The sequence below is a fragment of the Myxocyprinus asiaticus genome, chromosome 1 (assembly GCF_019703515.2).
Source record: "Myxocyprinus asiaticus isolate MX2 ecotype Aquarium Trade chromosome 1, UBuf_Myxa_2, whole genome shotgun sequence".
NCBI lineage: Eukaryota > Metazoa > Chordata > Actinopteri > Cypriniformes > Catostomidae > Myxocyprinus > Myxocyprinus asiaticus.
Window position 1 is genome coordinate 65,259,742 of NC_059344.1, and position 129,581 is coordinate 65,389,322.

Here is a 129,581-nt window from a genome sequence, read left to right on the forward strand (position 1 = left end):
AGGAGCCAAACAACTATGTGATGATAAATGGCTTCATATGATCACTATCCTTAAATAAAAGAATATCCTTTTTTTTGGCATGATCAGTAATATTTTCAAAATCAATGCCAAAATTTCACAGTTTCTGCCAGGGAATGCAAACTTTTAAGCACAACTGTATATATATGTGTATGTATGTATATATATATATATATATATATATATATATATATATATATATATATATATATATATATACAATGGCGGCCAAAAGTTGCATTCAACTGATGACAAAGTATAGTCAGGACATTACTGATGTAAAAACCAGCACCATCACTATTTGAAAAAAGTCATTTTTGATCAAATCTTTATCTATTATTATTCTCCCAATTTGGTATGCCCAATTCCCAGTGTACTTTTTAAAGTCCTTGTGGTCACATAGTGATTTGCCTCAATCTGGGTGGCGGAGGACGAATCTCAGTTGCCTCTGTGTCTGAGATCATCAACCGCGCATCTTATCATGTGGCTTGCTGAGCGCGTTGCCACAGAGACATAGCGGGTGTGGAGGCTTCACGCCATCCACCGCGGCATCCACGCTCAACTCACCACGCGCCCCACCGAGAACGAACCACATTATAGCGACCATGAGGAGGTTACCCCATGTGACTCTACCCTCCCTAGCAACCGGGCCAATTTGGTTGCTTAAGAGACCTGGCCGGAGTCACTCAACACGCCCTGAGATTCCCAGCTAGCAGGGAATGTTCCCACAACATTGGCTAACATTACCTACAAGTTCTATTAATGTTTTAAAGAAAACGTTTTAATCTAATGTTTAAAGAATATTTTAAGGATGTTTCAAATAATGTTCCTATAAGGTTGCATGACATCAAAGGAAGAACATTCTCACTGCAACATTCGTTATTGAGGCTGAGATGACAGAACGTTTTTTTTATAAAACGTTCCTGTAATGTGATGTGTTAACAAAGGTAGAACATTTTGCCCTCAACATTCTGAGGATGTTTTGGGGACATTATTGAGGTAACAGAGTGTAGAATGTTCTTTTATAAAACATTGTAGTATGAATCGTCATTTCGTTTAACGTTATAACTAATGTTATTAATGTTGTCCTTCTGCTATTAGCATTATCATTTACCTGATGTGGACGGGAAGTTAGCCTGGGATAAGTAATCTTAGGAGTTACACAGTGGTGACAAGAGACAGCGACTGAGGGGTGTTAATTTCCAGTAAGTGCTGAGAGACTGGGCAAAAAGGATTAGCTTAGGGTGATGTGTTTGTTAATGCTAATTTACTAGTCACTTGTGCATACAAAAATTAAGGCAAAAGTAGGCCTAATTGTTGGAAATTATACTGCATTTTGCTTGAGTGATACAGATGGATACAATATGTAGTTTACCTTTATTCAATAACGTTACCAAAAACAAACAAAAAAATTCCCGCTCTGACTTTTTGAATTTCTTTCTCAGTACTGGGTCTGCGCATGCTAATTGTCCTGCTAAGTTACTCTAGTAGGTATTCACCATTCAAGGGTTATGCGGGTCTTAAAAAAGTCTCGAACATCATATTTGAAATTGAAGATTTGAAAAGGTATGAAAAGTTATCATTTTCAGACATTGATCTTGAAAACGTCTTGCATTTTGAATTCTGTGATCTCGGCCTCAGAAGAAAGGGCAGAGATGAAAAGTTCACTTTGCAGTTGGACAGCTATCTGATATTTTTATGATCATTACTGATTTATTGTGAATGCAGATCATATACTGCATCTTCTTCTTGTGACACCTATAAAATGCACTTATCCAGGGATGTTGTGTCATATAGTTTTGCCCATTATTATTATGATCAACTTATCATGATTCACTTCACATGAATGTTACTCATACTGCCATTTGTTTGTGTTCTTCTCTCTTTACAGTGAAAACAGTATGGATTTCACATTGTGCTCGGTATGTCTTTTTTGACAATTTATTTTCCTCTGCTCAGATCTTTCATCAGTATTTTTTTTCTGCCGTGTGTTCAGGATTTAGGAAAGTTGCGATGTCAGATAGAAAATACTTATCCCGTTGGAAAAGGGCAAAAAGATTAGAAGAAAAATGTGCAAGTGCTCAAATAGCTGCATCGGAGTTTTTACCGACAAACATCCCTCTTCAGTGTATTTCACTGCTTTATCAGTACCAAGAACATACAGGAGACGAGGCTTCTGTCGCACAGAATAGTGCAAATGAGAGAGATTTTGATGATTTACTGTCCCAGAGCAGCAATAGGGAAACTAACCCCCCACTCAGACATTCCATTGCACAGTGGGCAAATGAATTTCATGTAAAACACAATGCAGTTGATTCTTTGTTAAAGATTTTGATAGAAAATGGACACCCAGAGCTGCCAAGGACAGCAAAAACTTTGCTTGCCACTGGCAAAAGTGTTGAGTTAGAGATTAAATCAGGAATGCAATATATATACCTTGGCTGCAAAGACCAGCTTCTGAAACATTTAAAAATGTATACTTTACAGGACATTTATGAACTAGATTTGATTGACATTTCCATCAATATTGATGGCTTGCTGCTTTTCAAAAGTAGTAAGCAGACACTGTGGCCAGTATTGTGCCAATTGAATTTATCTCCTCCCTCAGTATTCCCATTGGCTTTCTGTTTTGGTTTGTCAAAGCCAACTAATCTTGACTTTCTTGATGATGTTGTTGTTGACCTTCGCAGTATTATGGAAAATGGACTAGAGACAGACAGTGGTTTGATTAGGGTGAAGCTGACATAGCTGCAAATTTACATGGTATAAATTGGATTTTGGTGACTCTGGAGATGATAATGTACATTTTCATGGAAAGTTTTTCATTTGTCAAAACCAAAGAAACTACTACTTTGTCAGAAAAATTTACATCAAAGCCGCCTTGCCCAGGACTAGAATGGAGTTACCAGTTTTAACTGTTAGGTTCATTTATCCGTCTTTTTTTAGTAGTAAATATAAATAAATAATTTGTATAGTATTGATGAAGGAATTATTCACTGCCTTAGTCCAGATGCTATCCTGTTGTTTTAACAACCACAATCGCTATTGTAGGTTTGTGTGAGGTACAGCACACATGAAAAGCAACAGTATCCCCTATTTATGTGTAGTATGAATCGTTATTGCACCCTTCAGATTTGAGGCTGATAGACAGAAGAACTGACCAACTGTGACTTGTACTAGCTGCTGGTTGCAGTTTAAAAAAAAGACCTGAGGAATCAGAAATTATTCTGATTTTAATTAATATTTTTGTCATAATGCAGGTGGATAATGGAGGAGCATCTGTGACTGAGGGCAATGAAAGTCCATTGATTCATCACCACGTAGATGCAGCAGCACCTGAGGGGAGCGGCCCCTCACTGTTGTCAGAGTCTGTGAGCTCTGAATAAATCAACAAAATGAACACAAATGTTTTAAAATGTTCTTTGAAATGTTCTTAATCTCGTTTTTTCATATTTTCTTTTGTGTAATTTCTATTGTGTAATTTCGCCAATTCCTTTGCTTTGCATTGAATATTTAAAGAGCTTCAACAGTGGAGGAAAGAATGTGAAGCTGTGTGTTCTAATAAAGTTAAAAACAGTTTGTTACCACAAAACATTTGTATGTTTCTAAAGCATGTTATCCTACTCAAGTAATAACTGTCTGGGAACATTAAAAAAGCCTGACTTTATAAGAATGTTAGGGCATAATGTTCTAACAATGTTATCACTAAATATTTTTAAAATGTTTTTAGTGAACGTTATCCTACCTTTTTGGAGAACATTTTGGGAACAAAATATAACTTCTTACAGAATTTTTTAAAGAATGTTAGGGCATAATATTCTAACAATGTTATCATTAAACATTTTAAGAAGGTTACCACTAAACATTTTTAGAGAATGTTATCCTACCTTTTAGGAGAACATTCTGGGAACAAAAAGAAAATTTTCCGCAGAAAACGTTTTACAAATGTTAGGGCATAATGTTCTAAAAATGTTTTCACTAAACATTTTTAGAATGTTTTTAGACATTCTAGGAACAAAAAGAAAACTTGCCGCTGAAAACATTACTAGAACATTGCATGGTAACGTTCTCAGAACATCTTTAGAACAAAACATTTCTAGCTGATCCAGGGGTGATAGCTAGCGTTTTTTACCACTGAGCTACCCAGGCCCCCTCAACACCTTATGCTTGAGTAATCATGCTAAATTGATAATTTGGTACTAGAAAATCACTTGCCTTTATATCAAACACAGCTGAAAGCAATTTTGTCTTTGTGTTTGTTTTTGAGTTGCCACAGTATGCAATAGACTGGCATGTCTTAAGGTCAATATTAGGCCAAAAATGGCAAAAAAGAAACAGCTTTCTCTAGAAACTCATCAGTCAATCATTGTTTTGAGAAATGAAGGCTATACAATGCAAGCATATATATATATATATATATATATATATCATTGTAGATAAATATCTTTTTTTTTTTTTACCAAAAAAAACAAAAAACAAATGAAGATTTCATATAAAAGTGTACACTACAGTCTTCAAAGACAAAGGACAACTGGCTCTAACAAGGACAGAAAGAGATGTGGAAGGCCAGATGTACAACTAAACAAGAGGATAATTACATCAGAGTCTCTAGTTTGAGAAATAGACGCCTCACATGTCCTCAGCTGACAGCTTCATTGAATTCTACCCGCTCAACACCAGTTTCATGTACAACAGTAAAGAGAAGACTCAGGGGTGCAAGCCTTATGGGAAGAATTGCAAAGGAAAAGCCACTTTTGAAACAGAAAAACCAAAAGAAAAGGTTAGAGTGGGCAAAGAAACACAGACGTTGGACAACAGACATTGGAAAGAGTGTTATGGATCTTAACCCCATTGAGCTTTTGTGGGATCAGCTAGACTGTAAGGTGGACTGTGAAGTGCCCGACAAGACAGTCAAATCTATGGTAAGTGCTACAGGAAGCGTGGGGTGAAATGTCACCTGAGTATCTGGACAAACTGACAGCTAGAATGCCAAGGGTCTGCAAAGCTGTCATTGCTGCATGTGGAGGATTTTTTGATGAGAACTTTTGATGTAGTTTAAGAAGTTCTGAACATTTTTTTCAAATTGTAATAGTAATTTTTCATGTTATTAAAGGAATAGTTCACCCAAAAATGAAAATTTGCTGACAATTTACTCACCCTCAGGCCATCCAAGATGTTCTTTCTTCATCAAAACAGAATTTAAGATTTTCAGGATTTCATTTCAGGCCTCCTCCTTTAAACAATGCAAGTGAATGTACTCCATTTTTTTGACGGTCCAAAATGCATATTTAGAGTGCATCAAAATAATCCACACGACTCCAGTCAACAAATAAAGTTCTTCTGAACCCAAACGATTGATTATTTTTAGAAACAAAACAATACTTATATACTTTTTAACTACAAATGTTCGCTTCCGTACATCTCTGTGACGCACTCATGAGAGGGATGACGTAAGCTCGTTGGTAAGGTCAGTGGAGGAGGAGACAGGAAGCACGTCACTGTTACAAGAGAAGTGGAGCTGTACAAAAGTTTAACTGTCTTTGTTCTAGATTTGTATTTATATAAGTGTATTGTTCAAAATGGTCATTTGGTGTGTGTATCCTGGATGCTTCAACCTTCAGAAACACCAAAGAAAATGCATGCTGGGAAAAATATTAACTTTTCATCAATTGCCTATACATGATCATCAGCGATTGAAGCTCTGGCTTATCAGTACACCCCTACATTCTCTCAAGTAATGGAGGGTGTGCAGTGAACATTTTATCCCTGAGGATTTCAGACCATTGAAAGAAACGTCCTGGTTACTTGCGTAACCTCCGTTCCCTGATGGAGGGAACGAGATGTTGTGTCAATGTAGTGACACTAGGGGTCACTCTTGGGAGCCCGAGACACCTCTGGTCTTTGATAAAAGGCCAATGAAAATTGGCGAGTGGTATTTGCATACCACTCCCCCGGACATACAGGTATAAAAGGAGCTGGAATGCAACCACTCATTCAGGTTTTGTGCTGAGGAGCTGAGACAAGGTCCCAGCCATTTCAGCGGGTAGTTCAGCATTGTGGCAGGAGGGATACAACGTCTCGTTCCCTCCATCAGGGAATGGAGGTTACGCAAGTAACCAGGACGTTCCCTATCTGTCACGCACTTAACGTTGTGTTGATGTAGTGACACTAGGGGTCCCTATAAAAAATGGCACAACTGGCTGAACTGTGTTACGTGAACTGGAGGTGTGTGACGGGCAGACCACTGTGTGCCTCGTAGCCAGTGCACCAGGCCAACATGTAACCTCCCCCAACGCTGTTATGAGTGTCAAACGGCCCTTTGGGGACAAGTCGACTGCCCAAAAGATAAAGACAGGCTAGCTCAGTCGTGGCCTCTTATCCTCTTTTTTTTTCCTCTCCCCCCAAAAAAAGGAATTAACTGACTGGGGCCACCAGGTCTACATCGGGGGTGTCACTCCCAAGGAGAAGACACTGCGGAGACTACACCCCTGCCCATTTTGAGTGGAAATACGTCACATGGTCTTGCCGAGCTTTGTCGGAAGTATGTCATATGGAGAAGTCCCATGGTAGGTCCTACCCTACAGGGGAGGAGATTCTACAAGCATGGTGACGGGGGCAGAGGGCCTCTGCCCAAGGAAGATGCAGTTTACTAACAGGGAAATGAATTAGCGGAAGATATACGTCGCATGGGGTTACCTATGGGAAACCACCACATGCGGAGCACCTACCCCAGTACAGGGCTTAGTTAGCATGTGTACTGCGTCAGCAGCGAGTTTCTCCGCAAACTTGTCTGCCACAGGGCTCGGAGGAAAGCATCCAGGGAACACAGTTTGTGAACACTACTGGGAGTCAACAGCGCACGTCTTCAACTCAGGGGAGGTGAAAGGCACTATGCGCAAGTGATACACCCAGCCAGCTGTCCCGGACTTACCTGCTTGTGCGTGCCACTACACGGGACGAAACCGGTTCCACACAGAGATTGTAGAACCTTGCAAAGGTGATGGGTGTTGCCCAGCCCGCTGCTCTGCAAATGTCTGTTAGAGAGGCGCCACTGGTCAAGGCCCAGGAGGGTGCTACACTCCTGGTAGAATGGGCTCGTAACCCTGCCGGGGGCGGCACATCCTGGGCATGATATGCCATTGTTATGGTGTCAAAGAACCAGTGGGCGATCCTCTGCTTGGAGACAGCGCTTCCTTTCTGCTGTCCACAAAAGCAGACAAAAAGCTGCTCAGAGACTCTAAAGCTCTGCATGCGATCCAAATAGATGCGTAAAGCACGCACCAGACACAGCAACGTCAGGGCTGGGTCTGCCTCCTCCTGGGGCAGTGCTTGCAGGTTCACCACCTAGTCCCTAAAAGGGGTCGTGGGAACCTTGGGCACATAGCCCAGTCGGGGTCTCAGGATCACGTGAGAGTAGCCCGGACCAAACTCCAGGCACGTTTCGCTGACAGAGAATGCTTGCAGGTCTCCTACCTTCTTGATGGAAGTGAGCACAGTCAGGAGGGCAGTCTTCAAAGAGAGTGCCTTAAGCTCAGCTGACTGCAGGGGCTCAAAGGGGGCTCTCCGTAGACCCTTAAGATCCACAGAGAGGTCCCATGAGGGAACGAGGTGCGGTCTGAAGGGATTCAACCTCCTGGTGCCTCTCAGGAACCTGATGATCAGGTTGTGCTTCCCTAAGGACTTACTGTCCACTGTGTCGTGGTGTGCCTCTATATCGGCTACATACGCCTTCAAGGTGGAGGGGGACAGCTGCCCTTCCAACCTCTCCTGCAGGAAAGAAAGCACCAATCCAACTGCGCATCTCTGGGGGTCTTCGCATCGGGAAGAACACCACTTAGCGAACAGACGCCACTTTAAGTCATACAGGCGCCTCGTAGAGGGGGCCCTAGCTTGAATGATCGTGTCTACCACGGGTGGTAGGCCGCTTAAGTTTTACACATCCCGTCCAGGGGCCAGACATGGAGGTTCCAGAGGTCTGGTCGTGGGTGCCAGATGGTGCCCCGTTCCCGAGAAAGAAGGTCCTTCATCAGGTGAATTCGCCTGGGGGGGGCTGTTGCGAGGAGCGTGAGGTCCGAGAACCATGTCTGGGTGGGCCTGTAGGGTGCTACCAGGACAACATGCTCCTCATCCTCCCTGACCTTGCACAGAGTCTGTGCAAGTAGGCTCACTGGGGGAAACGCATATTTGCAAAGTCCAGGGGGCCAGCTGTGTGCCAGCGCGTCTATACCGAGAGGTGCCTCGGTCAGGGCGTACCAGAGCGGGCAGTGGGAGAATTCTTGGGAAGCGAACAGGTCCACCTGTGCCTGCCCGAATCGACTCCAAATCAACTGGATCTCCACTCTCCCCTGAGGGTTACCTGCCGTGACAGCGCGTCCACTGCAGTGTTGAGGTCTCCCGGGATGTGAGTGGCTCGCAGCGACTTGAGGTGCTGCTGACTCCAGAGGAGGAGACGGTGGGCAAGTTGTGACATACGACGGGAGCGTAAACCGCCTTGACGGTTGATATATGCTACTGTTGCTGTGTTATCTGTCCGAGCTAACACATGCTTGCCCTGGATAAATGGCCGAAACCTCTGCAGGGCGAGAAGAATTGCCAGCAACTCGAGGCAGTTGATGTGCCAATGTAGCCACGGGCCTGTCCAGGAGCTTCGAAGCCTTTCGTGGGTTCTTGGTGGCCGGCCGTGAGACGGGTGGTGTCTGCTTCCTGCAGTTGGCTCCACGCCAGGGCTGGGCCGTAGGGGCGGGCTGCGGTGGAGCCGGTACAGTCACCGTAGGGGGACGCCCTTGGCAACGAGCAGGTGGGGTGCGGGAACTTGAGCCGTGCCGGGGCAGGATATGCCGGATAGCCTTCGTCTGCTGCTTCACCGCCGAGAACTGCTGGGCAAAGTCCTCAATGGTGTCGCTGAATAGGCCAACCTGGGAAATGGGGGCAGCAAGGAACCGTGCCTTGTCGGCCTCTCCCATCTCGACCAGGTTGAGCCAAAGGTGGCGCTCCTGGACCACTAAGGTGGACATCGCCCGCCCAAGAGACCGTGCCGTGACCTTCATCGCCTGGAGAGCGAGGTCGGTCACCGAGCACAGCTCCTGCATCAATCCTGGGACAGAACTACACTTGTACAGTTCCTTTAGCGCCTTGGCTTGGTGGACTTTCAGGAGAGCCATGGCGTGCAGGGCGGAGGCAGCTTGTCCAGCGGCACTGTAGGCTTTGGCCATCAGGGACGACGTAAACCTACAGGCCTTTGACGTGAGCTCTGGGCGCCCATGCCAGGTGGTGGTGTTCTGTAGGCATAGGTGCACCGCGAGTGCCTTATCCACGGGGGGATCGCCGAATAGCCCCTGGCCGCCCCACCATCTAGGGTAGTGAAGGCGGGGGAGCTGAAAGATCCGGACCGGGCAGTAAAAGGTGCCTCCCACGATCTTGTCAGGGCGTGGCTGTGAGCAGTGCCGTGAGCCCAGGAACCAATCATCAAGCCGCGAGGGTTCAGGGGAGAGCGGAGGATTCCACTCTAGCCCGACGCTCACGGCTGCCCGGGAAAGCATGTCCGTCATTTCCATGTCAGCTTCTGACTGGGCGACCATACCCGAGGGGGGGAGCCCAGCTGAGGCTTCTGCGTCTGACTGGACGAGCCCGCTCTCTGATGCTGCGCTCGAGAGCTCATCACCTTCGCGGGCTCCGAATAAGAGGTTGAACTCACCATGAGATGAGCCGGTGGACTCATCCGGAAGCCCGATCGGGGCAGACGAGCGTGCTGGGGAATCTGAGGTCCCCAAATCGCCCCCAGTGCTAGCCATGCTGGCCACATACCCGTAGGTAGAAGGACTGAGGCAGGGAGCCGCTGGGGTGGCTTGCTTTCTTACGAAGGCAAGCCATGACCGCAACATTGTCATGGTCATGTTCTCGCAATGAGTACATGATCCATCCACGAATGCTATCTCCACGTGGGTAGCGCCCAGACACAAAAGACAGCGATCGTGACCGTCAGAAGGCGAGAGATAACGACTGCAACCAGAAATAGCACACAAACGAAAAGGCATCTTTAAAAAGACGCATCTTTAAAAAGACGTTCCGTGTGTGCCACTCTTTTAGAGAAAAATACTCTCTTATTTCTGCCGAAGTGCCCAGGGGCTTTCTCTGCAGTGCACCAGTGCAGAGGAAGGAGAAGCCGCTGAAATACGCCGTCAGATCCAGCAGAGGTGAATGAACAGCCATGGGAATTCAGCTCAGTGAACATCGACCATTCGGCTCCAAAGAAAAAATCTGAATGAGTGGTTGTATACCAGCTCCTTTTATACCAGTATGTCCGGGGGAGTGGTATGCAAATACCACTCGCCAATTTTCATTGGCCTTTTATCAAAGACAAGAGGTGTTTCGGGCTCCCAAGAGTGACCCCTAGTGTCACTATCTCGACACAACATCGAGTGAGTGACAGATAGGGAACAAATGGTCGATATCTGAATTCATCGGCTGTGCCCGTGCTGTTTTTCCAGCGAACTCAGGTATGTATGAAAACTTTGTCATTGTCACGCCTCCCTTGGGCTCTGCACCTCCCTCAGTGCTCCGCTCCTCATCACCCGATTTCTAATTCACGGCACCTGCACTCAGTTCACTCGCTCATCACTGCCTACATAAATAACTCACCTTCACACCACTTCACTGTCAAGTCTCACACAAAGGACACTTGGTTTCACTAACTACAACTTGTGTGGCTTGAATTCCTGACATTCATATAGCCAATATATTTCTGCTAAAGAAAAGTAGATAACGCAACGGCATTGCTCCGAAATAAAGGATGGTTATTTACTGCAGTAAATTTTTTATTATTATTATTATTATTTGGAAATTATATTTTATTTTATATTGTTTTGAAATTGTTTTGGACTGTTTTGGTTTGTGAACGGCGCTTGGTCTGTGCTCTGTGCAAGTTTCTATTGTAAACGACGCGTTTCCTGCCTCTTCCTCCACGTGACGCGTGACCTTACCTACAAGCTTATGTCATCCCTCTCATGAGCGCGCGTCACAGAGATGAACGGAAACAAACATTTGTAGTTAAAAAGTATATAAGTATTGTTTTGTTTCTAAAAATAATCAATCGTTTGGGTTCAGAAGAACTTTATTTGTCGACTGCAGTCATGTGAATTATTTTTATGCACTCTAAATATGCATTTTGGACCGTCAAAAAATGGAGTACAGTCACTCGCATTGTTTAAAGGAGGAGGCCTGAAATGAAATCCTAAGAGTCTTAAATTCTGTTTTGATGAAGAAAGAAACTCAGATACATCTTGGATGGCCTGAGGGTGAGTAAATTATCAGCAAATTTACATTTTTGGGTGAACTATTCCTTTAATGTCCTGACTATACATTGTGATCAGTTGAATGCCACTTTAGTGAATAAAAGTACCCATTTTTTTCCATAAGAGCAAAATCTGTACATTATTCCAAACTTTTGGTTGCCAGTGTGTGTGTGTGTGTGTGTGTGTGTGTGTGTGTGTGTGTGTGTGTATGTATATATATATATATGAAATATTGTAAATATACTGTATGTTTTGAATAGCATGGCTATAAGAAATATATTTTATAAACTGAAAATTATATTTGAACCTTACATTTTTTGACAAAATGTACTTCAGGGGAAAGAAAATAAATTTTATTTATCAAATTACACTTCAATTACACCTGCAAATGTGTGTGGACAAGAACAAACTCAGTTTTCTGAACTTTTATGATATTGTATGTCAATAAAGTGTAAAATTAGCTTTATTTTAGAACAAACAATGTACAAAACAGTGGGGAAATAAATAAAAAAAACTATCTATTCTCACTAAACTTTTAAAAATATTTTAGACTATGCTTATGTAGTTTTATTAAATATAATATAAAAATGTATCAGGTAAATTAATGAAATACACTACCGGTCAAAAGTTTTGAAACACTTGACTGAAATGTTTCTCATGATCTTAAAAATCTTTTGATCTGAAGGCGTATGCTTAAATGTTTGAAATTTGTTTTGTAGACATAAATATAACTGTGCCTCCATATTAATTTATTTCATTATAAAACTAACATTTAATTTAAAAAAATATATATAAAAAAAAGTTTTTGAAATTGATGACTTAATAAATAATAAAGCAGCCAATAAGTGCCCAACATAGATGGGAACTCCTTCAATACTGTTTAAAAAGCATCTCAAGGGTGATACCTCAAGAAGTTGGTTGAGAAAATGTCAAGAGTTCATGTCTGCAGATTCTAGGCAAAGGGTGACTACTTTGAAGATGCTAAAATATAACACAGTTTTGATTTATTTTGGATTTTGTTTTGTCACAACATAATTCCCATAGTTACATTTATGTTATTCCATAGTTTTGATGATTTTACTATTATTCTAAAATGTGAAGAAAAAAAAAATAATAATAAAGAGTTAGTGACCCTAAACTTTTGACCGGTAGTGTATATTAAAAATGTGTGTATATAAATATTTTAATAATTGTATTAGTTAAATATATTTTTCTGATTAATTTCGGTACCTTAATTTTTCTGCTCGTGCTCAGGAAAGCTTTTCAAACCGCCTCTGGCAAAAACCGAATGGGGATTGTCCTTTACGTGAGTTGGGATGAAGTTTGACACTGAAAAGCATTCTAATCTGACATTTTTCTTAAAAAAAAACTTGTTAAATTTAGCATTAACAACATTACAAACTTGGGCAGACCGAGTTAGAATCATACAAACGCTTATCACAGTCACCTGAAAAGAGAAAATATTCATTTGACAGTGATTACACTGATAACATATTTGTAAATGAACACAACTGTTCCCAACGTTTAAAACGTTAGTTACTAATCCTACCTCAACAACTGCTGCCATTTTATGGACAAGATTTTGTTCTTTTCTAATGTAGCACGCAAGCCTGTTTGGATCGTTTTCAATGGAATTTTACAGAAAGTATCCAAAAATACGGTAAAACAAGGTACACAGAGCAATAACAAACAGTGTTTTTTCCCCTTTTACAAATACAGTCAATTTGAAAAAACTTGCTGAAAAAGCAAGTAAAAATCATATAAATTCTCATAATTTAATTCATTATGTAAATTTTCTTAAATGCATTTAAGCATCATTATGTCATAATAGTAGCCTATAGATTATTCTATTCAAATGCATGTGACATCAAATAAACAAGAGTTAGGTCAGAGGTAATCCATAAGTAATTGAAAAAATAATCATATTAGATTACCTAAAAATGAAATCCAAAAGATTATGTGACTGATTGCAATTTAAATCATGTAATTTGTAATCAGTTCCAGATTGCAATTCTGAAGTAATCTTCCCAGCACTGTTTATATGTAATTTTTCTCTTAAATAGCAACATTTGCACTCATACAATTCCCACAATTGACTGGAATTGTACAGTATGCATAGCATTCAAAGCCCAAAAACCAGACACACACTTCTATCAATGTAATGTTTGGTATCACTACTTGTGCAAATGTTTACATTTACATTTGTGCATTTGGCAGATGCTTACAGTGCATTCAATATACTGTAATATACTTAATCAAACAGAGACAGTAAGCCAGAGGACCAAAGGACTGTCAGTATCCCTGGTGAGTGACTAGCCCACAAGTCTCTGACAATGCTATTTCTCTGCATATCTTTTGTAAACGTCACACCTTGGATTTCACCACAGATTTTGTGAGAATAGATTATAAACAAGATGTATTCTTCACAAAATGCTTCAAAAGTCCTCAATGAAAAACATGAACAAATGCAATGCATTTTCACATACTGAGATTTTTTGACTGGTGTAAATACGGTAGCAGATGATAGTTGTTTATTTTGATTTCTTGAATCAAATTTTTCAAATTGACCCCAAATGGAAATAACTTTACAATACAGGTTAAAAGAATTTGAAGGAATAATAATTTACTTAACCTCTTACCTGGCAGGCCCACCTGTGGGTCGAGGTGGCACAGCTATTATAGGGTTAACCCTACCCTATAAAGGGGATATATAATCAGATCAAATATGCGTGTAAATCATTAGTTAAAACATTCTTTCGTAAGTTGTCCAGTTTAATTCAACAGGATCTGTTTGTGTGTTTATTTTCACACAAATTTGTTCAGCTCATGTTTCATGAATAAGGCCCAAGGATTTTGCCACGTTTACGCCACTTAGTCACACTGGAATGGTGTTTTCCTCCACTGAAAACTGAGGTCACATCAACACTAATTTGTTTTTGTTCAAAAACACTGTTTTATGTTTTCCGAAGTATGCATTAATGGGGAGTGTTTTTGAAATTCTCAGTTTTCAGTGGTGGAAAATGCCATTCTAGTGCGATAGAGAGGCGTAAACAAAACTAAATTCCTGTGTTTTCAACCAAAAATATATTAGTGTGGATGTGGACTTAGAGACAATATTTGGTCGACCAGTATTTCGCCGAGGCTGATAAATCGGCTGATATTTTGGAATTTTGGAATTTCTTCCTATCGAGCTCTTTCTTCATGAAAAACTCAGTTTTACGAATTTACGAATTTTACAGGACAGTCAGTCCCTGACAATCAAAGCAGGCAATCCAGGCTGCATGAGAGCAACTTCAAAGTAAAAGTGCTTCATGTGTGCTATGAGTAAATGTCATATTCACTGAATACTATTATACAATTTTACAATTGGTTTGATTCGGTCTTTTGTGAGAATATGCGATTGTTAATGCGCACATGCCATCTGTGGTTGCTGGACTAATTGGTGCACTGTTATTTTCTTTTTTTCTAATATTTAACAATTTCTAAAATTGGATGACTAAACGGAAATCAGAAGAAATCTACCATTTAAAACACAATCTTATTTAAACTATTAATATAATTCTAAATAAGAGTTTATTCATTGTTTAGCAATTTTATGTATACAGTATGTTATTTACTGTAATAAATTGAGATAGCAGCATTATATCGGCCTCCCTGCTCTCTGGATATCAGCAGCGGCATCCATAAAAAAAAAACCATACCAGTCGACCACTAATGAATTCTATTGTATTTATACAAAATGATGATAATTAAATGTTTAACAAATGCCTTTAAATTGATTTAACACAGTTAACACTTTTACTTAATTGGATATTATAATGGTTTCATTTTGTTCTTTGTGATTTTTAAAGACATTGAATAATTTTGACAGCACACAAACTCACGAATAAGTAAATAAGTGAAACATACATTAATGTTACACCATAGCATTGGCCGTGTTTCACTTATATTCCATACTTGTTGATCTTTGACTATAATCAGGCCCAGCTAGAATCTGCGTGTGCAGAATTCCAAAGAATTGCAAAATTTGTTATCCACAAAATTTCGACACATTCCCCACCCCATGCAGGTTTGTTTATTAAATATTTTGTCTAATTTGATGATGCTTTCAGCTACCAATAAGAGTGTAGTACTCTTAGTTCTATTTAATATATTTGACTATGTTTAAACAAACTTATCTCACAGTAAAATCGGAAACAGGCGCTTCACTATTTTTTAATTAATATCGGTCTGTGCTTACCGAAATGTGAAACACTGCCCCCAGTGGCCAAAACGGTAAGTGTTGTTGCGTGTGTGGGCAAGTGTGAGCTCCTTTTTCTGGGTGCCAAAAGTGAGTTGTAAATCTAGTTGTTTTCAGCTGTACAGACTGTAATAAATTGAAGAGGAATACACATTTTATAAACTGAACCCACCCTCCCCCCAACCCATACCCCAAACCTAAACCTAACCATCAGTGGAGTAAAAATGTAATGTTAGAGGGAAAAATTCAACCACAGAATCATGCTGGTCACTGATTATGCAAACACGATTACTTCCTGGTTTCAACGTGGGATCTGAACCCTGGTCTTCCACGCTGTTGATGCAACATGCATCCTGTCACGCCAGTGGGGAAGGTAATCACATTAGAGCCTATGAAAAAATGTCTGATTGGAGATGGCACTTATCAGTGAGTTGGCATTTGGTGGCCGATCCTGGGGTACTAGAACTCTCGGAAACAACATGCAGACTTCCCATTTGATCATGTTGGTTTAAATCTCTTCTACAGAACTTTGCAGATTCCCAAAACCACAAAAAACAAAAGTCTGCAGATTCCGTCTGGGCCTGTTAGTTAAATTCAGCCTTTCCAAGAGTGCAAAGTACTTTACTTTTATTAGTCCCATCTGGATTTCATTTATAATAAATTTGCTATTAAAAAGATCTTTCTCGGACAAAGTTACTCCATCATTCAGTGATAAATGAGAGCCCCACTGTATGATTTTGTCTTGAAGTCTTGAACTTTTGTCACATGCGCCATTGTCCTCGCAAAGGTTTTCGTTGAATTCCAGTTCACCTTCAAAGGATTTGTAAAGAATTTTGCATCTTAAGTTGTTCATATATGAAAGAGTTTAAGTTTAAGATGCTGTCAATACATTGGTACTGTATGTTTGAGTGTACACTTTACGAATGAACATAAATGAGATCATCTTATTTGTATAAGTGAGAGTGGGTGCACATCTGTGAACAATGAAAATGCAGCTGTCTGTCACCTTCCTTTTGGGTTAACAGACTGAAATGTTGTTCCTGTCAACCAAACACAACCCCAGCCACATGACAGGATACAAACTTTGTCTAACTATGAGGAAAAGTGTATTTAAGTCGCACACTCTTCAAACTCACACACCAGATTCATCTGTGTTTGGATTACACATTAAAAGACAAACATGAAGAAGAGTGGCATTTCTCAGTTTTTGTTGCTCTGTTTATATCTTGCTTTACACCCCTCCAGTCAAACAGGTATGTGGCTGATTTTATGTGTATTTCATCATAAGAATGTCACATTGACATGAATCACAATGGGCTTTCAATGTAACAAATGTAATTTCTGCATTTCCCTTGTTAGAATAATAGAGTGTTTCGAAATATACTCTATATACAGTATATAACATGTGGCCTGCATCCTATTAAGTTTTACTGTGTCCTCTTATATTAACTTCATGAGCTGTTCACATCCAGTTAACAAGTGGTTACAAACTGGACAATTAGCTTGCTTTATTGGTGGTAAAATGATACTAATACATTTAAGGTAAATATTCTAGTATGTACTTAGTGTAGCCAAATGTGCATTTAATGCTTTTGTGCATAACAGACACCCAGAGGAAAATATCTAATTTAAAAAAACAGATTTCTTAATTTGAGAGACTGTATTGAGTTCTCCTCCAAGTCTCAACTTTGTCTCAGATGTTTCTAATAACAATCCAAAGGAGAAATATGAAAACGAATGAGACAATTGTTAACATAATAGTATAGAGCTATAAAATTAATGTCGACAGCATTTGGTCTTGAATGAAATTGATGAGCAATGTTTGAGTTCATATTGAGACTTTTGATTGCAGACTTTGGTGTCTTCACAAATCTGAGAACAGTTTAAGATCTCTTCTGAAACTGTAGAGGAGAAACATGTGAGAAACATCTGAGATGCAGGAAACTTTACCAAAAGTCTCAATTTGTTCTCCATTTAATGTCACTTATGTCTAGGAGGAACAATTGAGATATTAATGAAATCTGATTTGTGATTTTTCTTCTTCGTATCAATCTGTTACATATCTCTAAATAGTGTAATTACATAGTGTTGCTTTACATTAATACACTTTCAAATTTTAATTCCAGCTCAGTTTAAATGTTCAATGTATGGCTTAATTAACCCTTAAATGCATATTCCCCAATCCTTCTCTTATAAAGTGTAAAGAAAAAAAAAAAAAAAAAAAAAAAAATACAAAAAAAAAAATATATATATATATATATATATATATATATATATATAATTTTATAAATGCTTAAAGGTGCATTCAGTAATGTGGGGGTAATTTAAGATGTTTCACACATTAATGAATGAATTGTGTTTTTGTGAAGTTTGATCTGAATGGTGTTCACTCGCATGAGATGAAGACTGTATTCATAATAGTTTTCTATAAAAAGTGTTTTAAGGTACATGGTGTGGGTCACCCCCTTCAATGTGTTTCACCATGTTGAAATGACATGGTCCGCTGTTTCACTAAACGTTGAAGAAGAACATCCTTGCACTCATTGGCTGCCGCCTATGTAGATATGCGTCTATGCTTAGCGCAGTGTTGTTTGGTGATGCGAAGAGCGAAAAGAACACAATGGAACATATTTATTATCGTGCTTTAGCAGCGGAGACAACAGGAGATTCAGTAGCTGTACTGCCGAAGAAGTGAAACAGGTCCTAAGCAAGAAGACAGAAAGGCAAAAAACTAGAGTAAACATCGGTACAGCATACACAAGGTGGAAAGATTTGATGACGGAGAAAAACATGAGTAGTTAGACCGATGTTGCTTCTTTTTTGTTGGACAGATAAGACATTATTAATTGTTTAGACCACTCTCTAAAATAGCGTCAGAAAACTTTTTTCAAATTACATGTGTAGTCAACATATATTAGTAATGGACAGTTTTCAGCTGTGTTTACAAACGCAACCGGAAAGCAACGTGTAATTTTCTTTTCTTTGTTATCACAGCTATAGTAAGTGGGCCCATCTGTCTCCACCTCTATGAAATGTCACACGTCTTCATTTGTTCAGTAGCTTGGTACAGCGATTGTTGTGGATTTTGTGTAAACCATGAAGTTGGTTTGCTTGGAAACAAAACGAGTTCTTCAAATGCAGTATTCATGGACATGCTTAATTTGATCATCAAAAACAATTCTAATCTTTCCTTTACCATGACATTTTGTTTCGCTAGATAATTGAGGTTTATTTCACGCTAAGCAGTTCTTTTATAAAGGTAATAACTGTCTTTAGAAATAACGTGAAATGTAGACTGTGGGAGTCTGTTCGCTTAAATTCGGACATTTGTTTTTAGGCAAAGCAATTATATTATAGGAGTAATTAATAACTTTAGAAATTACCTCAAACTCCGACATTTTCCAGATGCAAATGATATTACAGAGCTGGCGGGGGCAGCAGAGATGATCATGCTGATCCACGATGATAGATGGCAGTATAGCGTCTAACATCACTGTCATATCTGTACTCAAATTACATGAAGAAGAGCAATGCTAAACCTAGCAAGAGAACTACTGAATGCCCCTTTAAATACTAAAAGTGAATAGGGTCATTAGAGACCCTTGGCATGTAATAGTGTCACTTTTTTTTTTAATCATATTTTTATTATTTATATCTATATATAATTTTACTATTACAGGATATCTCTTTCTTTGTCTGTTACAAGACATACAAGTACGGTATTCATACAAATGACTACTATATCATGTTGATTTTCTTTACAACAGTGGTGAATTATCAGTATCCCATATGCGTGTACACATACATGCTATTTCTTTTTCAAGGTGGCACTGATGTTTCAATCAGTGATTGATCTGATTTACATTAATACATGATATTTGATGAAGAAGCAAAATGGAAGTAAACTATAGCAAGTTTAACACATGAACAGTATAATATGACTATTGTCATTTGAGTGTACCACCTAAAATATGTACAATTGTGCATCTATTTGACTCAATAAATGCCTGAGAAAATACATACGTGTAGCTTCTACTGTATGTAGCGTATGTGCAGCTCAATATGTATTTCACAGCCAGTTGCGTCTCATGAAATGTCAGTGTGAAAGTAATAAATCCTGTTCTAGATCTGTCCTGATCTCTTTGATACATGAAAAATATAACATAAAAATATATCAGAACATATTCTATTGAATAATTTTCTAATTGTCTTTCAAATGCTTTGAATTTTTTACACTATCTGGGCATTTTGTAGATAAATATACGTGCTGAATATGTAAGAGTGTTTGGTGAAATAAGTATCCATGCATTTAAGGGTTAAGTAACATCAGATCAGTTTTCCTTGAAGTTTATAAAGAAATGTAGTACTTACGTGACATGGTATGTGTTGTCTTAGTGTCTGAAATAATCATTGATGTTGAATCCCTCCATTTAATCTTACTATAATCTATGTTTGCTGCATTGTAGCATACATCATGAGTTAGGGCATTTATGCTTTTGATTACTGTAAGTATGAATAAGTGTATTTATTAAGCATTTATAACATAAAGTTTAAAATGGCTCACTGTTTGGCAAATATTGCATGAACGTCACCCTTTCATTTATATTGTTATAACTGCATATCAGTGATTTTGATGCATTTGTAAATGGATTATTTGTCATAAACGAACCCTTTTACAAACCCTTAACAATGGGAACATGGATTAATGTAAAGTGTTGCCAATAATGTTCCATATCTTTTGTAATCTCAGACACCAGTTCCTTCCTTATCTACAATGAGGACCACAACAAATGTGTGAATGTGGTTAGTGCTAATGTGGTGCAGACAGCTCCATGCGACGTCTCTTCCGAAGCTCAGCGTTTCCGATGGGTTTCCTCTTCAAGGATTGTCAGCATCTCTCTGAAACTCTGCTTGGGTGCCCAGAACATCAAAGACTGGGTGAAAATTCTCCTGCTGCCCTGTGATGAACAAAGTCCCCTACAGACCTGGGAATGTAAAAATGAGACGCTGTTTGGCTTAAAGGGACAGGATCTGCATCTAAACTATGGCAATCGAAAGGAGCCAAATATGATGTTGTATAAGGGATCTGGTCTCTGGAGCCGCTGGCAGATTTATGGGACCAAAGAAGATCTGTGCTCTCGCGGATATCAAGGTATGAGCAAACATCCACCATTCTGATTGATAGATCTAACATTTGGAAAGCAATTTGAAAACCCATAGCCATATTGGATCATAGGCTTATAATTTGCAAGGGGGGTCATATGAAAGAAACTTACACCATAAAGGTGCACTCAGTAATGTTTTATGTATGTCGTCTTGGACTTACACTGACACCTAGTGGTGTGGATGCATCATCGTTACTAATGCAGTTGTAGAAAATAACTATTCACTGTCAGCCATGATTAATTTAATCCATTAGTGAAAGACAAGTCTCTTATAATAGGGCTGTTACTGAGATTAAGCAAGTACTATGTGGCTGGTCATGTGACCATGAGGAGACCATCTCCATGTAGAATAAAACAGCTTTTTTTAAGGTTGCTGATATGACTGCAGTCTTCATCCAATGTGAGTGCTCATGATTTTATACATACATTTCATAATTACAATTCAAGTCTTAGAGAGTACAACTTTTTTAATGAGGAAACAATTGCATCTTTAAGACCTGCTTTGAAGTAGATACATATTTCTCTAATACACTAAATATCCCTCATTTCATTTCTTATTGTTTTACAGAGATATATACTATAGGTGGTAATTCATTTGGGAAACCATGCCAGTTTCCTTTTAAATTTGGTGAAAAGTGGCATGCCGAGTGCATCTTGGAGGGCAGATCGGATGGCCATCTCTGGTGTGCTACAGAAACAGACTACAACACAGAGAAGAAGTGGGGCTTCTGTCCAACTAAATGTAAGAGGACAACACAGACACATCACCACCATACGTATTGTGAATGGCCAGTCATTGATAGACTGTTTTACATAAATCATAATGCTGGCTATCGATCAATCTATCTGTCTGTCTGTCAGTCCGTCCATCTAGAGAGGTGTTTAGCTCTCTAATGTATGTAGCTAGGCTTTATTCAAGCTGTCAAACCACAAAAACAAACTTGCTTCTCAAAAACTGCCAACACTACACTATGTGTCTTCTTGCCTATAGTGAAGTCAGTATGTCTTTTGATAATGATTTGGGTCAAATTTAATGTAATTGAATGAAAAAATGTATGAGTGGTGCTCAGTGGCGCCGCAGAATTTTTAGTAGTCTAAGAAGTCGTAGCTGGTGTGTGTACATTCATAAAAACAATGCTTTTGAATTTTGGGACACACTGTGCCATCCACCAGAATCATCCAGTCCGATCTTCTTCAGGCTCTCTGAAATCTAGCCATCCAATAGACCTTATTCACATTAGTGCCATCTTTGATTTTTAATGGGAATGACAATGAGGCTGTGAGGGATAGACTTACCATCTCTGCAATGGCACGAACGGGATGAAGCTGTATAAAGCTCCTAGATCACATCTGATTTTCCACAACTAATGTTGTCTGGAGTTCTTTATATACTGAATGGTCTTGGACAGCTATTTTATCAATGTTTTGTCCGTGGAACAATCCAAAAACACTTTAAACTGCAGTACAGCCCATCGAAGAGACTGTAAGTCCATCCCTCACAGTCTCGTTGTCATACCCATTAAAAATCAAGGATGGTGCTAGCGTGAATAAGGTCTATGAAAGACGGGGGAGTGTTTGGGGAAAATGTTGAAAAACATACATTTTTATATATATATATATATATATATATATTGCAATTCCATTTGGTGATGCTCAGGGGCGCCGTAATGGGGGGTAAGGTTAGGACAGCCATGGACAGACAGGGGGCCCAGCAGAACCCCCAAACCATTTCCTGCATGATTTTGTTATAAATGGCCACTTTACAATGGATTTTCTAAAATATTTTCTTACTTTGGTAATAAAAGATGATCTAGTATGTGGGATCCCCCTAAAGACATCAGCAGTTTTTCCCAAAAGTGTCTTTAAGCGCTAAATGCACTTCCCATTTGTACAGCATGGCACGACTCATTGGCTCTCCCGTTGTGACTCCATGAAATAGGGAGAGAGGGAGAGAAAGAAGGAAGAGAAAGTGCAAGAATTGCTGCCGTAGCTGATTCAGATATTGGCATTCTCTCATTTTCCTGTTTTGCTCTGTCTTTACACTGGTAATAAAATGCAAGCAAGCCCATTGGAAAGTGACCTGCTGACAAAGGCATCCTATGCCACATACATACAAATAATAAAGTACAAAGTGTGCACCTCATGACCACTACTTTTTCTGCAAATCACCTAATCTAGTAAATAAAAAAAAAAAACAGTAAAAGACAGCAACAATTCTTTATAATAAAGTATTCTTGTTTTCATCATCAGTTGTCTTTTTTTTTTTTACTGAACATTATTACATGGCTATTAGTCAAATAAATAAATAGATAATAAATAATATTGATTTGCATTGAAATTATGTAATTTGAGAAGAAAGAAATCGCTGAACAGCTGAAATCAACCTCCAGTTTGTGTTAGATTTCTATTGGTTTATTTTGTGAAAATAACCATCTGACTGCTCATTATCCAGCTTATTACAAGACTACTTGCCAAATAAACAAATAAATAGACATGAAACGAGTCAAAATGATTTTATTAGCTTACTTGTAGAGATCTTATTGTGATCCGAGAAGCAGGAGAGATGGCTTACAGTATGCGGATGAGCGGTCTGAAACATGGATGTGCGGTTGTTACAGAGCAATATCTGAAAGCTAGATGGCGCCATTGACCAATCAGAATCGAGTATTCCAGAACCTGTGAAATAATCTACTGTACAGTCAGGTTCTAGTAGTAAAAATCCCATTCAATTTCTCCAACGGTAACTTATAAACCTTTAAAGACAGACCTACCGTGAGCTCAGAGGTGGTTAATCAACAATTAAAGCTTCTGTTGAAGACATCAGTCCACGTTATTTCAACTTGTTTTGTTTTTTTATTAAAGGATCTGTTAATGACACTGCATTGTTTATTTTAATTTTTTCCAGTTTTCCAGTTTTCTGTTTTAGCTAGACTCAAAAAGTACACACTAGTCTTTTTGTTTTGACAGTTCTGAGTTATAAAAATTTTCACTACCAGAAATACTGCACTAGTGTTAATTCCTTTGTTGTTGTTTATGTTCTTGAAATGGTCTACGTATATCTGAATATTTTACTATAAACATAAAATATATTGTTTCTATAATTATATTTAAGGCCTTAAATAAATAGTTTATATATATATATATATATATATATATATATATATATATATATATATATATATATATATATATATATATAATACCATTTTTTGCTTCAAATCAAAGTTTGTAATGTTATGAATCACCGCAAACTCTTTTATGAAGGATTTATGAAATCTCTATGGAAAAAAATGAATGGGAAAAATACTTCCAGAACTGAGATGGCTGAAAGAGTGTGCAGGCACTGTTGCAATCTTATGTTTTTGTGTATAACTGGACCCATACAGTGGTTCTGAAGCCCTACATTTGTCTATTTCTCTGTCTGTGTATTAGCCGGCTCAGGTTGGGACACTGATCCAGTAACCGGTGTGTTGTATCAGAGGAACACACAGTCAGTGCTCACCTGGCATCAGGCTCGAACCAGTTGCCAGCAGCAGAACGCGGATCTTCTCAGCATAGCAGAAGTGCATGAGCAGACTTATATATCAGGTAGACACAATCACACACATTTACATGTACAGCACGGATGACTTGCTTTCTTCCATGGAAAAAAAATGGAGACGATAGGCAGACCAAGGCTGTCCTTCTGCTTAACATCTTCTTTAGTATTCCATGGAAGAAAGAAAGTCATGGGTTTGGAACAACATGAGGGTGAGTAAATTATGACAGAAATTTAAAGTGTCCAACACTTTGGGGAAACTGTTGTAAGAAGTTTTCATTAAATCAGGTGCTTTATTTTTCAGGCTTGACAAATATCTTGGGCTCGTCGTTATGGACTGGACTCAACAGTCTTGATTTTGAGAGCGGCTGGCAGTGGAGTAATGGAAACCCATTCAGATATCTCAACTGGGCTCCTGGTAAGTGCCATTCATGCACATAAAAATGGGCACCCAAGTACACACAGAGCTTTAAACATGCTCCAGTTTAAAAGCAGCTCAATGGTGTGATATTTGTTTGAATGTATTCTTTATGAAATTTAGGTCACCCCTCATTGGAGCCGGGCCTGAACTGTGCAGCGTTAAATGCTGGTAAAGCGTCTAAGTGGGAGAGTATGGCCTGTAGTAAGAAACTTGGCTACATCTGTCGCAGGGGCAATTCTACAGATGTAACTCCACCAGCAGGTATGCGACACACACACACACACACACACACACACACACACACACACACACACACACACACATACACAGGTATTCAGACACTTAAAGGGATAGTTCACCCAAAAATCTCAGATGTGTATGACTTTCTTTCTTCTGCAGAACACAAATTAAATTTTTTAGAAGAATATCTCAGCTCTGTAGGTCCATAGTAGGCAAGTGAATTTATTCACTTGTACTTTATTCCAATTAGCTCTCAAATCTCATTCGCACTTGCACATTTACACTATTCACACTAGGCGGATGCTTCGATATGTGGAATAGAGCAGCTTGAACATTCTTAAAGTCATTTAAGTGAACTGTTCCTTTAAAAGTTCAAAAGTGTGGCTCTGTCTCTCTCTGTCTCAGGTAAGGATCAGCCGAGCTTCTGTCCAGCGGCATGGGTTCCATACGCGGGTCACTGTTATTATCTGCAGCGCACTAAGAAGATGTGGAGCGCTGCCTTAGTGGCCTGTCATAAAGAAGGAGGAGATCTGGTCAGCATACACAACATAGAGGAGCACAGCTTCATCATATCACAGAGCGGATACTGTACGTGTGCAAAACACACCCTAAAATCATTGTAATGTTTGTGGACTGGCCCCATTGTAATGACCTCACTGTAAACCAGCTTTTGGCTTCTATAAACAAGGGTGAAAATCATTTGTCTTAATCAACATTATGCCTCAAATACTGTTGATTGGTCTTAACTTCCATTGAACCCAAAACATCACTTTAATTGTTAAGATTTTATCCATAAAACATTCTGTTGTGCAGTGCCCACCGATGAACTCTGGATAGGTCTGAATGATCAGAAGATTCAGAACCTGTTTGAGTGGACAGACCGATCACATGTCACCTTCACAAAGTGGATAGTTGGGGAACCATCACACGCCACAAACCGCATGGAAGACTGCGTTCTCATCAAAGGAAAGGTGGGTTGATTTCTCTTGCCATTATTTGCTTCCCTTGTCTTGTCTCTCTGATTTCCTTCATTGTTCCAATTGTTTGGTGCTTTGTCATAATCCCATATTGGCCATTTACTGTATATATGAGTTTATTATGACATATTGTGACCCCGTGTCTGTGTAATAGGAGGGAAAGTGGGCAGATTACACATGTGAGGCGGAGCTTGGCTACATCTGTAAGAAGAAAGCGTCCAGCAGACCTAACGGTGCTCCGGAGGTGATCAGCCCTGGATGCCAAGCTGTGAGTCGACATGCTTGGAAAATAAACCTTTGATCTCTAAACTCACCTGACAAAGCACTGCCTTTTTCCAAACAATTGTTCTTGTTTTAATGATATACGATTTAGGATGTGCTGGTAGTGATGATGTCATCTGTTTGGTTCGCAGGGTTGGATTAGATATGGCTCCTACTGTTATAATATTGCTATGGAAACCAAGACTTTTGATGAGGCCAAACAAATATGTCAGCAGACTGGAGCTAACCTGGTTAACGTTGCCAACAGGTAATGCAGATGATACTTCAAATGCTGAAACAGAAAATCTAATTCTCAATACGGTAATGCTAGTAAATAATGTTCTATACATCCATAAAGTATATATAAAAATATATATACAAAATCTTATATATACATATAATATCTTATTGGTCCTAAAATAGGCTTCATTTCCTTTATGCAAAATATATTTTCTTATGTTTCTTTTGATTTTGGTTTGAAATATGCATATTAACCCTTTCATGGGTGTTTCGGCAAACATTATTATATACCTCAGGTCTTTAGAGACCCGGCATGTACTGTATATCTATCACAAATTGATCTACAAAATGCACAGATAGTAACAAATTTTCAAAACATTTTGAAGACTATTAGAAAATAATAGAATACAATATATTCTAAAATATTTTGATGTTTTATTTGTCATATATCAAAGAGATGATGCAACAAATAACAGAACAGGATTCATAACTCCCACACTGCAATTTCATGAGATGCAACTGGCTGTCAAACACATATTGAACTACACAGAAGCTATACACATAAGTATTTTCTCAGGCATTAATTGAGTCTAAATAGATGCACAACTTACACATTTTCAGTGGAACACTCAAATGACAAAAGTTATATTATACTGTTCATGTGTTAAACTTGCTATAGTTTAATTCCATGTTGCTTCTTCATCAAATAGCAATGCAAAATGTACATCAGATCAATCACTGAAGCATGTATATTATGTATATGTACACCAGTGGCGTGTAGGTGGACTTTTGAAATGATGAGGCAAAGTGCCATCTCAGGGATATGGAATACCTTTTAAATAACATTATTCACAAGCATTCAGTAACAACATGTTGTGTATGCTCATATTAACATTTATTAAACCAAGTCAAATAAAAAACGTATGTTTATGCATTCTAATTTTTTTCTTACATTGTTTCAAAAATAATACTTACACTTATACAACAACAAGCATATTTCATGTACTGTATCTATTACTATTGATTGTTGTTCTGCTATTATCTTTAATAGTCACCGTATTTTAGGATCATTTACTCCTCGGAGGTGCGCCTTTAAATAAACAGAAGTGCTCACTAAAACCGGCTCACTCACAGACAATTTCATGTTCTATTTCCAGTAATTTCAAGTTCATTTTGATTCTGCCGTGAACAAAAGTGTTGTCCATGTGGGTCAGTTGTTTGCTCTATAATCGTCCGCCCGCTTCCACCAGTTCGCTCATTTCATGGTGATCTGCGGATCCGCTACCAGCATGATAGGCGAGCTTGGTATTAGCGCATTGCCACATGAATGACAGGGTAATGACCAATCAAATCAAAGTGGAGACATTGCCTCCTCTCATGTGACTTTTTTCACTTATATTTTTGGTTACCACAGTCATGTTCAATCCATGTTTTAGGAGCTTAATGAGATCGCAGTGAGCTGAAGGTAGGCAAGAGGGGTGATTCCTCCCTCTGAAACTTTATCTGCTGGTGTTGCTGTTTAACAGTGTCATTTTAGAAATATGACTGCTATACACATTATTTGAGCATTTCATAATATTTTCTTTCTTTTTTTTTATTTATGTACAGTGGATTATTTTTCTCATCTGAATTTTTCGAGGAGGTACTGCCTCCCTTACCTCCTTGGAGAAAACGCCACTGGTGTGCACGCACATATGGAATACAAAGAACAAATAAAACATTTATATAGTGATATAGTAAACATTTGTATGAATATAGTACTCATTTGTCTTGTAATAAACAAATAAATATATATATCTTGTGATAGTTAAGTTATATAGATATGAAATCATCTGATTTATGGACAGGCAAAAGAAAAAAAAAACTACACTATTACATATCTTGTGTCTTTAATGACCCTATACACTTTTGGTAATTAAACAAAAAAATTAAAAATGTTATAAAAATATATATATTTTGCAATTTTGCCTTTATTTATTTTTTTGTAACATTATTCAGAAGAGAAAGGTTGAGGTTGTGTTAACCAAAAATTCTTTGTTATTTACAGATTTTTTAAACATTCACAGATAATTCCAAATGTTGCCTGTCATTTTGACAGAAAAAAAAGAAACTACAAAAAAAACAAAAAAAAAACATTTCAACCTAGTGCATCAGATTTTACTTCACTCTCTCTCTCTCTCTCTCTCTCTCTCTCTCTCTCTCTCTCTCTCATACACACACACACACTGTATGTGTTCCCTGCTTATTCCCTAGTATTAAGATGCACATTAACAGGCACCATCGCCATTTACGCCTGCAATATGCATCTCTTATGACCAATTATGTTCATTTTGAGGAGACAGAGAATTCATGACTGCATACTTCAGTCGTTACTTCAGTGTGGTAATGCATGATAATAAAGCACAAGGAAAGTATAATAACAAAAAGAAAGCGCAAAAAAGTGGTGCATCGTTTCTGCCAATTACACTTGCATTTAATATAAGTGCAAACATCATGTTTAGAGCAGAATTCTCAGTGATTTTAGTGGAGAAAATGTATGCACTGTCACTTCTATTAACTTCTGATGACTTGTAGCTTCAGAGATGTTTGTGCTTCTCATCTGTGACATTTTATGTAGGTCTCAGGCACGCTGAAAATGTTCTGTGAACTCGTGCATATATTATGTGCTTTAACCAATTAAAAAAAAACTTTTATTATCATAGTGATTGATTGGCAGGTTGAACTTTCACCCTTGAACTCCTTGGTTTTACAAGGCTCAAACATGGGGAGTCAAAAAATAATATATCATATTGACATCCACTGTAATGTATATGCCATTATAATGGATGCTACACCTCTGAATCTAGCCCTAGTACATATAAAATGAAAACAAGTATGAAGGATAAACATAGAACAGATTAGAAATTTTACAACTCAGTGTGTTAGAGTGACAGATAAAGATTTCTTCTAGCGCAACCTCTGAACATGATGCCACGCACAAACATCCCTAATAATTTCATCTCAGCACAAAACACCACTAAAACGTGCACATCCATGTCAAAAAGCTCAAGTGACCGTGAAAGCAAACCAGATACAGGCAAATCGTCAAAAGCTCTGCATATTATCTCACTAACTCACATGAACAATATTATAAAACTATTCAAAACAAAAGACTCTCAATATTTTTGCAGTTATTCTAGTCTAATACAAACGAATGCATCAACAGACTTTAAAGCGATGTCATACAATTGATTGAAATGATGAGCAGTGCGCTTTAACTAATCCAAGCAGCAACACATTAGCATAAAATTAGCTTTTAAAACTTAACAATGAAGTTCACTATGCAGGTCTGGATTCAAGAGTGGTGAATTACGAGGACCGTGTCAGCTTGACATCCATATGATCAAAGCTTTTTATTAACGTTGAACACCCGTTGCATATGCGCATGACATTCTCCAGATCTCCCTTGATTAACACTGAGGACGACGGGCAATCCCAATGCATATCACATGCGATCGATTAAAAGGCTTTAAAGCAACAGGATCTAATAATTATCAAATTTCTCAAAAAAATAACTACTCTTCTCTTGTATAATGAACAAAGTTTAAGATGCAGGAAATATATTATTTCTTAAAATAAATGTATGATTATGCCATGCATTTTACACAACAGCGCCACATCTGGTGGGGCTCAACCCTACTTGCCCCTCATGTAGAGACGCCACTGATTAAAGGGTTAAATACATTTCTTTGTGAGATTCACCCATGTGCTCTCTGCATATGCCCTTCTGACGATGAAATGATCTTATGTGAGCGAATTATTAATTATTTATTTTAGTTTGAGGAACATTTTTGCTGGCTGAGTATTACTCTTTGCTAACTACAGTGGATACTACAATCTATACAATATATCACATTATTTATTTTGTTGTGTTTATTTTGTTTTGATTAGGTATGAGAATGCTTTTCTCATTAGCCTTGTTGGTCTCCGGCCTGAGAAATATTTCTGGATTGGTTTGTCAAATACTGAACAAGCTGACCGCTTTCAATGGAGCAACGGCGATAAAGTCAAATTTACACACTTTAATATAGGGTTGCCAGGTATGTTGAAAAATCATCACTTTTCTTGTGAAATGTTTTATTTCATTGTATTGTCCAAATTAATAATTGTGACATGCATCACAGCAGCAATCAAGTTTGAAACCACCTAAAGTCTAATTTCTACCCATCTGTTTCTTCCTAGATAAGCACCAGGGTTGTGTTGCCATGTTAACAGGGATGTCAGCAGGATTATGGGATGTACTGGCCTGTAAAAGTAACCAGAAGTACATCTGCAAAAAAATTGCTGAAGGTGTTACAACCACCCGAGAGCCACCAACGACTCAACCGCTCAGCTGCCCAGTTGGATGGATTAAAAAGGATCCACACAATTGCATTCGGGTAAACGTTAACAAACACATTCCTGTCTGAAATAATGACGCCTTAGACTGAAACCCACATATAGAATCCATTTGCATAAGGTTTAATTATAATTTATTGAATTCAAACAAAATAGTCCAGGAATAATCCAAACATGGGGTAGAAACACGCATGAGTAAAATCCACAACATGAATCAAAATGGTAAATAAGCTGAACAAACTAAGGAACCAAACCATACAGATGATAAAAATGCTCAGAATTGCAGAGTAAATCTCTTGCAACGCCTCCACTATTTAAACAAAAAGTATATAAAAAACACATCAAGCAATGATTAACATTTAAACAGCATATACACTGCACATTTTGGCAAATGCAGTTAGTGCAGTCTATTAGGTCTATATATGGTGAATTTCAGTTCTCAGGTACGATAAAGCAAGATAATAGAGAAGAATACTTTTGTCCACATTTATGGCAGATTGAGCAGTTTTTAAGACAGGCACAGACAAACATAAAAAAAAAAAACATTGGGATTAAGAAAAACTCCAACATACACGCCAGACAGTCATACCTTTCTTCTTTTTAGATATACCAGAAACAAAAGGACGAGAAAAAGACTTGGTTTGAAGCTCGTGATTTTTGTCGAGCCATTGGCGGTGACTTAGCGAGCTTTCACTCTCAAGAAGAAATTAACGCTATGCCGTGAGTGTTCACTACCAAGATGTTTTGTACTGATATAATGCTGTATAACTATTTCACTTGTATCGTATATTTAGGCAATACGTACTGCATACTTCTTCATACTTCTTACTGTTTTAAAGGTATAGTTCACCCAAAAATGAAAATTCTCATATAATTTACTTAAAATATCATTTATTCACCCTCATGCCATCTCAGATGTGTATGACTTTCTTTCTTCTGCAAAACACAGATGAAGATTTTTAGAAGAATATCTCAGCTCTGTTGGTCCATACAATGCAAGTGAATGGTGACCAGACATTTGAAGCTCCAAAAAGCACATAAAGACGTCATAAAAGTAATCCATATGATTCCAGTGGTTAAATCCATATCTTTAGCAGTGATATGATAGGTGTGGGTGTGAAACAGATCAATATTTAAGTCCCTTTTTTACTATAAATCTCCACTTTACATTTCCTCTTCTTTTGTTTTTTTGGCGATTCACATTCTTCGTGCATACCGCCACCTACTGGGCAAGGAAGAGAATTTATAGTAAAAAAGGACTTAAATATTGATCTGTTTCTCAACCACACCTATCATATTGCTTCTGAAGACATGGATTTAACCACTGGAGTCGTATGGATTACTTTTTTGCTGCCTTTATGTGCTTTTGGAGCTTCAAAGTTCTGGTCACCATTCACTTGTTTTATATGGACCTACAGAGCTGAGATATTCTTCTAAAAATCTTCGTTTGTGTTCAGCAGAAGAAAGAGAGTCATACACATCTGGGATGGCATGAGGGTGAGTAAATCATGAAAGAATTCTCATTTTTGGGTGAACTGTCCCTTTAAGGGAAATCTCGATCAAAAATTGAATATATGGTAATCATTTAGCCTTTTTGGTGAACTACTTCTGTTCTGTTTCTGCAGGTATATGAGTGGGGACACAGCGTGGATAGGATTCACTTCCCTGGACAGTAATTCTGGTTTTGTTTGGTCTGATGAAACCCCTGTAAGTGTTTTCTCATTAAATTGCACACTCTTTCTGCCATCGTTTTGTGGTGCCCATTGAAATTCATCATTTGTTTAAGTCAGATTCATTTGATTATAAATTAATCTCCTTCCAAACATATTTTCTTGTGATTAGTGATTGTGTCTCTTTATCTATTTTAGTCTGATTTTGATAACTGGTCTTTCGGGGAACCGAACAACTACAACGATCAGGAGCACTGTGGCGAAAGCGGCTTTTATTACGCTCGCAAGTGGAACGATAGGGATTGTGAAGCCTATAATGACTGGATCTGCCAGATATCAATAGGTACACATACATGAATGTGCACATATGTACACAGTTCCCCAGAAAAGTATTTGGACACTGAAGTCACACTATAAAATGTCTCAGTGTCGTTACATTAAAAAATACAATTCTTTACTGAACCATTTTTGCAATGACTTTTAACTAACGTGTGTTGCTTGCTGCTGTTTATAATGATCAAATTGTGCTCACCAAAAAAAATAAAAAAAATAAAAATAAAAATATGGTGTTAACTGGACTTAGTTTTGATATGTATTCTGACAACCCTAAACCAGCACCACAATAACATTAAGTTTCGATTCTGTTCTTTTCATAGGCACAACTCCAAAATCCCCACCATCTACTTCAACCCAGGGTAAGAGTCACTGCTGCTCATCTTATTCATTACAATTCATCTTCTCTCATTTCAGGCCTTTTCCTTCATTTTACTAAAATGTCGGTAATTGGGTAACTCTACGTTTATCCTTTGAAACTGTTGCACCTTAGTAAAGTCATATATTTTTTGTTTGTTTGTTTGTCCTGTTCTTTTTTATCTTAAAATGAAACATTGGGTCACAATCCTAACTTCATAGATTTTGCTTCAATCTACTGTAACTAATTAATGTAAGAACATCAGCATGATGGAAAAAATTACACGAAAAAGAGAATTTTAACCAAAGATTCTTCCTGTGCTGGTTTTCTTGACGTTGAGTAAAAACCTGGAACAATTTCGCAAGTTTAAAAAAATAATCTCAAATATTTAACGAACGATTTGATTGACACCTATGGTTCTTGAGGCAAAGATGTTCTGATTTAGGAGATCTATCATAAGATATGAATAACATGTGTCTGTGACAAGGGCGTAAATTGTGTGTGTGTGTGTGCAGCATGAAGCATTTACTTGTTTCCATTAATCATGGTATAAATATTGGGGGGGGGTTTGTACTTACTTGTTTTGATTACCAGGGGGTTACCTCCCTCCCATCCTTCACTGGGATCTACATCCCTGGTCTGTGTTAAACGCTGCAGAATATACATCCATTTCCACGCATGTAAAACGCGATAGCGCCTCATGGTGGCCAATGTTTTGACAATTTTGCAAAGACCTCTTGGGCCAAGAGTCTAATAGTCCCACTGTGTTTCCTTCCAAACAGCCTTTGTTAAACTTGCCTGATAGCTGCTGAAAGTTGATTGGTTGACGGCGGCCATGTTTTTCAAAATATGTGACTGTCCTCACGGACATTAAGTACCATCCAGTTTCCATCCAAGGATTTTTTGCAAAAAAAAGTTTTAGCGCATCGACATAAAGCTGATGGAAATGCAAATTATCTGTACAATTTCACGTGATGAAATAATATTTTTCCGTCTCTTCTATTATTCTGACATTTCACATTCTTAAAGTAGTGATCCTAACTGACCTAAGACAGGGAATGTTTTCTATGATTAAATGTCAGGAATTGTGAAAAACTGAGTTTAAATGTATTTGGCTAAGGTGTATGTAAACTTCTGACTTCAACTCTATGTGAAATTAAACAGTAAGCTGGCCAGCTTCAATAAATTCAATACTCTCTACATTTTACACAAATGTGGGGACATCTGGGATGTGAAAGGTTGGCTACAATTTGCGATATACATAAAATTCTGTATGGAAAAGGCACAAGGGAAGATTTCATTTGCGCCATCCACCGCGGCAACCACGCTCAATTCACCATGCACCCCACCGAGAACAAACCACATTATAGCGACCATGAGGAGGTTACCCCATGTGACTCTACCCTCCCTAGCAACCGGGCCAATTTGGTTGCTTAGGAGACCTGGCTGGAGTCACTCAGCACGCCCTGGGATTCGAACTAGCCAACTAGCGAACACCAGGGGTGGTAGCCAGCGTATTTTACCACTGAGCTACCCAGGCCCCGGTCGGCACATTTTTGATTTTCTGAAATTTGATAGGGACATGCCCCAATCATCCCTACCTAAATTTACGCCTATGCCTTATACTGTCTTATTCATTATTAAAGACACAAATGTTCACTTTAAAATCTACACAAATTGCTCCAACATGCACTAAACTAAGCCAGCAGATATTTGAGAAACATTTTGCAGCCTTTACTTAGCTGACTGGTACAAATCACATAAACCTAGATGACAGTTATGCTTTTTGTTTTATTCCACAGTGGAATATAACAAGACTGCTGATGGCTGGATCCTGTTCAACAATAGTCAGTACTTCATTAATAGCGACCTCTTGCCTATGGAAGATGCTCGCGCATTCTGCAAGAAGAACCATGCAGATCTTGTCGTCATTACTAGCCAAACCGAGAGGAAGTTTTTATGGAAGCAGGTAAATTACTGTGGAGTATGTCCAGTTTAATTGCCTCTATGCCTGCAAAGAAATCATAATTAAAAATAATGAGCAGGCTAAAATATTGTTGTTTTGTAAAGTGGCCCCAAACAGTTTTAGGATGCTCTAATGCTAGAGCTAACTGACACTGTTTTACAGATCTCTAGAGGATCAGAAGGTCAATACTACATTGGCATGACTGTGGGGTTGGACAAATCATTTTTGTGAGTATGAAAGACTTGAATACAGTGTGAATGCTAAACTGGGACTAAAATAAACACAAACTTTAATGTTACTTGTCATTATCTAACGGCCATCTTCAGTTGAGTATGTGCAAGGCATGATTTAATTGATTAAATCTGCATTTGTTCTGGATTTTGTTGTTTGTTTGTAGTTGGGTGGATGGTTCACCGGTCGTATACACTTCATGGGATCAAAATGAACCAAATTTCGCCAACAATGATGAGAACTGTGTGACTATTTACAAGAGTATGGGTAAGAACTTGTATGATGGAGCATGTCAGTAAGCCAATGAAACTACGGTAATTTTGACAAATCATATCACTGTTACTCCTCACACACTCCATTAATTTTCACACACCTTTACCTGTAAAATCCCCAACCAGCATGCACTGAGAGCATTGCACATCAGATGTTTTGTATTTCTGTATGTGGTGAGAAATCTGTACCATCCACACATACTCAACTATACTGTCTAATAACACACTTTTATATTTGTTTACCATTTATTACACATGTATATGTATTAATGCCGTCCAGTGAAAAATGTAGGGCGGAACTTGATTTTAAAAGTAAGGGCTGAAAATTAAGAGGTATTGATCCAAAAGGAAAGTCAATTCAGAGACTGAGCAAGTTCAAACATTTTGGTAAAAGATCACGAAGACAAGCATTTCTGTCTTTGGAGTAGCGTGCAATGATGAATAGTGCAAAATAAAGCGAGGAATGTGCGTTATGAAAGTAAACTGGGTCAAATTAGTCTTATTTTCACTATAATATCACTGATTATTGTACAGTAGTTCCTTGGATGTGGTCAGCAGGTTTGACTGAGAGTTATGTTAAAGAGCAACTGATACTTTTAGGCTTATACAGTAGTAATATTTTACAAACTAAAGGAATAGTTAATAGAAACCTGTTTGGCTTTCTTTCTTCCATGGAAAACAGAAGGAAATGTCAGGCAGAATGTTAGCCTCAGTCACCATTCACATATAATTCATTTAATTTGTTTAATAAAGTCTGTTTTTAATGTAACAATTGCACAAGTATCAGCAACAAAATGTGTATATGTTGTAGGATTCTGGAATGATATCAACTGTGGTGTGGCTCTACCCTCGATCTGTAAAAGAAGTTCTGACTTTGTCAATGCCACCATGATCCCCTCCACTGTGTCACCGGGAGGTTGTGCGCCTGATTGGACAAGATTCCATGGCAGAGTGAGAGCCATTAATTCCTTACATTTACAGTATATAGCACTTTTCTAGGCACTCAAAGCACTTTACATAGTATAGGGGGAATATCCTCAACCACCACCAGTGTGCAGCATCCACCTGGATGATGCGATGGCAGCCATAGTGCGCCAGAACACCAACCACACACCAGCAATTGGTGGAGAGGAGAGTGATGTAGACAATTCAGGGATGGAGATTATTAGGAGGCCATGATAGATCAGGGCCAATGGGGGGATTTTGGCCAGGACACCAGGGTTACACCCCTACTCTTTACGAGAAGTGCCCTGGGATTTTTAATGACCACAGAGAGTCAGGACCTCAGTTTAACGTCTCATCCGAAAGGCGGTGCCTTTTTACAGTATATGTTCCCTGTCACTATACTGGGGCATTAGGACCCACACAGAGTGTGGCAGGGTGAACACCCCCTGCTGGCCTCCCTAATACCTCTTCCAGTAGCAACCTTAGTTTTCCCCAAGAGGTCACCCATCCAGGCACTGGCCAGGCTCAAGCCTGCTTAGCTTTATTGGGCAACCAGGCGAGAGCTGCAGGGTGATGGCTGCTGACAGTTACAATCATGAAACATGTTATGACCACGCCCACATGGAATCTGCGCCAGAAATGTCTGTAGAATTGCAACAGTCACAAAGTTTAATACATGCCCCACCACTTGCGTCTTTGTTTATGAAGTATTTTGGTTTGGTTGTACATTCACCTCCCCATAACCATACAGTGTAAAAACATCAAATATGTTCTGCTTGGCTGTGATTGTGTCATATCGCGCTGCAGTTTCACTTTCAGTGTGAAGAGATAAATTCCACATCACTGGAAACTGTTTAAGCACAATGTTTCCCTCAAATCAGCACAAACAATTAAGAAAAAGCTCACAGATTCCATCTGGGAATAGTTTTATAAAATATTTCATTTTAGCAAAAATCATGAATAATTAATTTGCAAAGCACATCTGTACATTCTTGACAAAGCAACTTTGTTAGAAAAAGCAACAGTAGGCAGAAACACTTTCTAACACTTGTGTTTCCAAATAGTGCTACATTTTTATTGCCAAAAAGATGTCCTGGCATGATGCCCGAGACCACTGCAAATCACACGGAGGAAACCTGGTATCCATTCTGAGTCATGGAGAGCAAGGTGAGCAGTAGAGTAGTGCACTTCTCTGGAATGAGAACGTAACATTCTTTAAACCTAAATTCAAAGTCTTGAGTGAAAAAAATGATGATGAATAGCATGTATTTAAAAAATTATGATTTTTTTAGTCTGCCCTTGTGCTTCTCAGCCAGAGTTGGGTAAAATTAGGAATTTAAGAATTCATGAGTTGAAATTTAAGTTGTAATTAAAATTGAATTGGCCATGTCCAACAGGACGTTGAATCTGAATTTTCAATGGAATATCCCGGGCTCAATACAAGTTAAAGGAATAGTTCACCCAAAAATGAAAATTCTTTTATCATTTACTCACCCTCATGCCATCCCATATGTGTATGACTTTCTTTCTTCAGCAAAACACAAATGAAGACTTTTAGGAGAATATTTCAGCACTGTAGGTCCATACAATGCAAGTGAATGGTGACCAGAAATTTTAGCCCCAAAAAGCACATAAAGCAAACATAAAAGTAATCCATACGACTTCAGTAGTTTAATCCATGTCTACAGAAGCGATATAATAGGTGTGGGTGAGAAACAGATCAATGTTTAAGTCCTTTTTTACCCTAAATCTCCACTTTAACTTTCACTTTCAGATGTAGTGAGAGTGGAGATTTAGAGTAAAAAAAAAAAAACGACTTCAATTTTGGTCTGTTTCTCACCCACACCATTTAACCACTGGAATCGTATGGATTACTTTTATGCTGCCTTTTATGTGCTTTTGGAGCTTCAGAGTTCTGGTCATCATTCACTTGCATTGTATGGACCTACAGAGCTGAAATATTCTTCTAAAAATCTTAATTTGTGTTTTGCAGAAGAAAGAAAGTCATACACATCTGGGATGGCATGAGGGTGAGTAAATGATGAAAGAATTTTCATTTTTGGGTGAACTATTACTTTAAGCTCAACTGACAGCATTTGTGGCATAATATTGTTTACCACAAAAATTATTTTGACTCGTCCCTCCTTTTCTTTAAAAAAGTACTAATCTGGGTTACAGTGAGGCACTTACAATGGAAGTCAATGGGGCCAATCCGTAAACATTAAAATACTGTTTCAGAAGTTTAGCCATAAGACATAAACGATATCTGTGTAAACATGATTTTTGTGTGATAATATCACTTAACTAACCTTTTCTGTGTAAAGTTATAGCCAATTTTACAACTTTGTTGCAATGACGATGTAATCTCAACAAACCCTAAAACAACTGTAAAAACAACTTTTCAGCTCAAATAATACATGAGTTTTAACAGAAGAATGAATGTAAGTGATTTTATAAAATTATAAACTTCACTTTTCTGCCTTTAAACCCTCCAAAAAATTGGCCCCATTCACTTCCATTGTAAGTGCCTCATTGTAACATCGATCTTTGCTTTGCTTTTTCTTTTTCTTTTTTTTCTTTTTTTTTTTTTTTAAAGAAAAGGAGGAATGAGTCAAAATAAATTTTGGTGGAAATCAGTATTATGCCAAAAATGCTGCTGACTGAGCTTAACTTGTACTAAGCCTGCAACATTCCTTTAAATGGAATATAATTTATGACAAAACATAATTACATTGTTAATGTTGATTAATTATGCATCTTTATTCCCTGATTAAACTTATTTATAACTAGGAACAATACTGTCAAAGCAATTCACACAACTGTCAGAACATACATTTCGCCATACAGCAACATAAAATATCTGCCATATGTTTTCAGGTCATTTTGTGTCATATATTTCAACCAAAAAAAGTTAAAATCTATTAATTATTGTAACATTGCTGTAGGCTGAAGACAGGAACAGACGAAGACGATGATGTTGTGAGAACCCAAGTGCAGTTTAATAACCAATAACAGAAGATACAAAATAAACTAGAATATAACATTTGACTTGACTTAACTAAGACATGAACAAGACTACAGAAGAATCACTATACTAACAAGAGACAAAGACAAACATGAGGGCTGAATACACAGACTAGAGTGACAACATAACAAGATAACCAATGACATGACTGAACTAATAACAAGATACAGTAACAAGACTAATAAACATGAACCAATGAAAAGGCAAAACTAATAAGCATAATCACAAGACAATGTAAACCAATTAGAACAAAACACATGAAACAAGAGGGTCACGTGACAAGACCAGGAAATCACAGGACATAGACAGGAACAGGAAATAGTGAACTAAACTTTCAAAATAAAAGACATGAAATCAAAACATGACAACATGAAAGTGAACAAAAACACACAATCACGTGACAGTTATATAATATGTTGAGTAAATCAGTGCATTCTGTGAAATGAGGTGTTTCCACAACTGTCCTCGAATTAAATATTAATTATAATGAAATATATTAAAAATAGAAGGTAAGACTTTACATTAAGGTTGTATTTGATAACATAAGTCAATGCATTATTTATTTCAAATGATTTTATTTTTATTTTTTTCAGCATTTATTAATCATGGTTAATGTTAATGTTTTAAAACACTTTTGTTCGTGGTTGTTCAGATTACATCAACTAGTGATAACATACAGTATATACAGTAAGATTTAATATAAAAAATATACACAGTATTAGTGCATACAAATTAACATTAACCAAGATTAATAAATCCAGTAAAATTATTGTTAATTCACATTAACTATAAAATAATGTGTGGCATAATGTGTATGTTAAGAAATATAACCTGACTGTAAAGTGTTACCAATTACAATATGAATTTAAGACTTACATTTAATGGATAAAAAAAAAAGAAGAAAAATACATTATTTTAACTGCTTTAACCAACATGATCTCATGAGATCTTGAATGTATTCTTACATAAAGTTTGGTTCTAGAAAACGTACATTCTTTTACATATGCATAGACACAGAAACGTACAATATTGACGTATTGACAGCATGTAAACTTCATAATTTTACATATTAACACCTATAAAAACGTACAAATGTTTACGTGTACTGTTTGAATTGATTAATATTGAATAATTCATAGAATTAATCAGTTAATTACATTTAATTTATAATCAATGAGATTAGTTAAAAGCCATCACATTTATTTAATAGTTGACATTATAATATGACATTTTAATGGTTTCCTTCAGTTCTAACAGGAAGACTCGCAGACTTGAGTAAAGTTTTAGATTACATTTATTGATGAATATAAAACATGAATGTAATGTCTCTCTTTGGCGTAAGCCCCGTCTGGTGGTCCGAAGAAGTTGTACTCGGAACCATCAGATCCTGCCGGAGATAGGAGGCAGGGGCGAGGAGCCTACCCCCGTGCAGGACGGGACTCATCTGGTGGCGGTGGGGTGGTGGAGGTTGCCGCGTTAGCACACTGAAACAGCAATGTGATAGATTGTGAGCAGACTTATAAAGCAATGGCTTACATGTGATTGGCTAGGAGTTACCTGGCTAATGGTGCGATGATGTACAGCTGCTAGTCTTCCCGTTAGAACTACGCTGTACTTACATTTCTGTGTGATTTCTGCTGCCCTATACAAAGTTTTAAAGGATTATATCACTTTAACCAAGACTACACTTTAAAATGTTAAAATGAATAAAAACTCTGTAATCGTTTAATCATTTATTAAGTATTTAATTTCATTTTTGTTTGCCATGGGACACAAAAGGAGTTTTCAGAATATGCCAAAAAACTAAAACATAAAAAACACCATAAAACAACATTAAAATGGATCCATACATTTGTTAGCTATAATCGAAATCTTCAGACTGCTTTCTGTGAAGAACAGACCGAAATTCAAGCCTTTTATTCAACGATCTCCATCTCTATCCGCCGCAGCGCCATCTCACCTGCCATAACCATTAACCCGCTGTAACCATCAACCCGCCGTAACCGTCAACCCGCTGTAACCATCAACCCACCGTAACCGTCAACCCACTGTAACATCAACCTGCTGTAACCGTCATCCTGCTGTAACCATAAACCCTCATAACCATTAACCCACCGTAACCATCAACCCGCTGTAACCGTCAACCTGCTGTAACCATCAACCCGCCTTAACCATCAACCCGCCGTAACCTTCAACCTGCAGTAATCGTCAGCACAATGTAACCGTCAACCCGCTGTAACCATCTACTCACTGTAACCATCAACCTTCCGTAACCATCAACCTGCTGTAATTGTCAACATGGCGTAACCATCAACTCACTGTAACCATCAACCCGCCATAACCATCAACCCGCTGTAACAATCAACCCGCTGTAACCATCTTAATGCTGTAATCGTCAACACGCTGTAACCATCAACCTGCTGTAACCGTCAACCCGCTGTAACCGTCAACCCGCTGTAATTGTCAACCTGCTGTAACCATCAACCCGCTGTAATCGTCAACATGCTGTAAACCTGCGGTAACCATCAACCCGCTGTAACCGTCAACCTGCTGTAATCGTCAACCTGCTGTAACCATCAACCCGCGTTGGTTTCATTTTGAAAATTCTAAAATTGCCGCTTCAAGTATTACGACCAGCGGCAGTGATTTCAAATGCTCATTGGCTCTCCTGTGTCTCGTGACTGTTTGTGGCATGCCATATTCTGTGATGTATATGTTTGAGTGAGATATGACAGTGCCGCTCTGGAGTGCATCAGGAGAAGTTTTACAGCGATTAATATTTTAAATTCTACTCTAATTCTATTGTATGCCATCAGGGAGAACATCGGATGCAGCGCATCGCCCTTTGGACTACTTTTGTACTGGATTTTGACATTTTTCTGAATAAATTATTGTGATTAAATTGATCTGCCTGTTACGTAGGTTTAGGAGTAGGTGTGGGATTAGCGACTGTAAAATATATGTATAGAAATTAATACATTGTAACAAAAATAATTGCTGCTGTATATTAATCTACTTAATATACGTTTTTATATTGTTGAAATGTGTTTAGAGGTTGGGGTAGGGTTAAGGGATCTAAAATATCTATAAAACTGTAAAAGTGTACAAATATCTTTATAAATTATTCACGTAATCAAATATAGTTGTAATGGATTTGTCAATATTTTACATTTCTAAAGCTGTAAATACGTAAAACTGTTTACATTTTAGATGCTTTCAAATGTCCATATTGTATGTTTTAGTGTCTATTCCAACGTACAAACATGTACGTTTAAATGTTACAAATATGAATGTACAAATAGCTACGGATATTAATTAGATCAGGCTGCTTTAACAGCTGCTGTACTTTTTTTGATACATCTTCTTTATTTTTTTTTATTACTTACAAACTTATGGGCTATTTTCAGAAGAATTTGATGATATTAATAAACACTGTAACCTGAAAGACAACATGTAGAAATTTTTATTTAACTTAAAATTATATTCATTTATTTCTGTATACTGTTTTTGTACCTAAAATCAATTGAATTTCAAATTCAGGAATCGAATTGGAATTTTAAAGGCATTCTTAATTCAATTCTGAATGATGCATGACCCTGTTATCAGCAAATAGAGAAGACTGAATCTCTTCTGTTGTGAATGAACAGTTCTCTTTCATTCTCTTTCAGCATTTCTCACTACTGCAATGCTTCGATCATCGGATGATGTGTGGATTGGTTTTAATGATGTTAACTCGGAGATGCGTTTCTTGTGGACTGATGGTAGAGGTGTCAGCTTCACGAACTGGGCCAAAGGTCAGCCTGTATCAATGCCAGATCAATCTTCCAGGGCATTTGGCTACTTTGACTCAGAGGTAAGTGTTTACATTTTGTTACTGACAAGTTTAATGAGAAGTTTAATATACCACGATAACAATATGCACAGTAACCATAAATTATCAATGGTAAACTGCTAAAGTCTGTAACATAAAACCACTGACTTTTTATAAGTCTGATAAAATGCAGTATGCACAAGTCTGATAAAATGCAGTATGCACAAAACATAAAACTGACCATCATGTGTAACGCTGGTGTCTAGGAGTGGATGAGGAAGTGAGGAGACGCAGGAGTAGACTATGAGTTCTTATCCCTTGTAGCAGCTAATTCTGTTTTTGTGATGCAGTTTATTGGTGAAGTTCAGTTGTTAATGAGGACCACTGCACAGGGGAAGAAACTGTTTTGTGTCTAGTTGTTTTGGTTTTTATGGCTCTGTAGCACTGGAAGATGTGATGATCAGGGTGTGAGGGATCTTTAATGATCTTGTCAACCCGATTCCTGGATCTTGCCTCATAGAGATCTTGTGGGTGGGGGGGTGGAGGGGTTGGGCAGACTGCAGCCGATGATTTTTCCAGCTGAGTGTATGATGCGCTGGAGTCTGCCTAGTTCACGAGCCGTGGCTGACCCATACCAGATGGTTATGGATGAGGTGAGGATGGATTAAATGATGGCAGTGTAGAATTGTACCATCAGTGACTGTGGCAGGTTGAACATCTTAGGCTGTCTCAGAAAGTGTATCCTTTGTTGTGCTTTTTTGGCTATGGAGATGACTTTGAGGAAGGCATTACGTGACTGAGTCCAGCATATTCAGTGAGAAATTCGGGCTGCTACTAGCCCTAGACTACACCGGTAATACATAACTTGTGAATTCGCTGTCATTTAATTCTCTGTGTCTGTTTGGGTCGGCTCTGCATTATCTCAAGGGATAAAAGCATTTTGTGTTCAGAGAAAATCATTGGCAGCCTGCTCCCTTCCCTGTACATCTCCAGAATGAGAAGCAGTGCGTCTGATCACTCGCACCATGGACACTTTCATAAACAGGGACACTTCTGTCATCTCTCCCTCTCCATTATTTCATCTCATTCACATGCTTCTGACACCATCATAAAACTGAGTGAGATGAAGTTAATGTTTGAGTCGACATTCGGGATAATATTCATTCAACACTGTGCTTTTCACATCATGAAGCCATACCAACTCATACAGGTGGTACATCTGCCCTTTTTGCAGCACATGGTTCAAATGTCAAAATAAGATTTTTTAATTGTCATTTTATCATCCGTATATAAAGAAGAATGGAATAATGACTGAAATGTTCAGGAAAAACATTAATTTTGTGACTGTTTCTTCGTGAGAAGAATATTTTGTATTAGAGGCAAATGTAAACTAAAGCAATTGCCGCAAACCAGTTGCGGAAGTAGCTTTACCCTGCAGTGACATAGTTTCCGATTCTTGTGAAAAAAGCTAATTCTCTGATTGGTGAATCTTTCCCTGCAGGATCATGGGTAGTGTAGTTCCCTATCTGTCACTCACTCGACGTTGTGTCGATGTAGTGACACTAGGGGTCACTCTTGGGAGCCCCAAACACCTCTGATTTTTTGAAAAAAGGCCAATGAGAATTGGTGAGTGGAACCCTCCACTCTCCCCTGAACCCTCGCGGCTGGACGATTGGTTCCTGGGCTCGGGGCACCCGGCATCAAGATCACGGCAGTAAACCTGAAGGACGTGTACTGCCACGTTTTGGTCTTACCTCGACACAGACCCTTCCTGTGGTTTGCCTTTGAAGGCCAGGTGTACCAGTACAAGGTCCTCCCCTTCGGCCTGTCCTTTTCCCCTCGCATCTTCATGAAGGTCGCAGAGGCAGCCCTTGCCCCGCTAAGGGAAGTGGGCGTCCGCATCCTCAACTATCTCGACGACTGGCTAATACTAGCTCACTGTGTTGCTGTGTGCACACAGGGACCTTGTGCTCCGGCACCTCAGCCGACTGGGGCTGCGGGTCAACTGGGAAAAGAGCAAGCACCTCCCCAGTTCAGAGCATCTCTTTTCTCGGTTTGGAGTTGGACTCAGTCTCGATGACAGCATGCCTCACGAATGAGAGAACGCAGTCGGTGCGGAACTCTCTGAAGGCGTTCAGACGGAGGACAGTGGTTCCACTGAAACTTTTTCAGAGGTGCCTGGGGCATATGGCATCCTCAGTGGTGGCCACACTGCTCGGATTGATGCATATGAGACCACTTCAGCACTGGCTTCAGACTTGAGTCCCGAGATGGGCATGGTGCAACGGGACACATCGCATGACCATCACGCCGATCTGTCACCACCTTTTCTACGGGCAGGGGTTCTCCTAGAGCAGGTCTCCAGGCACGTCGTGGTTACAACAGATGCCTCCAAGATGGGCTGGGGCGCCAGATGCAATGGGCACACAGCCACCAGCCCCTGGACTGGCCCACAGCTGCGCTGGCACATCAACTGCCTAGAGTTGTTGGCAGTACTGCTCGCCCTGCGGAGGTTCCGGCCGTTGATCATGGGCAAGCACGTGTTGGTCTGGACGGACAACACAGTGACGGTAGCATACATCAACCATCAAGGTGGTCTATGCTCCTGTTGCATGTCACAACTCACCCACCATCTCCTCCTCTGGAGTCAGCAGCACCTCAAGTCGCTACAAGCCACTCACATCCCGGGTGACCTCAACACCGCAGTGGACGCGCTGTCACATCAGGTTACCCTCAGGGGAGAGTGGGGACTCCACCCTCAGGTGGTCCAGCTGATTTGGAGTCAATTTGGTCAAGCACAGGTAGACCTATTTGCTTCCCTGGAATCCTCCCACTGCCCGCTTTGGTACGCCCTGACCAAGGCACGCCTCAGTATAGATGCACTAGCACACAGCTGGCCCCCTGGACTACGCAAATATGCATTTCCCCCAGTGAGCCTACTTGCACAGACCTTGTGCAAGGTCAGGGAGAACGAGGAGCAGGTCATCCTAGTAGCAACCTACTGGCCCACCCAGATGTGGTTCTCAGATCTCATGCTCCTTGTGACAGACCCCCCCCCGACAAATTCTCCTGAGGAAGGACCTTCTTTCTCAGGGAGGGGGCACCATCTGGCACCCGCAACCAGACCTCTGGAATCTCCACGTCTGGCCCCTGGATGGGACGCAGAAGACCTAATTGGTGACCCGCGGTGGTAGACACGATCACTCAGGCTAGGGCTCCCTCTACGAGGCGCCTGTATGCCTTGAAGTGGCGTCTATTTGCTAAGTGGTGTTCTTCTCGACGCGAGGACCCCCAGAGATGTGTAGTCAGATCGGTGCTTTTCTTCCTGCAGGAGAGGCTGGAACCTTGAAGGTGTATGTAGCCACTATTTCGGCACATCATGATGCAGTAGATGGTAAGTACTTGGGGAAGCACGACTTGATCATCAGGTTCCTGAGAGGCACTAGGAGGTTGAATCCCTCCAGACTGCGCCTCGTCCCCTCGTGGGAACTCTCTGTAGTCCTTCAGGGTCTACAGGGAGCTCCCTTTAAACCTTTGGAGTCAGCTGAGCTTAAGGCACTCTCTTTGAAGACTGCCCTCCTGACTGCGCTCACTTCCATCAAAATGGTAGGGGACCTGCAGGCATTCTCTGTCAGCGAATCATGCCTGGAGTTCGGTCTGGGTTACTCTCACGTGATCCTGAGACCCTGACCAGGCTATGTGCCCAAGGTTCCCACGACCCCTTTTTGGGATGAGGTGGCGAACCTGCAAGTGCTTACCCAGGAGGAGGCAGACCTATCCTTGGCGTTGCTGTGTCTGGTGCGACTGCAAATTCCACTCGCCAATTCTCATTGGCCTTTTTTCAAAAAAGCAGAGGTGTTTGGGGCTCCCAAGAGTGACCCCTGGTGTCACTACATTGACACGTCTCGTTCCCTCCATCAGGGAATGGAGGTTACGAAAGTAACCATGACTTTCCCACAACAAATTCTGCTACAAAATTCGATTTTTTAAAAATTAAGTTGAAATAACAAGGACTAATGACCTTAGCAGAAGAATATACACTTGATTAACAACCTCAGAGCACAGTAGTTCTCTCTTTTAATGTTCATAAGATATTGTTAAAAAAAAAAAAATGAATGGGAGTTTTACTTTCAGATCACGAGTGTTGCACTCCATTACCTGTCAAACTGTTAAGGATAGTAGATGGTTTCACTATTTATTTAAAAGTATTTATTATCCCGTTGAAGTATTTAAAAGTTGCTCAAAAAATTTAATAGTTCCTTTCAGTTGGCTGGAAGTTTGTATGCTTACATGCTAGAGTCTTTGAAATCATGATCAGTTTAATTATATCACTTGTGCAGAACACTGTACAGCTTTAAAAATGCAAAAATAAGCAATTATCACTAACTGATGATTTTATAGTTTAATGGTGCTGTAAGTGATTGCAGCATTCTGAAGCTTTCATGTGACTAAGCATTGAATTAACCACGCCCCTCTCATTCCAAAACCCCGCCCTCCAAAGATCATTTTGAGACCAAAACCGAGCAAAAGAGCAGTACTGTTTTTCCTGTGGCTGTCAAATTCAACAGCGGCATGATCACACCCTCAACTGACAAACATTATGAATCATAGCCTCAATGATCCGCTTCAAATGAGAACAAGCAAAATGAATGACAAGTGAATAGCGTCAATGTCCGCGGTCTGAGGACACATTTTTGTTTGCTGTTTACAAAGTCTACATCTCTCACAGAGACCGGTGAGAAATCTCAGGACACTTATTTCATTCATATCTTTAAGGGAGTAGGAAAATGTTTTGCATACTTTTCTATAAACTAACTATTTTCCTCTCCAATTTCAGAACACAAATTCAGTTTGTCTGTAGTCTTACTACTCATGCATCTCTAATTTACCTTCTTACATCTGACTCACAATACAAAGTGATTTTGGGACTGTGTCTTTTCAAATTGAAGAATATATTTTCAGCAATGTCCAAGTCCACCTGTTCAAAATGTTACAAAGAGCCCATGGCTGCCAACAGATGCATTTAATCATAGTCTTTCTAGCAGGGGGGTCATGTGACACCATGCGAGAAGCAGAAGTGTGAGCGACTGGCTCTGCACACTTTGCTAGTTTTTTAATTATTTTCATGTTTAGTCCGGTGAGATGTGATACACCCAGTTACATATCTGCTCTTTGAGGTAAACATGGCAAAGAAGTCAAAATCCTCAGACTCTGGAAACATTAAAAGACACTTACGTGCACTAGCTGAAACCTCTGGCGGCCTTTCGACTTGATTTGGATGGCACATCGGGAGAAGAAATTAGCGTCAACTGTCCAACATCTCAGTGATGCTGACGAAGGTTGTTGCTGACTCGGAGGATCTCGCTGTAATACATCGATTGATTACGGCGATGGAAACAAAATTCTCTGAGTTGGTCACAAGAGTGGCAGAAGTTGAAAGACAGATCGATTATCTGGAGTCATCGGAAAGGGAATTATCTGCTAATCCGCCCGTGTCCAAAACAGATTTGGAATCCATTTTGTAAAAATTGGAAGATCTCGAAAATAGGAATCGAAGGAACAGTATACGAATTGTTGGAATTCCTGAGCATGAAGACGGAAGAGATATGGTGAAATTCCTTGATGAGCTTTTCTCGAGTCTGCTCGACATATCAGGCCATAAACTGGAAGTCGAGCAAGCTCACAGAGTCCCGGCTTGCAGGTCTGCTGAGAGAGACAGGCCCCGATAAATTCTGGCCAAATTTCTGAGATCATCCAATAAAGATCTCGTGTTGCGCCAGGTGAGGAGCAAAGGAAAGCTTTCTTGGATGAATCACAGTATTTTCTTGTTCCCGGACTTTGCGAATTGGACAAGAGAGATGAATGTAAGAAACTCTTACATCAACGGAATATAAGAAACTCTTACATCAACAGAAAATCAATTTTGCACTGATGTTTCCGGCCAGACTGAGAATAGAAACGAAGGATGGCCGCAAAGTGTTCACGTGTTCCAATCAAGCACTGTCATTCATAAATACATTGGAGTAAGCCATTTGATGTTTCTCATGTGAGTGGACTGACTTGCTGTGCTTAATTTGGCTGTCTGGGGAAGCTGGGTGCCATTTTTGTTTCTTTTTGTTTTGAATCCGCCTAGCGGCTGGAGTTTGTTTTGTGGAGTGTCACTCTTTCAAGAAACATTTGCATTGACGCATTTACATTTGCATTGACGCTTTCATCCACGAAACTGGGACACCTGTTCCGCCTGGTGGCTGGAGTTTGTTTCGTGGATGAACCTATCTTCGAGACAGCTGTGGATGAATCTGCTTGTTCTTTGTGCTTATGCCTTCTATTGGCTGGAGTTTGTTTCATAAAATTTCTTCTGTTATATAATTTTGCCTCACAAGATTTGTGCAGAGGCACCGGACTTGAGCAATCTGATGTAAAGTTTTCGCGGGGTTTCTCGTAGGCGTGCATGGACTCTTTGAGTTTAGAGGGATTGACGCCGGTTGGCACTGTCATGTGTGGGGTTAATGCATAATTATATAACAATTATATAAAAATGTCAAAGGTTAATATGAGTGGACTGTCTCTCTCCACGTGGAATGTGAATGTGTTGGGGCACCCCATAAAAAGAATAAAAAGAAGGAAGGTTATTTATTTTCTTAAATGTAAGAAATATAATATAGTGTTTCTTCAAGAAACTCATCTTTCCCTGCAGGAAGCTGAAAAATTTGGGAAGATATGTGGTGGACATGTTTTCTTTAGTGTTGGCTCAAGTAAGAGTAGGGGGGTCATTATACTGATAAATAAACATCTATAATTAAAATGACTCAAACAGATTAAAGATAAATTAGGAAGAGTCATTATTGTTTTAGCTGAAATTCAGGGGCAAAAGTTGACTTTGGCTAATATTTACACGCCTAATGCTGATGATCAGGGTTTTTTTATAGATCTTGAAGGGATGTTGCAAACCGTTGGCACCCCTCATGATATAATATTGGAAGGAGACTTTAATCTTTTGATGGACTCAGACCTTGATCATAGTGAAGCAAAAGTGTGTAAGCCCCCAAGAGCAACATTGACACTTCACAGAATTTGTAAAAATCTTGGTCTTACAGATATTTGGAGACTTTTGAACCCATCTGGGAGGGAATATAAATTTTTTTCATCTGTCCATAAAATTTATTCTAGAATAGATTTTTTTTATATATATCTAAATCCCTCATTTCATCTGTTGTTGATTGTTCAATTGGAAACATCTTAGTCTCAGATCATGCCCTGGTGAGTTTAAAAGTGTTGCCATATATGGAGAAATATAAATCATATAGTTGCCACTTTAACTTATCCCTTTTGCAAAATCCTGATTTTCAACAAATGTTAAAGGCTGAAATCAGTGTTTATATGGAGACCAACTGGTCCTCAGTATCTTATGTGGGCGTGGCTTGGGAGGCACTTAAGACGGTTCTTAGGGGTCGGATCATACAGTATGGCTCATTCATAAAAAAATCCAAAGCACGAGAACTCGTAGAGTTGGAAGGAAATATTAAAAGTGCTGAGGCAGAGCTGAAGCGCCGAATGTCATCTGATGGCCTCAGAGAATTGACCCAATTGAAACACAGATATAATACTATGTATTAAAAGTGGAGTTTTGGTTATTCAGGTCAAGACAGTCATACTTTGAGTCAGGGGACAAAGCAGGAAAACTTTTAGCTAGATACATAAAACAGAGAGAGTCTTTTTCTACCATTCCCTTAGTGAAATCTGCTGGTGGTGAAATATTTACCTCAGCTACTGATATTAATAATGCTTTTAAAGAGTTCTGTCTTGATCTCTATAGTTCCACATCTTCATTTACTGATGAAGATATGAGGAACTTTGTGGAACCGTTAGAACTCCCTAAATTGTTGACTGAGCAAAAAAATTATCTTGATTATGAAATAACCTTGGAGGAGTTTGACGAGGTAATTAAGGCCTTACCTACAGGCAAGGCTCCGGGGCCAGATGGTTTTGCCGCTGCATTTTTTAGATCTTATGCTACAGTATTGGTTCCACATTTGCTAGAAGTTTATATGGAATCTTTAAAGAATGGAAAGCTTCCCCCAACCATGACACAAGGATCTGTCTGATTTTTTTAAAAGGACAAAAATGCAAGCGAGTGTAAAAGTTACCGTCCAATTTCCCTGATCCAGCTAGATGTAAAAATGTTGTCAAAAATTCTAACCAATTAAGTAAAGTTATGACATCTCTTATACATGTAGATCAGGTGGTGTTTATTCAGGGCCGCAGCTCTTCTGATAATATTAGGCGTTTCATCAATATCATGCGGTCAGTGGCGAATGATCAGACTCCGGTCGCGGCCATTCCACTTGACACTGAAAAGGCATTTGATATGGTAGAATGGAATTATCTTTTTAAGATTTTGGAAATATATGGGTTCGGGAATACTTTTATTGGTTGGATTAAGTTACTTTAAAGACACCCTGTAGCAGCGGTACAAACAAACGGATTAATTTCAGATTATTTTACTCTGGATAGGGGTACTCGGCAGGGTTGCCCTCTTTCCCCATTATTGTTCTGTCTTGCCCTGGAACATTTGCAGCCATGATTAGAAAGGAAGATTATTTTCCAGGGGTGATGGTGGGAGGTGTGGCGCATAAGCTTCTGCTTTAAGCAGATGATATTTTATTATTTGTCTCTGACCCTACTAGATCTATGCCTTGTCTCCACAGAATTATTCATTCCTTTTCTAAATTTTCGGGATACAGAGTTAAATGGTCTAAATCCGAAGCTTTGGCGCTGACAGTGTACTGCCCAGTAACGGCTTTTCAACTGGGCACCTTTCATTGGCCCAAACAAGGCATTAAGTATCTGGACATTTTATTCCCAGCAAATGTGTCTATTAGTTAATTTTGACCCCTCAATTTAAAGGTTTTCGAGCGATGTGGGCAGGTGGGCTTCATTACATTTATCTATGATTGGGAAGGTTAATGTTATTAAAATGTTAAAATTTAACTACTTGCTACAGTCTCTCCCTGTAGATGTTCCCCTCTCTTATTTCAAACAATTTGATAGCATAGTGAAGTCCTTTATTTGGAATGGAAAGCATCCCAGGTTACCTTTCAATAAGTTACATAGGCCGATTGACAAAGGTGGGCTAGTCCTACCCAAGATTTTGTTTTATTATTACTGTATGCATTCGGTCTCAGACATTTGGCTCATTGGTCGCTTCTACCTGAGAGAGCCCCTGCCTGGTTTCTTAATGAACAAGATGTTCTTGCCCCATTTCGCCATTGCAAAGCCTTTCAATAAAACTAACCGGAGAAGTTAAGTCACACCCCGTTATTTCGCATTTGCACATGGTTTGGACTAAAGTGTCCAGAGTGTTTAATTCAGGCATTTATTTAAATGTTGCCTCAAGCATATGGCTGAACCCTAAATTAAATCTTAATAAGTCCACTTTCTGTTGGTCAGAGTGGATTGGGAGGGGGGTTACTACGCTCGGTGACCTATATGATAGTGGAGTACCGAGATCTTTTGATAATTTGGTTCAACATTTTAAGATTCCTGGATCCCAGTTCTTCGGGTATTTACAGCTGCACCACCTGTTCTGTACTATTTTTGGGAGTAGTTCACACCCCCCTAAAGCGGCAGATACTCTGGAAATGGTGATTACTGCTTATGGGAAAGGTCATGAAGCTTCTGTGTATTACTCCCTGTTAATTCAGAGTCTGGGGGATGGAGCTTTTCGGGGAGAAAGATTTAAACTTGGTATTGGAGGAGGGAGAGTGGGCTAGGATTCTAAAAAACATCAAGTCTGCATCTAGAGATGCAAGGATCCATCTGATGCAATTTAAGATTTTGCATTGGTTCTACTGGACCCCCTCTAGATTGTATAGGCTTGGTCTTAAAGACTCACCCACATGCTGGCGATGCCAGTCAGAAGACAGGGACACAACCCATGTTTTGGTGGTTGTATTAAGATTCAGGAATTTTGGTTGAGGATCCAGCATTTTGTGTGTGATGTACTGGACACTCAGTTTTCATTTTGCCCCAGACTCTGTATTTCGGGTGATGGAGGGGTCCTGAATATAGGAGATAAAAACATGAAAAGCTGGGTCCTAACCAGCGTGATGATTGGCAGACAGCTAATCCTTAGGGGATGGAAGTCAACTGATGCACCCTCATTTCGTGAGTGGAGATGACTTCCAGATGGCTGGGGAACCTGTCGATTCACGGCAGAAAATGGGGCAGTTATTTGTCTCATTTGGAGGGGTCCTAGTGTGGGGCAGTGGAGGGAGCCAATTTTATTTTTTATTTTTTTCCTATATGTTGAACTTTTTCTTTTTTTATGTTCTTATATATTTCTATTTGTGTTTCTGTTTATATGTGGGTATGAAGTTATTTTTTATTTGTGCACAGGGGTGGGGGAGGGTTATGAAGGGTTATAAGTTGATTCCAAATGCATAATTTTGTGGTTACATTTATTTTTGTCTGTCTTGGAATCAATAATAAAAAAAAAAAGTCTTTCTAGTATGTCAGTCCACTGTTGGCCATTTTTGGAAAGCTCTACTCTCTAATAGTCTACTTTGGACTATTTCCAGTCATGCCAGTGCAGCTCCTATCAACTTGAATGGGGGAATACTGAAATCTCAAAAACGGTTGGTCAAGATTACAATCAAAGAACATATATTTTAAATCAGCAGTAAAATCTGACAACGCTGGTATCATAAATTGTGCTTCTTCACCTCAGATTACGCTAAAAAACAAAATTTTCCCAACTTGTATAGCTAAGGTGCATGCACGTTCTCGAGTTGATTGACAGGCGATGTCTGTATCTAAAAGGTGATTGGCTCTTTTACCTGTACAGCGGGACTTCCTTTTTCTACAACCGTTGACAGTTGGGCACTCAGAGCTCCTTGGTTGAGCGTTCCAATTTCTCCCATTCATTTAAATAGAAGTGACCCCTTTCTGCTAAATAGTCTCTGATTTAATTTTTACTTTTGTACCATGCAAATGCACATTTGTCATCTGTTCTCCCACACACCACGCATTGGCAAAAACTAGCAGTTGTGTCTCTGAACTTGCACATCTTCAGTTCAGGGTTCTTGCTGTTGAGACTTTTGTGCCGCTATTAAGTGCTCACAATTTTGCTTTTCTCATTATGGACATCTCAAGAATGCATCGTACCAAATACTTCTGTGTGACATACTTTAAAGACTTCAGTTCTTCATGGACTTACAGTCAGTGTTCTCACTTTATAAATGGTTTTACAACGATCATTATAAGATTTTGTCGTCCATATTTCACCTTTAAGTCAGCTTATTTGCTTAATGTGACTCAACAGAAGAGGAGAAGGAAAGTCTCAGTCTATTTCATAATCCTTGTTATTTAAATTGACATGGATGAAAATACCAGAGTAAGTTACAGCAAATGGAATGCCACAGTTTTTCTATTGCTCATCCGTGCTGGTTTTCTCCATTTCAGTCAGATCTTTGGGACTCTGTGTTGGGACGTGACCATTTCATAGTACCAGTAGAACGGGTAGGTGTCCAACATGTTCATATATTTTCAGAGCAAAGAGTGCAACAGCAGAAATTAGGGGCCAAGCATCAAAGACGTACACCTTGCATCTGTTAGTCTTATTATAAATCTGCTTCGGGCTGGGAATCATGGTAAAAAGTTATGAAATTTGGTGCAATGATTGGGGAAAACCTGAACACCACTTGCACCATTTCTGGGGTTGGTCTCCCAAACCCTTCAGCGCCACCAGCAGTTCAAGGACTTTTCAGCGTGCAACTTCAGAAACGTTTGTAATTCTTGACTGCAAAATTTTCTTTATCATTAGTTATTAATGGAAAAAAATATGTACAAATATATTTTCTTCTCCTACAGATTTTGTCCAGTCTTCACCAGATTTGGCTCACTTGATCATTCCTCCCAAAAGACATTGGATGCGCTTTTGATTTTCGAAACTGTTCTCCAGTTCCGCCCTTATGAAGTTGTTGGAGTAAACTCCTTATAGAAAGTGAGGCTATCTTGCCAACGCGTTTGAATAACTTGCCCCAAAGCCTTCAGCTGTTTCTGCTCTCTTTCGATTCTTTGGGTTATACAGAGTACAAAGATGCCCATCTTTCAGCATTTTTTTTGCACTACTCAGCCAACAGAGTTTGTTAAATTCTTAATATTTTGGGGCCAGACTACCCTTCCATTCAGAGCATAATTTAAAGTATTCCCAACCATTCATTTGTAATATGCTAATGAAGTAGATGGTGGTGATGCCACACAGGAAGGGAAGTTGTATCTTGTCAATGCATCAAACTCAGCTGCAGACCGTGAGCTGAGTAACTTTGAACTTTGGGGACTGCGCCCCCTGGTGCTCACACCTGGTGGTGTAAATTATTTTCAAATCTTCAAATTTTCTAATCTAAAATAATTGTTCAGGTGTTCGCTGTGCTTGAGCCCCATAATTTCTGCTTGCAGCTTCATTTCTGCTTACATCTGTCTTTTACATCCACCAGTCTATATTGAAAACTTTTCAACAGTTGTGGAATGCAGATTTTTTTTTTTTTTGGAATGCACTAAAAGTGTCAGTCACCATCCACAATGTCCACTCATGTCTGAAGAAATCATGTCAGGACAGTCTATTTCTAGATCTGATGATATGTCAATTCAATGGGTTCTCGTGGATACAGGTCTCATCACATTTTATATTTAAACTCAAGTATGCTTTTTACTGACACTGTTGTCTTCTTAGTAACCAAGTACAATAACTTTTGAAAAATAAATAAATCTTTATTAGTGGCGAAAAGGTTTGTCGTAGTGGAAATTATGCGACAACTGAAGGACAGCCATGTATAAGTAAAAATATTATAAATAATTTTCATACAACAGATATTGAAATGTTTTAGGTTTATATATATATATATATATATATATATATATATATATATACACCGATCAGCCACAGCATTAAAACCACCTGCCTAATATCATGTAGGTCCCCCTCATGCCGCCAAACAGTTCTGACCCGTTGAGGCATGGACTTCTCAAGACCTCTGAAGGTTTTCTGTTGTATCTGGCACCAAGACGTTAGCAACAGATCCTTTAAGTCCTGTAAGTTGCGAGGTGGGGCCTTCATGGATCTGACTTGTTGGTCCTGTTACTCTGTCAGGTTTTTGTCTGACGGGACTGTGACATCATCACCCCATGTTCTGTCTTGTGTTTTGTGTCCTGTCTTTGTGTTGAGCGCACAGGTCCTGGTGTGAGTTACCGCCATAGTCCTGTCACTCTATCAGATTGGGGGTTTGTCTGATGGGACCATGACATCATCGTTCCCTGTCTGTCTTGCGTTTTGTGTATGCTCTTTGTCTAAGCTCTTCAGTCGCCCTTGTTCGTGTCCAGAGCATGGTGTCTGGATCCTGACTTCCTGTCTGGTTCGGTTTCTTTCTGTGTCGGGATCCGGACACTCATGCTCCATGTTCTGTTTGTTTTGGTGTAATTGTGTTGACGTTTTCCCTAATGTGTTTCAGGTGCCGCTGGCATGCGGAATCAGCGTTTCCATGGGAACCCTGATTGTTTCCATGGGAACGTTGATCAACTTTCAGCTGGCGAGCGGCACCTGTCCCTGTCCCTTGTTTGTTCCTGCTTATTTAAATCCCTTTGAGTATCATGTTCATTGCTGGATTGTTGAATTTGTTTAGTGTTGAAGTGTGTTTGGTGTGAAGTACCTTACCTCACACTCTTTGACTAGTTGGTCCTGTCTCGTGTGTCTGTTTGGTTGCCCATCTCTGCCCATGTGTCGGGAGTGTGGTTGCCTTCCAGTTTGCTGTACGCTTGTTCTCTGCGCTCATGAATCTTTAACAGAGGATTCCTCGTCTCTGCCCATGTGTCGGTAGAGTGGTTGCCTTCCAGTTTGTTGTATGCAATGGGCTTCAGCAGAGGTTTCCTCGTGGTTCTGCTCCTTGCCGTCACTTGCAGGAACGCTCTTCATGGAGGATTCCTCATAACTCTTCTGAAATTATTATTTGAACTGTAAATAAATCCTTTGAACTGCTCCTCTGTTCTTGGTTCTCTGTCTTGCTCTAAGACAGGTCTAGCACATCTCATAGATGCTTAATAGGATTGAGATCTGGGGAATTTGGAGGACAGGTCATCACTTTGAACTCTGTCATGTTCCTCAAACCATTCCTGAACAATTTTTTTGCAGTGTGGCAGGGCGCATTATCCTATAAACAAAATCTACATAAAAAGCACTTGAAAAGTGGAAAAAAATAAATAAAAAAATAAAACATTAAAAAAATACAAATAGCATAAATGAAGGCATGATTAAAAAAAAAAAAAGTTTCCAATACAGTTTTAACGTGACCTTCATTTAAAAAATAACAGTTAAAAAATAACCAAAATTGAAATCAATAACCAAAATTGAAATCAATAAACCTGGGACATAAAAAGTTCCCTTAGTGGAATAAATACATAGTTTGTGCTTTTTGTCCATTATTGTCATTGTATGCCTTATATACACTCATAATACCTCTATATAAACCTTGTTGTATAGTTGCAGCAAAGTACAAGTAGAAAATTACAAGTACCAGTGATTTTTTTAACTAAATGCATTTTACACTTTATTAAATATTCTAAACTGTGTTTCCTGCATAAGTATGACTGTGTCGTCATGGTGAGAAGCCCTAACAAGATGACGGGTTTGTGGAAAGTTGAGAACTGTGGAGATCAGAGAGGATTCATCTGCAAAAGGAAAACAGGTTGGAGAGAACAGAAATCAGTGCAAACACTTTTCCTTAACAATTAGATACCAATACAATCGTTTTACATTACTACATCACAAATACACTGGTCATAACTTAAGACATTTGTGTAGTTTAATGTTATCTCTTGCATTACTAATTAATTGATGAACCTGTTGTTATTAGTTGTAATAATTGATAGCATAATCGCCTCTAGTGTATAACTTGTATTCATTCAATGAATGTGTTTTAGATGCTCAGCTCCCTAGTCAGGTGACTACAGCAATGCCTCAAAAGTTCTTCACTATGGGCAACGATTCATACAAGGTGCAGCTGGAGAAAATGAGCTGGGATGAAGCCAGGAGACAGTGTAAAGCAGATGATGCTGATCTAGCTAGTGTGCTGGACTCCATCAGTCAGGCGTACACCGTCCTCAGAGTCAGCAAACTCAAAGAACCGCTGTGGATCGGACTCAACAGCAACATGGTACAAATATATATATATATATATATATATATATATATATATATATATATATATATATATATATATATATATATATATATTAATAATAATTCAACTGTGATATAAATTGTTAATTACTATAAGAAGGCTAATTCACCTTGGTTTCTCTCAGGATCTTCCATTCGGTTTTTAGAAAAGTGGTTTTCGATTTATGAGGGAATTAAAAAAAATTATATAACATAAAGTAAATACAGTTATACCTCAAACTTCGTGAATTTTTAAGCCACGGTGACTTTTAAAAAAACGAGTTGCTGAGTAAAGACAGTTTCATCAAGCACAAAAACTCACATCCTTGTAGTAGTTGTAGTCCTTGTTTAGCAACTTTTTGTTTTGGAACAAAATGTGAAAGTCTCTTCAAGAAAAACCCAATGGAAATTCCAGGGGGTACCAATGAACTGAAAATGCATAAACAACTCTATTGCAATATTTTCTGTTACATATAAATGAGCATGCTGCAATAAATGATAGTACGTAAAATTAATTGAATTTGTTTGCTACAGACAGGTGGGCGGTACCGCTGGGTGGATAACTGGCTTCTGAGCTACAGTAAATGGGCGACAGGAGAGCCCAAAAACAATTTAGCTTGTGTGTATATTGACACAGACGGTGACTGGAAAACCACAGCATGCAGCAGCAAGTATTTTTCCCTCTGCAAACACTCCTCAGGTATTTTAATTTACATTCTACAAACAATAATGTCTAAAAACAATCTGCATCATCATTTAATAACTAGTGAATATAATGTGAGCGGTTATTGCTTTTGTGATAATTCACTTCACATGTATAATATAGTTTTTCTCTCTAGTAAATAATTTACTGTAGTAAATGTAATAAACTTTACTGTAATATTGACTGTAGTTAAAATTGCAGAACAATCAGTAGCTTATAAACTGAAAAAAAAAAAACTATTAAGATTTACTTAATTTTTTTAAGTTTTTGCACACAGTTTTTCTAAGTAAATTCCAATGGCAAGGGCGTAGATGTGGTTTGAACATTGGGGGGGGGGGGGGGGGGGTTACAGTATGAAGAATTGACATGTTTCCATTGATCATGGTATAAATATGGGTTACCTGCATGTAGCAATATTATTGCGTAGCCTACATTTAAAATTACATTCGGGGCTACAGTCAAAACATTCGGGGCTGAAGCCCTGGAAAAATGACCTGGCGACGCTGATGTTCATGGATAAAATCTTTTTTTCTTTGCTGTCTAGTCAAATGATGAAATATATAACAAAAAAACAAATATAGGCTTTTATTGGACAGTAAATCTACATGTCATGTAATTGTCAACTGCCCATATACAGTATACAGATTTTGGGCACAAATGTATCAAAACATGCACTTTATTCCATATACATCTTGTTATAAATTGCCAATTCTAGTTTAAGAATTCCGGTTGATTTGCTAACACCCCTCTTCCCCTCCACCCCACAGATATTGCCCCCACAGACCCCCCTCAACTGCCAGGGAACTGCCCTGAGTCAAAGAAACGTAAAACATGGATCCCTTTCAGAGGACACTGTTATGCCTTCCTGAACTCCATGTCAGACAACTGGGCTCATGCTACAGTGGAATGCATGAGGATGGGTACGACATTACTCTCTCTTGAGTCTACCGTAGTATAAACAATTCCTCTGTGCACCACAAAATATTAGCCTTGTTTTGTGTTCCACAGAGGAAAGAAACTCTTACATGTTTGGAACAACATGAGGATGAGTAAATAATGATGGAATACTGAGACAGATACTAACAGCACCCTTTAAAGTTAAAACTATGAGTGAGTATTGTCTCTAATTTCAGGTGCATCATTAGTGAGTATAGAAGACCCAACAGAATCTCAGTTTATCCATCAGAATGTGGAGATCCTGCAGGATGGAAGCAAATCATTCTGGATCGGCATGTACCGCAGTCATATGGGTGAGAAACTGGCTTAATCTGAACAAACAAAATATTCAAAATCATCTCAGTAGAGACAAATCATAAACATAATCTGAATGTGTGTGTCACAGGTGATTGGATGTGGATCGACAATATGGTGGTAGATTACACAAACTGGAAACCGCGGATGCCCAGTGACTACGGCGACTGTGTGGAGGTCCAGTCCAGCACTGGGATGTGGAGTACCACCAGCTGCAAAAGTTATAGGCCTTATATATGCAAAACTGTGAAAGGTGAGTCAAACATGCATTTAAATACAACATTAATAATGTATATTGTTCCATTTAGTTCAATATGAGAAGATATAGTTTTTATGAAAACGTAAAAATATGTCTTTGTATTTCAGTTTTACCACCGACAGAGAAATCATCAATTCCACGTATGTAGTCCATCTTTATTTCACTGTAAGATTGTAATATAATTAGGGCTGTCAAAACAGTGCATTTAAAAATAAAATAGAATAACTGAACACACTTAATGCATTTTCATTCTGAAAGCCTTCCTTTTGGTGAATTTATTTATAACTCATATTCAGATGTTACTTTTAACAAAAGCATATTGATTTGTAGTCTCTTAAAGACAAAATGTATTATTGTTGAAGTCAGTGGTACTAACATCGAAAAAACATCTTTGATTCACAATGTGTTCCTTATTCTAAATGTGATTTTAAACAAATTTTGATTCTGAATGACTAAATGATTCATATTATTTTGCATTCATGAACAACTGGATGCACTTCATTTTGAAAAGAAGAAAAATATATTTAAAGACATTTCTGAAAATTGGAGGTTTGAGGTTAATCACTATGAAAGGCATTGAGAATTAACATGATTAATTTATTTAATCTGTTGACAGCCCTAAATATTTCAAAATGCCGACAAACCTGCATACCAGTCAAAGGTTTAGACACATTTAACTAAATTCATATTTCTTGTGATCTTAAAAACCTTTTGAGCTAAAGGTTTATGCTTAAAAAGGGTATTTTTTAAGACAAAATATAAATATATTAAATAAAAAAATAAAAAAAGACTTTAAAAATTCCAACAGTAGTTTAAAGCTACTAAATACAGTTTTACCTATTTGTATTAAAAACAATAATAAAAACTACATATAGCAGAAGCTCACACTTAGCAACTGTAACACAACTGCAGTATTAATGGGAAGTAATTGCATATTGAATGTCACAGCTTGCTAATGTTAATATATATATATATATATATATATATATATATATATATATATATTATTTTATTATATATATATATATTTACATTTATGCATATGGCAGACCCTTTTATCCAAAGCGACTTACAGTGCCCTTATTACAGGGACAATCCCCCTGGAGCAACCTGGAGTTAAGTGCCTTGCTCAAGGACACAATGGTGGTGGCTGTGGGGATTGAACCAGCAACCTTCTGATTACCAGTTATGTGCCATAGCCCACTACGCCACCACCACACCACATATATATATATATATATATATATATATATATATATATATATCATCAAACAAGTTTAAATATTAGTCAAAGATAACACAAGTAAACACAAAATGCAGTTTTTAAATGAAGGTTGTTATTATTAAGGGAAAACAAAATCCAAACCTACATGGCCCTGTGTGAAAAAGTGTTTGCCCCACCTGTTAAAACATAACTTAACTGTGGTTTATCACAACTGAGTACAATTTCTCTAGCCACACCCAGGCCTGATTACTGCCACACCTGTTCTCAATCAAGAAATCACTTAAATAGGACCTGCCTGACAAAGTGAAGTAGACCAAAAGATCTTCAAAAGCTAGACATCATGCCGAGATCCAAAGAAATTCAGGAACAAATGAGAAAGAAAGTAATTGAGATCTATCAGTCTGGAAAAGGTTATAAAGCCATTTCTAAAGCTTTGGGACTCCAGAGAACCACGGTGAGAGCCATTATCCACAAATGGCGAAAACATGGAACAGTGGTGAACCTTCCCAGGAGTGGCCGGCCGACCAAAATTACCCCAAGAGCGCAGCGACGACTCATCCAAGAGGTCAAAAAAGACCCCACAACAACATCCAAAGAACTGCAGTCCTCACTTGCCTCAGTTAAGGTCAGTGTTCATGACTCCACCATAAGAGACTGGGCAAAAATGGCCTGCATGGCAGAGTTCCAAGACGAAAACCACTGCTGAGCAAAAAGAACATTAAGGCTCGTTTCATTTTTGCCAGAAAACATCTTGATGATCCCCAAGACTTTTGGGAAAATACTCTGTGGACTGACGAGACAAAAGTTGAACTTTTTGGAAGGTGTGTGTCCCATTACATCTGGCGTAAAAGTAACACCGCATTTCAGAAAAGAACATCATACCAACAGTAAAATATGGTGGTGGTAGTGTGATGGTCTGGGGCTGTTTTGCTGCTTCAGGACCTGGAAGACTTGCTGTGATAAATGGAACCATGAATTCTGCTGTCTACCAAAAAATCCTGAAGGAGAATGTCCGGCCATCTGTTCGTGACCTCAAGCTGAAGCGAACTTGGGTTCTGCAGCAGGACAATGATCCAAAACACACCAGCAAGTCCACCTCTGAATGGCTGAAGAAAAACAAAATGAAGACTTTGGAGTGGCCTAGTCAAAGTCCTGACCTGAATCCTATTGAGATGCTGTGGCATGACCTTAAAAAGGCAGTTCATGCTCGAAAACCCTCCGATGTGGCTGAATTACAACAATTCTGCAAAGATGAGTGGGCCAAAATTCCTCTACAGCGCTGTAAAAGACTCATTGCAAGTTATCGCAAACGCTTGATTGCAGTTGTTGCTGCTAAGGGTGGCCCAACCAGTTATTAGGTTTAGGGGGCAATCACTTTTTCACACAGGGCCATGTAGGTTTGGATTTTGTTTTCCCTTAATAATAACAACCTTCATTTAAAAACTGCATTTTGTGTTTACTAGTGTTATCTTTGACTAATATTTAAACTTGTTTGATGATCTGAAACATTTAAGTGTGACAAACATGCAAAAAAATAAGAAATCAGGAAGGGGGCAAACACTTTTTCACACCACTGTATATATATATATATATATATATATATATATATATATATATATATATATTATTTATTTTTATTAATTTTAATCAGTGTGTTAATGCTTGGGACCCTGAGGGTTTTAAAAATTTGGATTTGTTTCATATTGTTGGTCACTACATAGTTCAAATCAGTGTTATTTCACAGTTTTGATGACTTTTCTAACAGTATGTGGAAAATAGTAATAAAAAAGAAAGAGTAGGTGTGTCCAAACCTTTGACCGGTAGTGTATGTCTCTAAATTTGTACTCGAGAGTGTCTTTTCCTGTTGCTACTGTCAGTTATTCACTCTCTCAGTGTCTCTCTGTCCATTGCAGTGCCTGTGGTGGAGGACGCGCCTCACGGCTCTGCTGGCATCATTGTTGCAGTGATTTTGATCGTAATTGCTGTGGTGGGACTCTCCGTATTTCTGTTCTTTAAGAAAATCCCTCGGCCTTTCATTGGAGAGCGTGCGTTTGACAACAGACTCTATATCAACTCTGATCTGACACGCTCTCCTACCACTGTTGATACAAAGGGACTTGTGGCCAACATTGAACAGAATGAGCACGCCTAACACAAATACACACATAGAGACACACACAACCATCACTATTTTGAAACATCATGTCAATTGCACAAAATATTTAGGATATTTTGGAATATTTTGAATTGATATAGGAGGAGAACAGAGAATATCATGCATCTGGAATAAAAATTAGAGGTTTTTACTGCATGTTCTCATAAATATATTTAATATATCCAGGTATATGATTTAATGAATCCATGTATATGACTCCATTTTTAGTATAAAAAGATAAATCTGACAATGTATACAACAATTTTGAGTTTTACACTGTCTCTATGTGGTCTTTGTGACTGAAGATGTGTTTATAGTTGGGATAATATCATGTCACTAGTGAGTTGAGTAGCTGATCTTTTTTGTCAGTGTTTGGCACCTTTCTTGGCATTCTTAAGTTTCTTTTAAACTATTCTGCTGAATTTATGCAGCATGAGGTTGCGTAACATCAAACAGGATATTATCCAATCATGATTTTTGGATTTGTATGAGAGCAATAGGGTCATACCACACTAGAAGTGGTACAATAACACTTTTCTTAAAAGGTTAAAACCACTGCCTGATTTAAATAACAGCCACAATTTTGACACAACAGTAAATATTGTAACTTGGCATTCTCAAAATTTCTTAAAGGGATAGTTCACCCAAAAAGGAAAATTCTCTCATCATGTACTCACCCTCATGATATCCCAGGTGTGTATGACTTTCTTTCTTCACCAGAACACATTTGAAGAGAAACAGAAAAATATCTCAGGTCCTTAAAATGCAAGTGAATTCGCTCCAAAAATCAAGACAGTCAGTATATATGTCATCGTTACAACTCCAGGGGTTAAATGAATGTCTTCTAAAGCGATACGATCGCTTTTGGTGCAAAAAATATCAATATTTAAGTACTTTTTAACTATAAACCATAATTTCCGGTCAGCAGCAGTATAGGCATTTGTGTTGGCATGTTACGGACATAATCTCAAGTTCTTTTCTTGGTTGAGACATCCAAGATAAGCAGACAAATGCACCATAGTGAAAAGAAACAGATAAATACAGTCTAAACCAAAATCAATGAAGCTTCTGTACAGCATTCCTCTTTCTCACTTGTAAACAGCGCTGCTCTTCCCGCTGTGTCGCATGTGCCTCAGTTCTCACGTGTCTCACATGCCAACACGATTATGTCACACTTTAAGAGAATTGTTGGAAATCCTATGATTGTTCAACTTTCCTTCAGTGGGCAACTTGGTTGGACTTACGATAACATTTGAGGAAAAAATACCAAAGTAAAAAGTGAATTAAACACTTTCTCCCCCAAAAGACCGAGGTGTGAATGTTTGAGACATTAAGTGGGTACTTATACAGTACTCGCCTAATGGAATTTGTTACTAATTTACTACCAAAAAAAAAAAAAGGAAGATTTACTCAATGAACCCCACATGCATGAACACCCTCTCGGACTGCCCCCTGTACCCAAAACCCACATTGCTATATTGAGACTGATCATCTATGATCACTATGGCAACTAGAAACCTATTAGGGTTGAAGCAGCGATCTGTAATCCACTGAAAGCTGCACAAGCATAATTACTCATTAGAGGGTTTGATCTGGAATTCCCTCTTTACTCTCTGCTGTGTCTTTCATTCTGTAACATTCTGTTATTTCAACTGAAAAAAAAAAATCAAGGTTCATAAGTGATTGAAGGTAAGACTGTCTGCTTTGTGGAGAAATCTGTTAAGGAAGTCTTGAGCAGGGGTGTAGCATTCATTTTAAAAGTGTGTGTGTGGGGGGGGACACAGTCAGCACTTACAGTGCGGTATTAATATAGTAATATATTACAGTATATATTAATATATACTTATATATTAATATAATACTTATATCACACTTATATGTATTATTTACTTTTAATATTTGTAGTATTTTAAAAATTCAAGTATTGCAAATTGCAAAATTTTGCAGAATTAGCTGCAAAAATAAAGTGCATCTTGTGGAGCACTTGCTTCTGTTTCACACATGACAATAAAAGACTGAGCACAAGCTGGTCCTGAATAAATGATTCAATCAATTACAGTAATGACAATTGGGCATGTGCACAATTACATTTTTTACACTGTGCTTGTGCATTGTGGGATTTGAATGTATCCAAGTGGCTCGAGAGTTTTGGCTACATTCACCAAAATTCGTTCAGATCCATTTAATGATTCAGTGACCAGAAGGTGTTGATAAATGAGTGTCTTGTGTGAAATGAGTTCAAAAGAAAATTGTAATCCTTTACAATTTGTATGTCTAAAGACTAGGGCTGTCACGATTATGAAATTTGGCTGATGATTAATTGTCAAACAAATAATTGCGATTATGACGACTAATTGTCTGTTTTAGGGCTGTGACAATTAATTGTCTCATTAAGGGTTTTTACGACTAATTGTCATATAAATTGTCATATTTTTTAAGGTGTGCTTTTTTATGCTTGTTTGCTTTATACACCTTAAGAAGTAATTTTTACATATTTACCTTCAAATATGTAAATCAAATAATAAAATAGTGATAAACTATGATTTAATTTTTAGGCTTTAAAAGCTTATGAATGACATGAAAAATAAAATAAGTATCAAAATATTTCTAAATTAAAACATGTCTCTCTTTTTGGTCAACTTTAGTTTTGGTCAATATTAAACTTGTTTTTTGAACTCATAAATTTTATATTAAAATATCTATTGTCCGTATGTCTACATCGTTATGTAATCAATTTATAACGGAATTAGTTGTGTTTGACAACCATTATAAGAAAAATACATGAAAAATAATTAGATTATTTGTCTGAATAAAATTCTCCACCATTAAAATCATAATACAACGTCTCCTTGTATCCGCTCACAATTTCTATTGTAAGGAATTAGCTTTAATAAGGAATTATGATTAATTCACTTACTGGAGTAATATTAATCTCATGGTTTATTGAAAATAATATCAGAAATATTTTAAATATAGCTTTAGGGCCAGATCGTTGAAAAAAAATCAAGTGACGAGATTATTTATCAAAATATACCACAGTCAATATTTGAATACAAACAAGACTTTATTGCTAATCTAAACATAAAACAAATCTAACACATAAAAACATGAAACAGGTTGGTGAGTAAAGTGAAAAGAGTAGTTTGATCTATACAGAGAAAATTAACTTTATGGAGTCTGTAGAAAATGCCTTAAGAACCATTGATACTTAATTCTGTCTAACTCGATTTGCAATAGGGTAACGTCATGGTTACTTGTGTAACCTCTGTTCCCTGATGGAAGGAATGAGACGTTGTGTCAATGTAGTGACACTAGGGGTCACTTTTGGGAGCCTGAGACACCTCTGGTCTTTGATAAAAGGCCAATGAAAATTGGCGAGTGGTATTTGCATGCCACTCCCCTGGACATACAGGTATAAAAGGAGCTGGTATGCAACCACTCATTCAGGTTTTATGCTGAGGAGCCAAGACAAGGTCTGGCCATTTCAGCGGGTAGTTCTGCGTTGTGGCAGGAGGGACACAAAGTCTCATTCCCTCCATCAGGGAACGGTGGTTACACAAGTAACCATGACGTTCCCTGTCTGTCACTCACTCGACGTTGTGTTGATGTAGTGACACTAGGGGTCCCTATACAAAACGCCACAACTGGCTGAACTGTGTTACGTGAACTGGCGGTGTGTGACGGGCAGACCACTGTGTGCCTCATAGCCAGCACACCAGGTCGACACGTAACCTCCCCCAACATAGTTATGAACGTCGAACGGCCCTTTGGGGACAAGTCGACTACCCAAAAGATAGAGACAGGTCGTAACCCAGTCGTGGCCTCTTTTCCGCTTCTTTTTTTCCACTCCCTAAAAAAGAAGGGGGATTATCCGACTGGGCCCCAGGTCTAGTCGGGGGGTGTCCCTCCTAAGGGGAGGGCACCGCGGAGACCACACCTCACCTAATGAGAGGGGAGGATATTTAAGTGGAAAAATACGTCACATGGTCTTGCCGACCATGTGGAGAGTCTCATGGTAGATCCTACCCAACAGGGGAGGAGTTACTACAAACATGGAGACTGGGGTAGAGGGGCTCTGCCCAAGGAAGACGCAGTTTGCCAAAAGGGAAACGAATTAGCGGAAGATATACATCGCATGGGGTTTTACCTTACAGGGAACCACCACATGCGGAGCACCTACCCCAGAACAGGACTTTTAGTTAGCACGTGTACTGGGCGGCAGTGAGTCTCTCTGAAAACTCGACTGCCACAGAGCTCGGAGGAAGTCAACCAGTGAACATAGTTTGTGAACACTACTGGAAATTAATGGCACACGTCTTCAGCTCAAAAGTGGTGGAAGGCGCTATGTGCAAGCGATACTGCTTATCCGCTTGTATTGCGTGCCACTACCTGGGATGAAACCGGTTCCACCTGGAGATTGTAGAACCTTGCAAAGTTGTTGGGTGTTGCCCAGCCTGCTGCTCTGCAAATGTCTGTTAGAGAGGCACCCCTGGCCAGGGCCCAGGAGGCCGCTACACCCCTGGTAGAATGGGCTCGTAGCCCTACCGGGGGCGGCACGTCCTGGGCGTGATATGCCATAGCTATGGTGTCAATGAGCCAGTGGGCGATCCTCTGCTTGGAGACAGCGCTTCCTTTCCGCTCTGCACCAAAGCAGACAAAGAGCTGCTCAGAGATCCTAAAGCTCTGCGTGCAATCCAAATAAATGCGTAAAGCACTCACAGCAACGACAGGGCTGGGTCTGCCTCTTCCTGGGGCAGCGCTTGCAGGTTCACCACCTGGTCCCTAAAAGGGGTCGTGGGAACCTTGGGCACATAGCCCAGTCGGGGTCTCAGGATCACGTGAGAGTAGCCCGGACCGAAATCCAGGCACGTTTCGCTGACAGAAAACGCTTGCAGGTCTCCTACCCTCTTGATGGAAGCCCAATAATCATGGTTGTCTCAAATAATCGTGGTTATATCAAATAACCGTGGTCAGACGGTTATTTAATAATCGTGACAGACCTACTACAGACCTACAAGGAAACTTTAGTAGAGGTTTTAACCATTATATGAACAAAGAAAATCAATCATTTCCCTACAGTTTGTGAGCTGTTGACCATGACTTTTATCAAAAGACAATTATAATAGTCTTATAATAATTATGATGAGTTTCAATAACGTTCGTACGTTTTCATGTATAAAATAGCATGTCTACATATTTATTCACTTCAGTAAAACGCCGTTGTTCTAAGAACACAGCAGATCTATCCTTTTTCCTACAGTTTGTCGACTGCACACCAACATAGAGGTAAAAATCAGGAGCTGATATTAAAAATAGCTTTACATATTTAACACAGATCTAGTAATCTGCTTGAATTGGCAAAAAGAACCAATCAAACTTTTACCTCATGAACATAATGTGAAAAGCATAACTTAATGAAGACTCATGCGCTGATATAAATTCCACTTACAATGTGTGCTTAAAAGAAGGATTGTCTTTTGTTTTGATTTTTCTGCAGTGCATTTCACGTAATGCTGCCAATCAAGAACGTTATGCCGATAAATAACTCTCATTTGTGTGTTCCACATCTCTAGATTAATCATTTAGATCAACATCAATGCCAATAAAAAACATGGATAAATGAGCATTGTTGAAAGCAACTTTGTAGAAATGCACAGAGCCACGTTGATTAGACTGTCTGACTGACGGCCTATTACCTGTGATTGGCTGGATGGTCACTCAATCAGCCCAAACTAACAAAATGCAAAGAATTCTGTATACAAAACCACCATTTGGACTCAGTATGAGTTTAGCTTGGAAAAGTTCGGGGGACAAAATTCGCCTTTTTAAAGAGTGTGGGGGGCATTTTAGATAAAACATGAGACAATTTATATTTGAAGAAAACAAAATTCAAGATATCACATGTGAGTAGAGTAAATTTTAATTGTCTGTATTTAGGATGCATAAAATGTTAGCTATTTTATCAAGGCAATGGAATTGGCAATTTTATTTCAAAAATGTTAAAAATGTCATTTCCACAACCATCATTTCCAGCACAGAATTGTATTAAACACAATACAGAGTTTGAGATGTGCTGGAAATGACACTGGGGTGGGAATTGTCATGAATTTCATTTCATATTTAAAATGTTTTAATGAAACCTTTCAGTCATTCACAGTGCTTAAAGTGCCCAAAGTTTAAGAAACACCCCTTTGTGATGTTTTTAAGTTTTTGCTATAGAGGTTTTTATTGATGTTGTTACTTTTGCTATTGCCTAATGTTCATTCAAATACATTTACTATTAACTATCATTGTTAATATTAATAATTATTTGTGTTTAATATTTTTTTATGGGCATGATATTTTCAGGATGGTTTTAGTGAGGTTTGAGTGTCTAGAAACTGTTAAGAGCCCTTGCTGAAATAATTCTCTCAATCCATGTGCGCATAAACATTTATAGTGACAAGAAACAATCCAAGACCCTTGACTTTTCATAGTGCAGCCACACTATATTTGACAACTTTTTCTGTCGTTCACCCCAGTCCTCTTTGTGTCTGTCACGGTGCATGTGAGTATTGCTTATGTATTGGGGTAAAGAGCTGCTCATTAGTGATGAGGGGCCACTTTCTGACCTCCTGCTGTTCTGTGGGACATTAATTACTCTTCAATCAAATGAAAGATGCCTTCTCTCTCTCTCCCTTTCTATAACCCGTTCACTGTCTTTCCCTGCTGCCTTCACCCTTTGTTTCCATCTTTCAGTCTTCATCAAGTACGGTAGACTGTTCAAGCACCGGGCCAGATTTTACAGTGCCATGTTGTCATATAGTGTATACATTTTGTTCCTCGTGTCACTTGTAGTAACACTGTCAATTTTACATCCAATAGGATACCACAACAATATATATATATATATATATATATATATATATATATATATATATATATATATATATATATATAAATTCATGTAGTGAGTGTTTACTTGCACTCACTACACACTGATACACTGAATACACTGATAACTACCAAAATTTAGCTTATTTAAAAAAATCCGGCAATGCAAGCATACCGTGTTTACATGAGATTATCTCCTTTTGATGTCCAAATGTAAACAATCATGCGCACAACACTTTCGCCCATTAGATAAACTGGCAAGAACAATGGTAAAGGTCTATTTTAAATGCAACACGAAATAGATAATGGGCAAAATTCAACATGTGCTGGTCGGTTTACGCATAATCTGTTTATGACTTTGACCCGATAAAAGAAAACAGTTTAATGCATTTACATGACCACACAAGTTTTCATCTTATTAAGTATAATCGGTGTTAGATCGTGCATGTTAATGCATTCAAGGAGTGTGTTTACATGCAAACCAATAGGCTGATAACCACCAAAAATCAGTTTATTAAAAATATCAGAAAATGAAAAAAAAAAGAAAAAGAAAAACTAATTTAAATGAGTCTTGAAATCATTGGATTATTCTCTGCTTTTGACGTCAAACTGTAAATAGTCATGCACAAAATTACTGGATAAGCCGATATAAGAAAAACGACGGTACAGGTGTTTACATTCAATGCATGTTTGCTTATCGAGCAAACATGTCTGTGGATGATGAAGTCAACATGGGATTACATCATATCCTGCAACATCTGGACAGACCAGGGACATATGCAAGGATCCTTTTTGTGGACTTCAGTTCGGCTTTCAACACCATCATCCCAGCTATACTCCAGAATAAATTACACCAACTCTCTGTTCCCATGTCTATCTGTCAGTGGATTACCAGCTTTCTGACAGACAGGCTGCAGCTTGTGAGACAGGGGAAACTCACTTCCAGCACCTGTACAATCAGCACTGGTGCCCCCCAGGGATGTGTGCTCTCCCCACTACTCTTCTCCCTCTACACCAATGACTGCATCGCCAAGGACCCCTCTGTCAAGCTCCTGAAGTTTGCAGATGACACTACAGTCATCGGCCTCATCCGAGATGACGATGAGTCTGCATACAGAAGGGAGGTTAAACAGCAGGCTGTCTGGTGCAGTCAAAACAACCTTGAGCTGAACACGCTCAAAACGGTGGAGATGATTGTGGACTTTAGGAGGAACACCCCAACACTGACCCCCCTCACCATTTTAAACAGCACTGTGGCAGCAGTGGAGTCATTCAGGTTCCTGGGCACTACCATCTCACAGGACCTGAAGTGGGAGACACACATTGACTCCATTGTGAAAAAGGCCCAGCAGAGGTTGTACTTCCTTCGCCAGTTGAGGAAATTCAACCTGCCACAGGCGCTGCTGATACAGTTCTACTCAGCAGTCATTGAGTCTGTCCTCTGCACTTCAATAACTGTCTGGTTTGGTTCAGCTACAAAATCAGACATCAGAAGACTACAAAGGACAGTTTGGACTGCTGAGAGGATTAGTGGTTGCCCCCTGCCCCCACTTCAAGAACTATACACTTCCAGAGTGAGGAAAAAGGCTGGAAAAATCACTCTGGACCCCACTCATCCTGCCCACTACCTTTTTGAACTGTTGCCTTCTGGCCGACGCTTCAGAGCTCTGAGCACCAGAACTGTCAGCCACAAGAACTGTTTTTTCCCTCAGGCTATCCATCTTATGAACAGTTACACTGCCCCATTGAGCAATAACTATGTGCAATACACAGTTTAGTCTTTCTTATATTTATCCAACACATCCAACCTCTTCTGCCATTTTATTCCTCTGAAGAAAAAAAAAAAAAAAAAAAAAAACATTTGCACTGTACATAACAGATTGTATTAGATTTGCACTACCCATGTGTATGTGTGTATGTATGTATGTGTGTGTCTGTACGTATGTGTATAATTATTTTTTATTATTATCTATGTCTTGCTGCTGTTTTTGTATTGTTTTTGTATTGTTGTACACTGGAAGCTCCTGTCACCAAGACAAATTCCTTGTATGTGTAAGCATTCTTGGCAATAAAGTTCATTCTGATTCTGATTCTGAGTCTGAAAATTGGTGTAATGGGCAAAATAGACCTGTGTTGATCGTTTTTTGCATATGGCCTTATCCATCACTGTGCAAATGTACCCGCATTTGGCGGGTGTTAATTTCATGCCCTGATAGCATTGTTCAATTCCATGTTTATTTACTGATTTATAAAACAGCAATAAAGTATTCCGCCAGAGATTATTTAGCAGAGACAGGCCACTTCTGTTAAAATGAATGGGAGAAATTGGAATGCCCAGCCATGGAGCTCTGAGCACCCAATAGTCAACGAATGTAGAAAGGAAGTCCTGCCTTACAAGTTAAAGAGCCAATCACCTTTTAGATACAGATATTACCTGTCAATCAACTCTAGAATGCACATGCGCATTTGCTATACAAGCCAGGAAAATTGCGTTTTTTAGCATAATATGAGGTAAAGAATCACAATTCATGATTCCAGTATTGTCAGATTTTATTGCTGATATTGAAATATGTTCTTTGATTGTAATCTTGACCAACTGTTTTTGAGATTTTGGTCTTTCTCCATTAAAGTAGATAGGAGCTGCACTGGCATGAATGGAAATAGCCTCCTGAGAACGTTCCAAAAATGGCCAACAGCGGACTGACATGCTAGAAAGACTATGATTCCGCTCAGGTCTCATATTCTTTTGGATGTGTGGCCTTCATAAAGAATATGGCATGAATTTGAACAGAAATAGTATTTGATGTAACTTCTATTAATTAACATTAATAATCGTGATTACTATATCCAGGGGAATAATCAACAATTATCATAAATGTGCAGTCCTAGCATATAGTACACTATATATTATATATTTTTTTCATAACCTAGAATACCTGATTGGTGACATTTTCATATAAAAAAAAAAATGTTGTACATCATTATTACACAATTAAATGCTGATTTCATAGTTTTCACATGCAAGACTGTTTTGTTCATTAATGGCAACGTGAGTGGTGGTGGTGTAGTGGACTGAAGCACTGAACTGGTAAGCAGAAGGTTGTTGGTTCAATCCCCACAGCCACCACCATCATGTCCTTGAGCAAGGCACTTAACTCCAGGTTGCTCCAGGGGGATTGTCCCTGTAATAATGGCACTGTGAGTCACTTTGGATAAAAGCATCTGCCAAATGCATAAATGTAAATGTTTCATGAAATTGAACACTTAAATGCATGCTGTCCACCATAGAGCACAACAGTGCCTGTCCTCTTTTTCAGCCATCTTTGGTTCAAGAAGTGTTTTTTCCCTCTTTTTTTTTTCTATTGGGATTTCATAAAATCTTTCTTAGAGGGGTTTTAAGCCATGAACTAAACCAACCAGCTCCGAGGTGAATCACAACATGACAAACTTTTATTTGAAGCAAAAAGTATTTGAAGTATTCAAGACTTGTGTACTTAAAGGTGCTGTAAGCAATTTTAGCCATTCTTCTTCCACGAGACTGAGCCGTTGAATTAGCCATGCCCTCTCTTTCCAAAACCCCGCCCTCCAAAGGGTCATGTCTAGAAGGGATCCCTCCCACATCAATTTCATGAGATTCTTAACGCTTTAATTTGAAGTCGCACAGTAACAAGCAGCGCTTGTAAAAGATTACTTTAAATTGTCTGTTTTGATGAATATCATGTGGCTTGCTGTGCATGACACCGCGGAGACTCACAGCATGTGGAGGCTCATGCTACTCTCCGCGATCCACGCACAACTTACCACATGACCCATTGAGAGTGAGAACCACTAATCATGACCGCGAGGAGGTTACTCCATGTGACTCTACCCTCCCTAGCAACTGGGCCAATTTGGTTGCTTAGGAGACCTGGCTGAAGTCAGATGAATAGTCATTCTTGATAACTAATTCAAGTTCTAAAATAAATATTTAACAAATATGATAACATTCAGCTCTATATCTTCTGCTGTCGGTCATGAGGTATTGTTGGTCAGTGGAGAAGTACATCAATCAGTTCTTTATTTAAGCATCTGACTGGGTGGTTTAGTGGTAATTTGCCACTTGCGTTAAAAGCTCTGGGTTCTAATCCTCGCGTATGGAACTTTACATTTTAATAAACAAAGATTGCATCTGCACCTCAGTGGACGTATATCTTTATTGGGGACACATTTGTTCACATTTTTCTTTCCAATTTGACTGGAAAGGCACACAAGCTGGAGAACTTGCAGCGACGAGGAGCGCTCGCCACCCGTTCTCGTTTCCCCCAAGTACATCACTGCAGCACACATGTTGTTATCTTTTTATTTCTGTGTAATTAACACATATGATGTTTTTAAAATTAAAAGCAGTTCATGAACATGCCGTACGTGGATAAAACTTTTCACTTAACTCTCTGACCTTCATCGTGACTAAATCACTGCGAGGAAATCAACTTTATATTCATTTTATTTATTATTATATAGTATTAAAGAAAAAGATTAAGTGTCGAGACAGGTAAGAGGATGGTAAAAACTGGGTCAAAAGGCAGATTTGAACCCAGGTTGTCCGCATGGAAAAAAAAAAAACATCAATTCCATTCTTCTCTACTGAGCAATTGCAGGGACATTTCAGAATGCAGTTTGTCTTTAATTTTATTGTTTCCACCAGAATATTTGAGCGCAAATAACTGCACTGTGTGGCAGGTATGTACAACTAGTGTAAATAGTCACTCCGTAATAATAGTAATAATGTTACATTATTGATGTTCTTGAAGTTTTTAATGCTCTCCATCATTAATACCCTGGGACGAGTGGAAAAAGCACCATAGCATCATAATAGGATGGATATGCATGAAAACTTAACGTGAGAGGGATCCCTTCTAGACACGACCACTCCAAAGACACCAAATGAGCTTTATTGAGACCAACATCATTCAGAAACAGTTGTTAAAAACAACAGCAGCAAAACAGCTGACAACTGACATGAACTACATGGCATAAAAATGGCATTAAAGCCTCAATAATTCACTGTAACTACAACAACAAAATGACTGGCAGGCAGAAAGTGTAAGTGACCGCTGCCCGTGGACACATTTTTGTTTGCTGTTTACAGAGTCTAGAGCTGTCAAAGAGATAGGTGAGATATCTCACAAAATGTATTGCTCACAGCAACTTTAACACCTTTAATAAGGAAATGAACTACAATCCCATGAAGCATTGCGAATGACATAATTGAATCAAAAACTATGGCAAAATATGAAGCTATTGATTTTAGAAGTTGTTGATTATACATATACAGAAACAATATATTTAAAGCATATTGCAAAATATTCATATATATGCAAATAAATAAGCTTGAGAGTCTAGGGAGACCAACTCGACTGTATCATTCACAGTGCATCATGGCAATGGGCGGTCGCTGCAGAGCTCTTTTGGCAAGCTTAGTTTGCCGCCATTCTCTGATTGGTGGATTGTTTCACTTCAGGATCATGGGAAGTGTAGTTCTTCACTAGGAATACCACTAATAAACACAATTATTTGAAAATGAAGTTGAAATAAAACAGACTGATTGCTTTAACTGAATAATGTACCTTGAATAACAATCTCCGAGCTCACGGTAGGTCTGTCTATACAGGTTTATAAGTTTACATTAAAAATAAATTCCATATGGAGAAAATAAATGGGAGTGTTATTTCCGGAACCAGACTGTTGCACTCTATAGTGGACATATTAATATAAGTACATTACTGAAAAAAATCAATGGTAAACGTTTAATTGATTTTCCAATCCCTGATTAACAATGAGAACAATGATACTCCTCTAGGCAGAGTAAATTAAAGTAACAATGATACTCCTCTAGGCAGAGTAACTTAAAGTAACAATGATACTCCTCTAGGCAGAGTAACTTAAAGTAACAATGATACTCCTCTAGGCAGTGTAACTTAAAGTAACAATGATACTCCTCTAGGCAGAGTAACTTAAAGTAACAATGATACTCCTCAAGGCAGAGTAAATTAAAGTAACAATGATACTCCTCAAGGCAGAGTAACTTAAAATAACAATGATACTCTTCAAGGCAGAGTAACTTAAAGTAACAATGATACTCCTCTAGGCAGATTTAGTTAAATTTGAGGGACCTATGAACAAAGCTTTTGTTCATGGTTAGACAAAATGTGTTACAATCATCCCCAGTCCGCCCTAATAATAGTTCCCTATCTGTCACTCACTCGACGTTGGTGTCGATGTAGTGACACTAGGGGTCACTCTTGGGAGCCCGAAACACCTCTGGTCTTTGAAAAAAGGCCAATGAAAATTGGCGAGTGGTATTTGCCTACCACTCCCCTGAACATACGAGTATAAAAGGAGCTGGTATGCAACCACTCATTCAGATTTTCTCTTCGGAGCCGAACAGTCGATGCTCACTGAGCTGAATTCTCATGCCTGTTCATTCAACTCTGCTGGATCTGACGGCGCATTTCAGCGGCTTCTCCCTCCTCTGCACTGGTGCACTGCAGAGAACGCCCCTGGGCGCTTCGGCAGAAATAAAAGAGTATATTCTAAAAGAGTATATTTCTCTAAAAGAGTGGCACACACGGAACGTCTTTTTAAAGATGCCCTTCTGTTTGTGTGTTATTCCTGGTTGCGGTCGTTATCTCTCACCTTCTGACGGTCACGATCGCTGTATTTTGTGTCTGGGCGCTACCCACGCGGAGACAGCATTCGTGGATGGATCATGTATTCATTGCGAGAACATGACCATGGCAACGTTGTGGTCGCGGCTTGCCTTCGTAAGAAAGCAAGCCACCCCAGAGGCTCCCCGCCTCGGTCCTTCTACCTACAGGTATGAGGCTAGCGTGGCTAGCACTGGGGGCAATTTGGGGACCCCAGTGTGACCACCTCCGCCGGGTATCCCCCCATGGACCTCCCATTCCCCAGCACGCTCGTCTGCCCCAATCGGGCTTCCGGATGAGTCCACCGGCTCGTCTCATGGCGAGGGTAAGGTCGCCCAGTCACAGGCTGACACGGAGATGACGGACATGCTTTCCTAGGCAGCCATGAGTGTCGGGCTAGAGTGGAACCCTTCTCTCTCCCCTGAACCCTTGCGGCTCAATGATTGGTCCCTGGGCTCGCAGTGCCGCTCACAGCCACGCTCTGCCCCAGTTCCTTTCTTCCCGGAAGTGCATGAGGAGCTGACAAGGTCGTGGGAGGCAACTTTTACTGCCCAGTCCCGATCTTTCAGCTCTCCAGCCCTCACTACCCTCGATGGTGGGGCGGCCAAGGGCTATTCAGCGATCCCCCGGTGGATAAGGCGCTCGCGGTACACCTATGCCCGTAGAGCACCGCCACCTGGCACGGGTGCCCAAAGCTCCCAAGGCCTGAAGGTTTATGTCATCCCTGATGGCCAAGGCCTACGGTGCCGCTGGACAAGCCGCCTCCGCCCTGCACACCATGGCTCTCCTGCAAGTCCACCAAGCCAAGGCGCTAAAGGAACTGCACGAGGGTAGTTCCGCCCCAGGATTGATGCAGGAGCTGTGCTCGGCGAACGACCTCGCCCTCCGGGTGACGAAGGTCATGGCGCGGCCTCTCAGGTGGGCAGTGTCCACCTTGGTGGTCCAGGAGCGCCACCTTTGGCTTGCACTTTCCAACCCGTCACAATGGCTGGTCCGGACCGTCCGACTTGGCTATGCGATTCAGTTCGCCAGGCGTCCGCCCAGCTTCAGCACCTTCCACTTCACCTTGGTGAAGGGCGAGAACGCCGCTACCTTGCGTGCGGATAGAGCCTGTCCCTCCAGCCGAGATGAAGAAGGAGTTTTACAGCCCCTACTTCATTGTACCGAAGAAAGGCGGTGGGTTGCGGCCAAAATTGGAACTGTGAGTACTGAACTGGGCTTTACACAGACTCCCGTTCAAGATGCTGACGCAAAAACGCTTTCTAGCAAGTGTCCAGCATCAAAATTGGTTCATGGCGGTAGACCTGAAGGATGTGTACTTCCACGTCTCAATTCTACCTCTACACAGACTCTTCCTGCGGTTTACATTCTAGGGTCGGGCGTATCAGTACAAGATCCTCCCTTTCGGCCTGTCCTTGTCCCCTCGTGTCTTCACGAAGGTCACAGAGGCAGCCCTTGCCCCATTAAGGGAAGTGGGCATTCGCATCCTCAACTATCTCGATGACTGGCTAATCCTAGCTCACACTTGGGATGTGTTGTGTGCGCACAGGGACCTGGTGCTCTCTCACCTCAGCCGACTAGGGTTTTGGGTCAACTAGGAAAAGAGCAAGCTCCTCCCGGTTCAGAGCATCTCTTTTCTCGGCTTGGAGTTGGACTCAGTCTCAATGACGGCGCACCTCACGAACGAGTGCGCACAGAAGGCGTTCAGACAGAAGACAGTGGTTCCACTGAAACTGTTTCAGAGGCTCCTGGGCATATGGCATCCTCAGTGGTGGCCACTCCACTCGGGTTGATGCATATGAGACCACTTCAGCACTGGCTCCAGACTCGAGTCCCAAGATGGGCATGGCGCCACGGGACATATCACGTGGCCATCACGCCGGTTTATCGCCACCTCTTCAGCCCTTGGACCGACCTCACATTTCTACGGGCAGGCGTTCCCCTAGAGCAGGTCTCCAGGCGCGTCGTGGTTACGACAGACGCCTCCAAAACAGGCTGGGCGCTGTATGCAACGGGCACGCAGCTGCCGGCTCCTGGACGGGCCCGCAGCTACGTTGCCACATCAACTGCCTCGAGCTGTTGGCAATTCTGCTCGCCCTGTGGGGGCTTCGGCCGTTGATCCAGGGCAAGCATGTGTTAGTTCGGACAGACAACATGGCAACGGTGGCATACATCAACTGGCAAGGCAGTTTACGCTCCTGTTGTATGTCACAACTCGCCTGCCGTCTCCTCCTCTGGAGTCAGCAGCACCTCAAATTGCCATTTTTGCCTTACCAAATATAAAATTCAGTAACACTGTTTTTTGCTTGTTTGAGGCACTATATTTTGGTCCAAAAATAAATAAACTCTTTGTAAACAAAAAACCTAGTTTGTAGCTAAATTCTCTTAACAAAACAAAAAGATATTTTAAATGTGAACAACCAGCAAAAATGTGAAACACTGTTTCTGAAACCCCACAGAAAGGACACTCTTCCCCTTGAAAAGGATCTAGATGTGCCTTGTGTCTGTTTGTAGCTATTATCCAGTGTATAATCCGCCATTGAAGATCTCCTGTCCTTTTTTCAATTGGTGTCTTATACAAGGACCTCCAACTACCTTTTGGAGAAGAGCCTGGCTCAGTAAATCTTGTCCAATTGGTCTCAGGAAGTTCCTTTAGTGCTCTTAGATTGAACAATTTCACACAGGTACAGTATAGGGCTTTCTTTGAAACAGTCTTGAAAAAACCAAGTTCAGGTGTTTTAAAAGAGAGCAACCTCCCTTCAGTCTCCTGCCAATCTCCAACATCCACAGCCACACTGATCCTAGGGAACACTGTCTCAGCTTGCAATGGCAAAACAGGAAAGTTCTCTTTGATTTCATCCAGTAATTTTTGAAGTGTTCGAACAGAGCGAATATCAGTTCTTGTAGCCAGCTGTTCTGCAGTGATCCACTGCTCATTTATCCTGAGATGGCGAATCTTGTGAAGTCCTGCTCTCACCAGATATGCACGGACACTCTGTGATTTCAGCAATACACTAGACAGACAAGGGTTGAAAATTAAAGGTTCTTCTAAATTCCAAGCACTAGATGTGCCAAACTGTTCCCTTTCCACAGCAAAGATCTGCCATGTTTGAAATACTGAGGCATAAAAAGAAGGGAGTCCATCAAGGTCCATCTCTTTCAAGCTCATTAAAAAAAGATCTCTATCCAGATTCAAACATCCCACTCTGTTCAATAAGGCACAAGCTTCTACCATCCAGCTCTGTGGTCGATGGTAGAGTAATTTCTGAACAGTCTGCAGTCTAAAAGCAGCCACTCTTGACCTGATATCTATAAGTCCTTGACCCCCTTCATGGATCAGTAGATACAGTATTGACTCTCTTAGCCAATGTTGTCCAGACCAGAAAAAATTTACAAGCAGTCTTTGGATGCTTCCAAAAAAATCCTCTGGTGGATTCAACACAGTTAACTTGTGCCATAAAGTAGAGGCAACTAGATTGTTTACAACCAGTACTCTTCCCCTATAGGACAGTTGAGGCAGCAACCATTCCCATTTAGACAACCTGGCACATACTTTATCCTTTACACCCTCCCAATTTTTTTTCCCCCTATATTCTTCAGAGCCCAAATATATTCCTAAAAATTTAAAACCAGACTTTTCCCACTTGACATTTCCTGGAATGGCTGGTGAAAACATTATTGTTTTGTCGTTACACCACAATGATTCAGTTTTACCCCAATTGAATTTTGCAGAAGATGCTCTCTCATATAACTGAAGACTGTATTCAATTTCTTCAATATCTTTTTGACTTTCTACCACTACAGTGATGTCATCTGCATACGCAGTCAATTTCACTGAATGATGAGAGTTTTCACCAACACATAAACCAGACAAGTTTTTTCTTAATAAACACAATAAAGGTTCCACTGTTAAAGCATACAATTGACCTGAAAGTGGACACCCTTGCCTAATGCCCCTCTGTACTCTTATTGGCTGACTTAAACCTCCACCTATTTTTACCATACAAGAAGCATTTATATACAACAGTTTGATCAAGGAAATAAAAACATCTCCAACCCAAAGCATGCAGTGTTTTAAAAAGAAACCCATGATCCACTCTATCAAAGGCCTTCTCCTGGTCTAAGGATAAAAGGCCCACATTTAAACTGTTTAGTTTGGAATAATCCAATATATCTCTTATCAGAAAAATATTATCAAAGATCGTTCTTTCATGGATACAATAAGACTTATCTTCATGTATTATATCAGACAAAACAGATTTCAGCCTATTTGCTAATACTTTAGCTATTAACTTATAATCGGCTGTTAAAACAGCTGCAGGCCTCCAGTTCTTTAGAAGACTCAAATCTCCTTTCTTAGGTATCAGCACCAGCTCTGCTCGTTGACAACTTTTGGGAAGTAATTTATCATCAAGACATTTTTGAAACACCTCATAAAAGTCTCTTCCAATAATCCCCATAAAGCCTTGTAAAAATCCACAGGCAAACCATCTATTCCTGGCACCCGCCCAGGCTTCATCTGTGTAACAGCATCAGATAACTCCTTAAAAGAAATAGTGCAGTCCAGGTTTTGACTCTGCTTTTTAGTGATGCTAGGAAGCTGTTGCAGTAATTGTGAGGTGTCGTCAGTATCTGTGTCTTCTCTTTTATACAGTTCTGAGAAAAAGTCCACTGCAATTTTACGCATTTGTCTCAAATCTGAAGTCTTTGATCCATAAGATGTCGTCAGTACATTGCACTTTGTTGCTTTGAAACCTTTTCTAAGTTAAAAAAATAAGCAGTGGGCGCATCCATGTCATTTACAGACATAAACCGAGATCTTATATGTGCACCCTTTGCCCGAACCTGCAATAAAGCTTCAAGATCCTGTTTTTTTTTTTGTTTGTTTTGTTTGTTTTTTCAGATACATTTCTAGCTATAGAAGCTTCAGAATGTTGATGCACATTTGACATAATCTGAAAAATCTCTTGTTCAATTTCAGAGATTTTTTGTTTGATATTTATAGTCAAAAAAGAAGTGTACTGCTGACAAAAGATTTTTATTTGTGTTTTTCCTATTTCCCACCACTGTATTAAATTGTCAAATTCATCTTTTTGAGAAACCCAGACACTCCAAAACAATTAGATATTTTCCTGAAAATCCTTCTCTTGTAATAACTTCACATTAAACTTCCAGTAAGGACTCTTTGATTGACACTGTGACAAAGTAATATGCACTGTAATAAAATGGTGATCTGATATGCAGCATGGAAATATTTTAGAATCTACGACTCTATTATTTACTGCGTGCTTAATATAGAACCGATCAAGTCTTGCTGCACTAATCCTCCCCTGTGAAACTTTTGTCCAAGTGTATTGTTTGACATAACTATTTCTATCTCTCCACACATCTTTAAAATCATGCTGAATAAAAATGCTTTTTAAGAGAGAAGATGATGAAAAATCTGGCCCCTCACTGTTTCTATCCAGATTAAAATCAAGAGTACAGTTCCAATCACCACCGACAATTAAGAAATCATCAGAAGCAGAGCTTTTTTTTAAGAAATCTAACTTTTTAAACAAAGAAATTCTATCTACCCCTCTATTCGGAGCATAAATATTTATAACTACAAACACTTGATTATTAATTTCAGCTTTTACAATCAGAAGGCGACCTTTTTCTAATTCCATCTTAGATAAAATGTTTACATTAATATGGGATGAAAATAAAATAGCTACCCCTGCACTTAAGTTTGTACCATGGCTTAGAAAACAACCACTCTTATAATAATTATTTATCACACATATACAGTGAAATTCTTTTTTTCACATATCCCAGCCAAGCTGGGGTCAGAGTGCAGGGTCAGCCATGATACAGCACCCCTGGAGCAGATAGGGTCAAGGGCCTTGCTCAAGGACCCAACAGTGGCATCTTGGCAGTGCTGGGGCTTGAATCCCCAACCTTCTGATCAGTAAACCAGAGCCTTAACCACTGAGCCACCACTGCCCCCAACCAAGAGGTACACCTCTGATTAATTTTTTATATCGCTATGAGTCTCTTGCAGAAACACTAGACTACATGATTAATAAACCTCGTTTTCCCGCATCCCTAATTCCATTAACATTTAAAGACCCTACTCTTAAAAACTGCATCTTAGGAGAAAGGAAACAAGCAAACAAATAGATAAACAAACCTAGAAACCACACCCATGTGCATCTATTTTTTTCGCTTTGACAATTATACAAGTTCTTGCTCATTCTGAGCTTTGCGTGCAGCCATCAGAATTTTTTTCAAACGAAAACGTTTTTGCTTTGAAATCACATAGCCTACAGTCTTTTGAGCAATCAATTTACAAATTTACTTTACAAATGTGTTAGCATCAGGAAAGTATTTAAGAACATCTACCTTTTTCCCTTTTGTTTGATCCAAAAACTCATTCATTTCTTCAACAGAATAAACATCCTCCATAGACTGACTACAATCAAATTCAGAAAAACCTGAACAACTATCACAATCTTCCATCGGTTCTCCAACACTTTCTTCTTTCTCTAACAATAAATCAGGCTGCAAAAACACTGACATTAGCTATCTCACCATTTGCATTCTCAGTAACAGAAGCAACTTTGTCCAACACAGTTAGGCCTGTTTCAGATTCACCATCTCGCTTAAATAGATTAAGTGCACTCCCCTCTGATTTTGAACTCTCATCAGAAACATTCTGCTCAACTGGCGTAACAACACGAGAGGTCTCAGCGGGTAGAGAAACTTCACTTTTTGTTGATCCTTCTCTCATCTCTTCACCTTGAACTTCACTTTGAAACTTTTGCTTTTGGAATCATCAATTCTGGAACTGCAGATCTCTTTTCAGGTTCAGAATGTTCCCTAATGTCACTTTGATCTAAGTGCTCCTCATTAGCCATTATTCTCTGCGTTTGCACCTTCCGTCTGTTTTTTGTGCGGGCAGAAAAATATTTTATGGCCTAAATCTCCGCACTCAAAGCAACGCATGCTGTCTGTAGTTGCAAAAATCATGTACGAACTGTCTCCATGTTGTATCCGAAATAAACTTCCAAAAACTTGGAGGGCACATTTAAAAACAAACACTTGTCTTCGAAAAGACAGTTTCAGTGCGGCATTTTTGCAGCCAAGCGGAACTACTTTAACATTACTAGCAAATTTGCCAAATCGACTAAGCTCTTTCACAATTTCTTCATTAGTGATGAAGGGAGGCACATTTGAAATCGTCACTCTAGTAGCAGGTGCTCGCAAAGGCGTCACCGACACAAAAGTGTCCGATATTACTAGTCCATTCTCAACAAGCGTGTTCACCAGTTTTTCCTTCTTTCAGAAAAATGACAACAGCTGTATTCATTCTAGAAGCCGACATGATTTTTTCATAACCTATAATGTCTCCCATGGCCAAGAGAACATCCTCAACAGTAAACTCTTGATCGGAAAAACACTTGCATCCATTTTTGATAGAAAACGCCGACGTGCCCTCACCTGAATCAGCAATTGAAAACTGTCAAAAACTAAACAATACAACACAAACAATAAAGGAGAAAATAGAAAATAAAGACCAGTGTACGCCAAACGCTCTCACAGCCACGCTCCACTCGCTCGCCACTCACGCGCATGCGCTCAGTGAGAGAGAGAGAGATCAACTCCCAACAGCAGCACCTAAATCATACAAGGAACAGTTCAACCAAAAACTGGGGTAAACCAAACGGAGTTAGATTTCACAATAGGCCAGCCTGTCATTAAATTGTGAAGTATAGGCTTTTCAACAACATTTAAACAGTAAAAAAATTAAATTAAATTAAACACGATTAATGAAACAGCAAAAATGTAAAAAGTAAAATACCAAAAATTACATAAAATTCACACATTCAAAATACAGGTGACAACTTACCCCGACATGTTTTAAAAGCTTCCTTTATGATAAAATCAACCTTCATTATGTAGCCTACTATTGTTGACTCTTCTAAATGTATGCCAGTGTAGTAGAATTCAATAGTTCTATAAAATAATTTGAAACTAACATACAAAACTACACAAATTGTTAGAAAAAAACAAAAAACAAAAACAAAAAAAACACATTTGTATAACTGGACTTTTGACTCAAAACCTTATAGTTACTGAGACATATTGTAGCCCTTGTGACAACTTTCCCATCTGACAACTAACCCCAGTCTCCCCTATTTTTTTATCTGAAATTTGAATACTCTCTTGCCCTGTCATTAGAAAAAACAAGACAGAATAATAATGGTATGATCCTGATTTCTAGTGATAATACATGAAATTGCAACGCAACCTCCAATCACTTTTCCTTTCTAGCCCTTGTGTAGTCTTAACATTCTGTATACTCCCCTTGTCCTAAGGGTCAAAAATGACCCACCTTCACCAAACCCATAAAATAAAGCAGCATAATTGAATTTTAAACCCCAAATCTATTTTGCATGAAGAAACAACCTGTCATTCATCACAAACTTTGTGAATATGTGGGTTTTACCTCTTCACAGTGCAGAAAGACTCCATTTAATCAGTGGACACCACTCGTTTTTATTACAACACACCTGTCATAATAGTTTTCTTTTCTAAAGTAGAGGTTTATTATTATTATTATTATTATTATTATTATTATTATTTTTATTATTGCTAAAGGTACTGCATAGGTGTAAACATTAATTGTTTAGCAAGACATAGCACTTGTATAGCCTAAGAAAGTAGCAGAAATGTGCAGAAAGTAGTTCTGAATGCATTTTATTGAAGGGAAACAATAACAGTCTTGAACTTTTTTGGCAACATAGTGACATATTCTTATATACTGTACAATGAGGAATTCAACTACAAAATACTAGTCTTCTCCCATTTTTCAAACCATTGCCCCCACCCACAAGGTGTATAAACAACAACAATAAATAAGAATAAAATAAGATAATAGATACAAAACAAAAAAACATAAGAACATAAATCAATCAACTCTAATTAGCACATGTAGGACAGTATGCAAGTGTGTGCGCACGGACTTTGCAAATGTATTTCTCACATGTGCAGCACATCGTATTTGTTTTACAGTCTTTCTTTGAGGGGCAGAACTGGCATCTCCTCCTCTTGCCTGCCCCAGCTGCAGCCTCAGGTGGATCATGACAAGATTCAGCCCCCTGAACAGCTTTCACAAGCGCTGCAGAGGCTGCTGTGCGGGGGAGGCGCTCCCTTCTTTGAATGTGTGGGGTTACAAGTGCCTTTCCCAGCTGCTCCAGGAACACCCTGCTCTTGTTCCGCTTATCAGGCATCCAGGTAGTGTTGATCTTGTTCCATACCATGAAGGCATTGTATGAGGACACATCAATGATGTTATGGAAGATGACCAGGGGCCAGCGGGCAGTCATCCTCCTGCAGCTGTAAGTTCCAGTCACCTTGTCCAGGTTGTCCACGCCTCCTTTGTTGTAGTTGTAGTCCAGGATGATGGCTGGCTTTCTGTCCTCACGATCACTGCCATTTTGTGCAGTGTGCTCAGGAGGACCACATTCTTGTTCCTCTTTGGAAGGTAAGAAACTAGAGTGGTGGTGGGGGTGAAGGCAAACTTTGATGAGAAGGCCTCTCTCCCCCTTGTTGCGAGGAGTGCAGGGGGGAGCTCAGGCTTGTCCTTTCTAACTGTGCCAACCATGGTGATCTTACTCTTCAGGAGCTGCTGGCTGAGTTCATAAGAGGTGAAGAAATTGTCACACGTGACATTGTGCCCCCTCAGTCCATCTGCCACATCAAGCACAACTCACATCCCCTGGTTCACCTCCGGGCCTCCGCTGGTCGGCATCCCTGTGTAGACTTGCATCTTCCAAGCGTAGCTGGATTGTGCATCACAAGCCACCCATATCTTGATGTCATACTTTGCTGGCTTGCTGGGCATATACTGCCGGAAAGGACAGCGACCTTTTGACAAAAGAGATTACTATCAGTAATTAATATCAGTGTCACAGAAAGCAATCACATAAATCAATGATATTACAGCAATACATAATAAAATTAACAGTGAAAATCACTTACATTACAGATATGAAAATAAAAATGTACCTCTGAATGGAACCAGTTGCTCATCCACTGTTACTTCAGGCCCAGGGTTGTAGAGGTATGGCAGACGCTCCACCCACTTCTCCCAGACCTCTCTTATGGCCGCCAGTTTGTCTCTCACACGTCTTGCAGGTCTTGACTCACGGTTATCAAATCGTAGCATTCTTGAGAAAGTGTGAAAGACTTTCAGTGGCATCGTGGCACGGAAAATCGCCCTTCCGCTCTCTGCATCCCAGAGACTGCATGTAGCCTCGCCTCGGGACCTTTATACACCCACTATGATTAGCAGCCCTATGTAGACACGCAGGTTACGGAAACCCTCCAAATTTGTCATCTCTAGGATTATTTTTTCGATGGCTGGCATGATGAACATGTAGAATGTTGAGGTGATTTCCTGGGCATGGGCAGCTGCATGTCTTGTGGGCCCTTATGACATTTTGTGCTGCCATCCTGCCCTGGTTGTCATATGGTGACAAGGACCATGTTATTTTGCTGTTCTTTGACAAAAATGTCTCTCTTTCAGCTTGGGGGATTTCTTCTTCATCTGAAGATGATGCATCATGCTATGGGTTGTATTCTTCCCCATCTTCTTCTTCAGATACCTCCTCCTCTTCTAAATCATTGTTCTCTTGTTCCTCCTGGACATCTGAAAAAATCAGATCTACGACCTGTTGGGAACTGAAATGTGCACTCATGGCTTCAGCAAAGAGAGAACTGGGGGTACTGTCATTTGCAGCACCTTTATAGCCTCTTACTGCATTCCCCATTAGTAAACAATGCTTTCAAGAAATGTTTATTTTGTCTGAAATTGTTTTTATTTTGTCTGTGAACTTGAGTCATGTGTGGGGTTGTGGAGGGGAGATGCTGCACATGCACAAGAAAGTTTTAGTTTTGTCTGAGTTCAATCAGTAGCACACATAATCTCAATTTCCCATTGTGTGTGTGTGTGTATGTGTGTGTGTGTGTGTGTGTGTGTGAGTGTGAGTGTGTGTGTCTTTGTGGTTTTTGTGGTGTGTAAATGACCCTAAGACAATCTTTGTACCCTGGTGGTGTACAGCTTTCATGGAAATATGAACAAAGGCAATGTTTCACTTTTTCTAATGTTGGGGTCACTCTAGGAAAAGTCATCAAATTTCAAGTTGAAACAAAATCATTTAGCTGGTTTTCTCTGCTGGTAAACATAGTGGTGGGTCATTTTTGACCCTTAAGACAACACAGTTGAGAGTTCACTCTCCACAGCCGCATCTGCTGTTATTTCTGCAGAATATTGGACTGCTGTTGGGGTGGGCCTGCCTGCTCTTACTTGCACTGTTTGAGCATAAACTCACATTTTAATGCACACCAAAACAAAGTCACAGTAATTAGCCTTCTTTATAGGCAAAGTCAGTTTTGATGGTAAATAAATATGGCAAAATATTTTAAAACCATTTTGATGCTTTGACTTAAATAATAATAAAAAAATATATATTTTTCCAATGTTTGATGATGTTGTAACATACAATTATGCAAAACATGATTTTTTATTTGAATTATTATTCTTTTTATTTATTTTTTTTACAGCAAATAGGGAGTTTATTTAGGCACAGTATCAGCATTCCCTGACAGGTGCCTAATGATTAGAGGAAACTACCAACTTTAAGAGCCAGTTTTGAGTGTCTCATGCAAAATGAAATAATAAAAACTTTAAGCCCCAGCAATTCAATAGGAAGAGGATTTTTTTGTTTGTTTAAAACATTTATAGCTCAGACAATCAATAAATAGCTTTTTATATCTCAATGGTCATTGTCTTTCATCATGTCATGATACAATAATTCATGGTAAATTTTACAGAGCACAAATGAGATCTGAGGAACATCAAACAAGAAAGCAAAACTTGAAAGATACAGATAATTAGTTCACAATTTAAGTGTTGACAAAATCTGTCACTGCTGAATTCCTGTCTCTCACTCAGACAATTGCAGGAAACCCCCCAAAAAAAGCCATGTCTAAAATTGCCCTTGCTAACATTTTTCATTGCCCTTACTAATGATTTTGCCATCATTTACTGGAAAATGTGGGTAAATATTTGCAATAGCAGTTTTAGTAAGGAGCTTACAATGGAAGTGAATGGGGCCAGTACATAAATATACACACTGTTTCAAAAGTATAACCACAAGGCATTAACATTATACATATGACTGTGATTTTAGCTTAGTAAAAATCTCTGTTCTACATTATTTTAGTGCAATTATATACATATTGTGGAATTTTTATCATAAAAGTATAATATATTATATTATAATCAACATTATTCCACAAATGCTGTCGATTGAGCTTAACTTGTACTGAACCAGAATATTCCTTTAAAATGGGTATTTAAAGGCAGCTAGTCTGGCCAAATCATAGTCTTAAGCCCCTTTCACACATGCAACCTAGATTGCAGTAAAATCCTTGGATTGCCTTTAAATATACCACATCTCCTATTCACACATGCAACAGTTTCTGTCTTTTTTCCGTTTTGCTACAATTCACACATCAGCACCAAAATGCCATTAAACTCTGAGATGTAGTTAGTTATTTTAACAGTTGACAAATTTCTTCATCCGCTCGGATGATTGCATCACACACTAAACAACTGAGGATCACTCGGGCTGTCAAGTCAATCCGATCACAAACTCACATGGAAACACACGCCCCCTCGGAGACGCATGACAGATGTAAACAAACATGAATGTACGGGAGCGCTGCCTTTGATGATGCTGCTTCTTTGCTCCGAGTCTCAAACGAAAGGGCCGAGCACATTTGGTGCGGCCTTTAATTTTTAATAATGGAAAATTATATGTTTTTATTACATTTTTATTTACAGTAACTTTTAAATAAGTGATAAGAAAGCATAACTGAAGAATTTATCTGTGATTATGAAATATTTTAAGTTTTTATAATTATATTAAATTAAATATATTTAATATGATCATATAATTTAAAAGAATAACTATAATTATTATATTAAATGTAATGTAATATTTTATTATTATTATTATTATTATTATTATTAGTATTTGTAAGAATAATATTTGTAATTATATTAACTATAATATTTTATTAATTATTATTATTATTATTATTATTATTAAATTACTGTTAATTTTTAATGATGAAAAATTATGTGATTTTTATAAAAAAATATTTACAGTAACTTAAATAAGTGATAAGAAAGCATAACTGAAGAATTGATCTGTGATTATGAAATAAAGTTTTTATTATTATATTAAATTGAATATATTTAATATGATCATATAATTTAAAATAATAATTACTATAATTATTATATTAAATGTAATATAATATTGTATTATTATTATTATTATTATTATTATTATTATTCATTATTATTTTAAGAATAATAATTGTAATTATATTAATTATAATAATTTATTAATTATTATTATTATTATTAAATTCCAGTTCATTTTTAATGATAGAAAAATATATTATTTTTATTTACAGTAACTTTTAAATAAGTTATAAGAAAGCATAACTGAAGAATTGATCTGTGATTATGAAATACATTAAGTTTTTATTATTATATTAAATTAAATATATTTAATATGATCATATAATTTAAAATAATAATTACTATAATTATTATATTAAATGTAATATAATATTTAATTATTATTATTATTATTAATCATTATTATTTGTAAGAATAATAATTGTAATTATATTAAATATAATACTTTATTAATTATTATTATTATTATTATTATTAAACAACAGTTAATTTTTAATGATAGAAAAATATATTATTTTTATTACATTTTTATTTACAGTAACTTTTAAATAAGTTATAAAAAACATAACTGAAGAATTGATCTGTGATTATGAAATACATTCAGTTTTTATTATTATATTAAATTAAATATATTTAATATGATCATATAATTTAAAATAATAATTACTAAAATTATTATATTAAATGTAATATAATATGTAATTATTATTATTATTATTATTATTATTATTAATCATTATTATTTGTAAGAATAATAATTGTAATTATATTAAATATAATACTTTATTAATTATTATTATTATTATTATTATTAAATGACAGTTAATTTTTTAATGATGGAAAATTATATGGTTTTTATTACATTTTTATTTACAGTAACTTTTAAATAAGTGATAATAAAAAAGCATAACTGAAGAATTGATCTGTGATTATGAAATATTTTAAGTTTTAATTATTATATTAAATGAAATGTTATATTTTATTGAATATGATCATCCAATTTAAAATAATAATTACTATAATGATTATATTAAATGTAATATAATAGTTTATTATTATTAATAATTATTTATTAGAATAATAATTTTAATTATATTAACTATAATGTTTTATTATTATTATTATTATTATGAAATTACAGTTAATTTTTAATGATGAAAAATTATATGATTTTTTATTACAGTTTTATTATATGATTCTGTTCCCACATAAAAAATGATCTGTGGGCGGGACACGAACTGCTGCTGCAGCTCACTGAGTCACAGTAGTGAAGCGCTTCTGAAGTGAAGTGTGTGTGGAGAGAGGAGAGGGATATACATGCATGTATGAAGTACAAATTATTCGGGTAATTGGATATACTTGTCAACACTTGTTAATACTTTTTTAGTTGTGTTTCAAACATCAAAACAACCGTTTAAACACAAGTTTGTCTTGGGTTCTGTTGTTAAAATTAATTGTATGATCGAACTGATATGAACTGATATGAACTGATATGGCTGCAGTCCGACTATCAAGAGCGAGAAATATTCTCCAACATGCACAAAACAGAGAAACATCTGGACACTACTGAGAATCCAGTCGCTGCACAGGTTAGTGTTTAATTACTCTTCTGTTTATATAGTGAATGTGAATGGGGACTGGGTCTGTCAAGCCCCCAAATTACAAAAAAGTACCATAAAACATCACAAAAGCGGTCCATTCATTGCCACTAAGGCTCCGAAATGGACTACAAAAGTCGTATGGACTACAAAAATGGCATATCAAATTTGGTCTCGTGACCAAACGTCTTAACACGCCATATTTGGTAAAGATATATTTTTATTGTCAATGAACGAGAGTTTTGTAATCAATTAGTTTATTATATATTGAAAATACCATATTCACAAACAGAAATGGGCAAATAATAAACCTAACATCCACCAATATAAAACTGAGTTGTTGCAGTATATTGAGGCTCTAAAAGAAGTAAAAAAATTAAATAAAAAATAATCATGTATAGAGTATTTGAAGCCTTTTCTCTAAATAATTAATGTTAATTTTTATTCCTCTGGCAATATTATTTTGTTTTATTTTATTTTGGTGCTATTGTGACAGTGGGTGCACATTGTAATAATTTACATTTGTATTTGTTTGTAAATGTTTTTGTTCTGCAAAATAAATAAATAAAATAAATAAGTTCTCGACGCATTCCTTCAGAAGCCCTAACATAGTGCATGAGTCGTATGGACTATTTGTTATGATACTTTAATGTTCACAGCCCCTATCCTCATTCAGTTTCAAAACATTTGGCCTTGATATTCTTTAAAAAAATAAATTAGAAAGTCGCTCAAGTTTGGACAAAATTGAGTGAATGTTGACAATACTGTCATGTTTGGTTGAACTATTCCTTTAAACTGATTTCTTGATGGGGTCTTATCATTTACTCACCCTCATGCCATCCCAGATGTGTATGACTTTCTTTGTAGAAGAATATCTCAGCTCTGTTGGTCCATACAATGCAAGTGAATGGTGACCAGAACGTTGAAGCTCCAAAAGCACATAAAAGGCAGCATAAAGGTAATCCATATGACTCCAGTGGTTGAATCCATGTCTTCAGAAGAGATCTAATCAGTTTTGAATGTGAACAAATTTCATTGTACATCTTGCCTTTGCAGTCTCCTGGCACAATCATGATTTCTAGCTCGATTACACTTCCTAGTGCTTGACGCATGTGCAGCACGTTAGATGGCGCTAAGAAGTTCAATTGAGCTTGAAATCATGATCATCAAGGAGACTGCTGTCAAGATTTACAGTGAAAAAGGAATTATATTTTGGTCTGTTCTCACCCAAAACCGATTGGATTTATTAAACCACTGGAGTCTTATGGATTACTTTATGACCTTTTGGAGCTTCAGAGTTCTGGTCACCATTCACTTGCATTGTATGGACCTACAGAGCTGAAATATTCTTCTAAATATCTTCATTTGTGTTCTGCAGAAGAAAGAAAGTCATACACATCTGGGATGGCATGAGGGTGAATGATGAGCGCATTTTAATATTTGGGTGAACTAATCCTTTAATCTCACAATTCCTCTCTGTTATGTTTGTTTACTATTCTATATGGTACAGTCTCATGGTAGAAATTTCAGAAGAAAAGGGCGATTTAAGGGATCAGATGAAACTACGTCTTCAGATACCACAAACAACAGTTTTGTACATCAGGTGAGTCTGTTTAACAGTTAAGCTGCCTTTTCACTGCATCTGACAAATGACAGACGACAGACCGGAAGTCATTCATTTCCAATGGAGAGTCGCACGGGGGCTGCGTGAGGTTCCGACCGTCTCCAGATGCGTCATTTTCGTATCCTCGGCTGCGTTAAAATATTTCAACACGTGCGACCACATCAGAGATTATTTAGCAGAGACGGGCCACTTCTATTGAAATGAATGGCAGAAATTGGAATGCCCAACCAAGGAGCTCTGAGCACCCAACGGTCAACGAATGTAGAAAGGAAGTCCCACATTACAAGTTAAAAGAGCCAATCACCTTTTAGATACAGACATCTCTAGAATGTGCATGTGCATTAACTATACAAGCCGGGAAAATTGCATTTTTTAGTGTAATATGAAGTGAAGAATCACAATTCATGATTCCTGTTTTATCAGGTTTTATTGCTGAATTGTAATATGTTCTTTGATCGTAATCTTGACCAACCGTTTTTGAGATTTCAGTGTTCCCCCATTCAAGTAGATGGGAGCTGCACTGTCATGACTGGAAATAGTCTCCCGAGAACGTTCCAAAGATGACTGACAGTAGACTGACATGTATGCGACCGCCTGACCGGAAGTGATGTATGCATGCATCACCCCAATTTGGCATGCCCAAATCCCAATGCACTGTAAGTCCTCGTGGTGGCATAGTGACTCGGGTGGCAGAGGACGAATGTCAGTTGCCTCCGTGTCTGAGACCGTCAATCCGCGCATCTTATCACATGGCTTGTTGAGCGCGTTACCACGGAGACCTAGCGCGTGTGGAGGCTTCACGCTATACTCCGCGGCATCCGCGCACATCTCACAACTCACCACACACCCCACCGAGAGCGAGAACCACATTACAGCAACCACGAGGAGGTTACCCCATGTGACTCTACCCTCCCTAGCAACCGGGCCAATTTGGTTGCTTAGGAAGCCTGACTGGAGTCACTCAGCACACCCTGGATTTGAACTTGCGACTCCAGGTGTGGTAGTCAGCGTCTTTACTTGCTGAGCTACCCAGGCCCCCACAGATCCATTTTAATGACAAACCTTTGAAGGTAACTCTATCGCCACCTTGAGTACTGAGGTTTGTTACCGCCACGATAACGCAAGAGCACACTTTAAGCAAGTTCAACCGGCCCTCATGTTGGCAATGCGCGTTCATGTACTTGCGTAAAGTGTGTTTCGGCCTTAAAAGTGAGTGTGTATGTTTATATTTGCAAATTTGTAGAGGCATGTGTGTACAAAAGAGTGTGTATGTTATAAAGCAGACAGTTCCTTTAGGAACGCTGTGTTGCATCTGGTCTTTGTTTCTGTTATCCACTATTACACTCTGTCGAGGACAAAACTATGTATGAATGCTTCTGCCTTTTTTGGAGTAGATATATACAGTACTTGCACAGTCAGATTCCCAGTTCAGAATAGTTTATTGCCTTATACTTCTAATACATCTTAATTGTGCTTATTTGTTAATGGTTTAAAGGAACAATTCCCCCAAAATGAAAATCATTTACATCATCATTTACTCACCCTCATGCCATCCCAGATGTGTATGACTTTCTTTCTTCTGTAGAACACAAATGAAGATTTTTAGAAGAATATCTCAGCTCTGTAGGTCCATACAATGCAAATGAATGGTGGCCAGAACTTTGAAGCTCCAAAAAAGCACATAAAGGCAGCATAATTGTAATCCAAAAGACTCCAGTCGTTAAATCCATGTCTTCAGAAGCGATATGATAGGTGTGGGTAAGAAACAGATCAATGTTTAAGTATTTTTTTACTAAAAATTCTCCTCCCTGCCCAGTAGGTGGCAATATGCACGAAGAATGAAAATCTGCAAAAACATAAATAAAAGAAGAATGCGAAGAGTGATAGTAAAAAATGACTTAAATATTTATCTGTTTCTCACCCACACCATTCATATCACTTCTGAAGACATGGATTAAACCACTGGCGTCGTATGGATTACTTTAATTCTGCCTTTATATAACTTTGAGCTTCAAAGTTCTGGTCACAATTCACTTGCATTGTAAGGACCTACAGAGCTTTTGTCACAGATGATTCTACTACAAATTACTTTTAAGATTTATGCATTTTAATTACATAACAAATTTACATAAAATTGAATTGAGTAATCTTTAACTAAATTAAATTAATATATATATATATATTTTACATTTTTTGTTTTTTATAATTTTGTTAAAAGATTGCACAATTCAATTTGATGGAAATGTTTTCTGAAATTAAAATGTTTAGGCCTAAATCATAAAAATACACTTAACATTTTTGTGTAAAATTCCTTAAGGAGAAATAAAAATAGACACAAATAAGACAATCATAGACATACAGTAAGAGTATAGAGCTACAAAACTAATGTGGTTAGCACAGCTTAAATAATTTGTTTTTTAGAGAATTTGATGGGAAATGTTCATATTGAGATCTCTGTCTCTTGATTGCAGACTTTTGGTATCTTAGTAAATCTCAGGACATTTTGAGACATTGTTGAGAATGAGATCTCTTCTGAAACTCTAGAGGAGACACATGTCTTTCTATCTCAGAATTGTATTGGCAAAGATGACAGATAGACAGTCAGATGAATATTGTTTTCACGGGGACTCTAGAAATAGCTCCAATTCCAGGAACAGTAAAAGTCTGTTTTATTTAGCTTTGTCTGTCTATTACTGGAAGTAAACTGCTGGCATTATTATAAGGCTCAAAATGGCAGAGTTTCATTTGTTTCCCTAAAGGCTCTGGTTACCTTCTACATTAAGTCACCACATTGACAAAAGCCATGTTTGACATTTATTTTGGCAAGCCACAGTTATTTTACACAGAGTTTTAAGTAGATATTTCAGAATTGACTTGTGTGCAGTATATCAGCAGAAAGTTCCTTCAGCACAGGAATGGCTTAAGACCAACTGTAGTTCTGTTTGATTCTGATTTGGCACACTAGAGCATGTATACAAACTCTGCCAACTCAACACACTAACCAGAAATAATTCCCAAGAGACAAAGCGTATAGGTAAGGTTTGAGGTGTAACGTAGGCTGTTTAGAATGATTACCTCAAAAGGAGTACAACTGTATGTTAAACATTAACATTCATGTTAGGGTTGCCACGGTGTACGGTATTACCGATTTTACTCGGTACAAGGGATAACACCGGTGTGAAATTTTATACTGGGTAAAAGGGGGAAACATTATGAATGGAACTTCCAATATCAACCTATGGCACGGAGAGGTAACCGCTGGCACGCCAGCAACGGCGAGAGAGGAGTAGACTATTTTATTTATATACATTTCGTACCAGCATTCCAATCTACATCTTGATGTAATCCTTCCTCATGATCACGCAGCATGTTTTCATCAGCTGAATGGGAGGCTAAACACTATTAAAGTGTGACGAGACTCACGCTGCGGGTGCAAGCCATTATTACAATGACATAATATAAGAAATATTTAAGATTCCACACAATTTCGTGATCAGTAATCAAATAAGCAAATTTGTGACGTTAACTTTGTACAAAAGGACAGGTTTTCTTCCATTAAAGCTCTTTCACAAGATGCTCTGTGAATATTCACATGCAGGATCATGATTATATCATAATCATCAGGCTTTGCACAATTTTTTCACTCAAACTGTTATGCTGATAATATCATTTTTAATGAAAAGTAAACAATTAAAATCAGAAAAATGGGGGCCTGGATAGCTTAGCAAGTAAAGACGCTATCACCCCTTGAGTCGCGAGTTCGAATCCAGGGCATGCAGAATGACTCCAGCCAGGTCTCCTAAGCAACCAAATTGGCCTGGTTGCTAGGGAGGGAGGAGTCACATGGGTTAACCTCCTCGTGGTCCCTATAATGTGTGGTTCTCGCTCTCGGTGTGGCATGTGGTGAGTTGTGCGTGGACTTCATAAATAAAAAATAAAGTTCAGAATTACCCCATAGTACCACTTAGCATCCAACCAGCTGTAATACTGGTTTTAGTCGGTTTGAACGTGAACACCGCACTGGTGTGAAAAGCATGTTATCGTGGCAAGTCTAATTTATGTCCAATAAGAGCACACAAATGTTTGTGCAAATGGTTTCAGCAGGGACGATTCACATTTCATGACTTTAGCACAACAGATTGGCAGGGCTATGCGTTCAAATATCCAAATTCTACATACCATTGCTCGGCAACCACAGCAAAAATCTGTCCAATAACTGAAATAAATGTAGCAGAAGGAATATCCTGCTGTCACATCAACACAGGCAGTTACATCAGATCACTACCAGGGGGCATCATCACCACCCCACTACTGATCAAACATTAATCACATCTGTGCTATTGCTGCCTTCAAGTGCACTTCAAGTCATTTTTATTTGGATATCGCTTTTCACAGCACACATCGTTTTAAAGCAGCTTTACAGAAAATCATGCTTTAACAGAAAATGAAACTGTAATATCTAAAAAGTCTTAGAGTCATCATTGTGTAATTTGATTAAATATGATTGTAAATTGAGGATAAAAATAAATAATAATTGTATTTAAACCCCCAGTGAGCACGCTGAAGGCGACTGTGTCAAGGAACACAAAACTCCATAAGATGTTGGTTAATGGAGAAAAATAACCTTGGGAGAATCCAGGCTCACTGTGGGGGCCAGTTCCATGAATATAATGCCAATATTCGTTTTTTATGTGCAGTGCAAGTCATGGTTTAAAAGTTTGTAAACTAACTAAGTGTTAATGGCCAGTGTTTAAACAAAGATTTTGTTTGAACTGTAAGATTAATGACTAATGTCTTTGAAGTCCATCCTGGATTAACTGCAGAAGTTCACATTGATGCATTGTCCTTGTTAGTTGGCTGATGAAGGCTTTTGTTGGCAATTAATTGATAGTCTGTGTATTACATTTTAAGAGTGTGGTCCATCAATAGACAAAGGTGATGCAGGCAGAGATCAATGAGGCACATCGCAGTTCAACAGGCAGGTCATTTCGGTGAGGTTCGGTGGGGTCTATCCTAAATCCAAGTTTCAGACAGTGGCACATGAAGTATCCGATGTCTTACAGTTGGAGTTGGCATCAGTTCATCCTCTGAAGTCCATCGTAAAAGACTGAAGTGATGTCTGGCTAGCACCTACTGTAGTTTGTCATCATTATTAGGCGACATGTAGCAATGGAGTCCGACACCAAGCAGGAACGGAGGTGGATCTGGCCGGCTCTGATAACGTGATATGAATCCGAGGTTGAGACAGGGAAACAAACAGAATAATATTAGCGTAGATGCCATTCAATTTATTGCAGAGTTATAGATTATGAATGTTTCTGGTTCTGGAAGATCTAACTAAGCAGCCTAATTGATTTGTCCATCAATTGTGAGTTGATGGATAAATTAGGTGTATGTCTTGCTAAATAGATGAGTTTTAGTCTAGACTTAAACTGAGTGAGTGTGTCTGCATCCCGAACAGTGCGAAGAGTTAATAATATTAAGAATAGGTTCTGAGATTACAGGGAATACCTCTTCTAAGAGCTTAGTTGGTATTGGATCAAACATACATGTTGTGGCTTTTGATTTTTTGATAAGTTTGGTTAGCACTTTATGACCTATGACAGCAAAGGATTGAAGTTGCTCATGAGGAAGATTATGAGACACTGTTCTCTGAGGTGCTGTGACAGTTGATTGCATAATTCCAATTATATTTCTGATGATTTCTATTTTGTCATTAAAGAAATTCATGAAGTCATTACTATTGTGCTGTGACGGAATATCTGGTTCAGTTGAGGCTTTATTCCTAACCAATTTAGCCACAGTACTGAATAAAGACCTAGGATTGTTGTGGATATTTTCTGTCAAGGCTCTGGTGAGTTTGTCGGTTTGCACTGTGTGTTTTGTTATTTTCTCTCCCTCATGTCTTGCAGGATGCATGATCAGTGTTTCCATGGGAACATTGATTGTTCCCAGGGGAATGCTGATCATGCCACTAATTAGCTTGCTAGCAGCACCTGGTTCTCCACTGATTCACTCCCTACATAAGCCCTTTGTGTTCTCAGTATCCTTGCTAGATTGTTGTTTGATGTGAAGTATTTACCTCACTGTCTCTGGCTAGTTGGGCCTGTTTTGTGTATCTGTTTGGTTGCTCATCTCTGACTGCATGTTGGGAGCGTGGTTGCCTTCCAGTCTGCTGGGTGCTATTCTCTGCCCCTCCCTATGCTTCAGCGGAGGATTCCTATGAGTCTACCCCTGACTTCCACAATGCACATGCTTGCCTACGAACACACTTTTCACGGATTTGTCCGTTGCACGCATCCACAAACTTCTACCCACGACTGCAGCTGGTGCCGGGATCCTCCGTCTTTGCCAGCACAGTTGAAGCGAATTATTTGTTAATAAATCCTTTGAACTGTTCCTCTGCTCTTGGGTCTCTTTGTCTTGCTCTCTGACAATTTTATATGAGTTTGCTCAAATATGCTGACCTGGCAGCTTTTAGTACCTGTCTGTAGCTGCAGACGCTATCCTTCCATGCACCTAAAAATACCTTGTAGAGCTGAGGAGGGCGGGGCCGGGCTGGAATGAGACACACCCGGTCCCCAATCAGCCTGATGGGGCGCGCGAGGGATAAAGGCGGCTGGGGACGACAGTTCGAGAGAGAGAGAATTACAGACAGCTGTGCTGTGTTTTTAGTTGTGTGTTTTTGGTTGGGGTTTTTGGTTAATAAATTATTATTTAAGTTGTCAAGCCGGTTCTCGCCTCCTCCTTTCCTCTAAACCCCCTTACACTGGTGCCGAAACCCGGGAAGGAGGAGGGATTCCCGTCGCAGAGTCCTCGACACTGCCATCCACCCAGGGGAGCGCCGCTGCTGTCCGACGGGGGACGGAGTAGCCCGACTACCCGGACGCGGGGAACGGCCGCCGTCCGCGAGGCGAGTGGGGACGGGACTCCACGACCGCCTGGAGCGAGGGAGCCGCTGCCGGGGGCGGAGGAGTGCCCTGCCGTCCCCCGGGAACGCGGAGGGGTCGAGAGAAGACCGCCGTCCGCGGGGGGAGGAGGGAAGTGACTCCCCGACCGCCTGGAGTGGTAGGGCCGCTGCCAGGGGCGGAGGAGAGTCTCCACGGGACGCCGGGAACGCGGAGGGGCGTTCTGTCCGCTGGGGGTCGGAGGTCTGACTCCGGTCCGCCCGGGGAGGAGCGGCTGCAGTCCGCCTGAGAGGGTGGAGTAGTGATCGAGGACCACGCGACGGCGCATCAGAGAACCGGTGAGTTTCTTTTTCTCTCTCTCCTCTCTCTCTCTCTCTGCCGCTCCGTGTTGGCCTTTCCCTCGCCATTTTGTGTTTTTTCTCCTCCCAGGTCGAGGAAGGCGGGGAGGACCCGCCGGCAGTCGGGGCATAAGGCACGCCCCCCCCCCCACCCGGAGAGGAAGGGTGAGGGGGGGATGTATGTCATGCCGGGGGCTCCCCGGCCTGAGGCAACGCCGGGAGGAGTGTAGAGCTGAGGAGGGCGGGGCCGGGCTGGAATGAGACACACCCGGTCCCCAATCAGCCTGATGGGGCGCGCGAGGGATAAAGGCGGCTGGGGACGACAGTTCGAGAGAGAGAGAATTACAGACAGCTGTGCTGTGTTTTTAGTTGTGTGTTTTTGGTTGGGGTTTTTGGTTAATAAATTATTATTTAAGTTGTCAAGCCGGTTCTCGCCTCCTCCTTTCCTCTAAACCCCCTTACACACCTCTAATTTTGTATTCTTCCACTTGCGCGCCATTTTCCGAACTGCTCTCATTTTCTGTGAGTGTGATCATTGTACCATGGTGTGGGGCTTTTTTTCTTGAATTGAAGGGGGGGTGACACTATGAAGAGTGGTTGAGAAGACTGTATTTATATTTTCTGTTATTACGTCAAGTTCTTCTAGACTTTTTGCCTTACCGAGTATGTGAGACAATTCTGGAAGATTATTAGTGAAGCTATCTTTAGTGGTCGAAAGAATAGTTCAACCTGAACGATAGTGTGGTGTAGATTGTATGACATTAGCTGATCGCAGCAAACAAGAGACAAGGTAATGATCGGAGATGTCATCACTTTGCTGTAGAATTTATATAGTATCAACTCCATTTGATAGAATTAAATCTAGCGTATGATTATGGTGATGAGTTGGTCCTGTTGCATTTTGTTCGACTCCAAGAGAGTTGAGAATATCAATAAATGCTAATCCCAATGTGTCATTTTCATTATGTGAATGTTTAAGTCCTCAACAATTAAAGCTCTATCTACAGGAACTACCAGATCTGATAGAAAATTTGCATATTCACCAAGGAAATCAGAATAGGGTCCGGGTGCTCTATATACTGTAGCAAGGGCAAAAGATGACCGATATTTGTATTTATATCTGACGATGTCACATTAAGCATTATTAGTTCAAAAGACTTAAACTTATATCCTGTCCTCTGAGTAACACCAAAAACTTCACTGTAAATTGTAGCAACACCTCCTCCTCGACCCTTCAGATGAGGCTCATGTTTATTACAATAACCTGGGGGAGTAGATTCATTTAAAGTAATATATTCATCCAATTTAAGCCAGGTTGCAGTCGAACAGAGTGCATCCAAACTATGATCTGTAATAATTTAATTTACAATTAGTGCTTTGGTTGAAAGAGATCTAATGTTTAGTAGCCCTACCTTTATATGACGTTTATCTTCAATTTATTTTTTATTTTTTTCTAGTGTGAAGTTCCTACGCCCGAGTTGAGCATTCGTTATACATGTCACGCATTCAAAATGTAAAAAAATAAAATTAAAATAAAGTACGTAAAACAAATACACAATTAACCATGGTAAAATTTGTATTTGTATTTTTTTTTTTTTCTCTCAGTTGAACCGGTGAAAAAGCATATAAGTGAATACACATGCATCACTTTTATACAACCTATGATTTAATTGGAATACAAAAAAAAACACAAAGTGTGAGTTATTTACATGCCTTACATTAGCTGACTGTATTATCCGTTATAAGTAACAACTTACTGAAATAAAACATTTAAATTAAAATAAGTTAGAAAAATTCCATCATCTTTCATGTTGACATGCCCTAGTCTTCATTGATGGGACATTCTAAAACGCTTAATGAAAAATACTTAAACAATGACCAGGGAGGCAAATTTCTATGATTCTTCACTCTTAATAAAAATTACCTTTTTCCAAAAGAACGAAGCTATCAAATGGAGAAATATAAAAAATTCTTCTACATTAATCTCAACTAAATGCTTTGTGTTTAAAATTGGGCTCATCAGTTTGTAGGCAATATATGACTAATGCTAATAAAAAAATAGTAGTTATACATTACAAAAAACACAATATGGTCCATAAAGTTTAGAGCAACAAAATAAATCATTTTGTTACCAAAAAGCGAATTACTTTTATTGCCCCTTTCTTTCTTCTGCTTTTAAAGTGTTTTGTGCTACCCTTTCTATTGTTGTCACGATACCAAAATGTCAGTAATCAGTACCAATACCAGTAAAATTTCACAATTCTCTATACCGATTCCGATACCCCAAAAAAAAGGTAATATGCTGTTGAACACTCTCCGTTAGCCTATTTAACTCTTGTGTTGTGTTCGTTTTGTGCTAACACATTCCGTATTATCAGAAGACATTGCATTAGATCTTTTTATCAACTTCTGTTTTAGTAATTATGACAGGTTTTGTACATGTGCTTTAAAAAAATATATTTTATTGATAGGATTAATTGAACTGAGCTTATACCAGCCCAGTTTTCCTTGCAGAAAAAAAGATAATTACATAATAAATTAGGAAACAGTTGCTTGATCTGAACAAACTAGGTGTGGTTTTAAAGCCTAGAGTCTGGACTTTACAAAGCATATAACAATTGCATATTTCCTTGAAGAGTTTCTCACCAAAGTGTTTGCTTCAAGTTTCTTTAAGCAGGACCCTATGAAATCATCCATTTCCATTTGTTTTTTCTAAATTACCCCCCATAAATTATTTATCGAAATGGTGTCTAATCAAATTAATTAATAAACCTTTAATCGTAGGAAAAGTGAACAATTACTTTTTAACAACTCATTGAAATTTGCTCCAGTAAAGATCCTCACAGTATAATCCAAAAGACAAAATTGGTCTCATTTTTGTCAGACGAAGTGCTGCACAACAGATCATCACATTATAAATGAAAACATTGATGACAACTTCTATTCAGAACGTACAGCACTCTTGCTTGCGGCATATTGCTTAAATATAATTATTACTATTATGGATGAACAAAACACATGGAAGGTCTAACGTGAAGAACGGGACCCCCTCTCTGCCATCGCAGTGCAAAGGCTACTGTTTGTGGAAGGATAATGTAAAACAGCTAAAATTATATCTTCACATTTATGTTAATGCTGTTGTTAAATCGAAAATGGCTATATATGGTTATAAAGCTTGAACATGGAATAAGATAATACTGAAGTCAAATTGTCAGGTTTTTGACGGAGGACCCAAACATAGAGGAAATTTCCAGATTAGCTTTATTTAAAATAATCAAAATACAAACAAAAACTCTCATGAGAGAGAGGAGCAATTAGGCAGGGCAAAAACAAACTGAAAGATAAACGAACACTGGAACCAACAGGGAACCAGACTACATTACAAAACACACACAGCAACTTACAAAATAATCTGACAGAGACATGAGGGAAGAGGGTACAAAATAAAGGCAGGAAAGCACATGAGGAGCAGGTGAAACGAATTAACAATGTCTCAAGGAAGGAGAGTGATATGGGAAACAAGGAGGCGGAGTCGGGGAAGCATAAGGCAAAACAAACACAAAGCCGTGTGCTGATATACAAGACCAACCAGAGTGCACATGATGATGATGAACCAAACACAGCCATGTGCACTCACACAACACAAGACTGACAGAGGAGCACATGGCAAGAGAACCGAACCCGAAGCCTTGAATACAGTCCATTTTAATACCCTTATATATAGTTGTTGATCAAAAACAACTACCATTAAAAACATTTAATTCTAATCATTCATTGCACAGATGAGGTAAATCCACTCCACAGATTTCATATTGGCAAACTATAGTTTTGGCAAGTCATTTAGGACATCTACTTTGTGCATTACACAAGTAATTTTTCCAACAATTGTTTACAGACAGACTGTTTCACTTTTAATTGACTATATCACAATTCCAAAACTGTGCCTTTGAGCAGCTTGGAAAATTCCAGAAAATGATGTCAAACCTTTAGACAATTAGCCAATTAGCTTCTAATAGGAGGTGTACTGAATTGGAGGTGCACCTGTGGATGTATTTTAAAACCTATCTTCAAACTCAGTGCCTCTTTGCTTGACATCATGGGAAAATCAAAAGAAATCAGTCAAGACCTCGGAAAAAAACCTGTGGACCTCCACAAGTCTGGTTCATCCTTGGGAGCAATTTCCAAATGCCTGAAGGTACCCCGTTCATCTGTACAACAATAGTACGCAAGTATAAACACCATGGGACCACGCAGCCATCATACTGCTCAAGAAGGAGATGCATTCTGTCTTCTAAAGAAAGAGTCCATTGCATGATTTCAAGAGCCCTCCTAAAACACCTTTCAATGATAAAACATCTACTGTATTATAAATAAATTATTTAAATGTTGCTTGCAAAAAACTTGGGAACATTAGAACGACTTCTTTTTTTTATGTGTGAAACACAGGTGGTACGTGTTAATTATGTAAATTAGTTCAGTAGTCTAGTAGTCTAGTGAGCGTGACTTCTGGTGGGAAGGAGGTGGAGCTGCAAGTTTATCCTAATTGCTAAGACACACTTCCTGGAAACTATAGACCATTTAGAGTCTAGCTAAAACAAAACAAACAAGATATGTGCAAAAACTGAATATAAACAATGAGGTGTCATTTTTGGATCTCAAAGAACATAAAATGTTTACCTGAAGTGACTTCTCCAGACATGTTGTTGATACTGAGCTTCTACATGAGAGAGAAGATGAAAGTGTATCTTAGTTTAGATTAGGGATGGACATTTTGGTCATTTTCTCTACATAGACATGTACCAATACAGTATGCACTGTACGTATATGTCATACGTCTTTGGCTGCTGTATTGTGTCTCGTTGTTTCAACGTCTATTCATTAACATTAACAAAGGCTGTTATAATGTAGTCTGTTACAATAAGTACAAAAGAGGGCATAATCAAAATATAATGCATACTATTTTGCCATTATGTGTAGACTCGCTGGTCAGTTCAGTTAAATAATGCTCAGAATGTGCGTCTCTGTTCTTCCTTCAGGTTACTGTAATAAGCTTAGTAAGTGTGCACCACTGTTTCTGAGCTGTGTATCTGCAAACCGTGGTTTCCGTGATACCATAATCATTGCTTTTTTAAATCGCAGTGGTGTTTTTTTTGTTTTGTTTTTTTCTCCCCTTTTCTTCCCAATTTGGAATGCCCAATTCCCAATGCACTCTCTAAGTCCACGTGGTGTCGTAGTGACACGCCTCAAGCCAGGTGGTGGAGGACGAATCTCAGTTGCCTCCAAGTCTGAGACCGTCAATCCACGCATCTTATCACGTGGCTTGTTGAGCACGTTACCGTGGAGACATAGCAGGTGTGGAGGCTTCACGCTGTTCTCCGCGGCATCCACGCACAACGCGCCCCACTGAGAGCAAGAACCACACATTATAGTGACCATGAGGGGGTTACCCCATGACTCAACCCTCCCTAGCAACCGGGCCAATTTGGTTGCTTAGGAGACCTGGCTGGAGTCACTCAGCACACCCTGGATTTGAGCTACCCAGGCCCCACCTTAAATGCAGTGTTAAGTTGAAAATAGTTTTGAAGACCCTGCGTTCTGTTACATTCAGCAGTACTCCAACTTGATGTTTGAAAGAAAGATTTCACCTTGTGTGTGTGTGTGTGTGTGTGTCCGTGCTTCTCCAGAGTGTGGAGCGCTGTCTCTGCCCCGGACAGAAAGTCAAGCTGTACTCTGTTGGCGTTTGTTGTTGTTTTTATGATTCATGCTTCCTCCCATTTAACTTGGAATTTTAAACTTCATACTGGGAAAACTGCAGTGGAATGCCACTTTATGTTGGACTTACAACTTGTGCAGAAATCCTCAGCACTGACTTTGCTGAAATGCAGGTGTGTGTGACACATGTCGGTACCCAGGGAGATTTAGCAAGGTTCAGATAGTTTTGTTTTCGATATTCCAGAAACATTCAGTGATAAACGGCAATAACTCTTAAACAGCTTAGCAAATAGTTTCCAAAATAGTATTACTGTAAAATGTGGAAAGCTAATAATATTCCACAACCTTGTTTTCATTATTTTCACTCGAAATTATGAGCTTTGGCCTGCAAAAGCCGTTGCAATGTGAGTTACCCCGGGGAGAGTTCCTCTTGTCATAGCAGTAAGTAAGAGACCGTGGAGAAAGTGCAATTTAATATTTTTTTATATTTTTTATATAATAGCTTGGTGTGTGAAATGCATGTCCAATATACAGTAAACCTTTTTGAAATATCTTTTTTGTTGTAGGAGATAGAGACATGAAACCAGCGTCATTCTATAGAGGAGGACAGTGCGCAACTTTCACAAACTTTCATTCTACCCCTAGTGGTTGAATAGGGAACTGCATGTCCAAAATTAACCTTCTTTTTGTAATAGCTTTTGTGTTGGAGATAGAGACACGAAACTTGCGTCTGTAAAGAACAGAAAGGGTGTTAAGAAGACATTATTCAATGACAAATTGACTGCTTGGATCTCGTCTTTGGAAACACAGAATGAGTCAAACCAAACTTTCTCTCGACATGCAATGAAAGGATGCTGAACTACTTCCCCCACTATTACACAATCACTGGTGAGTGAAAACCAGCCAGTAGCTAATCATAGACATTTTTAGTCACATAGCACAAAATTTGGTTGCAAATGCGAGTGATTTCCTCTCATTGTAGTAGAGAGTTGCGCATGGAGTAAAAGATCAATCTTGGGATTTAAGAATCTATATCAAGATTGTTCAAATGAAAATCACGATGCACCCGAAATCAATATTTTTACCCAGTCTTATTTAAAATGAACTAATTAAGGTAAAAAAAGGTGATTAAAATGGTGAAAACTTTTTTTAAAAATTCTAAAAGCACCTTATATTTATTCATATACATTTTAACCTGAAGTCTTGATAATGAAAAAAGAAAATCAACCTTATGCATCAACCATTCTTACAAGAGACTGAACACGTGTAAGAGAGAGTGTGAGTAACTTAAACACAGAGAGAGAGACTGGGCCTCTCAGTCAGTATGATAGCATTCCTGTCAATCCCCAAAGGGACTAGAAACGCAAAGAGAGTTCCGGTTAATGACATCAGAGGCTGGGCGATTGCGTTCTGTCTGACCCGAGTGACGTACGGCAGGGACAGTAACAGCAGTTAGCTGGAGACTCGTGTAACCACAACACATTAGTCACTATGAGAGTGATGAACTCATTCAATATACTGCGTCTGTATGCACATGTGAAAATGGAGGGAAAATCTACAGGGGAGAATATATTTCATTAGATAAGAGTACTCCTATATTTCTGGATATCGCAAATTAAACAAAGTATTTGTTGGCATTAGGTTATAGAAATGTGACTTCTCACAAACTCCTCTCAAAGTTTGAACTCTAATTTATGTATGTTACAGTAGCATACAATTGCCAATGGATTGTCTAATAGATGTCATTGCAATCTGTGTATTTGATGGCTTTTATGAGACATTTGAAGCCAATTTCAAATGTAGTTGTCATGTGGTTTTTGGATTTTAGATTAAGATTTTAGGTTAACATGAATATAAGGGAAAGTTTATCTCTTTGATCTTTAACTGGCCACTATTTTTTCATCATTTTAATCACCTCTTTACCTTCACTAGTTCTTTTTAAATAGTCCTGTGGTTTAGGGCTGCACGATTATGACAAATCATAATTGTTGATTATTTTCATGGATATTGTAATTGAAATTATACATTTCAATTAATACTGTAGAATTTACAGTTCATTAAATTACTTATTTTGTGAGGTGGAACTGCATGTCATTCTTTATGTAGGCTTCAAAATAAGATGAGAACTGTGTCTCTGAATTGCTTAATTATTTTAATTGCATGAAAAGTGTTATTCAAATTTTGAATAAATTATACACAGAAAGTGAGCATTTCTAATATGCCCTTTATACTAGTTTAAACACGTCTGACTGCCATTGCATTCATGTATACAACGAACCCAAAATTATACTGTAAATAGAATATTTGATGCAATGGGAGTACACCTAAATGGAATAATTAACACTTTTCACGATTAGTTAATTGTCACCTGTAACCGTAATCTTGATATTGTTTACAAGTTTACATACACTTAGGTTGAAGTTATTAAAACTAATTTTTTAACCACTCCACAGATTTCATATTAGCAAACTATAGTTTTGGCAAATCGTTTAGGACACTTTGTGCATGACATGAATAATTTTTCCAACAGTTGTTTACAGACAGACTGTTTCCCTTTTAATTGACTATATCACAATTCCAGTGGGTCAGATGGTTACATACACTAACTTAACTGTGCCTTTAAGCAGCTTGGAAAATTCCAGAAAATGATATCAAGCCTAATTTAGCGTCTGATACGCTAATTGGAATCAATTGGAAGTGTACCTGTGGATGTATTTTAAGGCCTACCTTCAAACTCAGTGCCTATTTGCTTGACATCATAGGAAAATCAAAAGAAATCAGCCAAAACCTCAGAAAAACAAAAATGTGGACCTCCACAAGTCTGTTTCATCCTTGGGAGTAACTTCCAAATGGCTGAAGGTACCACGTTCATCTTTACAAACAATAGTACGCAAGTATAAACACCATGGGACCACGCAGCCATCATACCGCTCAGGAAGGAGACGCATTCTGTCTCCTAGAGATGAACGTAGTTTGGTGTGAAAAGTGCAAATCAATCCCAGAACAACAGTAAATGACCTTGTGAAGATGTTGCAGGAAACAGGTAGACAAGTATCTATATCCACAGTAAAATGAGTCCTGTATCGACATAACCTGAAAGGCTGCTCAGCACGGAAGAAGCCACTGCTCCAAATCTGCCATAAAAAGCCAGAATACAGTTTGCAAGTGCACATGGGGACAAAGATCTTACGTTTTGGAGAAATGTCCTCTGGTCTGATGAAACAAAAATTGAACTCTTTGGCCATAATGGCCATCGTTATGTTTGGAGGAAAAAGGGTGAGGCTTGCAAGGCGAAGAACACAATCCCAACCGTGAAGCATGGGGGTGGCAGCATCATGTTGTGGGGGTGCTTTGCTGCAGGAGGGACTAGTGCACTTCACAAAATAGATGGCATAATGAGGAAGGAAAATTATGTGGATATATTGAAGCAACATCTCAAGACATCAGCCAGGAAGTTAAAAGCTCGGTCGCAAATGGGTCTTCCAAATGGACAATGACCCCAAGCATACCTCCAAAGTTGTGGCAAAATGGCTTAAGGACAACAAAAGTCAAGGTATTGGAGTGGCTGTCACAAAGCCCTGAACTCAAAACGATTTTGTGGGCAGAACTGAAAAAGCATGTGTGAGCAAGGAGGCCTACAAACCTGACTCAGTTACACCAGTTCTGTCTGGAGGAATGGGGCAAAATTCCAGCAACTTATTGTGAGAAGCTTGTGGAAGGCTCCCAAAATGTTTGACCCAAGTTAAACAATTTAAAGGCAATGCTACCAAATACTAACAAAGTGTATGTAAACATCTGACCCACTGGGAATGTGATGAAAGATATAAAACTGAAATAAATCATTCTCTCTATTATTCTGACATTTCACATTCTTAAAATAAAGTAGTGATCCTAACTGACCTAAGACTGTAAGGGGGGCGCGGGAGACGCTTTTTTTGAGTCCTCAAATCTCGTTCACTTTCACACATAATAAATAAATAAATAAAATACTGAAAATACACACATGAACCAATGTGCACAATTTATTTTCCTAAATGCCTTGTTTAAACTTTCACCTTTCATCTTTCACCGTTCATGGTGTCAGGTGTGCTCTCAGCTGTCATGTAAACAAGCTGTTCTCACGCCAGTTTCAAATGGGTGAAGAGGTGAATTAACACTTAAATTTCAGTCTGTTCCTCACACAACACACTATATGACTTCAGAAGAATTTAAATCTAAGGCACAAGTGTTATGGACGACTTTTTAAGGTGCTTTTATGTGTGCTTTCGGAGTTTGGACAGCCACAGTCACAATCCTCTCATCCCTCAAACTTGTGTTTCACAAATGAAAAAAAGTCTTACTGGTTTTGAACGACGAGGGTGAGTAAATGATGGCTGAAAACAGTCAGTTTTAATTTCAGGGGTTATTAAGTTTGTCAGTATAATTAATCAAGAGGTCCTGACCGCTACTGAAACAGTGCATAGCCATTGACGGTGCAGTCACGTGATACTTGTTACTTTTTCCGGTGCTGGCCAGGATGGGCCAATCACTGTCAGTATTACTGGATGAGGATTTAAAGTTTTTTATTAAAAATACCTATCTAGTGTAAAATGTTTATTTTTTTTTTTTGTTACAAAGGGGGCATGAACAACTACCCATTTATAGTTTTGAGAAATGTGTCTTAGCTGTTAGAAATAGGTATAAACAATAGCATAAATATAATTAAATTGTGATGAAAACTGACATCAGCAATAGTTTTATATCCATAGATGATAAGTTATATGCTACTCAGTTTGTGCAGTGTATGTTATGAAATTCTAAACAGTGAATTTGTCCTGTTTTTGGCAAGCTTGACACAACATTTGGTTTGTTATTTGTACAAAAAAGTGTTGGGAACAGAATACTGGCTCAGAGAGACAGGCATAAGAAACGAGGTGTTGAATTTAAAAGTGCAAGACATTATTTATACTCTATAGTCACTGAAAGAATGTCTATAAAACCAGAAAAAATAACATGATGCAAGATAGATTACATTTAGAGCACATTTGCTTCTCAAATAAGTTTATCTTGTTTTAAGGATATTTATTAGGGCTGTCACCTAATATTTAATGCATTATTTCAGTGCGATTAATAATTTAAAAAATAACACGTTAAAATAATTAACACAACCATGTAATCATGGGAGCAGTTTAAGCTTGTAATACCATCTGTTTTCAGCAGGGGGCAGTAAGCAAACCTCCAGCTGTTTAGGCAGTGCTTAGGCTGCGTCCCAATTCACCTACTTATCCTATAGTGAACTGTTTTTGTGATCGAAAAGTGTCTATTTTTTAGTGTTTAGCAAAAAAGTTGGAAGTATTGGGACATACTATCACATCATAAAATCACATCTTGAAACAAATTAAATTAATTAATTAATTCACTCACTCATTCATCCATTCATTCATCCTGTACACCGACCGGTCAATCATCCTATTACAGTTATCATGACATGCACATTCCTCATTTCATTTTTACTATGATTAATTATTCTTCAGTGCATTTCATTTATGATATCCTACAATGCGTCCTACCATACTGGAGAAGAAGCAGCACGTCGTTGAAGATCTCTCGCGTGTTGTTTCGTGGGGAGAGCCACTGTTGTTTTATAATGATGCATGTAGTAAAGTGTAATGCAAACCAAACTTATATCTTTTCATATCGTTATCTCTATCCAATGTGTGATGTTCACAGTGTGTTGCAGATATAACACAGATAACAGTTATGTTTAAATTTAAAAATTTGATCTTATGATTCATCATCAACTAAGGTAAAAATCAAGGATTATCTACTTAAATTGAATGCTATACCAAGTCGGAAAGACAGAACACTTTAATGACATTGGGCTGGATCATTTTACTTATAGTTTTTTCCTTTCTTTGGCGTCATCAAATACTGTTTACATCATTACAGCAGTCCCTTGAAAGAGCATATGACCTCCATTACATTTCAGTTATACAATAAATGACAAAAATAAAATGAGAACAGACAATTGTGTTAATTTGGTTCATTTTCTGTATGTGGTAACCCCATTTTTAATCTATATGGTGCTGAAACTTTTCCATAAAGATTATTTTTGAGAAAGGAGCTCTTAAGAACACACAAAAGCATCCAAAATAAGCAGTACGTACAGTAGATGGACATAAAAGAATGCATGCTGGTAAAATGAGGATTATTAATCACTCACACCCTTTTATGATCAATAAATGGAGCCACTTCTCTTCACAGCGTTTAACCAAATTTACATTGCTTATAATGTTGTTTATGTTGTAAAAACATGATGAAGTGAAGATGTGCCACCAGCCATATTTGTAATTTTTAACGTGTGACAGTTGTAGTTCTAAAGCGAATGGTCAAACTCCTCTTCAGTCGAGCAAAGAATTGTGGGCAATGTTAGCTGAAAAATTGTTCAAGGATCCACACTTCAAAAATCTACCGGAAATAGTAGACCATCTGTGCAACTTTGGGACTAATCTCAGATTGTTTAGGGCATATAGGGTGCGGATTGGGATGCAGAGTCATGCTTGCTTGACACCAGCGACAGCAAAAGATAAGGATGCCTTCTTCCGTTCAAATACAGCTGGATGGGGGTGGGGGGATGGGTAGCTCAGCTAGTTCGAATCCAGGGTGTGCTGAGTGACTCCAGTCAGGCTTCCTAAGCAGCCAATTGGCCTGCTTGCTAGGGTAGGTAGAGTCACATGGGGTAACCTCCTCATGGTCGCTATAATGTGGTTCGCTCTCGGTGGGGTGCCTGGTGAGTTGTGCGTGGATGCCGCTGAGAATAGCATGAAGCCTCCACACGCGCTATGTCTCCACAGTAACATGCTCAACAAGACACGTGATGCACGGATTGACGGTCTCAGACGCAGAGGCAACTGAGATTCATCCTCCGCCACCCGGATTGAGGTGAGTCACTACGCCACCACGAGGACTTTTTTGTAAGGCATGCTGACCAGCCAAACCTTCACCTCTTGTGTCCCAGTAGGGATGGTGAAGAAAATAAATAAAAGTTGTTATTAGAAAATTATTGGGGTGGGGGGATCATATATATTATTATTATTATTTTTTTTTTTTTTTTTTCCTTTTCTCCCCAATTTGGAATGCCCAATTCTCACTTCTTACTAGGTCCTCATGGTGGCACGGTTATTCACCTCAATCCAGGTGGCGGAGGACAAGTCTCAGTTGCCTCCGCTTCTGAGCCCGTCAATCCGTGCATCTTATCACGTGACTCGTTGTGCATGACACCGCGGAGACTCGCAGCATGTGGAGGCTCATGCTACTCTCTGCGATCCACGCACAACTTACCATGCACCCCACTGAGAGCAAGAACCACTAATCGCAACCACGAGGAGGTTACCCCATGTGACTCTATCGTCCCTAGCAACCGGGCCAATTTGGTTGCTTAGGAGACCTGGCTGAAGTCACTCAGCATGCCCTGGATTCGAACTTGCGACTCCAGGGGTGGTAGTCAGCGTCAATACTCGCTGAGCTACCCAGGCTCCCCAGGTGGGGAGATCATTAACATTTAAAGTATGGATCAAAAGTGAAGCATGCAAAGAGCAAGACAAATGTCAAATAAAGTCTAACCATTTCCTCTCCATTGTTCACCAGACAACAGTGGCAAAACAAGGGAGATCACAGACTCGGGAGAATAAGAGAGAGACAGAGGGGAGGGACGAATTGTTTGAATAAACATGTGCCCAAGCAAAGATGACAATTCAATGATAGAGCTTTAAAAGACAAGTTAAAATAGTAATGCTGAAATTAAACATGTTAAACCCCTCTCTCATGAATGATTTTTCTTCTTCTCTGAATTAGGGTCTTTCATGGAGTATAGGATTTAAATCAATGTAAACTCACTTGTGGGAGTGTCCACCAAATCCCTGCACTCTGATTGGTGGCTTTCTGTGGCCCTTCAAGAGGGATTTTGAATATACATATTAAGTGTGAATAACTCCTTCAGTGCTGAAAGTTGTTGTCATTGTAACCAGGAGGAGATGAGGGTGGTGAAGTTCTCTTTCATCCTTTTGGAAAAAAATATGGATTATCACATTTGAAGAAGATCATTTTGATTTGGTTGCGATTCACAGTGCAGTTTCAATTTTGTTGTCTTAGCAAGCTGCTTGTATGGTGTAATGGATTAAGTTGGTGGCCGTCAGGTTAAAGCACAATGGTTTTTTTCGGTGGACCTCTGCCTAGAATATCTCCTCCTTCAGATGGTACCTCAACAAAGAGGAGTGCGTGAGGCATCGGCCTCTTCTCCACCCTCCACACTGCCATGAACAAAACACCCAAGAGTAAGAACATGTCTTGGGTGAGTTCAGGTTGTTTGGTTGTAGCTAGCTCAGGGAATTGTGTGCTTGTTTATTTGTGTGTGCACATAGGAGTATTATGCCGTGTTTTGTTTGTACAGGTGCATCTCAATAAATTAGAATGTCGTGGAAAAGTTAATTTATTTCAGTAATTCAACTCAAATTGTGAAACTCGTGTATTAAATAAATTCAGTGCACACAGACTGAAGTAGTTTAAGTCTTTGGTTCTTTTAATTGTGATGATTTTGGCTCACATTTAACAAAAACCCACCAATTCACTATCTCAAAAAATTAGAATACATCATAAGACCAATAAAAAAAAACATTTTTAGTGAATTGTTGGCCTTCTGGAAAGTATGTTCATTTACTGTATATGTACTCAAAAACTTGGTAGGGGCTCCTTTTGCTTTAATTACTGCCTCAATTTGGCGTGGCATGGAGGTGATCAGTTTGTGGCACTGCTGAGGTGGTATGGAAGCCCAGGTTTCTTTGACAGTGGCCTTCAGCTCATCTGCATTTTTTGGTCTCTTGTTTCTCATTTTCCTCTTGACAATACTCCATAGATTCTCTATGGGGTTCAGGTCTGGTGAGTTTGCTGGCCAGTCAAGCACACCAACACCATGGTCATTTAACCAACTTTTGGTGCTTTTGGCAGTGTGGGCAGGTGCCAAATCCTGCTGGAAAATGAAATCAGCATCTTTAAAAAGCTGGTCAGCAGAAGGAAGCATGAAGTGCTTCAAAATTTCTTGGTAAACGGATGCAGTGAAAAAACACAATGGACCAACACCAGCAGATGACATTGCACCCCAAATCATCACAGACTGTGGAAACTTAACACTGGACTTCAAGCAACTTGGGCTATGAGCTTCTCCACCCTTCCTCCAGACTCTAGGACCTTGGTTTCCAAATGAAATACAAAACTTGCTCTCATCTGAAAAGAGGACTTTGGACCACTGGGCAACAGTCCAGTTCTTCTTCTCCTTAGCCCAGGTAAGACGCCTCTGACATTGTCTGTGGTTCAGGAGTGGCTTAACAAGAGGAATACGACAACTGTAGCCAAATTCCTTGACATGTCTGTGTGTGGTGGCTCTTGATGCCTTGACACCAGCCTCAGTCCATTCCTTGTGAAGTTCACCCAAATTCTTGAATCGATTTTGCTTGACAATCCTCATAAGGCTGCGGTTCTCTCGGTTGGTTGTGCATCTTTTTCTTCCACACTTTTTCCTTCCACTCAACTTTCTGTTAACATGCTTGGATACAGCACTCTGTGAACAGCCAGCTTCTTTGGCAATGAATGTTTGTGGCTTACCCTCCTTGTGAAGGGTGTCAATGATTGTCTTCTGGACAACTGTCAGATCAGCAGTCTTCCCCATGATTGTGCAGCCTAGTGAACCAAACTGAGAGACCATTTTGAAGGCTCAGGAAACCTTTGCAGGTGTTTTGAGTTGATTAGCTGATTGGCATGTCACCATATTCTAATTTTTTGAGATAGTGAATTGGTGGGTTTTTGTTAAATGTGAGCCAAAATCATCACAATTAAAAGAACCAAAGACTTAAACTACTTCAGTCTGTGTGCATTGAATTTATTTAATACACGAGTTTCACAATTTGAGTTGAATTACTGAAATAAATGAACTTTTCCACGACATTCTAATTTATTGAGATGCACCTGTATATTTCACTTTTAGAATCTCATGTAAACGAAACTGAGTTGTTTGGGAATTTGTTAGGAATTGAAAATCATACTTAGAATTAGGGTTTTCATGATCCCATAATCATGCACTCTTGAGGGAAATGGTTCTAAATAGTACCAAATAAGGGTTCTTCGGCTTGTAACAATAGCAGAACCCTTTTTGGTGCTAAATAGAACCCTTTTTAAAGGTTCCATAAAGAAGCTTCCTTTGAAAGTGCTATTTAGAACATCAGTGGTGCTATAAAGAACCTTTTTGATGCAAGGAGGGTTTTTTTTTTCTACCCCTCTATATATCTGCTCCTATAAAATATTCTAGCCAAAATTATGGTTTTACATTAAATATAACCAAACAAACAAATAAATAAAAGCAAGGCATGTGTGTCAATTAAGACATTTTATTTTTTATTTAAATGAAATTGTATAAAAAATAACAATGCTTTTACAGCAATCATTAGTTGAATACATTATTGTGATTAACTAATTCAAAATGCATAAATATACAAATAATGTACAGATTTTGCTGTTTCGGAAGGAAAATGGTACTTTAATTCACCAAAGTGGCTTTCAACTGATCACAAAGTATAGTCAGGACATTACTGATGTAAAAAACAGCACCATCACTATTTGAAAAAAGTCATTTTTGATCAAATCTAGACAGACCCCATTTCCAGCAGCCATCACTCCAACACCTTATCCTTGAGTAATCATGTTAAATTGCGAATTTAGTACTAAAAAAATCTCTTCCCATTATATCAAACACAGTTGAAAGCTATTTGGTTTGTTAAATGAAGCTTAACATTGTCTTTGTTTTTGAGTTGCCACAGTATGCAGTAGACTGGCATATCTTAAGGTCAATATTAGGTCAAAAATGGTGAAACAGCTTTCTCTAGAAACATATCAGTCAATCATTGTTTTGAGGAATGAAGGCTATACAATGCTTGAAATTGCCAAAAAACTGAAGATTTCATACAAAGATGTACACTACAGTCTTCAAAGACAAAGGACAGCTGGCTCTAACAAGGACAGAAAGAGATGTGGAAGGTCAGATGTACAACTAAACAAGAGGATAAGTACATCAGAGTCTCTAGTTTGAGAAATAGACACCTCACATGTCCTCAGCTGACAGCTTCATTGAATTCTACCCGCTCAACACCAGTTTCATGTACAACAGTAAAGAGAAGACTTTGAAGAGAAAAAAAAAGGTTAGAGTGGGCAAAGAAACACAGACATTGGACAACAGATAATTGGAAAAGAGTGTTATGGATCTTAACCCCACTGAGCTTTTGTGGGATCAGCTAGACTGTAAGGTGCGTGAGAAGTGCCTGACAAGACAGCCACATCTATGGCAAGTGCTACAGGAAGTGTGGGGTGAAATGTCACCTGAGTCACAAATATAATGGTCCTCTTTGGTCCTTTAATATAGCGAATATAGGCTCTGAATGTGTCTGCATTGCTGGTAATTTGCCTGTTTCAGTCATTTTTTCTTTCTTTTTTGTGCTGTCTCAAAGAAAAGATGAATATAATTTGAATTTCTTTTCATCACTGATGTATCTGTAAATGACATGACATCAGCTGGCTTGCAAAAAGAAAATACACAAAATTATTTGCTGTCCTCAAGTTGTCCTTCTTTTTTTTCCCCTCCCAGTAGAATCTTAACGCTGCTCTTTTCCATACCAAAACAGTTCATATTGACCACTGCTATCAAGGCCCAAAGAGAAAAAAAAATCATAAAAATACCATAGAAGTAGTCCATATAACACATAGCTACTGTTTGGCCCCGGAAAGCTTGGAATATAGTGCACTTGTCATATGGACTACTGTTATGATGTCTTCATACTGAACCTTTAATAGTGCTTTATAGTGTTTGTCATTTTTGAAGCTCGACAGCTCCTGCTCACTATAAACTGTTACTCTTTATGTCTACTACTAATATCTATCTTTATGTTCCAAGAAAAAACCCAGCATATGGGTTTTGAATAACATAGGGCTGAGTATATGAGTGAGTAAATGTAAATTTTCCATTTTTAGGTGAACTACTCCTTTAACTGGTGGCTCATTTTTTGAGCACAAACCTGACAAGGACATACTCAAAATAAAAGTCTCTTAAAGAAGACTCTTAGGAGATGCTGTACAAAATTCAGAATTAATTAAAGACATAAAGAAATTATTTAGAAAATCTTAAATTGATTTGAAATTATTACCTAATAAGATTTGCATTAAGAATATATGACAGTGTTCTTGCCAAAACCTAAAAGCACAATAGAAGTCACAGGTCTCACCATGTTCTAGTTTTAATCTGAGGGTGATTACGCTCTACTTTGAGTTATAGATCATTTTCTAAGACAATATCAATTGAATTTTCTAAAAAGGTACTTCAGAAACTTAGCAAATAACCACATTCATTCAATTCCTTTACAATCCACACTCATTCGCTCTTTGACTTGAGCCTGACATGCTGAAAATGGCTCCGTTAATGTTTTCACATTCACAGTTATGAATGACATACTGTACGAATCACGTACTGTATATGGTGTGCAAATGGTAAATATTCTGCACCCTTGGAAATTAATGTCGGTCAGTACAATATTTCAATCATAAAACAGGGGTCAAATATTGCATGTTTAGTTAGATACTTACTGTACATCTTATATGACACAAACACTCTTAACCTAAACTGCTTGCTGATGCACGGTGCTGGGATAATCCACGAGGTTCCCGCTTAGTGTCTTAAAGTTCTCATATGACATTGACGAGTGGTATTAGACTACTGAGCATGGTAAAATTTGTTAAACTTTTTTAAACCATTATGTTATTCCTGTAACAACTTAATCACAATTAGATGGCGATGCATTATGAACAGCAGCAGAACAGCAACGAGGATATCAATTATTGGGGGGACAATCTGGCCATATCTGATCATTGGATATGGCCCAGGACTTGCCTTGGGTTATAAGCACTAAAGTTGGTCCATCAGTCTCATTCTCATCAGGATTATTAAATATATTTGCAAAAAATAACTGGATGCAAGTTTTATTTGGACTATGTGGCTACCTTTCTAAATCTAAAGGTTAAGAGCTCTGAGTAAAATAATTTATATAAAAATAAAAATAATTATTGAATGCATAGGATAATGTTGCAATGAGATTTGTTTTTTTTTTTTTGTTTTTTTTTTGAGCAATTAGTAATGCAAATGCTTAAAATAGTAACAGCTTGTGGAAAGTTCCGCCATATAGTTTACTATATATTCTTCTAGGATTTTTATGACGTGAATGAGCTGAGAAAATGTGATCTCCCCAACACGAACAGTTATAGCCATAGCGGTAACAACAGTGGTATAAATCATGACTTCAAATTTAGTCAACCTAAACCTACGTTTTGTTTTGTTTTTTTGCTCCCAAACAACACATTTACGATAAACTGTCAACTTTAAATTCGCCATGGTTTCACTTTCAAAAACTGAGAGTGAAGCAAAAGAAAAATAAGCAAATGCTCACTCACATTTAACTGAGCTAATGGGATTTTTTTGTCCCTGAAAACTTTCCCGCTAAAACTGCTAATAGTTACAATGTTTCAGCGACATTTAAAAAAAATAAATAAATAAATAAAAAAAAAAATAAAAAAAGATATATATATATATATATCAAGTATACCTGTGGTGACAGTCTGTGTAGCTGTTGGTTGAGCTGCCAGGACTCCAGTGCTGTAAGTCAACCAATGACGTGGTGGCTTTGAAATCATTTATTGACACTTATATTCAAAAACCAAAAGGGTGGGAATAAAGAAACCCTAATGCCCAACGCAAAGAACCATTTCAGAACAAAGAAGATATGGTTCTAGATAGAACTATTAAGGTCAGTAAAGAACCTTTGCAGAACCATCTTTTTTTAGAGCGTACGTTATCTTACAATACTATACCAGCTAAAATTTCACAGTTTGTCATAGCAAAGGTGGTTCTTAGAAACTAACCATTTCACTTTTCAAGTGGTGAAAATAACAGATGGATGAACAGGGAGAAGGCTCAAATATACTAACTTGTTACCTAATACATGGTTAGTTTGATGGAAAAAAAAATAAAAATAATCTTTGCAGCATCAAAACAGCCACTTCAAACGGCAACGGCTTTAAACTTTTATTCCATTATTTCTGTGATTATTTGAATGTTGGTAACAAAAAATAAAGATATTGTAACATTGAAAATACTGTTTTGAGCAGCTGTTTTTTTGTTGTTGTTGTTGTTGCTTATTACAATCGCTTCAGCCCTTCTCTCCTGGTAAACAACAGTGCGAGTGCTGCTTACACACACACCTTACCTTTACCTTACCATACCTTACTTTTTAACTAGTTTAATTGTAAAACACTTTGGCCAACAGAATGACAGAATGAAGGAGGTTCACCGGGGGAAACGCATACTTGCTTTTCACCGGCCATACGTGGGCCAGTGCGTCCTGGCGACTTATATATGCCACTACTGTTGTGTTTTCCGAATGAATCAGAAAGTGGTGATTCACGATATCGGAATGAAAAGCTCTCAAAGTTAGAAAGACAGCCAGTAGCTCTAGGCGGTTGACATGCCACACCCGTTTCGCACCTGTCCAGGTGTCGAAAGTCGGGCGTCCATCACACACCGTGCCCCAACCTGTGTTGGATGCATCTGTGGTCAGCACTTTCCTTCTGAAAATTTGACCCAGCATAACACCCTGTTGGTTGAAGTCCGGCGCTGTCCATGATGCTAGAGCAGCCAAACAGCGGCGAGTCACCGTGATGCGTATCGCTTGAACCAGTACTGGAGAGGTCTCATGTGTGATGGACCTAACGGTATGATGGGGGATGCTGCCGCCATAAAACCCAGCATCCTCTAAAATGACTTCAGTGGTTATGTTTTTGAAATGTTTCCAGTTTGAACAGAGACAGACACCAAAGAATGGCCTTTATGCGCTCGTTCATGAGGTGCGCACACATGCTCATGGAGTCGAGACAAACTCCTAATAAGGAGATTTACTGGCTATTTATCCAACATTTTGAATGGGCGTGTCGCGAGTGTGCGATTCAAGCATCTCAGAACTAGAATTGGCCGAAGCCCGCCGTCCTTCTTAAGAACGAGGAAATAATGGCTGTAAATCCCACTGCGTGTGTCACAGTCTGGGGCAGTCTCTATCGCGTTTTTTGCGAGGAGACTGTGAATCTCTGTGCACAACACAGGCACATCCTGTGGTCGTACCACAGATTGCAAAGCGCCGGTGAAGTGAGGTGGTCTGTAGGGCTGGGCGGTGTATCGACTTTTTAAGGTATATCGATATATTTTTAAACGAGACAATACCGTTTATATCGATATAGTTTGATGTTGCGTTACATAACCCGTTTCTTCCAAGCCGTGCCGTGTTTGCATTTCTCCTCTCACACTCTCCCCCGTGTCTGCACACAAACCTGGCCCCATTCGCTCACAAGTTCTCCTGTAACATGGATGGAGACACAGCACCGGTGCCGTGAGATTACCGGGCGGACTCAATTTATCATGACACAGTTCACACTGCCGAAGAAGACCTGGTTAGTAAAAAGAAAAATAATGGTTCAATTATTTGGAGATGGTTTGGATTTGAAAGATCAGATGAGCAGCAAAACAGCTGCATGTTGGTTGACTGACAGGCGGCTTGTGTGTGTGCGGCGCGCTTTACATGCACATGTGCTCCGAGAACGCTCGCGCCTAAACGGTCAAATACATTTCATAATTCTGCCAAAATGCCCATATTCGTGAGGTGTTCATGTAAACACAGAGAGTTACTGTATGTCTAAGGTGAACGTAAACATTGGGGGAAAAGCTGATTTGTATCGAAATGTACAACTTGTAAGTTTAAATGTAACCTAATAGACCTGCCGCTGTCTAGTGTATCGTTAATATCAATCAAACAACAATAACAAGAAAGCGATAAAACCACTCACTGCTCTTGGCTGGATAACTTTACTTGTATAACTCTAGTATAAAAGTATTAAAGTATTATTCATACAGGGAAGACCAGTAGTAATTTTATGCCAAATTCATTCTGAATGTTTAATTGAATACTTGATGCAGTTAATTTTTTTAAAAGCTGTTAATAAGCACTGTTTTCTTAATTTGAATTTTTATTTATTTTTTCCTGCAGTGTATAATACTATTAGGTTGGCCATGTCATAATTTTAGAAAACATACAACAGAATCTCTGACATGTTACTTGAGCATGTAACATAAATGTCCTTTTTTCTCTCCGGACAAGTAACTTTTTTACTCGGACAAGTGAATGACAACATTTTGAACAACAATATTCCTTTCCTGACAAACATCAGTGGGAAAAAGAGGAACAGCATTGTGTGTTAGGAGCGCTTTTGCTGTGCGGGGTTTTTTTTTTCCTCGGCATGGGGCTTGTGCTGAGGCGGCTGCCTTCGTTTGGACCACGGCTTGTGTGGCATTACCGGCGGCTCAGCAGCGACATTTGGCCGATTATTTATTATCTTATTTAACCACCTCCCAAAATCCAAACATTTACCATCTCCAATGACTCCATTTGCCATCACGCAATCATCCGTCAACAACAGAGGTGGAAAAATACTAATAGCCTACAGAGTAAGAACTAAATTATTATAATATTAAACAATTATAAATAAATAAGCCTTTCTCAGTTCCCTTGTGTTCCCAAAATAATGCTGCCAAATGTTTGTTCTTATCGGTTTTGTGTTTGTATTCCATTTTGGTAATACGGTTAATGCTGCCTAAAGAAAATAAAATAAAACTAAATTTTAAGGTTCAAGTTGAACGTGTCTTGCATTACTTTATGATTTAATCACTTTCGTCTTTGTTTATTTAATACAAAGATATATATTACTGAACCTGCAGAATTGCGTTCACAATGCATGCCAACCGTGTGGAAATAACGTGAACTATACTCACAGCACCTCTCGAGATGATCGCAGATAATTTGCAGCATTCCTCTGAATGCTGAGGTCTGCATGCCTCTGAACAAACAGCGAATCAGACTCAAGCATTGACGGCTTTTCTTTTGTCTGTTCTTAAAAATATAATAAAGTGTGTTTCTTCAAGCACATGTCTTTGTGACTAACAGTATCTCTTGTCATGTGTCACTCCGAGATGTCTTACAGGTCGCCCGCCTGTTGCTGGTAGATGAGCAAAATTACCTGTGCATGAAATGCATTTGGACAAGGAGCTTGTGAACTGGATTCAACCTCGTCGCATTTGGCAGGTGCTAGTTTCACACCCTGGCCACTGTTTAATATATTTGCCGACTTCCCAGATCCATGGTTTTGCCATTTCCCAATATTGTCGATCATTGTCTGTTCGCAATCGGCATCGGGATCTTTGTAAGACATCGGCGATATCCGATTACATCATCCTATCACCCAGCCCTAGTTTTGTGTGAGTATAGAATCATTCATTACAGTATACCAAACCAAATCCTTACGCACTTTATCATTTCTGTTTCTTAAAAAATAAAATTTTAATAAAATACAGGAAATTTTGTTATTTATCCGATTAATCGAAGAAATAATGTTTTTATGTTTTCTAATGTACTGTATACATGCCATGAATTCATAAATCAAACCGATCGCAATCGAGAAAGGGAGCGCAATCATTTTGATTAAACTTGTGCAACAACAAACCTGATTTCAGTTTAAATTTAATCAATTGTGCACGTTTCACGGATGATACACTGATGTCTTGGAGGTCCAGTTGTGTCGGTTATTAAAGTGTTTCAGATGATTTCTCCTCACCCTGTCAGCACATGTAATACAATGAATACCGGAACGAGACTTCAGCACGAGAGTGAATCTGCAAATTTTTTGTCCCACTCCATCCCCGATGGCTCATTTGACTCTTTAATGAACAGTACTTTTTGTTAAGTTTAACAAGTAATGTTTTGCATATGTCTTGAAAGTAATAATAATAATAAAAAAAATCAAACTTAACTTTTCAAGATTCAGGCTTTATTCAAAGTTTTGTGCATATAGAATTGTGAATTTAGTTCTGTAAATCGAACCAAATCCTTACGCCCTTTATCATTTCTGTTTTTTGTAAAATCATATCTGAATAAAATATAGAATCATATTCTGATTAATCGAAGAAATAATCAAAAATGATTAGATTATCAAAATAATCGTTAGTTGCAGCCCTAATATTTACTACAGCACTTACAACCTAACTTCCAGTACTACTGTTTAAAAAAAAACAAAACGGTGGCATCACCAATATTTTGAAGCTTTAGTATCGTGACACTACCGTAGCACCGTTCTACCGTGAAACTCCACTTAGAAAAAGTGTAAAACAAATTGCATAAACCTGTTGCTTTCTAGCAAGAGTAAATTAATCCAGATTTAGTGTATTCTTCATTACTTTTTAACTCTGTTATTATAAGGTTGCATTTGTTAAAGTAATAGTTCACCCAAAAATGAAAATTCTCTCATCATTTACTCAATCCGCGCATCTTATTACATGACTCGTTGTGCATGACACCGCGGAGACTCACAGCATGTGGAGGCTCATGCTACTCTCCGCGATCCATGCACAACTTGCCGCACGCCACATTGAGAGCGAGAACCATTAATTGCGACCACGAGGAGGTTACCCCATGTGACTCTACCCTCCCTAGCAGAGATGACGTCGTCCTACAAGCCTTGGAAGGGTGTGCCGGGTGATCCCGCCAGGTGGCTGCGCTTTGCGGGCCCAGGTGCACCGCAACCGCCTTATCCATCTGAGGGACCTCCGTATACCTGTGGTCCGCCCCGCCATCGAGGGTAGTGAGAGCGGACAAGCTAGAAGGTCGGTTTCGGGCAGAAAAAGGTGCCCTCCACTACCTCGTCAGCTCATCATGCACTTCCGGGAAGAAAGGGACCGGGGGGGGGGGGGCTGTGAGCGGCGCCCCAAACCCAGGAACCAATCATCTAGCCCCGAGGGCTCAGGGGAGGGTGGAGCGCGCCCATTGAAGCCCCCAAATCACCTCCAGTGCCAGCAGGGCCGACCTCGTACCCGGAGGTAAAAGGCACGGCGCGGGGGGCGGCTAGAGTGGCTTTCCCCCGGAAGAAGGAAAGCCGCGACCACAATGTTTCCATGGTCATATTCTCGCAATGAGAACATGAACTATCCATGATCGCTGCCTCAGTGTGATCGCTGCCCAGACACGTGAGGCAGCGCCCGTGGCCGTCGGAAGTGGAGAGATAGCGACCGCATCCAGGAATCACACAAAGACGGAAAGGCATCTTTATAAAGACGCATCTTTAAAAAGACGTTCAACGTCAATGTGTGTAATAGAGAAAATAAACTCTTTAGCTGGGATATACACTCTTTTAGCACTGTCGAAGCGCCCAGGGGCGAAATCTGCGAGCCAGCTCCTTTTATACCCGTTTGTCCGGGGGAGTGGCATGCAAATTCCATTGGCCTTTTCTCAAAGATCTGAGGTGTTCGGGGCTCTCAAGAGCGACCCCTAGTGTCACTACATCAACACAACGTCGAGTGAGTGACAGAAGGAGAATGGAATATACATGATCCCTCTCATTTTTTTTTTTTTTTGTAATGATAAATGTCTTGCAGATTGTGCAAGGGGGAACACTAAATTTTGGTGCGCTGAAATAAAGACAGAATATCACGCTTTTTGACTTGGGTGCCACATACTCATCTATTATTTGATATGAGAGTGAATTATGACTTAAAATGTGCTCTGTTCATCACACAGAGTGATTGTATGGCTTCAGAAGACTTGAACTATAGTGCATATAGAGTAGTATCGACTACTTTTTTTGTGGTTTTATGGTGTATTTGTTTTTTTGTTTTTTTGTCCTCTTTGGAGCTTGTCAGCCTAGAGTCACTATTTACTTTTATTATTTGGCTAAAAGACATGCGAAGACCAGGGTCTGAAATTTAAAAAAAAATAAAAATCTCCGCCTTTATTCCTTATGCCTTGATTAAACTTTGGCCTGACACGGCTGCACGTATATAAACAAAGACGTTCTCGTGTGCACATCAGTTTCAAATGGGTGAAGAAGAGGTAAATTAACATTTAAGTTTTGGCCTGTTCCTCACACATCACGATCATACGGCTTCAGAAGAATTTAAATATAAGGCACAAATGGATTACTTTTATGATGCTTTTGTTGCATTGACAGTCATAATCACGATCCTCTCATCCATCAATCTCGTGTTTCATGGAAGTCTGGGAATCAGACTACACCGGTCATGCTTTGTCTCGCGCTGTGCATTTAGTAGCAGTGTTGCAGTCCTAAAAAACACTGTCTGTGTGTTTTATTCCTGTTTTCTTTAGCTGACACAGACAGTGATAGAATGAAAAAGCACTGCGAAATTCACTGGCCAATTAGAAAATGCACCCACATTTGGCACTTGGTGGGTGTTAATTTTGGACCCTGGTGAAGACTGTTTTAAAAATGTTAAAAACAGTTCCACGGAAGAAAGTCATGCAGGTTAATAAATAAGTAATGATAGAATTTGTATTTTTCGGTGAGCTATTCCTTTAAAATGACCTAAAGCTGCCATAAACCCTCTTTTTGTGAAAGCTGTTTGAACAGACTCTTTCATTAACCTGGTAACTGTAATTGGAAACTACATGTAGTCATTGTGAATGCTGCGATCTGCATTATTGATTAGAGCGACACGGCAGTAGTAACCATCCTTTTGTTGCCAATGTAGGAGAGTGAGAATGTCAAAGAAAGTTAAGGTAAGAAACTGCTCTCCGTTTCATCTGTATTGTGAATAAGTGTAGTATTTTTCTGCCCTTGAGCATGTGAGAAACTCACTGTAGCGCGCATCTAAGGGGTTGTTCACACTGCACACAAAACCAATTTGGTATTCCAATCCGATCTTTAGGACTGACTGTTCACTTAATTCTTTACTGTTTAGTCAGTGAAACGGCATTAGATTTTCTCCTACAACAACTAAGAGTATATTTCAGTGTGGAAAGTGAGAATGGAAAACTGTACATTTTCTCTCTGCTCATGTATATCATGATTTTGCTGCTGTGCTAAACTCACAAGGCACATGAGAGAACACAACAGAGGCATTTTGTGCATTCATGCGTATATTGTCCAAACCCACTGACTCGTTCACACATTCACTATTCACTACATATTAAATGTATATAGTTTTCTATATGATCAAAGAGTGAGTGAAAATGAGTATATTCAGCTCCAGACAGTACTGTACACTTTTATTACAAAAAAAAAAAAAATATTTGAGTATTCCAGTTCCATTTAGATGTGGTGTAGATGGGGTTCATAAACCTTAGATTTCATGCGCTTTTCATTTATTTATTTTTTGCTGTTCAGACTACAAAAGAAATGGATGCCGTTGAATAAATGTGAATTCATTTGTATTGTATTTTTTTGCTCCCTGTGTGAACAAAGCCAAAAACAAATACTGTGTTCAGGTTGCTGCTTAATAGAGGTGGGGGGGGATCGATATGTTATAGTATTGCAGTATTTTTCCTCACAATATTTGATCGATATTCACGTTCCAAAAATTGATTTTATTTACAACAGTCCCTTAGATGGCGCAGTTATGCTTTACCGCTGATACAGAACGGAATTCCTTTGACGTCGCCCACAACGCGGAAATGTTGTTGACAGCATGACCGCGTTGGAGACTATTCAAAATTCGCCTTCCTCTTTCAAATCCAGAGTTTGGCAACATTTTGCTTGGGGGAAAAAAAACGTTGTTTATGTTGCACTTTTTTTTTTTATTAATGGTTTTTTATCCCCTTTTCTCCCAATTTGGAATGCCCAATTCCCACTACTTAGTAGGTCCTCGTGGTGGTGCGGTTACTCACCTCAATCCGGTTGGCGGAGGACAAGTCTCAGTTGCCTCCGCTTCTGAGACCGTCAGTCCGCGCATCTTATCACGTGACTCGTTGTGCATGACACCGTGGAGACTCACAGTATGTGGAGGCTCATGCTACTCTCTGTGGTCCACGCACAACTTACCACACACCCCATTGAGAGCGAGAACACTAATCGCGACCACGAGGAGGTTACCCCATGTGACTCTACCCTCCCTAGCAACCAGGCCAATTAGGTTGCTTAGGAGACCTGGCTGGAGTCACTCAGCGCGCCCTGGATTCAAACTCGTGACTCCATGGGTGGCAGTTAGCATCAATACTCGCTGAGCTACCCAGGCCCTGTTTATGTTGCACATTAAAGTCAACATTACCAGAAGTAGGGCTGGGCGATATATCGAATATTAACGATATAATCGAGCTAATTTTGCAGACTTATTTGTGTTCAGTATAGTTTATCTTCACAAATAAATAGTTTACGTACAAATTATTT

The 129,581-nt window shown here is 38.9% G+C and overlaps 1 protein-coding gene and 1 pseudogene across 2 annotated transcripts; one reads left to right on the forward strand and one right to left on the reverse strand.

Moving 5' to 3' along the window:
* The first annotated feature begins 16,645 nt into the window (after positions 1 to 16,645).
* LOC127423789 (macrophage mannose receptor 1-like) lies at positions 16,646 to 69,807 on the forward strand. Of its 2 annotated transcripts, XM_051668420.1 has the most exons (31): positions 16,646 to 16,802; positions 20,300 to 20,701; positions 21,283 to 21,456; positions 24,147 to 24,302; positions 24,557 to 24,670; positions 24,794 to 24,934; positions 25,319 to 25,501; positions 25,727 to 25,884; positions 26,045 to 26,158; positions 26,304 to 26,419; positions 30,322 to 30,470; positions 30,613 to 30,809; positions 31,373 to 31,488; positions 32,394 to 32,475; positions 32,637 to 32,781; positions 33,095 to 33,133; positions 34,932 to 35,098; positions 35,258 to 35,322; positions 35,493 to 35,593; positions 36,410 to 36,549; positions 37,608 to 37,710; positions 43,237 to 43,421; positions 54,843 to 54,899; positions 58,015 to 58,117; positions 58,353 to 58,585; positions 59,125 to 59,290; positions 60,061 to 60,213; positions 60,427 to 60,543; positions 60,636 to 60,797; positions 60,911 to 60,943; positions 63,942 to 69,807. In XM_051668420.1, exons 1-31 carry the CDS (start codon positions 16,730 to 16,732, stop codon positions 64,178 to 64,180), a joined length of 4,383 nt encoding a protein of 1,460 aa, XP_051524380.1. In that variant the 5' UTR covers positions 16,646 to 16,729; the 3' UTR covers positions 64,181 to 69,807. The 2 variants fall into 2 exon arrangements, with proteins under 2 accessions (XP_051524380.1, XP_051524459.1); XM_051668499.1 differs by lacking the exon at positions 54,843 to 54,899.
* Positions 69,808 to 86,705: 16,898 nt separating this feature from the next.
* On the reverse strand, positions 86,706 to 88,559 carry LOC127440236 (piggyBac transposable element-derived protein 4-like; annotated as a pseudogene).
* Between the last annotated feature and the right edge of the window lie 41,022 nt (positions 88,560 to 129,581).

What these genes read in the sequence shown, in the direction of transcription:
- LOC127423789 (XM_051668420.1), top strand. Translation starts at nt 16,730, where the DNA reads ATGAAGAAGAGTGGCATTTCTCAGTTTTTGTTGCTCTGTTTATATCTT. An exon ending in GAAGAAATTAACGCTATGCC is followed by an intron (nt 31,489 to 32,393) that starts GTGAGTGTTCAC and finishes CTGTTTCTGCAG; the next exon opens with GTATATGAGTGGGGACACAG. An exon ending in TTGGCTACTTTGACTCAGAG is followed by an intron (nt 43,422 to 54,842) that starts GTAAGTGTTTAC and finishes TCTCCATTTCAG; the next exon opens with TCAGATCTTTGGGACTCTGT.